A 144,179-nucleotide genomic window follows, 5' to 3' on the forward strand; every position below is an offset into this window, starting at 1 on the left:
TTTTCTATATCTCCATTTGTTGTAAAAATTCCATTTATTACTTAAGAAATTATATACTTGGGCTAATAGTGTTATCCCAATGGGTTGAAGGACTTGACTTGCATTCCTGAGACTCTGAATTTTATCCTCAGTGCCTCATGCCCTCCCCGCAACCCAAACAACTCTGTGGATGGTCCTAGAGATCATCCTAAACATGGTTGTAACATGGCCAGCAGTCCTGATGGCCTTTAGCTATGATGGCTATGACCTTGGTAGTTCTTGAGTTCTGTGGAATGACTGTTGGCTCCCAGCACCACTGAGCCCAAGCAGCATCAAACAACCAGGTCAGAGCATTGAACCATCTATCCTAGGTTTGTCAAGTATTGCGAGGAATGCCCTTCTGCCAAAGAAATAAATTATATATTTAAATTAAGCACTGTTTCTATCAAAGATAATTAAGATCTGTCAACACTGAGTTTATCTGTCTCAATCACTGTTATATCATGGCACCACACCTGATAGAAGGTGAATGAATGAATGGAGTGTTTTCTCTCTCTCTCTCTCTCTCTCTCTCTCTCTCTAATCAAGGAATTGAACCTACTATGTTTGGCATTTGAGACTGTGCTCTATGAGCTGAACTATATCCTAGGTGATCTCTTAAACCCATGCAACATATAAACATATGGCTCAATTAGCAAGAGAATTTATGCTTTCAGTGAAATTCTCTTTCACACTGCTTCTGTAAGACATGTAGACAGGGGTGTCTTAGCACCCCCAAATCTGTCTACAGCTTGGAAGGGGCTGAATGAAGAGCAGAATTGAAGGAAATGAAGAGACTAATTCATGAGCCAAGCTAAACACATGTAGGTTACCAGACCAAAGAAAAGTATGAGCAGAGACACATCAAATTTAGATATTCACAATCAGGATAGAGATAGGTTAGTTGGCTTTGTACCTGGGTGTTTTATGGGAAGACAAAGTCTGAATGGAAATTGGAAGAGTGGAAATTTGCCTCCTGAGATTGTCTGGAGTGGGGACTTACTTTCATTTCTGAATGAAAAAAAAATTCCAATAGAAACATGGCGATTAGAATTTGTTACTTCAGACTACCTAATGACATTAATATTCTGAAAGTATTCAAAAGAGATGAAAATATTCTGAGAAATGTTGTCATTTTGAAAACATTTAATTTCTTGTCACCTGGCTCAAACTGGGATGATGTAGATCTCAAGTTCAGCGGCAATGGTCTCAAGTTCAGATGACATATTTTCCAGGGTAAGAAATTTAAATGAGTAAAGTTTTGCACATGCACATTATATATACATATATATGTGTACATATATGTATATCTATTTACATTTATATCTGTCTATATACATTTATCCTATTGTTATCACATATAGCCACATAGTCAGCAGCTTAAAAATACAAATTTAAGACAATAAAAATTTAAGGTACTTGTTATGAAAACAAATTTGTTATCTTAAAATTCGAAAGAGTAGAATTAAAGGTCTCAATGGGATTAAAATCAGTGGGTTACAGGGTCGTGTTTCTTTGTGAAGCTCTGAGGAAGAATTCATTCTCCCTTCCAAGTCCTAGCAGTTTCCGACATTGAATGGGTCTGTTTTTCCATCCTCAGAGCTAACACATCACAAGTCTCTGTGCCCTTATCCATATTCATATCCGGCACCCACCCCAAGCCTCTCTTGCTTCCACTTTTAAGGACTCTTGTGATTACAATGGGCTCATCTGGATAATCCCTGATAAATCTCCCTATTTTAACTCTAGCTGATTAGCATCCTTGTAATTCACCCCTGTAAACTGCCACCCTAATTTCACTTTACCATAATATTTAGCGTCGTCACAAAGTCTAGGGATTAGAACCTTTAGAGGGGCACCTTTAGAGGGGCATTATTATTCTGCTGACTGCACACATGTGGGATGACAGTGGAGATGGCAGGAGGGAGCAGGAGAAGAAAGGGCTCCCCATCTTGTGTTCTGAATACTTTACTTGATCCAGTGACAGGTTCAATTTTTTTTTCTTTTTCTTTTTCTTTTTTTTTTTTTTTTGCCTTTTGGGTCATACCCAGTGATGCTCCAGGGTTACTCCTGGTTCTACATTCAGTAATTATTCTTTGCGGTGCACAGGGGACTATCTAGGATCCCGGGGATAGAACTTGGCTACATGCAAGGCAAATGCTCTCCCCTCTATACTATTGCTCTGGCCTTCAAGTTCAGCTTTGAACCCAGATATATTATACTAAACACATCTTTGTACAATATGCCAGTTGTAATGTGCAGACATCCATTACATCAGATTTCACTGTCAGACATCAAAACACACAAAATGAAACAAAACTAGGTCGAAACACCACACACACTACAAACCTGTGGGAGCAACTGTCACCAGTCAGGGTGCCCAGAGAATGCAAAAGTGAACTTATGTTAGGAGTACCCACTGTCAAAGGGACAAATGATACATTTGCTGATGGGGACAAGTCTACAGGTTGAGAGGCATTTCTGCTGCCACTTTCCTAAAAGGAAGGGCCATAGGACAGACCCCCTGGACTTGAAAGGAGATGACATCTCACTATACAGCTGTCCTGATACACACAGGAACTTCCTATGAAGCAACATGTCTGCCTAAAGCTGGCTCACAGGGAAGTAGCTTGGTGAAATATATACCAGGAACTCTTTCTCTCTGATTTCCTAAATTCTTCCAGGAACCAGGGCCACAGGGTGACATTTTCAGAGTGAGACATTAAGGAACACAGAGGGACACACATTCTAGAAATCAAAAAAACAAAGATGAGCTAATTGAGTCTGTGGCTACTGTTTAAAATCTGGTAAACATGGAGAAGGATTAGAACCCAACTGGTTTATTTGTAAAGTTTGATTCACATCCATAGGCCACAGGTATAATAGGCATCTCTTACTCAGCTCTCAGGACACAGAAACACCACCAAGGTGGCAGGAAGAGTCATTCTCCTGAGGTTGTGAGGTGGATGCCAAGTTCAAACCATGCACATGTCATGAGATGGAGAGTGAGTGGGGAGTCGTCACTGTTGGTGGAATCCAGGGGATCACTTATAACAGAAATCAATCAATAAATGGTGAAAAATAGAGGCAATAAGAGTGGTCATTCACCCGTTCTGATGCAGAGTGTGTTCAGTACTAAACAATGGCAGAAAGGACTTTGGTATTATGGTTTTGTGAAGCTGTCACCAGCTCAGGCATCAGTTAACACACATTGTTGCTTGGAACCACAGGGAGCTTCTGGCAAGGGGAAAGAATGGCAGGGCCAGAATTAGCCATGTGGAAGGAACTCCTCTTCTTAAAAAAGATGACAACGACCTGGAATTAGAACCTGTGTTAGCACCTTTGTGCGAACACAGAACATAAAAGAAATTCAACTGGTAGCATGCAAGGATTCTTTTGTGATGATTTTGATCATACTTATTTAAACTGATCTAAAGTCCCCTCCCTGTCCCCAATTCCTTTAGCCACACACACCATGTTAATAGAAATATATCTCCATGACAATTTTAAAAAGGGCTTTGATTGAAGAGCTGTCTGGGAATAACTCTCCATAATGATGTGATTTGTTGTGAATTACCAACTCTAGTTGGTCTGGGAAAATAACAACTCTTGCTCCTGGATTTAAACTCTATCTTTGCAAAATCAGGATTTAAATCTTAAAAACCCTGTACTTTAGCACAGAGAGGGAAAAAAAATCAGTGTTGTACATTGAAAGGCAGCATTTCAAATCTTAGGGAAGTGCTTCCCTCCTCTTGCTCATCACAAAGTCCGTGTCATAATGAAAAAGAAATGTCAGGCTTCTATAGCAACAATAATCTTCCTGCATATTTTATTTTGTTCTTGAGCCTGTTTGTTTAGATTGAAGGTGTTTCTAATAAGCCATGTTTGATATGAATATTTGAAGGGATCAATCCAGCTTATCTTCTGCATTAAAGTTCTATACGTGTGCTTCCCTTCTACGCCATAAAGCAATTTAGGTATTTTCCTCGAGTAATCAATAAAATGAAATCTAAAAAGAAGAAAAGATTACAACGATGTCTTTGTTCAGCTGCTCTAGGCAGATGACTTTTCTTATATAAGGAAACGTTCCTGGAAGTGAATTTCATTAATTTCCAACAGCAAATGCATGTATTTTTTAAAAGGGGGAAATTTTTTCCATCCAAGGCAACAACACTACAACCAACACTAGGTTATTTATAAGATCATAAATTTAGTTATTGCAATGAGCACCACAAATATAATATAAGGTAATATTGCTACTTAAGTTATAAAAGGGTACATATACTAGCATACATGGGGATTGTTTGAGAGTTAAAAAAAAGATGCATGACATCTGTTTTCTTTGGAAAAATAATTTAATGTATTGTAAGATTTCAAAATAATAAAATGAAAAATAGCTCATATTTCAAGGTGAAAGTCTTCTGTTGACTAAAGATGCTTCCATTTTATTGCAATTGTTTTTTTTTGTAAACTTTTTCCATCACATGCTGATGTAGGAAATTATTTATAGTTCAGTTTCATTTAACTATGTTCATTTGTACTGATCTGTGACAGATTTATTTGAACATAGATTCTTGGTGTCACTGTTATATTATTTATATTTCTATAAATTAAGGCCATTATTATCAAAGATGGCCCCTGACAATAGGATGCAGTAGTGGGAAATAGCATTTAATATTTCCTTAGCTCTGATGAATTCTCTATGGATTGTATCCTGATGCAGACTAAGAAATCATTGTCTTTGCTGGAAAAAAGGAGGTCTTGAGTAATAATAATAATAAGTCACTAATGAAAGACAAAAATTTCAGGACTATTTGTAGACACTGGTTTTTAATCTTCCTAATGATAGCCCTGACGATAAATAGATGAAAGAGATAATACATAGCTGATAACACCAACAAACCAGGCTTTCTCCTCCTCACTGCATGTGATTAGTCTCTAGGACAGATTCACATCATGCATTTTAAATCTTCCTTTTATCTCTGTATTGGAGTACTATTCCTCCACCAAGCAATTTTTAAGCAAGGGTTTTTTGACAGATGGGGTAGATGAGATCTCTTCTCTCCCTGCACCTAATAAAACAATCAAACTTAATTGGTGACATCAGCATAAAACAGTTCATTTGTGACTGTGGGATACTGCAAATTAATATCAGATATAAAGGGAAGCTATAGAATAGTCTGAGGGAAAACAACAGTCATCTCAGACTGTGAAAATCTCCTTATAGAACTAATATTCACTCTGAAAAATTAGCTACAGACTGGGCTTTAGCTGTGTGATTGGTTAAGTTTAATGGCCTCATTTAGTCCCAACCTTTCTCTATAAAATCAGAATGCTATGTTCCAAAAAATGAAGGGATTAAGTGAAATATATAATTAAATAAATTAATATGGATTAAATTGAGATTGATAAATTAGATCAATATGCTAATCATCTCCCTAGCACATAGTCACAAAATAAATATTTACTATGTGAAAGTTAGATTATTAGAAAGTTAGAAAAACAAACGTGTCAGAATGGAACTTGGAGTGTGTATGTGTGTGTGTGTGTGTGTGTGTGTGTGTGTATGTGGTCTGTTACTAACCTGAACATATCCTAGAATAGAAACTACATTATTTGTATTGTTTTGTTTTCTATTCAGTTTAAGCTACTTGATTGGAGGTTGATAGCAGTAGTCTCCAAGCATAAATGTTGAAAATACCTCTATTCCTTTAATAAGAAAGAACCCAAATGCTATGTATTTAGCATTTATTAAAATACCACAAATGGACACATGAATCTGAATATAATAAGATGTATGCACTAAACAGGAGAAACACTTTGAGCTAATGAAGAAAAGATGGTGTAGTGGCTTATGGTGAGATAGTGAAGGCAAAAACACCTGGGGATTTAGAATCAGGTATGACTCTGCTCTGATCTCAGTTCTAGCTGTGTAGCCTTCTAACCTTGAAATGGTATTCAGTATTTTGTTTTTTCCAAATCTTGTGTCCTAATTAAAGATGAAAGAGTGGTACTGCTTCTAATGACATACAAGATTTGAGTAAAAGTATGTCCTACAGATGCTTGGTAAAGAATCAGTTGCATGAAACATACCATTTCTGGTAGAACTTTCTGTCTTCTCTCCCATGAAATGACTCCTTGAGAAGTCTTTTAGAATTATAAAATCCTGAAAAAGAAATAGCCAAGAGGTCCGAGACTTCCCAAAGCTACAGAGTGCAGCCCCACGACATGTCCTCACCAGGTCTTAGACATGATTCCAGACTGTAAATTCAGGGGTAATCTGAAACACAGAATGAGAAAAATTATATAAGGGAAGGGATAAGACCAGAGATGTCTGTAGAGGTTGTGATTCTCACATGGGAGTTTAAAAAATAGGGTTGTAGGGGTGGTTCAGTGGGTAGGGTGCTTGCCTTGCACGAGGCCAATCTGGCTGAATTTCTGGCACATCATATGGTGTTCCCAGCACTGTCAGGAATGATCTGAAAAGGCAGAGGCAGTAGTAAGCCCTGAGTGCTGCAGGAGTGCCCCCTCCTCCGCCCCCCTCCACACACACACACACACACACACACACACACACACACACACACACACACACAAACTAATAAAAGGAGCTTGGAGCTTGGATTGGTGTTGAAACATTCATAGAGAAATCTGGACCCATGATACTGGGAACTCATTGATTTCAAACTGAAGAGGACTTAAAGAGCCTTTCGGAAGCATTGTTGCCTCAGCAACTTTTGTGCTTTCTACTATAGAAATCTCCATAAAGTGAGCCAGAGTGATATAGTACAATGGGTCGGGAAGTTCTATTGTATGCAACTAACTGGGTTTGACCCCTACCATCCCATATGGATGGCACCCCAAGAGCAATTCCTGAGTGCAGAGACTGGAGTATGCCCTGTGTATCACCAGGTATGGCCCAAAGATTAAAAAACAAAACAAAACAAATCTCCACAAAGTAAGGCTTAACTTAACTTTCCCTTTAGGGTCCTTGTAAATGGCAACTTTATGCAAAACCATGTATAGCAATATCAAGTCCTTAACTAGTATCATTCCATTAAGTAGTACTTTATTACAATGTCCATGATGGAGGAAATAAAACCACAGAAATCCTGCTGATGTTGAATAAAATTAAGTAATTTGGAACTATCTTATTCAAAAACCTGCTGTACTTAGCTGATTTTGAACTACAAAAATGCAACTTCATTCAGTGGAAATTATGTTTGAATTATTAAAATATATTGGCAGATATTCTCTGATTCCTTTTTTCTAACTTTAAATTTAACATTTATTCTTCCCAAGCTTATATTTGCATCACTATTTAGGTCAAAATCTGCTCAAGTTTGAACTTCTCTGGGGCACACAGTAGTATTTAGACAGTAGGGGATTGTAGAGAAATATATAAGATGTCTTGAGATGTGCATTTTAAGCTAATATCCAGGAGCTATATAAATCATAAATTTAAAGGAAAATCATATATATACATATGTATGTATACACACATGTTATTTTAAGTATCTTTCATGCATGACTAATTATTAAGCAATAGTTCTTTAATGGGTTTATTTGTAAAATGTGATGTAGAATTTGAACTCTAATTACTTTCAGAGCTTCACAGAGTTTTGTTGTTTATCTGAAACACGAGAGCATCTAGTTAGTGGGGGTTTGTTTGTAAACCGTCTGATTTTCACCGACTTGGGTTAAAAATACATTGTAAAAAATTTAAAGGAAAATCCAGTTAAGGCTGAAGGGGAATGTAACCTCAGAGACAGCTAATAATATTGGAGATCTGTTGAAACAAATCTGATCATCCTACCTTCTCTTCTGCCATTGAATAACTTCATCTGCTCTATATTTTTGAGTACATCCAACTTCATTCGCAGTAAACATTCTGCTCTCTTCAAAGCAGCCTTTAGATCTCCAATTGGAGTTGTCCACAGAGAGGTCCGTAGACTCTTCTGATTGCTATCATGTGTACCTCTTCTGATCCAGAACCATGGTCTCTGCAGTTCTCATTGACCTTTATCTCTAGAATTACATGACCTTTCAAGAGTTTGAAACTCTGCTTTGCTAACCAGGCTCCATCCTGGTTCATCTCTGGAGTTTTTAATCCTGTACTGTGAAAGGATCTTAACCTCCAAACCTGAGCATGTCATCCTCTGCCCCCACCCCCCAACCCCAACCTCAAGGTGGAAAGTATGTGGAGCAGCTGCATCATCATGATCACGATCACAATCGATCACGATCATCCTGTTGTTCGTTGATTGCCTTGAGCAGGCCCCAGTAACATCTGAGATTTTTAAAAAGTGCCATGTTCAAGGCTCTTTCAGGGTTAGGAGGATGAGACCCATCATTGTTACTGGTATTTGGCACAGTGGGTACGCCACAGGGAGTTTGCCAGACTCTGCTGTGTGAGCAGGCCACATTTGTAGCCTGTCAGGTTTTCCAAAGTAAGAATGAGATAATAAGATGTTATATTACAGCTTCCGGGAGCTGGGTTTTATAGTCTCTGGGTCTTGGCCGTTGATGGGATTACACAGCACCAGGGGGCCAGTTGGTGGGTGTGACCCCTGTCTATTGGAAGATGAAGGATCTGGGTGGAGGATGCTTAGCCCTGATCCGAGCAGGCTTGGAGATCTCAGCTCCGGAACCCGCATGCCTTTGTTCCTCTGCTGGTACCTTCATGCGTGTGGAGAGTGGTTTTCGCATGGTTGTGGCTGGTTCTGGAGGTCTTCGGCTGCTGGAGCTCTGCTCAGGAAAGGGAGGGAAACTCAATCTGCCCCCTGCAAGAGACCCTGGCAAGGACAGCCAGGCACGGGGGCAGGAGACTCTGCCAGCGGTGGATCACTCAGCTCGTGCGTCGATGAAGAATGCAGCTAGCTGTGAGAATTAATGTGAATTGCAGCTGCATCAGGGTTGATATAAATTCATCAGAGTCACCCATTAAGTAGAATGGTTTCTATTCCCTTCCCCAGAATGTAGCATTTCTAAGAACAAGGTTTATAGGCTGAGTTTGTGCAAGTTTTCTAAGCATGCTCAACTCTGAGGCTTTTGCTCCTGTACTGGGGTCAATTTCCATTAAGGAAGCTATTCATAAAATTGAAAGACAAATTTTTATATTACAAGTCGATCACTTATTTCCAATCAAATATATAGAAAAACAAATAAATGAAGCCAATTGTAATAAAATATATTTAATATATCAGTTTGTATTAACTTATTTTTACCTAATAACTGGTTTTCTTTTTAATTTAATTTTTATTGAATTACTGTGAAATAGTTACAAAGTTTTTCATGATTTGTATCCAACACCCATCCTTTTACCAGTGTACACTTCCCACCACCAATGTCTCCATTTTCCCTCTCACCCATCTCCAATCTTCTTCTAAGGAAGACTCTCTCTCTCTTTCTCTCTCTCTCTCTCTCTCTCTCTCTTTCTCCTTTAAGATATTGTGGTTTGGGGCTGGAGCAAAAGCACATTGGGTAAGGCGTTTGGCTTGTATGCGGCCGACCAGCATCTCCTATGGTTCCCTGAGCACCGCCATAGGTAATTCCTGAGTGCAGAGCTAGGAGTAACCCCTGTGCATCGCTGGGTGTGACCCAAAAAGAAAAAAAAAGACATCGCGGTTTGCAATACAGGTACTGAAAGATTGTAAAATCTTATCACACCGAAGGTTGTGTGTTCATGGTCTCAATGGATGGCTCTTTCTCACCACCTGCGTTCGGTGCTCTTGAGCCCTGTGTGTGGCCTGGATCAGGCCCATCTTGATGCAAGTGTAGCACATAGCTCACCTCTTGTCCTGGGTCCATCCAGTTCCTCATCGGGACCCTGCTTTTGGGGTGCTAAAAGTAAGGACTGCTGAGGTTTAAGTTGAGAGAACAGATGTCAAGGAGATAAAAGCCACTGAGAGTCATTAACTCCCAAGTTACAAAAGCATAGCATTAACTGTCTTCTTGTGCCCACACAACTCCTCTGAATTGCTAGGACCCACTTAGCCAGAGAACTGCCATGACAGGCTCAGTAACTTAGGTCTCTTCCGGGAATAAGAAAAGCAGAAAAAACAGATGCTACTGTCAAAATTAAATTTCCGGAGTAAGTTTAAGTCTCCGGAATGTAACTGTCAGGGAGGTGGGATGGATGTTGTGGACCAAAACAACAAAATATGTATTTGCTCTGTAGGTAATAGAAAATTGCTGAGTAATGTTTACTTGCCAAAATGAAAGTATAAGAACTTGAAGAACTTGCTGAACTTAGTGCTCGAGGTTCTTGTTGAACCCCGTTGCATCAGGCAGATACTTGGACCCCAGCTATCTGGAAAAATAAACCTCACTATGTGATTTGCATTATCGGCTCTGTTCTCTGTCCTTGAGACTGTGCACTCTAACAGAATTAGGAGAAGAGAAAAACAATATTTACAAGTTAACAGAACACAAAGAAAGAAGTTACAAATAAACACAGAGGAATGGGAGCACTGTGATGGGAGCAACCCAAAAACCTAAACTACCTGAGGCTATGCAGGAAGGACAAACTAATGTTATCCTACACATATCCTACGAATAAGTGCAATCATTCTATGTCCATATTCCTCTGACGCATTTCATTCAACATGATACTCTCCATATTTATCCATGTATAAGCAAATTTCATAACTTAATTTTGCCAGTCCTTTTTAAATTTTTCCTTGTCAACACGTTTACATAATTTTTGTCCAGTCATCAGTTCTTGGGCAACTGTGTTTCCAGATTCTGGCTATTGTGAGTCTTGCTGCAATGAATATAGGAGTGCAAATGCCTTTTCTGCAAGTGTGATTTTAAGTCCCTAGGTTATATTCCCAGGAGCAGTATTGCTGGGTCAGACTGAAACTCAGTTTCTAGTTTTTATGTGGAATGCCCATATTGTTTTCCAAAAAAGCTGGGCCAGTTGGCATTCCTACCAATGACAAATTAGAGTCTCTTTCTCTCCTCATCTGCACCAGGACAGTTGTTCTCATTCTTTTTGCTGTGTCAGTCTTTGTGGTGTAAGATGATATTTCATTGTTGTTTTGATTTGCATCTCCCTGATGATTTACTGATACAGAACATTTTATCATGTTCCTTTTGACCATATGCATTTCTTCTTTGAGGAAGTTTTTGTTCATTTCTTCTCCACATTTTTTATGGGGTTGAATATTTTTTTCTTGTTAAGCTCTACCAGTGCCTTATATATCTTGGATACTAACGCCTTTATCAGATGGCTGTTGGGTAAATATTTTTTCTCATTCTGTGGGCTGTCTTTGTATCCTGGTCATAGTTTCTTTGGAGGTACAGAAGTTTCTTAGTTTAATGTAGTCCCATTTGTTTATCTTGGTTTTCACTTGCTTGATTAGTGGTGTTTCATTCTTGAAGATACCTTTAGCTTCAATGTCATGAAGGGTTCTACCTACTTTTCCCTCTATGTAGCTTATGTATTCAGGTTTGATATTGAGGTCTTTAAACCATTTTGATTTGACATGTGTGCATGATATTACAAAGCATTCTGAATTCATTTTTTTTTTGCATGTAGCTGCCCAGTTTTCCCAGCACCACTTGTTAAAGAAGATTTAGTTGCTCTGATTTATATTTTTTGCTCCTTTATCAAAGATCAAATGATCATATATTTGAGGGTCTGTGTCAGGATATTCCACTCTGTTCCATTGATCTGATGGTCTATTTTTACTCCAATACTATCCTGCTTTAATTACTATCATTTTGCAGTAGAGTTTGAAGTTGGGGAAGATGATGGCTCCCATCTTATTTTTCCCAGTAGCTGGTTTTCTTAAGAGTGAAAAGTCAGATGCAATGTAGGAACATTCCCCAGAGGGGTATGGGTACAGGACCTTGAAATATCCAATAGAGAATGTTTTAGAGCAAATTTAGTCTAGGAGACACACTCTTTGTGTGCACCAATTTAAGGTGCTTTTAATGAACAGGGAGTGCCTACAATGAATGGATGAGACTTTCCTCATGCCAGGGGTCCATTTCATAACTTTCACTGGGGTTTCAGGAAAATCTATGACCCTCAAAGTTTGAAATCATGAATCTCAAAATTTTCTCTGTTCATTTCATTTGGGGTGCCCCGGAGGCAGGTGGGTGGATCCTTCCCCTCCCCAAGGGACCCACCCCGGCATCTGAAAACTACCAGAACTCAACTGCCACCATGCACAAGACTGCTCTTCACACACTCGCCTGAGCCTCACTCACGAATGAACCTATTCCTGGACCGCGTGGCCACGACAACTCATACCTCACACCATCTATACTCCAAGAGTAGCGCACTGTATTGATAGGGTTTAAAATATGAGGCAATCAATCTTAGAGGGGAATATATATATTTTTTCAAATATATAAAAGACTCAACCTTTAACATGTTAGTGACCTCTTATAGAAAGGCTAAATGGTCCCTGCGTGAAATACAAAATATTCACATTTTGTCCTCTAAGGAAACTTTTTTGAAGTGTTTTCAGCAGTTTCTCATAACAAACAATGCAAAATAAACTATTTCAGTTCTGCTTTGGGTCAAGGGTTGGGGTTCAGGATAGAAATATCCGAAATATGGTGGTGGTGGGAAGATGTAATGGTGGAGGGATAGATGTTCAAATATTAATGTAATCAAATATTGTTAACTACTTTATAAAATAAAAAATATTGCACTGGTAGAGTTAGCATTCACGTGGAGATAGGAGGGGTTTTACAGATTTGTTTGTGTCTTATTAGCAATAATATGGCAGCAAGAGTTCAAAATTCTGTGCTCTGTTTCTGTTTCTACTGGCAAACGTTAGACAAATTCACTTAACCTTCCTAGTTCCTGCTCCTAATTTTGTAAATGAAAATAATAATGACAGCATCCCCATTAAAGAGTTCTGGTAATGATAAAAGTTATATATCGTCTGTGAAAAACAACCATGAGCTTGGAAGCTGTGACTATGAATGTCTGAATCATCTTGGCAATTTTCAGTTCCCATTTAGAAATGAGAAAACTGAGGCTCCAAGGTTAGTTAACTGTGACCTATGCCTTCTAATTCCCAAGTCACAGGCCTTTCAGCCCTCAGAGTTCCCTGTTTATTTAATTTGCTTCTATTTCCTGAGGAACTGGTATTGCTCACTTCATTAAGGACAGCGGAGAAAGGATTCTGGCACACAAACACTCTTTAACATGTGTTTTTTGTCCTTATCTTATTGACTCAACCTGCAGATATCTCTGCCAGAAATGTCCAATTGCTCCTTTGTCTTGAGAAGATTTTATATTGATCTTAATCTAATTAGCTACTCTGAACTATGGTTTGTGTCAGGATCCCCATCTTGATCTAATTAGCTACTGTAGTTGCAGCAGTGTGGATCGGAAATCATAATTGCTGGTGTGTCAGGTCTTTGTGCTGGATGGAGACATTTCTAAACATTGCAAACCAATGACGACTGAAAGTATGTCTGGTAAATTGGCTCCAAATTCTTCTAAAAATGTCATTGGACTTAGGGCCAGAAATATCCATGTGTTTAAACCTCGGCTTCCTACTTTCTAACTCTGTAACCTTAGGCAAGGGACTAATCCTTTAAAGCCTCATTTTCCTTATCGGAGAAATAGCCATAACTCAGGATTAAGCAAAAAGAACTCGCTCAGTAGCATTGTACAGGCTGAGGTGAGTTTAATACCTGGAGCTTGGTAGGTTAAATTTTCTGATTCTCTTTCCCACCTTGCACATTCTCTTGCAAGTTTGGCTATAAAACGGATTTTCTCTGCTTTGTATGATTTCTCACTAAGACAAAGGTTTTCTTTCTCATTTTCCTTTCTTTCTTTCTTTCTTTCTTTCTTTCTTTCTTTCTTTCTTTCTTTCTTGCTTTTCCAGTCCCCCTTTCTTCTCTTCCCTTCGTTTCTTCTCACTTATTTTTCCTTCCCAATTTTTCATCTTACATAATGTTGCCTCCGATAAATTAACTGCATGTGGTCAGGTAAAAACCAACAGGAACCTGCATGAAGTACTGTGTAAGACAATGGTTCATTTTTGAGATGTACCAATATAAGCAAAGGAAAAATAAAACCAGGTGATTGTGTAGAATCTGACACCTAAAGAAACAGTAGAACATCTAAACCCAGACATGAGTGATCAGAGGAATCAGTTAGTGGAGGAAGTCTGGAGGTGTACCAATCTCCAGACCTACAAGGACTGACAGAGACAGGTCAAAACTGAACTTGGATATCCCCAATTACTTTCCATGGCCACAATTCTTTCTGCACAGACTATTAGTGATGTGAGACTTAATGTGTTGAACAGTAATTTCTTATTTGTATTGTACACAATGAGTATTGTGCTTGAATTTATTTTTTTCCTGTCCAAATTTTAGGGTTTGGCTACCCTTATTGTCTTATAGTTAATTAAAAGTTAGTGATGCTTTTTAAATTGAGGCAAGTTGTATCAATAAAAATAGGAAAAATAGAGAAGGCGTTCTTTTCTTCTCCTCTTTCCCTCCCTCCTTCCATCCCTCCCTCCTTTCCTCCCTCTTTCCCTCCCTCCTGCCCTTCCTCTCTCCTTCCTTCTTTCCTTCTTTCCTTCTTTCCTTCTTTCCTTCCTTCCATCCTTCCTTCCTTCTTCCTTCCTTCCTTCCTTCCTTCCTTCCTTCCTTCCTTCCTTCCTTCCTTCCTTCTTTTCTTCCTCCCTCCCTCCCTCCCTCCCTCCCTCCCTCCCTTCTTCCTTCCTTCCTCCCTCCCTCCTTCCCTCCCTCCCTCCCTCCCTCCTTCCTTCTTTCTTTCCTTCCTATCTTTCTTGCTCACTCCTTCTTCTCCACTTCCTCTCCTTTTTCTATCCAGATTTATTGTCAGATCTTGAAAGTATCAGCCTGGCATTTATCGCCTAGCTTAAAGCATTAGTTGTCATGTTTGGTTTACTTTTCCTTGAACTTCTGAAAATCGTACATATGTGAGAAGCAATGCTATGATGTCATGATAATGCAGGTTTGAATCTCAGCATGTTCTAGTAGCAGACTCCACAGCTATTCCCTCATCATAAAAGTTCCTCTATGAGAAAGCTAACTCATCTCCTTCGATGGATGTAGAATGTAGTTATATGTTTGAAGAAATGTAAATGTTATTGATTAGAATAATAATGAGGACAAACATTTAAAATCAGTTTTATTTGATCATTCTCATCCTTAACCACAGATCTTTAGTAATATTTGGTAACGTTTGCTATAGTTGGATTTATGGGAGATAGTCAATTGCTAATAGATAAAAATCTATAAGCTCACCTTTAAAAAAAGAAGCTAACCATTTTGTTCCACAGCACAGAAGAGGGGCATTTACCTTGCATGCTGCCAACCTGGCCGGCCTGGGTTCAATTCCTCTACCTCTTTCGGAGAGCCTGGCAAGTTACCCGTGGTATATTTGATATGCCAAACACAGTAACAACAAGTCTCACAATGGAGACATTACTGGGCCTGCTCTAGCAAATTGATGAACAACGGGAGGACACTGCTACAGGACAGTGCTACAATGGTAGATTTTAATATTTTCAGACCTAAAAGAAATAAAAACAAAGGATAAACAATTGAAAATACTGATAATTCAAGAACAGATCTGTCCACTTTTAGTAATCTGAGTTATTTTTGTTATCCTATATGCAGCCTATATTTAATAAATACTGCTAAGTATTGCTTCCTAATAGATACATTCAAGGAAATTTTCCATTATGCAATTTTGTCATTGAGTAAATGTCATAAAATATAATCATAAATATGATATATTTTTAAATGTCTTGACAGTGCAATGTTAATTGGGAGTAAAAATTGGGGAGTGAAGAACAACTCACTTGCTGCCAATGACCTCCATGCATTGAAAATTTCCACTATTAATAAGCCTTTTAGTGTCAATATTGTTTTCAGGTAATGACAAACATATTAACATACTGGAATCCATGGGCCATAAAATTAGTCAGGCGATTAGATCAAGATGGTGCGAAAAATGCATATGGACAGATTCCTTCCCACTTAAAGTTCTGAGATGACAAAAATATGGTTTTTCAAAAACAGCATATTTGTGTAGGAAAAGAGAAAGAGCATTAATTTTAGATTACTGTAGTTTGAGAAATGATAGAAACCAAGAAACAGAGGAGGGTGGCTTTTAGAGAAATAAGAGAGAGAAAACCATGCAAAAACTTGTAGAATTTAAGTCATGGTTGAAACCCAGATACTGCATGGTCTGCTTTGCTTTTCCAGGTATAGCTCTGGGAGCACATAAAGTGTGATCTTAAAAGCTCCAGAGCACTATTGGAGGAGGCCTGAATAATCCTTGGCCATGCAGAGTCTGAGCAGTACCACATCCTTGAACCCTTGCATTGAACTATTATCTCACTTGAAAACGTCTCTGGGAGAGTCCTCCTTCCCATCGCAACACACAATGCAGAATCTTGGAAGGCACACATCTTCTATGGTGAATGTTTGTATAATTACAATCAGAACATACACATATAATCCCAGTGTGGGTTGTACATTACTTTCTCAAGTGTATTTCTCTTTCCTTTCCAAACACCTCATTTACTGCCTTATAGAAGGCCCTGGAGGCTTAATTTTAGTTATTTTGCCAATTGAAGAGCATATGATAGCGTCTGAAAGTTATACTCTATTTTGTTGGATAAGAGTGATTTTAAAAAATCTGTCTGAAACCATTGTGCTTTGCAATGCTTGAGGTTAAAGAGTAAAATCTCTTGAAGAAATTGTATCATTTGATCATCACACAGTGCTGTGTGAAACAGAACAATCCGTTTCCTGAGAATAAGGAACAAACTTGAATTTTTTAACATCAACCACTGCTATACTCCAGGCAAAATCCTTAACATTTGTTCTCTCTAATTTTTAAACTATTCCTATGAGGTAATTTACTAAAGTTAAAGTCGAGGAAACTGAAGCACTATCTTGATCAAGGTACCATCTCAAGTCATCCTATGCCATGATATTTGCCTCTCCCTTTGCTCAGCAATGATGCAAATTTTATGACATTTCTCTTTGTTGTATAGTATTGTGTGTTAGGGAACTCTTTAACAAGTTGAACCACATGAATAACGCTTGTAAGTTTAATTGAACTTAGGTTACTTTGTGAGTAATAATTTCAAATTAAAAATGTTTACATCAGATAAGAAATCAGCCAGCAAAGGAAAATTTCTTTCAAATCACTACATATAGGATAGTTTTTCAGGGAATATGGAAACCAGCTTGCCAACTACTGTTGGCCCTTCCCTTTGATAAATTCCTCCCATAGGCAATAAATAATCTTTCCAAGACATGCTGATAATATTTGAAGCATGTGGCATGTCATTATGCATATTACTATTGCTTCCAAAGGCTGGGATAGAAAGTGATATGTAATTCCATTAATCAGGGATTTGCTGGTGCCTGTGGTTTGGTGTCATTTATTATTGGGTTAGATTAAAACTGAGAAGAAATATTTCTCATATTCAAAAAGCGCTGAATTGAAGCCCATGATGGACATAGAACCATGTCAAGAATAGCATAGTAGAACAAGTGATAGAATATCTGTGATCTTTAATTGAGAAATTATTCAAGACAGAAATCACAAATTTACTTTATTACATAGACTAAAATACATACTTTATTAATATTTTTCAAAATACGTATTTTAATATCTAATGCATTAGGAGCAATCACAGATCACTGCATGCATTTTCAAAAGCTAGTTGAGAGAATAAAGAAACATCCTGTAAATGTTTTTATTTGAGATGTGAAATTTATTTACAGATATTTTCTCTGCTTGTTTGCAAGCTTTACCATGCATAGCATTCATCCACACCTCTCTCTAAATGTTCATTCCAGTCTTAAGGTAGAAACAGGGAAGAGATTATCATACTTTGTTTCTTTTCTCTTCACAAATGAGTAAAATCATTCAGCAGTTTTATTCCTTCTTATTCACTTGGTTTAGCAGAAAAATTGTCCACTCTTCTCTCTGCATGCTTTCTGGCACTCATTCAATTATTTGCCTAAACCACAGAGCAGTGGGTAGTATAGACATAGAACCTTTTTTTTTCTTTCTGGGTCACACCCAGAGATGCCCAGGGGTTACTCCTGGCTCTGCATTCAGTAATCACTCCTGGAGGTGGTTGGGGGACCATATGGGATGCTGAGAATCAAACCCGTGTTGGCCACATGCAAGGCAAACACCCTACCTGCTGTACTATCGTTCTAGCCCTGACATAGAACCTTTTTGGCTTCCAACAGATTTCTTCTACTTGGCACAGACGATTCACGGTAGTTAGAATAACATGGATTTGCTTGAATATGGGTTTATTAACTTACAGGGGCCTGCATGGTTCTGTTGAGAAAGACGGCAAGCTCCAGAGAAGGCTTTCTGCTTCTATAGCTGCTCAACACATCTCTAGAGTCTTTAGGGTTGACCATTTGCAAGCACTGGAAGATTCCATCCTTGTTAGAGATGAATATGGGGTGGGGGACTCACTGAAGTTGGATACGGACATTATCTCCTCCCAGGAACTCAGACAATCTTGAGCACCAACCTAAGATAATCAGAGGTGAAAAGGAGCTCATGACACTCAGATATGGGTAAATGATGTGGAGAAAAGACTACATATCTCTATATGCGCATCTGGGATATACAATTTCAGAAACAGTTGTATTAAACCCTTTAAAATTGATCATTGTATAATTGAAACCCAAGCACAAAAATGTGTAAGTCTGCAACTGTACCTCATGATGTCTCACTATTAAAATTTTTTTAATAAAAAAAATAAATAAATAGAAATAAAATTGAATTTCTAATATAAATATTTTTCAAAATCAATAATGATTTCTAATCCGTTTGTATGATTTTGCTTCTGACATATTATTTTTATGTATGAAATTCATATATTGATTTGTAGAATTTTTATTATTTCTTTTATTTATTGTATAGAAACTTTTATTTGGTTGCTTTATATTATTTAAAACTCAGGATTTTAGATAGAAATTGAACCACCGTTAGTAGTGCTATATTTAACTTTTTCAGAGCAAATATTAAGATCTGGAGAGAGTAAAAGGGCAAGGCTTTTACACAAGGTAATTTGCTTTGTACATTAGAGATGCTAGTTCAATCCTTTGCACTAAATATGTTCTCCTGAATACTACCAGAAATATTCCATGAGCACAGAGTCAGGACTGTGGCCCAGATACAACCATGTTGTCTAATGAGACCACCCAATTTCTTTTTCTTTTTGGCTTTTGGGCCACACCTGGCTTTGTACTCAGGCTTCACTCCTGATCATGCTCAGGAGATCATATGGGTTGCCAGGGATTGAACCCAGATTGGCAGCATGTAAAACGAACAAATATCCTACCTGCTGTGCTGTGTCTCTAAACCTCCTGATTTTGAAAAACAATATTCACTCTATTATTAAAGCTCAAAATAATATATTCCCTTTAATTCCATGATAATAAAATAAGGAAAAATTATTTTCTATTACTTTCTCCTTGTCCTTACAAGTTCTGGTAATACAATCTGGTATTTTGAACGCATGTTAATGCTATTATTCCCATCTGTTTTATAACAGTAAGTTTGGACAACTGCAGTTGCTTTTAATACCAGAGTTGAGTCTTAGATTCATCACTTAATCACTTAATCACTTAACTTCCCATTAGTCGTCGATTTGCTCGAGCGGGCGCCAGTAACATCTCCATTTGTCCCTGTCGCGTGCTAGTGTAGCCCAATGGCATCTGTTCTCTCCGGGAACATGAAGGGCCTCAAACCAATCGTTCAGGATCTTGACGAAGAAGTCTGACCATCTGGTAGGTGGGCGGCCATGCGGTCTTTTGACATCCTGTGGAATCCAGTCGGTAACAGCTCTAGTCCAGCGGTCATCTTTAAATCTCATTACGTGACCAGCCCATCTGATTTTTGACACTTGACAAATGAGACAGCATCCCTGATTCTTGATTGTCGACGGATGTCAGAACTCCGGATTCTTTCTCTCATTTGAGTGAAACGTGATATTCCAAGCATAGCTCTTTCTATTCCTCTTTGGGAGACCCGAATACCATTCTCATCCTGTTTATGTAGGGCCCAGGTCTCTGAGGCATATATTAATGCAGGAAGAACAGTGGAATCAAAGAGATATGCCCGGAGCCGGAGGTTCTTCGTCCTCTTAGCTATTTCTTCGATGTTCTTGAAGGGGTTCCAAGCCACTCTCTTCCTCCTGTGCAGCTCAGGTGCCAGGTTATTTGTCATGTTGACCTCTCGAACTAGGTACACATAGCTGTTGCATTCGGAGATGGTTGTTCCATTGAAAGCGAATGGGGCGTCATGAATGAGGCTGTTTCTCATAAACATTGTCTTCGTAAGATACAGCTGTAGTCCTACCTTTCCACTTAATCACTTAATCACTTAACTTCCCGTTAGTCGTCGATTTGCTCGAGCGGGCGCCAGTAACGTCTCCATTTGTCCCTGTCGCGTGCTAGTGTAGCCCAATGGCATCTGTTCGCTCCGGGAACATGAAGGGCCTCAAACCGATCGTTCATGATCTTGACGAAGAAGTCTGACCATCTGGTAGGTGGGCGGCCACGCGGTCTTTTGACATCCCGTGGAATCCAATCAGTAACAGCTCTAGTCCAACGGTCGTCTTTAAATCTCATTACGTGACCAGCCCATCTGATTTTCGACACCTTGGCAAATGAGACAGTGTCCCTGATCCTTGATCGTCGACGGATGTCAGAACTCCGGATTCGTTCTCTCATTTGAGTGAAACGTGATATTCCAAGCATAGCTCTTTCTATTCTTCTTTGGGAGACCTGAATAGCGTTCTCATCTTGTTTGCGTAGGGCCCAGGTCTCTGAGGCATATGTTAATGCAGGAAGAACAGTGGAATCAAAGAGATGTGCCCGGAGCCGGAGGTTCTTCGTCCTCTTAGCTATTTCTTCGACGTTCTTGAAGGCGTTCCAAGCCGCTCTCTTCCTCCTGCGCAGCTCGGGTGCCAGGTCATTTGTCATGTTGACCTCTCGACCTAGGTAGACATAGCTGTTGCATTCGGAGATGGTCGTTCCATTGAGAGCGAATGGGGCGTCAGGAACAAGGCTGTTTCTCATAAACATTGTCTTCGTAAGATTCAGCTGTAGTCCTACCTTTCCACACTCACGGTCAAAGTCGGCCAGCATTTGTGCCGCTTGGCTGATGTTTGGTGTTATTAAAACAATATCATCAGCAAAGCAGAGGTGCTGTAGTTGCCGACCATCTATCTTCACTCCCATTCCTTCCCATTCCAGTCATCGCATGATGTTCTCGAGGGAGGCACTGAAGAGTTTCGGTGAAATGGTATCACCCTGCCGCACCCCTCTCTTGACATCAACAATCACTGCTTTGTAGAATGGTGAGATCCTGGTAGTGAATCCGCAATACAGCTCACGGAGGATCCTGATGTATTGGGCTTGAATGCCCTGATGGCTAGGGCTTCAATGACCGCTTCCGTCTCAACATAATCAAAGGCCTTCTTTAAATCAATGAACGTTAAACAGAGTGGCATCTTGAACTCCCGAGAAACCTCAATGAGCTTGGTTATCGTATGGATATGGTCGATGGTGCTGAATCCTTTGCGGAACCCTGCTTGCTCGCATGGTTGTCCTTCATCTAGTGTTCTGCCAATCCTATTTACGATGATTCGAGTGAACAACTTGTAGATGACAGACAATAGGCAGATCGGGCTATAGTTGACAATGTCATGGATGTCTCCCTTTTGAACAGTAGTACGGTCCTGCTGGTTTTCCATTGGGACGGAACCTTGCATTCAGACAGGTAGCGAGTGAAGAGCCGAGCCAGTGTATTGATGAGTACTTACGGTAGGTTCTTCAGGTGTTCAGGTCTGACCTTTTCTGGGCCGGGTGCTGTTTGTTTCTTTACCGAAAAAATGGCGTGTCGGATTTCGGAAGGGAGAACGTTGGGAGCGACATATCCATCCTGTGGAATTTGGTATGTCGGCAAGTGGACATGGTTATCGAAGAGATTTGAGTAGAAGTCATGGATAATCTTCTCCATTGCCGTTCTGGAGGATGTGATGGATCCATCAGGACGTCGGAGGGCAGTCATCTTGGTCTTGTAGTTGGCGAAGGACAGGCGGGTGTTACGAATACTTTTCCCGGCTTCTGCCGCATCTACCAGTACTTCTGCTCTTCTCTCTTTGAGGTCTTCCTTGATCGCATCTCTGCACTGCTTTGCGAGCTCGGACGTTAACTTGCGGTTGCCTGAGGCATGAGCCAAACCACGCTGGCGAATTAGCTCAAGAGTTTTCGAAGATAGGCGACTTTTTGTGGCTATCTCTCTCTTGTCGTTCCTCGCACATTCCTCGTCAATGTTGTCAACAATGGCATCTTCCCATGTTGCAGCAATAGTACCAAAGAGTTCCCACTTGGTGGTCCTTCTGAGAGTTCTCTCTTTGAACTTTGCAGCCCTTTCTCCCCGCTCTGTGAAGTAGAATTTTCCACGAAGGAGACGGTGGTCCGATCCCGTTCGAAATTTTGGGACAACAGCGACATCAGTCAGGCAAAACCGTCAATTGAATATGATGTGGTCTATTTCGTTGTGGAATTGTCCACCGGGAGACTCCCATGTCCATCGTTTAGATTCTGCCTTCTGGAACTGTGAGTTACCATGAATGGTCTTGGTCGACATGATGAACTCAGACAGTCTCTCACCCTGTTCGTTTCATTCTAGGCCATGGGTCCCGATGAGAAGTTCTTCAGCTGATCTTCTCCGACGTATTTTGGCATTAAAATCACCCACAATGATCTTGTAGAAGGTGTGGTCTTCTTTATAGAACTTCTCTAGCTCCATGTAGAACTTCTCGATTTCTCTTTCATCATAATGAGATATATGCCAAACACAGTAACAAAAAAACTCTCCAATGGAGACGTTACTGGGCCCTCTCGAGCAAATCGACGATCAACGTGAGGGCCTTTACCTTTACCTTTACCATAATGAGATATTGGTGCGTAGACAACGAAGATAGAAACTGTAGGCAGTGAGCCACATCTATTCAAATGTAAACATCCGATTCGGGTTGTTAGGCATTCGAATGAATCAATGCTCTTGGCCAAGTTTGTGTTGACAAGGACACCAACGCCTCCAACACCTCTTTTATCGCATGTTCCAAGGAACAATTCTTCTCCAGTGTCGAAAACGGCATGGTGAGATTCGTGCCTTCTTGTCTCTGTCAGACCAATGATGTCATACTTGATCATTCGCGCTTGTACCATCAGGTCCTCGATGGATGCATCTGATGCTAGCGTACGTGCATTGAAAGTACAGACGATCATTTTTGTCTTCCTTCATTGTGGCCAGCCTAGGTCGGCCTTGAGATTTTGTCGGCCTCTCCTTTCTCATCCTTCTCAGTGCTTTCATGTCGGTGAAGCCTTCAGGGTCAGGTGAATGAGACCAGTTGTAGTTACTGGTTTTGGCATATCGAATACACAACGGATAGCTTGCCAGGCTCCTCCCTGCGGGCGGAACACTCTCGGTAGCTTGCCAGTCTTTCCGAGAGGCTTTTGGGGCGACCTCTAATCACCCTTGTAGGTGTTACCATATTTGAACCCTATCAAATATGGTACGACAATTCCGGACGATGGGTATTTAGTGTCTTATGATGTGTCGCGCGGCCACTTTGCAGCCACTCGGGTCCAGAAAACGTCCTGGAGTGTGGCGACGGCAGGGTAGTGGAAGTAGATTCATATTTAACTATTTTCAGTGATCATAGAAATTCTTATAATTTAAGTCGATAACTTGTGACTATATTGATAAGCATGTCATTCATCAACTTACAGAACAGGATACTGTGATTTTCTTGATTTCTGAAATATGTTGCATGAATACATGATTTTCAGTATTCACGGTTCTAAAAAGGAGGAGTTTGATCTAGAGAAAGTTTGGGTATCATCTAGGCAAAGTGAAAATTCCAAGAGAATGAGGGAAATAAAGCCATTTGGAAGATAGCTAGAAACTGGAGAAAGCTAATTGTTTCAGGGCAATCAGACAAAGTGTTATCACAGGGAGGTTTATGGTTTATGGTCTTTTGATATATAAAACAAAAAAATTGGACTTCAGATTTCCACTAATTTCCATTGGTATTTACCCTGCTTTTTAAAAATAACATCTATTATATATAGACAACAAATAATTTAAAAATGCATGTATTGAGCATGACTATTTGAAGACATTCTCTATAGTCACACCAAATTGGAATGATTGTTGAAATAGGCTTCAGGAATAGGAATACGTGAAAAAATCTATGTGTTTAACAAGACTCCCAACAACTCTTTAGAGGATGAAATACTCACTCAGGGAGCAAGAGTAGAGGAGACATCCCAGGGATCCTTGAAGGAGACTTATGGGTTCATGTGATTTTATTAGTAATAATTGACTTATGGCTGGGTCATTTGAAAGAGGGTTAAAAATGTGGTCATTGGAAATAAAACTCATTGTAGACGCAGGGGGCTACCTGGAACCTTCAAAAGTCTGTTTCTCCTAGGAGTTGTCAAACAAGTCAGAGTGCATCTTCTTTTCACTTTTCACGGTGACCTTGTAAATGACATTCTCAGAGGAGACTCTGCAAGCCTGGCCTAAAGCATGGTAATGGAGGTGAGTTACAGCCATAAATTCTATGAAATTTGAGGGAAGCTCGATAAAAGATTGCACTGGGCCACAAATCAGCTGAAATTTCTGAAGGCAATTGGTACTGCTCATTTTCTCCTGACAATGAGCTTCTGAGCTAGTCCCTTTAGCTCTTCTGTGGTGAATGTTCTTTCTATAATCTCTGAAACTAACTTCATGACTCTCCAAAGATTTCCTTACAGTGCCTTCAGAAGCCTCAACAAAACCTTGCTCACTTGGTCTTTCTTTTGGTATGTGGCTCTTCTTGAGAGCATCCTGGGTACTGAGATAACCACAGGGGAAGGAAAGTGAAGTTTTACTGGCACAGTGCAGTCATATTTGAATATGGAACATCCTAAAAAGTTTTTTAGGAAGAACACTATATTTACCATTTCCTATGTAGTAGCTTTAATCATTTATTTGAGGACAGTTCCTGCACCTAGTGTGACTGAGGTGAGGATATTTTAATGCAGGATTTTTTTCTCTTAGAGCTTATACCAGCATCTATGATTCTGCTGCTGTAGAACATAGAACCATCTAAGGTGTTTTTTTTTAATAAAGGTATAGTGGCATTTATTTTTAAGGCTGCCACAACAATTATTACAGAATGTATGGCTTGAAGAATTAAAAATCATTTTCGTCCTGGTTTTAGAGGCCACAATTCCAATTCCAATGTCAAGGTATAATCAGAAATACCTTGTCTGAGGTCTCTTCTTTCCCCTTGAATTATACATTATAATATTCTCCCTCAGTCTTCAAGTAATTTTCTGTGGTGTATGTGTGTGTGTGTGTGTGTGTGTGTGTGTGTGTCTGTAGGTACATTTTCTCTTGACAGGAAAACACCAGAGGGATTCGACACATAGTAATACTTTTATTTTAACTCAGCTATTTTATTAGCCTCGTCAAATATGGCTGCATTGAGGTTTCTGACTTCAACATACCAACACATGGGGTCACAATATAGCTCAAATTATATCACTTTGAAACTTTAAATATCTTCAAGTAAACTTACTTCAAAAATTCACTCTTATAAATCTGAAATTTAGAGAAAGTTATAAGGACAACAATGTTAGTAAAAGCCTAATTAATTTTCTATTATGATAAGTTAAGTACCATTCCAGAATAGTTGTTATCTCAATATTTGTCTGTACTAAGAGACCCATACTTCAGAAGAGAATGATAGGGAAAAGTAAGATTGAAAGAAATGTTTAAAAGAGCAGTATGGGTACTGAGACAACCACTGTAGAAGCAAAGTGAAGTTTGATTAACTTTGTGAACGCAAATTAGAATTTAGAAAATTCTAGACAAGTTATTTAGGATGGTATGCTATATAATGTCTGATATAAATCTGTTGTTACACTCTTAAAGGAAATCTTTCAAACAAGCCCTTAAATTCACTGAGTCTATAGTCAGTGAACCTTATAAGAATTGCATGTAGTGATTAGCGGAAAATTATAATAAAGTGACCCCAGTCTTTTAAAGTTTTCAATTATAACATGAAAAAATTAAAAATATATAAATGCCCAACTTATGTTTTGGTAAGAGAAATAGTTCATTACAGTACATGCATTTTGAACATTTTTAAAAACATTGCTTTTAAACTTTTGGCTTCTGTTCCTTTTTATGATAAACTTTATTTTTTTCACTCCCTCTTAGCCAACGTAAAAATGCTTAACAGACTGAGAAGTTGACTATTTTTGGATATGTTACAGGTGACTAATTTGAGGTGGGGAAAAGAGAAACAATGATTTCCAGAGTGGAAGCTAATAGTCTCCAGAGTAGAATCTATTGCTTTTCTCCCTACAAATTGGTTCTGTTGGGAAAGTGCCCTGGTAAGTGATGATGAAAGAAGACCTGACATAAGCATCTGCATGCCATGGGTATTTAACTTAGCATTTATCAGATTGAAACGGCATCTCACTTGATGGACACATCATGGGAATTAATCCCTGCCACCAACTTCTTAGGAAGACTTGCAGTTCAGGCTGGAGTAAAGAGAGGCTCTTTTCAAGAAAAGAAAAATCAGTCTCAAATCTTACCCAGGTTCTCTACAGTTTCATTGCCTTTCCTTGCAAAAAATAATTTCAGGAGGAGACAAATAGTGAAGTAGAACGATTTTTTTCATTTATTTTTTAATTTTTTAATTAATTTTATTGAATCACCATGAGATAGTTATAAGCTTTCATGTTTGGGTTACAATCACACAATCATCAAACACCCATCCCTCCACCAGTGCACATTCCCCACCACCAATATCCCCAGTATAACCTCCCTTTCCCATCCTCCCTCTGCCTCCATGGCAGATATGATTTCCCATAATCTCTCTCTACTTTTGGGCATTATGGTTTGCAATACAGACCCCAAGAGGTTATCATGTTTGGTCCTTTATCTACTTTCTGCATGCATCTCCCATCTTGACCTATTCCTCCAGCCAGCTTTTTCATAGTGATTCCTTCTCTATTCCAGCTGCCTTCTCCCCTTTGCTCATGAGGCAAGTTTCCAGTTATGGAGCAATCTATCTGTCCTGTGTATCTACTGTGCTTAGGAGTCAGCCTCATATTATGCTGTTTTATACACCACAAATAAGTGCAGTCCTTCTATGTCTGTCCCTCTTTTTCTGACTCATTTCACTTAGCATGATACTGTCCCTATCTATCCATTTATAAGCAAAGTTCACAAATTCAGGTCTCCTGACAGCTGCATAGTATTCCATTGTGTAGATGTACCAAAGTTTCTTTAACCAGTCATCTGTCATAGGGCACTTGGGTTGTTTCCAGATTTTGGCTATTGTGAACAGTGCTGCAATAAACATATAGGAACAGATGTCATTTCTACTTTGCTTTTTTGCATCCTTTAGATATATTCCCAGAAGTGGTATTGCAGGGTCATATGGAAGCTCAATTTCGAATTCTTTTTGTAGGAGTACTGCTATTTATTCAGCCACTGATTAGCTGATTGAATTGGGCATGAACTCCACCTTAATATTTAAAAATTTTTATATTTATTTATTGAATTACTGTGGGAAAAGTTACTAAGTTTTCAGGTTAAGTCTTCATCATACAATGATCAAACACCTTTCCCTTCACCAGTACTGATTTTTCACCACCAAGAACCCCAGTATATCCCCCCTCCCACCCCTCCAAATGCCTGTGAGGCAGATGATTTCTACTTAACTCTTCTCCACATTGATTACATTCACTATTTCAACAAAAGATGCACCATTATTGTTTAGAATTTCCCCTCAAGCAATCAGAATTGCTGAAAAGGAATTGTGAAATATTTCGTTTTCTATAGCTGGTTATGAGAATCATATAATGTCACATGGCCACGATTTTGGATTTCTGCAAAGAGCCAGATAATTACGAGATTGGTTTCTTTGTGTCTGGTGTTATGGCTGTGTCGGAGAGCCGCTCGTGAAGGGTAACTCGTGACCTTGGTAGGGTGAGAAGGACGTGCCAGTACCGCCCCCCTTCCCATGAGACTGCAGTTGCCCCGTCACTTTTGGCTCGTACCTGGCTTTCCTATAAACTCTGAGGCGGCAGCCACCTTGCTGCCAGGGAGGAAAAAGGTGGAAGGGAGCAACACCCTTTCCCTCCTGGGGATGCATGGAGTCGTAGTTTAACATATGGTCCATTCACTTTTCTGCCACAAGCTGCTGGGCTCTGGATTAAGTCCTTTTGCCTCTGGAGCCATGGCCGTGCCAGATAGTCGCTTGTGGGGGGCAACTCGTGACCTCAGTAGGGCGTGAAGGACGAGCCAGTACCGCCCCCCTTCCCATGATATTGCAGTCGCCCTGTCACCGCCTGCTCATATCTGGCTTTCCAATAAGCTCTGAGCGGGCAGCCACCTTGTATGCAGTCCAGATGCATTTCTGCCAAAAGCCGCTGGGTTTCAAGATTTGTTTCTGAGTCTCCAGTATCATGGCTATTAATCAGCTTGATCAGAAGCCAGAGATGCCATTTGTAGGCGGCGACTTGGGGTCTCGTTGGGATGGGAAGAAAGAGTCGGCTCCACCCCCATGTGGTTAGGCCCCATGTGTCTCGTCACTGCAGGCCCAAACCTGACTGTCCAGTGGCCTCTGGAGGATGGTGGTCACCGGGCTGCCAGGGGGAACAGGCCAACGCACGAAAACTATTCCCACCTGGAGTGTCCCAGAGCCAGTAACCTACTGAAGGAACAGGATGCATTTCTGCCAAAAGCCTTTGGGTTCAGAGATTCGTTTCTGGGACTCTGGGATCATGGCCATTAAGCATTTCGATCAGGAACCAGAGAGGCCATGCCTCCAATTATATAGCTGAGCCGGAGGTGGTTTGTGGGTGTGTCTCCCACATACCTAACTTTTGGCCGTTTACTTTCTTGGTAAACTTTGCCCCCAGTTTTTGGGGTCTGGCCAAAGGCACAGCAGCAATTTTGGGGTATCTGAAAGTCTGACATTGCCATCAGGCTGCTGATGTACTCACCTCACAGGTGCAGATTGACCTGCTGGTGGCACCATACCCCCTTCAATTTCTGATTTTTAAAGGACTGTCCATATTGTTTTCCAGAAAGGCTGGACTAGTGGGCATTCCCACCAACAGTGATATAGTGTCTCTTTCCCCCCACATCCACGCCAGAACTGGTTGCTTTTGTTCTTATGAATGTGTGCTAGTCTCTGTGGTGTGAGATGATATCTCATTGTTGTTTTGATTTGCATCTCCCTGATGTCTAGTGATGTGGAGCATTTATTCATGTACATTTTGGCCATTTTTATTTTTTTTTTTTGAGTAAACTTCTGTTCATTTCTTCTCCCCATTTTTTGATGGGGTTGGAGGTTTTTTTCTTGTACAATTCTACTAATGTATATCCTGGGTATTAATCCCTTATCAGATGGGTATTGGGTGAATGTTATTTCCCATTATGTAGGCTCTTTCTTATTTTGGTAACTGTTTCTTTTGAAGTGCAGAAGCTTCTTAGTTTGATGTAGTCCATTTGTTTATGGTTGCTTGCACTTACATGGTCAGCGTTGTTTCATTCTTAATAATGTTTTTAGCTTCAATGTCGTGGAGAGTTCTGCCTACATTTTCCTCTCTGTACCTTATGGATTCACATCTGATATTGAGGTCTTTAATCCACTTTGATCTGACTTTTGTGCCTGGCATTAGACAGAGGTGAGAGTTCATTTTTTTGCAGGTAGTTATCCAGTTTTCCCAGCACCACTTGTTGAAGAGGTTGTCCTTGTTCCAAAGTAGAACAATTTTATTTAGAGATTATGAGAAAGAAAAGAGAGTAATGTCTTAAGAGAAAACCCAAACGTCTCTAGACATGACAGACTGAGGAAGCACATTGATTGGTTTTGAAAAGTTTGCTTGGTTTTATAGGTTTTTGCCCAAACTGTTTTCACTTCATGTGGAACTATCTGTATATATGTCTGTTTGTTACGGAGAAGAGTTTGTTTCTGTTTGTTTAGGAGTCACACCCAGTGATACTCAGAGCTTACTCCAGCCTCTGCACTCCGGATTTACTACTAGTGCTCAGGAGACCAATTGGGATGCCTGGAATTGAACCTAGTCTGTCACCTGCAAGGTAGGCGCCCTACCTGCTCTGGCCCCAAAATTCAAAAACTTTGAACTTTTGGTGTTCCACCTGCATCCTCTTATCATAGACTTTTATTTCTGTTGTAGTTTCTTCTCTCTGAAAGTTCAGTCTAGTCTGGTCCAGTACCAAAACCAGTTAGTCTTGTCTGCCTCAGTTCCTGAGTTCACAAAGCAGGTCAAATCTTTAAACGCTCTTTATGCTACTTAAGGGCTAGTGACAGAGTAACTTCTTTGAATCACACCTTAGTTTGTTACTTCCTGAGAACTTATTACTAGACCTCCCAAACTTTCCAACTCTCATTACCTGATTTCCTGTTTCAGATTCACCAGGAAGTGGATAATAAGAGAAAGCCATCACCTCTACTATTAAAGAGAAAGGCAAATATAAAGAACCATGACTTCAGTAGATACTCAGGGTGTTAACTGCTCTGGTAGCCTGTGCAGGGTAAATTTAAACTGTGATTAATGGATTGCCAGAGGCAGTATATGGACAATTTTGAAAGTTAATAACTCCAGGGAACCAAGCATGAAGAGATCCCATGATAGTGTGATATTGACCTGCAGGAGCTCAACCAGGTTCCTGCTGTAAATATTAGACAAAAATCTCCCCCAGGTTTCAGCAAGCTGGAAGAAAAATAAACAATTTTGAAATATATCAGAAAACTTTATTCTTCTTAGCAAGATGTGTCCTGAGAGAAAACTAGTTATCCAGAGACTAACTTGCTGAGATATTATTATAGCCTAATATCTGAGGGGAAAGATATATTAGGATCAGGGGAAAACCAAGCTCCAATTCCAGGCTTCCATGTTAAAAGAAATTATTGCCCTAATTTACTTTGGCTAATCTGTCCCTTCCAACTGGAGAAGTAAAAGGTCTGAGAAATAAAGCTCCAATTGAAGAAGGTAAGGTTCATTAAGACACCGGGATCTAACCAAAAAACTTTGGAATGCTTCTCCACCTCATGACTGACATTGTTAAAGTCTATTTACAATAGGTTCTTCTACTTTGTATATCATATCTGACTCAACAAAAATTTCAAGGTATGCTGAAAAGAAAAAATAACCCAACCTGATGGGACAGAGAAAACATTAGAACCAGAAAGAACAGAATCAGTACACTTCATGGTATTAAAATGATCAGAGTAAGAATTTACAGTTACTATAATTAATATCCTAGGATATTCTAATGTATGGAATAAAACGTATAAAGAAAATGGTGGGAAAAATACTACTAGATCTAGAAATTCTTATTAATAACCAAAATGAACATTAGAGATAAAAATCACTGTAAAAAATAAAGTCCTAGTATATTAGTAAACTGGAAATAGTTGAGTCAAGAATCCCTGAGTTAAGCAATTATATCAGCAGAATCTTCAAATACAGCAAAGAACAAAAAGTAATAATAAGAATATTCAAGGATTCTGAAACAAATCCAAAATATGTCATATATGCTTATTGAGACCATAGGAGAAGAAAGTAGGGCAATGATAGAAGAACATAGTAAAATAATAATAACTAACACTTTAATGGAATTAATATGAGATACCAAAGCTCATCATAAAAATGTACATTTTCTCAATTTCAGAATGAAGCACTCACCAAAAATATCAAGTTCTAAGTCATAAAACACATTTAATATAACAAAAGCTTATTTAAAATAATGGGAATCATGTTATACATTGATTCTCTCAGCCACAAGAAAAGTAGATTAGAAAACATAAATATTATGATAAAACAACAAGATATGTAATTTTAACAGCACGTTTCTAAATAAGACATGAATAAAAAATATTCAAATATAATTTTAAAATATTTTTAAATGAAATTAAAATTAACATACAATTTATCAGAAAATTTTAGATAGTAAAGTCAGTGCTTAGCTTAAAAATGTATAATATTGGTGCATGCCCCTTACTCCACGCTGGGCCCCCACCGTTGGGCAGCTGGAAGAGTCTTTGAGGAACACCTGCCCTGAGTTTCCCCCGGACCACTGGCTCACCTCATCACAGCTCCAATCCTCCTCTGCAGGTTCTTAGGTCAGCATGTTCCTGAGACTGGCTGGGGGTGTGGCCTCCACCGTAGGGGGCGTGGCCTTCTGTGTGGCAGGTGGCCACAGTTATATTTCCCACTCCCAGCACTCTTGACTCACATCCAAGACTTTTTTATCACCTAATTCTGTGGAATAAGTCCTGGCCGCCTCAACCACAATATGACAAAAATCCACTGGCCTACTCCAATTCCAACAAAAGACCAGAAAACGAGAAGCTGTACAAGCCCAATATAAAAGAGCACCTCCTCCAATGCTTCACTAGATGCCTTCAAAAGCTACAGAATGTCTGAGAGGAGAGACAGATTCTAGAAGAGAGAAGGGTGACCACCATTGACCGACCTTATTCAGAATCCTTTCACACAATAAGAGGGAACACTGCTAGTGAAATCCAAGGTTTTACCTCTAGACAACCACAACAGCATGAAGAAACAGCACAAATCTTCACTACGCTGAGAGGACGAAGAAAAGAGCCCCAAATCCTCAACAGGGGTTACCCACAAATATGTTCTCTCTGATAAAGCATTCAGAGATGAAATGCTGAGGATGTTCAAGGAACTACTCAAAGAATCAATGAAAGAGACATCCAGAAAATTAAAGGAAGAAATAAAAGAAACAGTGGAATGGATAGTCGAGAAAATACAGGAAGAACTGAGAGCAGAAACAAAAAATCTACAAAAAGAAGTGCCACAAATAAAGGATTTGGTAGATGAAATTAAAAACTCAGTGAGTGCCCTCAGCAGTTGAATGACTACAGTCGAAGACAGGATCAGTGAGATTAAAGATGAGCAAGAGAAATAGAATACAGAACAACAAACAATGGGAAAAAAAACTCGAAATATCTCTAAGGCAAATCAGAGACCTAGGGAATGACACCAAGAGGAACACCATAGGACAGTGAGGCAACCCCAATGAAAAAGCCACAGTTAAAGAAATCATTGCTGAAAAGTTCCAGAGTTAAAGAATGCAGACATCCAGATCCAAGGAGCCAGAAGGGTTCTAGCTAAAAGAGACCCTAATAAAAACACTCCAAAGCATATCATGGTCAGAATGATGGATGTCATATTAGAGACACAATACTGCAAGCAGCAAGGTCAAAGAAGGAAATCACATGCAAAGGAGCACCCCTTAGATTTGCAGAAGACGTATCAGAGGAAACCCTCCAAGTCCAAAGATAATGGTGGGATATAGTGAAAAAAACTCAATGAAATGAACACCTCACCAAGAATACTTTATCCAGCTAAACTCTCACTCAAACTCGATGGAACTATACAGCATTTTGTTGATAAACAACAGCTCAGAAACTTCATAGACTCAAAACCAAACCTAAAAAATGGATGAAAGGGGCTCCTGTAAGATAAGAAAAAAAAACACTTATAAACACAACCAACCCCTACAGAAAGATGGCACAAAACCCCATGACAATTATCTCTCTCAATTTCAATGGTCTAAATGCAATCAAGAGACACAGAGTAGCAAAATGGATACAGAAACTGAAACCAACATTCTTCTGTCTACAAGAAACTCATCTGAACAACCAGAGCAAACACAGACTCAAAGTTAAAGGATGGAAAACAATCCTGCAAGCAAACAGCTTCCTTAAAAAATCTGGGGTGGTCATACTAGTATCCGACAACATAAATTTCAGGTTGAAAAAGATTAGAAGGGACAGCGAAGGCCATTTTCTATTTATCAAGGGATATGTACAACAGAAAGAAATCACACTCCTACATGTATATGCACCCAATGAGGGCCCAGCTAAATACTTAAAACAATTGCTAACAGATTTTAAGGAGGACATTGCTTGCTAGCAACACAATAGTAGTTGGAGACTTTAACATTGCCTTATCACTTCTGGATATATCAACGAGAACAAAATTTAGCAAGGAAACACTGGCTTGAAGGAAGAAATAAAAGAGAGAGGGCTAATAGACATATACAGGGTTTTTCACCCTCAAAATTAAGAATACACATTCTTCTCCAGTGCACATGGAACATTTTCCAAAATAGACCATATGCTTAGCCACAACACATACCTCAATGGAATCAGAAGATTGAAGTAATATCAACAATCTTTTCAACAATCTTACCACAAAGATAGAAGTGACTCACACAAGAAATCGTAAAACAAATCAAACACCTGGAAATTAAACAACTCAATATTGAATAATGTGTAGGTCAGGAAGGAAGTCAAGGACAAAATCAAAAGATACCTGGAAACAAATCAGAATGAAGACACAAGCTACCAGAATATATGGGACTCAGATAAAGCCATGTTAAGAGGAAAATTTATAGCTTTGCAAGCATTCCTAAGGAAGGAATAAGGAGCCTACATAGATAACCTTACCTCGAAGCTCAAGATCTTAGAAAAAGAACAACAAAAGGAACCCAAATTTGGCCGAAGGAAAGAAATAACAAAACTTAGAGCAGAAATTAATGACATTGAAATCCAAAAAACAATCTGAAAGGTCAACAAAACCAAGAGCTGATTCTGTGAGAAAATAAACAAGATTGATAAAACATTAGCAAGACTCACAAAGAAAGAGAGAGAGAACACTAATAAACTGAATCAGAAATGAAATAGGGGATATCACAACAGAAACCAATGAAACGCAAAAGATCATCAGAGTCGACTTTGAGATTCTGTATACAACGAAACAAGAGAACCTAGAAGAAATGGATAAATTCCTGAATTCCTATAATCTCCCAAGATTGAACCAAGAAGACTTGGGATACCTGAATAGACCCATTCATATCAAGGAAATTGAAACTGTAATCAAAAGTCTTCCCAAAAACAAAAGCCCAGACCCAGATGGATTCACTAGTGAATTCTTCCAAACATTTAGAGAAGACCTGTTGCCAGTTCTTCTCAAGATTTTTCAGGAAATTGAAAAAACAGAAACTCTCCTGTTCAATTTCTATGAGACACATAGCACAGCGGTAGGGCGTTTGCCTTGCACGCAGCCAACATGGCTGACCTGAGTTCGATTCCTCTGCCCCTCTCGGAGAGCCTGGCAAGCTACCGAGAGTATCTCGCCCGCACGGCAGAGCCTGGCAAGCTCCCTGTGATGTATTTGATATGCCAGACACAGTAACAACAAAGTCTCGAAAGGAGACTGGGCCTGCTCAAGCAAATCGACAAACAACGGGAGGGCCTTTACCTTACATATCTCCCTAATACCCAAAGCAAAAAAAGACGCAAACCAACAAAGAAAACTATACGCCAATATCCCTGATGAACACGGATGCGAAGATCCTCAAAAAATATTAGCAAATAGAATCCAACAATTCATCAAAAAGATCATACATAATGACAAAGTGGTATTCATTCCGGGAATGCAAGGATGGTTTAACATTCGGAAATCAATCAATATAATCCATCATATCAACAAAAGTAAAGATAAAAATCATATGATAATATCAATAAATGCAGAGAAAGCTTTTTGACAAGATTCAGCACTGTTTATGATGAAAACTCACCAAAATGGGTTTTGAAGGAACTTTACTCAAGATAGTCGAAGCCATCTATGACAAACCAATGGCAAGCAATATCCTCAATGGGGAAAAACTAAGGGCCTTTTCTGTAAGATCAGGGACAAGACAAGGATGCCCTCATCATCACTTCTGTTTACTATAGTACTGGAAGTACTTTCAATCGCGATTAGGCAAGAAAAAGACATTAAAGGCATCCAGATAGGAAAGGAAGAAATAAAGCTCTCACTATTTGCAGATGATATGATACCATATCTAGAGAACCCTAAATCCTCTGCCAAGAAACTCCTAGAAACAATAGACTTGTACAGTAAAGTCGCAGGCAATGAAATTAATGTCCAAAAATCAATGGCCTTCCTATACGCAAATAATGAGGTAGAGGAAAGTGACAAGAAAAAAAAATCCCATTCACAATTTTGCCCCAGAAAATCAAAACCTGGAATCAGCCTAACTAAAGAGGTGAAGGACCTCTACAATGAAAACTACAAAACTCAACTCCATATAATAAAAGAAGATATGAGGAAATGGAAACATATCCCTGCTCATGGATAGGAAGAATTAACATGGTCAAAATGGCAATACTCCCCAAAGCATAATACAGATCCGATTAAAACCTTATAAGGACACCCATGAAATTCTTCAAAGAAATAGATCAAGCACACCTGAAATTCATATGGAACAACAAATGCTCACAAATAGCTAAAGCAATTCTTGGGAAAAAGAAATGGGGAGGCATTACCCTCCCCAATCTCAAATTCTACCACAAAGAGGTAATAATTAAAACACCATTGTACTGAAACAAAGGCAGGGCCGCAGACCAATGGAACAGGGTGGAATATCCATACACAAAACCCCAAATGTATGAACATGTAATCTTTGATAAGGGAACAGGAAATGCAAAGTGGATCAATGAAAGCCTCTTCAACAAATGGTGCTGGCATAACTGGAAAACCACGTGCAAAAAATGGGCTCTGACTTCAACCTAAGACGATGCACAAAAGTCAGAACAAAATGTTTTAAAGATCTCAATATCAGGCCAGAATCCATAAGGTACATTGAAAACAAGGTCGGCAAGCCCCCCTCCCCCCTACGATATTGAGGCTAAGGGTATCTTCAAAGACAACACTCCACTGACCAATCAAGTGGAAACAGAGATAAACAAATGGGATTACCTTAAATTAAGAAGCTTCTGCACTCAAAAGATACAGTGACCAGAATACAAAGACAATCTACAGAATGGGAAAGGATAGTTACCCAATACCCATCTCATAAGGGGTTGATATCATGATATACAAAGCACTGTTTGAACTCCACAAGAAGAAAATATCCAATCCCATCAAAAAATTAGTGTGATGAAATGAACAGAAACTTTCTCAGAGAAGAAATCCGAATGGCTAAAAGGCACACGAGAAAATGCTCTACATCACTAATCATCAGGGAGATGCAAATCAAAACAACAATGAGATATCATTTCACACCACAGAGACTGGCCCAAATCCAAAAGAACAAAAGCAATCTGTGTTGGTGCAGATGTGGCAAGAAAGGGACCCTCCTTTACTGCTGGTGGGAATGCTGACTGGGAATGGTTCAGCCCTTTTAGAAAACAGTATGGACGATTCTCAAAACATTAGAAACTGAGCTCCCATTTGACCCAGCAAATCCATTCCTGGGAATATATCTCGGAGAGGCAAAAAAATATAGTCGAAATGACATTGCACTTCTATGTTCATTGCTGCACTGTTCACAATAGCTAAAATAAGGAAAAAACCCAAGTGCCTGAGAACAGATGACTGGTTAAAGAAACTTGGTACATCTACACAATGGAGTACTATGCAGCTGTTAGAGAAGATGAAGTCATGAAATTTACATACAAGTGGTACTACATGGAAAGTATCATGCTAAGTGAAATGAGTCAGAAAGAGAGGAACGTACAGAGAAAGATTGCATTCATCTGGGGAATATAAAGTAACAAAATAGGAGTCTAACATCCAAGAGTAGTTGAGATAAGTACCAGAAGTTTCACTTAGTGGCTTGTTGGCCAGCCGCAAATGCTAGGGGTGAAGGCAGCTCAGATAGACAAGGGAACACCAAGTAAAGGGTATTGGAAGGATCCTCCCAGGATGGGAGATGCATGCTGAAAGTAGGCTATAGACTGAACATGATTGCCACTCAATGCCTCCTTTGCAGACCACAACACCCCAAAGGAGAGAGAGAACAAAAGGGAGTGGTTTGCCACAGAGGTGGGGTGGGATGGGGTGGGGAAGGAGGGTGGGAAGGATTCTGGGATCACTGGTGGTGGAGAAGCACAAAAACTTGTAAGTCTACAATCTACCCCGTGGTGTTTCACTAATAAAAATTAAAAAAAAAGTATGGCATTGAGCATATACATTACCAAAGAAGAAAGATCTAAAATCAATTAATATAATTTTATGCATTAGCAAAACAGTAAAAGAAGTGCAAATAAAACCCAAGTAAGCAGAGGAATGGTGATAATAAAAATAGAGCACAAATCAATAAAATTGAAAGCAGGAAATAAATAGAGAAAATAATGGAATCAAAGGCTGGTTATTTGAAAAGATGAAAAAAATCAATAAGACTTTTGCCAGGTTAACTCAGAGAAAATAAATGATACAATAGCTTATATTTGAAATTAAAAGTGCAGTATTGCTATTTGGATCATTAAATTAAAATAATAATGAAATGCTATGAAAAAAATCTATTCTTATAAGTTTGCTAACCTAGGTGAAATAGACCAACTGTATGTTCAACATAATCAGCCAAGTCCTGTATACAAGGAGGAGTCAATGAACTGAATATATCAGTATATATTTTAAACTTTGCTCCAATACTTAACAGTTTTACCAGGCACAAAACACCAAACCAAGATGGGTTCACAGATAAATTCTACTTATAAATATTTAAAGGAGAATTTGAATTAATTCTCTATAAACCCAGAAGAAGGAAGCAGAGGATAGATAGTACTTTATAATTAATTCTATGATGTGAGCACAATACTAATACTAACAAAAAAAGACATTACAAGAGGAGAAAATTATAGCCTAATATCTTTCATATATTGATGTAAAATTCCTAAACATACAGTCAAAGGAAATCCAAAAATCAAATGATTACTACCTAGGATAAGTGAAATTTATCTCAGAAAAACAAGACTGATTCAACATATGGTAATCAATTCAAAGTAATTAATTAAAAAAATTAGAAAAAACTTGCATAATCAAACTAATAAGTGAACAATCATCATTGAAAAAAATTACCCAAAGAAATTTTGAGAATAAAGAAGATGGTGATTTATGACTTTATTACTTAATTATACTATAAAGCTGCAGAAATAAAACAAATAAATAAACAAACTGTGGTGCTAGAATAAGGGAAAACGTATTCTTAAACTAATGAAATAAAATTCAGAGCCTGTTGGATAACAGTGGGTTGTACTTGCTCCTCCCACGGGGAGCTTAAGCTTTATTGAGTTACTCCCACAACAGTGCCCCTGAGGCACACCCAATTCCTTTAAGCACTAGTAATCCTATATTGCATTTCTCTTTCCTTTATGTCATTTGCATGGTTCATTTAGCAATGTCCTTTTTTGTATAGACACAGGAAGACATGGATGCTACACTTTGCAACATTGGAGTTAATTGATTCCAAATAAAATTTACTCCTAGGGATTCATATTTACTTGATTTAAGCCTCAGTTACTTTTAGTTCATAGTAATTCAAAACCAGGGTCCTGATAAAGGGACTGGGTGGACCTAGGGCAAGCTGTAAGATACCCTGGCATTGAAAGGAAACAAGCTAAGTGCCATAAATATAATAAGCTAAGAGCATGGTCATGGAACAAACTTTGTAATGACTCACAGAGAAGTAACAGATTAAAGACCATGCTGGGGTTAAGAAAGATTAACCTGGCCTGAGAATGTGGTCTGAAATATAGCGTGATGTACCCAGGAAGAGCCAACCTTAAGCTTCATGTATCTCTTACTCTGTTCATACAAAATGACTAGAAATATTAGAAGTAAATTTCCTATGATTGTTTAAATGAATTGTAGCTGAGGAAAGAATGAAGCAATACACCCTGAATAGAATCCAGAGTAATCTGAACCCTCAGATGAGATTTTGTTATTGAGTTAATCTCCTAGAACTTCCCCTGAAGGAGTGGTTTCACATCTGTTTGTTGTTATGACAATGTTCAACCCACATGTGTACCCACACCCTTCATGATTTCTATATAACTGTGCTGTAAGGGAATGAGAACTGAGACATTGGAGACTTTGGGACTTTGAGGACTAGAAGCAGGACTAGATGATGACTATGACTGGAAGTAGAGGACTAAAAAGAAATAAACTGTCTACCGACCAGCCTGGGGCCCTTTATCTCTGTTCCCCGAGTCTTTCGTCCATCAGTCACCTTGGGCTGGCCAGGGGATGGTTCTTGGCCACCAAATGCTTGAGTTCCAGGTGTGCCCATGCTTTTTCTTGGAATCTCACAAAAGCCCAGAAATAAGCATTCAAATATGTGGACAATTAATGTGAACAAAGCATCTAGGTACATGAAGTAGTAAAAACCTCTTTAACAAATGATCCTGGAAAAACTGACAAGTCATATGCACAAAGATAAATGTTGAGTTTGAATCCCAATATCGCACCACATACAGAGGTTAATTCACAGTGGATCAAAGACTTTGATGTTAAACCTGGATCTATAAAAAAAGAATTAGGGAAATATCAAACTTTCTACGATGTTGAGACATCCAGAGACATCTACAGTGATTTGATGCCATCATCAAACTAAAACAAAATCAAAATAAATGGGGCAATATTACTCTAAAAGTGCTCCTGTATCATAGAATAAATGACTGTCAAAAAAAATAGTCTGAGGGCTATGGTGCTGCCAGCAGGTCAATCTGTACCTGTGAGGAGAGTGCATCAGCAGCCTGATGGCAATGTCAGACTTTCAGATACCCCAAAATTGCTGCTGTGCCTTTGGCCAGACACCAAAAACTTGGGGCAAAGTTTACCAAGAACGTAAACGGTCAAAAGTTAGGTATGTGGGAGACACACCCACAAACCAACTCTGGCTCAGTTATATAATTGGAGGCATGACCTCTCTGGTTCCTGATCGAACTGCTTAATGGCCATGATCCCAGAGACACAGAAACGAATCTCGGAACCCAAAAGCTCTGGCAGTAATGCGTCCTGTTCCTGCAGTAGGTTACTGACTCTGGGCCACTCCAGGTGGGAATAGATTTCGTGCCTTGGCCTGTTCCCCCTGGCGGCCTGGTGACCACCATCCTCCAGAGGCCACTGGACAGTCAAATTTGGTCTTGCAATGACGAGACACATGGGGCCTCACCACATGGGGGTGGAGCCGACTCTTTCTCCCCATCGAACAAGACCCCGAGTCGCCATCTACAAAGGCCTCTCTGGCTCCTGATCAAGTTGATTAATGGCAATGATACCGGAGACTCAGAAACAAATCTTAAAACCCAGAGGTTTTTGGCAGGAATGCATCTGGACTGCATACAAGGTGGCCGCCGGCTCAGAGCTTATTGGAAAGCCAGGTATAAGCCAGCAGTGACGGGGCAACTGCAGTCTCATGGGAAGGGGGGTGGTACCGGTGGTTCCAACTTACCGAGGTCACAAGTTGCCCCCCTGAGCGGCTCTCTGGCACAGCTATGGCTCCAGAGGCAAAAAGACTTAATCCAGAGCCCGGAAGCTTGTGGCAGAAAAGTGAATGGACCATGTGTTAAAGTACGGTGCCGTGCCTCCCGGGGAGGAAAGGGTGTTGCTCCCTTCCGCCATGCTCCCCCCCCCCCCCCCCCCAGGCAGCAAGGTGGCCATCACCTCAGAACTTATTGGAAAACCAGGTATGAATCAGTGGTGAAGGGGCAACTGCAATCTCATGGGAAGGGGGAAGGGTACTGGCTCATCCTTCACGCCCTACCAAGGTCATGAGTTGCCCCCCACAAGTGGCTCTCTGGCACGGCCATGGCTCCAGAGGCAAAAGGACTTAGTCCAGAGCCCAGCAGCTTGCAGAAGAAAAGTGAATGGACCATGTGTTAAACTACGTCACCATGCCTCCCTGGGAGGGAAAGGGTGTTGCTCCCTTCCTCTTTTATTCCCCCTGGCAGCAAGGTGGCACCGCCTCAGAGCTTATTGGAAAGGTAGGTATGAGCTGGCAGTGATGGGACAACTGCAGTCTCATGGGAAGGGGGGTGGTACCGGCACATCCTTCACGCCCTACCAAAACCAGTCTCGTAATTATCTGGCTCTTTGCAGAAATCCAAAGTCGTGGGCCCGTGACATCATATGATTTTCATAACCAGTTATAGAAAACAAAATATTTCACAATGCCTTTTTAGCAATTCTGATTGTTTGGGGGGAAATTCTAAACAATAATGGTGCATCTTTTGTCGAAATAGTGAATGTAATCAATGCAGAGAAGAGTTAAGTAGAAATCATCTGCCTCACAGGCATTTGGAGGGGTGGAAGGGGGGTATACTGGGGTTCTTGGTGGTGAAAAATGAGTACTGGTGAAGGGAAAGGTGTTTGATCATTGTATGACCAAGACTTAAACCTGAAAGCTCAGTAACTTTTCCCACAGTGATTTAATAAATAAATATAAAAAAATAAATATATAAAATTATGAAAAAAATAGTCTATGCAGTGGTTAAAAGCATCCATGTACCACATATCTGACAAAGGTCTAATATTCATGATTACATTATGAACTTCTTAAAGATTGGGCCAGTAGATTTTGTTCCTTAGCAAACAGGCTACTATATTTGGCATATATTAGCTTCTCAGTAACGTATAATGAAGAAATTTATTTCATCAAACAATAACCAATCATGATTTTGCCAATTACTGGCCTTATAACTTTGGAAATCCTCAGAAAATTGCTGAAATTCACAATACCATTTAGAATAAAAAGTTAATTTCTCATTTTAAGAAACTTTTAAAGTGATGCTTAAAATGATATAGCTACATTTGTAGTATTTCCTCCTCTCACTGGATTTGTTCTTCATGAAAGCTGACATCACATACTAATTTTCTTTTTAAATGTATTTCTGCACAATACAAATGGGAATACAACAATAGGGCTGAAGGTCATTTGATACCCTTGGACATATTAATAATATATTCCTTATAAAGAAGCCTTTGCCTAGATAAAGTAGTAAGTGGTACATGAAAGCAGAAAGATCAAGAAAATGTCAAGACCAACCAGCAATTATGGCTCCTCTGCCCTCATGTCAGTAGATGAATCCCGAGACCTGCCAATCTTCTCCAAGCTAGAGCTATGTTCCTGCATTTAAAACCTTACGCTCTTTGAAAACAATAAATGTAGGAAAATAAGCAAAACTGTCAAAAAGGGTACTGGAAATAGCCGGCATAGTATATAAAAGCACATCATTCTTTTGCTATCACATTCTGGGCCAACAGAGTAAACAATTTAAAACCTCTAACCTCTCTGAAAGGTCTCATGATAAAGCTATCTTCCTATTTGTATAGTAGTCACAATCCAAATAGTTTGGGGCATATGTGACTATACAATCATTTAAGTCATTCAGTCAGAAAGAGGACTTTCAAAAATGTATCTGAACTAAATTCAGTGACAGAGTTCTCTTTCAAGTATAAAAGGAATGTTTTATTTGCCCGATATTGAAAATATTCATTTGAACAAGTTAATAAGAGGGTGTTAGTTAAGGCAGTTGAGGGTTGATATCACACATTTATCAAGGGAAATATGCTTGAAAATTAGTAATATGTTTACCTCGAATTATTTATTATTCATTGTAACAGCTTGATAAATGTATGATATTCAATGTGACAGCTCCAAATATTTTTTTAAAAATAGAATTACATCCTAAGAACACTATTTGACCAGACTATAAAGACAATCTCTGATCCAACGAGACTCCAAAAAATTGATTCTTTGGATGCTGGAAAAGAAGAGAATTCCATTTTGAAAAATGAAGAATCGGGAATCTACTGTCTCTTGAGCCTCAAAGGTAGAAACTATGCTCTGGTGTGAGTCCCAGATCTAAATTGCCATGACAACCTCGTTTCTTATGCGTTATCTTCAAGTAACTGGGATTCAAACTTAATGGGATTTATAAGTTGAAACCATCACTTCATATTAACCTAGAAATAAATTGCTAGACTGTGTGGAAAGAGCTTTGCCATTCAATATTGAATGCCTTTAGTGTCTAAGGCCCCCAATCCAACAGAGATATGGCAGCTTGCCCCTCCAGAAGCCTGTACTTTAAACAAGAAGATTTCTAAAAACAGACTTCTTACTGCACTCAGAAATTTTAAAATTAACAAAGTGTGTTATTAATTTTGGACATTTACAGCAAGGGGACTCAAGAATATGGAAGTGCCATTTTGCCTCACACAAATAGAGAATTAACCCTAAGCAAAAATTTAGCCCAGTAGCAGGGTCTTGCCAAAAAAATCTATAATACTGGACTCCCTTCCAACCAAGTGGAAGGGACCTTATCAAGTTATCTTAAGCACTCACACTGCTGTAAAACTTAATGGAATTTTTGGTAGGATTCATTTTTCCAGGATAAAACCAGCTCTATGTCATCCAGTGACCAGACTCTGACAGAGAGCAAATCAAGGAATTGCTGTGAACTCATTGAGGACACAAAACTTCTCTTTTAATACAAACAACACAAGGGACTGTCTTGCACACTTGCCGACCCAGAGTTGATGCCTGGCATCCTACATGGTTACCTGAGCCCTGCCGTGAGTGATCCAGGAGCGCAAAGCTGGGAACAACCTCTGAGCACACCTAGATGTGGCCAAAAATCCAAGTAAATAAATTAATTAAAGAAATAAAGAAAACCAAACAATTAAAGCTATGTTATACATCTGTTAACTTTGGATTTTTATTTATTTATGTATTTCACTTTTGACAGATGACTAGTCAAAGCAGAAGCATGGAAAAAAAAATAAACCGGGAAAACGTTTATGACATGACTTGTTTTCTTGTTTCCTTAAACAATCTGCCCCCCCTTAGGCCAAGAAAAGTCCTTATCATCCAGCACCAAATGTTTCTCCAAGTTGTGTAATCTACTTGTCTATCAGACTGACAACTCTGAAACCCAATTCAACCATTGTCTGAAACACATTTAACACTGTTACCATGAGATTTCACTCCCTTACATAGCCAGGGTCTGTGTCCTCTTCAATATAAAGAAATTACAGAAGACAGACCTTTACTCATGTAGACCTTAAAAATTTAAGCGGATACAATCTCTAGTGGGGTGAATGCTGCATGCCAATAGATGGGGAGAAGGATATTTGCTGGTAATGAACTTCTGGGAAATAATAAAATTTAAGAAGAAATTGCCCAGCCCTGAAGCAGCCCAAAGGCAAGAAGTAACTCACATCTCTTTGAGATGCAAAATCTGAGCTCTCTGGAGATAAAAAACAAACAAACAAACAAAAAACAAAGAAAAAAAAACTGAGGCACTACCCAGATGCAAAAAACCTGAGACCCCCATTCAGAAAACCATGGATTTCTCAGAAAAGGAAAACCACAGAAGAATCAAACAGTCCTGCTGATGGGCCAGAGAAGTAATTTAGCCTTCAGGACACTTCCCTGCACCTCCAACTTGGATTTGGTCTTCAGCACCCCATAAGGGTCACTGGAGCACCACCAGGAGTGATTCCTGAGTACAGAGCCAGGACTAAGCCCTGAACTCTGATGGATGGGTCCGCCCAAACTAAAAATGTCCCACTGAGATTATGAAAAGGACCATCAACAATGCAAAACTTTCCCTGTGACAATTCCCAGATTAAATTTTATGTGCACATCTGAAGAAACAGTGAATGTTTGTTTGCATGACAAGAAGCAGGCCTGTGAGTGAAAATAAACAACTAGTTGGCACAGATGTGGAAGAAAATTGTGCTAGGATCTAACTTGGGACCTCAGACATTCATCTCATGTGCTCTACCACCAGGCATGTTCCCAGCAAATACAAAAAAATATATTTTTGTTTGTTAAATAAACAACAACAAAACAACAAACAAAAACAAGTCTCAGTTTCACCTCTGAATTATTGTTGCCTATAGTTAACATGGAGCATACATATTTGTGAGCATACAAAATAATCATTACTACACACTAAATATGTCTAAGCATTTTTCTGCCTCTCACAGAAAACATACAGGTGCTTATAACTGTGGAAATTGAGTCCCAGAATTTAAGTAATTCCATGCTGCACATACTAACCCCCCCACACCCTTGCCCCACTCCCTTGCTTTACTTAATCTATACAATAGGACTTAGTACTTCAGGTCTGCTGCATTTCCCATCTCTCTCATAATCAATAAAACATTTCCGTGTAGGGCTGCAGAAATCCCCTGCCATTATTGTGTTATCTCCCTGGGGTTTCTGAAAACTATGTTTTTAGAATCTCTAGGTTTCATCTTCTATAGGTCCATCTTGTCACATGTCATTCTGCACCCGCTCTCTGAACTTAACTCTTGTTTGATTATCTTTGATCACTTTCTACTGATATAGCAGGAGTGAAGGGTGGAGCATCAGATGAATTCATTTTAAATCTCACCCATGGAACAGGTAGCCAACCAGAATAGATGATGTAATGGCAGCGGGGTAGATGACTAAGTACTTTGTATAAGAAAAGAAAAATAACAAGGATATTGTTGACAAAGCTCTTTTCCAGGGAGTTCTAGGATGACTGTCCTTCCCTGTGGCCACTGCTTTGTTGTCAGAAGATTTTGCTGCTCTGGACTGAAGTCTCGTTCCAGATTTTACTTCTGTCCATGCTCCAGGTTCACTTTTTTTTAAAAATTTTTATTAGTGAGACACCATGGACAAACTTGCAGGCTATCGAATGTAGCCTGCCCACAGAGCAGAGTCTGGCAAACTCCCTGTGGCGTATCAAATATGCCAAATACCAGTAACAATGATGGGTCTCATTCTCCTAAATAGCCTTGAATATAATCTCAGGGCTAGGATGAAAGAGACGTTACTGGGGCCTGCTCGAGGCAATCGACGAATAACAGGATGATGAAATGAAATGAAATGAGACACCATGAGGTACAGTTGTAGACTTACAAATTTTTGTGCTTGGGCTTCAATTTTACAATGATCAAATACCCATAACTCCACCAGTGCCTATTTCCCACCACCACAGATCCCAGTATCCCTCCCACCCCCCCATCTCCCCCATCCCACCCTGCCTCTGTGGCAGGGCATTCCGTTTTGTTCTCTCTCTCCTATTGGGTGTTGTGGTTTGCAAAAGAGGCAATAACTTTTCACCTTTACTTAAATCTACCAGAGGAAGAAAAAAAATTAAGACCAAAATACAATTTTTGTGGTGGTGTGTCTTCCTGTCTACCCTTAAAGAAAGTGCACTCTGAAATAAATTCTTGAGGCAGTTGCTTTTTTGTTGTCAATTTCCTTCTACACTTGGCTCAGTTACTTAAGATCTTTACATAACCAAAGGCCATTAAAGAATATTTCCCAAATGAAAGAACAATCCTCCCACTAATATAAATTATGTTGTCATCCCTGAAATGCACAGTGAAGGTTAAAAAAAATAGCTAGTTTTAATACAATGTTCCCACAGTTCTGTGACATATATATATCTACCTATGAATATTATGTTAGCATATTAGAACAAGAGTTCAAGGAAACCACCATCAACATTAGCTAAGGGTTTAAAAACGATGTGTTTAGTGTACCCTGCTATAGTCTCCCTTCATTTGAAGTTTCACTGTCCTTTATTTTAAATAGAAACTGTGGTTTTCATTACCTGCATTTGACTATGGCTTTAAACTATTGGCTATAAAAAGTATTTTGGGATGGAAAGACCACCTCTACCTAACTTCTACTGAAACACTTAAAATTGTTCTATTTAATGAAACTTAACTTATAAGTTACGTTATAAGTCTCCTGCCCCCGCGACTGACTGTCCTCACCACTGGGGCCCCTTGGAGGGGAGTGGGTTGAGCTTTCCTCCCCGCCCCGACCAGGGCTCCGGCAGCCAAAGATCTCCAGGACCAGCCACCACCATGCTGAGACCACTCTCCGCACACATGAAGGTACTGGCAGAGGGACAAAGTCACGCGGGTTCCGGGGCCGAGATCTCCAAGCGTACTCGGATTTGGGCCGAGCATCCTCCACCCAGATCTTCCAAATTACAGTAGGCGGGGGTCACACCCACCAACTGGCCCCCTGGCACCGTGTAATCCCATCAATGGCCAAGACTCAGAGACTATAAAAACCAGCTCCCGGAACCGCATCTTATTATCTCATTCCTACTTTGGACAAACTGGCAGGCTACCGAATGTAGGCTGCCCACACGGCAGAGTCTGGCAAACTCCCCATGGCGTACCCAATATGACAAATACCAGTAACAATGATGGGTCTCATTCTCCTAAAGAGCCTTGAATATAATCTCAGGGCTAGGATGAAGGAGACGTTACTGGGGCCTGCTCGAGGCAATCGACGATTAACAGGATGATTTGTGATTGCGATTTTGTGAACTTATAAATGATTTTTTTTTTCTTTTAGGTTTTTGTGCCACACTGACTGTGCCCATTGTTTACTCCTGGTTCTGTGCCTAGTGATCATTCCTGGTGGGCTCTGGCGACAATATGCAGTGCTGAGATTGATTCAGGTCAGCTTTGTGCAAGGCAAACACCCTACTTGCTGTACTACCACTCTGGTTCCATGAAATTGTTGTTATAGTTACTAATGTACAGAAAAAAAATAATATAAGGTTCTATCTGGGGTTTCAGGTATCTAGTAGGCCTTGGAACATGTTCTCTGTGGGTAAAAAGAGGGTTATTCCACTTAACAGATGACAGGTAGAGCTAGTTGGACATTTAACCCATGACTGTGGAAGCCAAGGTTATATTTCTAACTAATGCATGAGAAACATAAGAATCCCACAATATGATATCTAATGTAGTGGGATGTATAATAATGTAGTGTAGTTTGATTTTGGAACCATCTTCACTTAATCTCTAGTTTATTGTTCTACTACATCAAGTTGTTAGCTCATAACAACTGTGAGAAAAACCTAGACAGCAGAGAATACTTGCATTGTATACTTAGTGTGAGTTCATTGTTCCTCACATTTCAGTGAGTCAATAGTTTTTCTAAGTACCCAATGACTAACTACTTGATTCAGACCTACAGGTATTTGAAAGTTAAAGATTTAGTGCTTGCGGGCTGGAGTAATAGTACAGAGGTTTGCCTTGCAGTGGCTCACCTGAGTTCCATCCCTCCCTCCCACTTCAGACTCCCCTCAATCCTGTATATTCTTTTGAGCACTGCCTGAAGTAATTTTTAAATGCAAAGGTAAGAGTAAACCCTGAGCACCACTGGGAGTGGCTCCAAAACAAAATCAAACTAAAAGATTTAGTGCTTTAAATGCACATTTAAGGCTTTTGTGATGCAGAAGCTGCCAAGGTTAAGTAGTTTGTTCCCTGTGGAGGAGCAAATGCTCAGGTCCTGTTGAAGATGTTTGGGAGAAGCTACAAAGGAGCTTCAGTTTGGGAGTAAGGCAGTGACCTGTGTTTTATTGTAAAGCTCATGAGTATGGTTTAAGCTCACAGCTGTGCCTTTAGGAAGTCAAGGTCAGACAAGAGCCCTGGGAGAAATACTTCGAATTTCTAGGTAAAGGGAATTAGTTTAGGGCAAACCAGGGAAAATAGGAAAATATAAAAGTTGGCAATACTTTTGAGACACAAATTCCACACAGATTCAAGGTCCATACTGCTGTGGTTATATTGGTGATGAAGCTTTCTTATTACCCTAATTCTGATATGTATGGTATTGACTCTTTTCATAAAACTACTGTGTAAAGCTTTCTCAGTGGCATCTTTTTAAATCTTCCAGTAGATAGGCGTCACACCCACCAGCTGCTGCTAGCGCCAGGTTGGTCCCATTAACGGCCAAGACCCAGAGATTATAAAACCCAGCTCCCGGAAGTGCGCGGCTGCATTTGCTGCCGCACGAAATCTTACTATCTCGTTCTTACTTTGGAGAACTTGGCAGGCTACCAAAAGTATTCTGCCCACAGGCAGAGTCTAACAAACTTTCCATGTCGTACTCAATATGCCAAATACCAGTAACAATGATGGGTCTCATTCTCCTAACCCTGAAAGAGCATTGAATATGGCTCTATTAAAATCTAGGGCTAGGAAGAAGGAGATGTCACTGGTACCTGCTTGAGGCAATCGATGAACAACAGACTGATTGTGATCATGATCTTTTTAAATACATATTTTATTATTTCATAGGAAATTGTAATTGCAAATCACAACAAATATAAAACCCAAAATGAGAATAACAAGGACTGCTTATTGAATGGTTTTATTTTAATTTTTATTATTAATTGTTTATTCTTTAAAACAGTTTCTACATGCACAATTTCAAACACATCCTTAACCAGTTATCATAGAAGTTTGATGGAAGTATCTTATATCCTTTCTGGTTATAAATTTCTAATTTGGGAGGCATGGCTCTCATTCAAACTGCATAAGTGAAAGTGGATTTCAATGATGTTTGGAATTGCTATCAGCAGTCTGGACCATGTTATGCACTGATGATCTTGGTTAGGTACATATCCTCATCTCATTGCCATAACTCTAATGGTAAGGTCACTTGATGGACAGTACATATGCTATCTGACTTTCCAAAGGGGTTTTTCATGTGAAACTGCTTCAAGATTCTGTTCCAAAAGAAGGTATAGTAATGACAAAAATGCTGGACTTAATGCTTCTGAGTTGTGAAATAAGCAAGGTGAGCACACATACAAACAGATGAGCAGATTATGAGGTAGGGCATTTAGAACTCAAAAGGCTGAGAGGAATTATGACCATTGAGTCATTTAGGAACATATTTCAAGTTATTGCAAAGGATAGGAATTCATACTCAGGATGGTCCCAATAAAGCTTGGTGAATAAACAGTCAGAAATTAACCTAGTTCCTTTGAACTACCTGCTTTGTTTAATAAGAAAAAATAGTGTGGGCTCTCAGTGTGCACTGGTCCTTATGGAATTCTTCAGTTATGCCAGTTGTATTCAACAGAGTCTAGAATGACATTGTGGAAAGTGCAAGAGGCAGGGGCACAGCTACCAATCTGCACGCATGAAATGCATTGGCTTGCAACAAGATTTCATTGAGATAGGTAATCTTAAAATAATCATTCACTAAGGGAAATGTCAGACATATTCAGTTTGAATTTTCTTCATTCTGAACTATTTTGGTAGATGGTAGAATTTATCACAGAATATAACAGCCCTTTTATAAATTGAATCTAAAGTCCAATACTAAAAAAAAATGTCATGTTGAACTGAGTGCACTGAATACTATGGCCCATTTAACAAATGCTGACTTATGTTCTATGTGTTGGTGACATAAACCATCATATACATAAGGATCTCTGGTTACAACTTTGGTCTTTGAACTGAAGGGACATTGGGAAGAATCACTCCAGACTTTTACACAGAGAAGTAATCATAGTTCCTAGAAAAAAAGGGAAAGAACACAAGATTTTTAGTTTGTTTAAATGTCAATGAAATTACCCTAAACAAAACTCATTTGTGATCTATATCCATACAGAAATTTTCAAAACAGATAAATCAGTCAGATTTCATAGCATATTTGTTAATAAAATGACAAATTGTGAAATTTTGAAGGTAGAGGCCTACAAAATTTATATCTCTTGAGATTTATGAAAACCTTGAAGTGTGGTATTCTCTTTTGTTTCTTTTTATTCATTATTGAATTAGAGCATTATAAAACTTATGGATATGCATCGATGAAAAATCAGCATGTGTTTCTACCTTAAGTAACTGGCTGATGTAACATTACTTTCCAAGAGTTTAAATATTTGCATGTTTTATAGGTATATTGTTATAGCTTCTCTAAATCAGCATTGACTTCCCACCATGATACATAGGTATATTCTCTCCACTGTCCACAACTCTTTGAGCAGCCTCAGTTTTAAAGAGTCCAGGGATGTTTTTAATGGCCATTGTCTATTTGTTTTTACAACTTATGAGTGAGAGCATTTGATATTTGCCTTTGCTGGAGCGATAGCACAGCGGTAGGGCGTTCGCCTTACAAGCGGCCAACATGGCTGACCCGAGTTTAATTCCTCCGCCCCTCTCGGAGAGCCCAGCAAGCTACCGAGAGTATTCGATATGCCAAACACAGTAACAACAAAGTCTCCAATGGAGACGTTACTGGGCCCGCTAGAGCAAATAGACGATCAACAGGAGGGTCTTTACCTTTACCTTATGATTTATTTCTCTTAGCATAACTTCTCTAGTTCCATAATTTGTATCAATAGGCAATATTTAATCTTTGCTTTAACAAAAAAGAAAAAAATTAATAATTTTAGGGAGCTCAGTGGTAGAAGTTCAGTCTTGAACTTCTAGGTCTTCTAGGATTCTATTCTTAAATTCCAATATGTTAGGAGAATGTAAATAAAGTTAGTTGAATTTCATTTTGTTGGTTTATACCAGCAAAATCTCATTAAGGTTGATGTTCACTTTCTTTTAGTTTTGTGTATCAGTTCATGGCAAATGCAGAGTCTGATCATTTGAGTCCTTGTTAGAACAAATGCACATATTGAAGACCATTTGATAAAAAGTTCAAGAAAGATATTTACATTAAAAAAAATAAGATTCTCTGATTCTTGTTTCCACAAGCGTAGGAAGTACAAGAGAACGTAGAGCTTAGGCTTAGAGAACAAGAACAGAATTATCTCTTAATAATCAGAATTCTGAAAGGAAGTTTAATACCTAAATGAAAACAAAACAAAGCAACCGCAAAAATGCAACACTTTCCTTTAAAGAAAGAGTACAAAATTTAAAGAAAGAGTACACTTACATGACTGAGACCTAAACCCGAAAGCTCTGTAACTTTTCCCACAGTGATTCAATAAAGAAATAAACTATTTAAAAAAAATAAAAAAAATAAAAAGGACAATAAGAAATTATCTTGTGTAAACCCATGAAGTAGAGATTGGATGTTGGCAAGCTAAGTACCAAATTTGATCCACTTCTTGTTTTTGTAAATAAAGTTTTGTTAAAGTAGTGCCAATGTCATTCGTTATCTCGTAATTTACTAAGACAATTTGTACTCTGTCTTAAGTGTCTTAAAGTCTTAACATTAACTACAAGGTCTAATAAAAAGTTTGACAATCACTGATATAAGCGAAGAACTTATATCCTGTTGTTCTCTGGGGAGCTACGGGGTTTAGATTCAGGGGAGGGCTGGGCTGGGCATTCTCCCCGCAGTGTTCAGAGCTTATTTCTGGCTCTGCCTTTAGGGATCTCTCCTCGTATGTTAGGGGGAAAACCTGCAGTGCTACCAGCTAGGGATAGAACTGGGTTCAGCTGCTTGAAAGGCAAGTGCCTTAACCCGTGTAATATCTCTCTGGGCCCCAAAACTATCTCTCTAGCCCTTACTCTAGAAGTGAGATTGGATTAGCCTTTTCAAAGCAGCATGGTATAGCAATTTTGATGTCAATAATGGAAAAGTTCAGAGTTGTATTACTCCCAGTCAATTTTCTTCCCATTACCTGTCCAGAGGGTATAACAGTAATTGCTCCATCCTTGACCAGGTATCTTCTATGAATAGCATTATGTGCCCTGATCAGTACACAGTGTCAGATAGTACTAGTAGAAAAGGGATGGGACATGATGTGTTCTCTAAGAAAAGGAGATACTTCATCCCTATACATTTTGATCTTCCCATGCTACCCTTCTTTTTCTGCATGCACAAATCCCTCTTGGTTTACATGGCCTCTTTCCTCTTTCTCGGCATCCCATGATATCCTCGTTGGTCCCACACACTATGAAACTAGCATGTTTCTACTACTGTCCCTCTAAGTCATTATTGAATCTATGATGCTGTTTACACAGTGCATACTAGAGAACTCTGAAGCTGTTTTGCCAGCTCTTATGAATATATCCATTACCCTGTCGCCAAACCAACCTTTTCATTGCTGCACAAAGACCCAGCATTTAGAAACTGGATATGATGAGATCAGTTTCTACTGGTTCCTTTAAAAAATTTTTTAAACAAAGATAGCCCTTTGGTAGGATACTTGGCATGACATCATGCTGGTCTTTATTTCTGGTCATATATCTGGGCTTCCACCCAATAAGTTTACTCACATGATTTTACATTTTTAAATGTGGTCCATGCTACTCTCTTCCTTATATGCTTGTTTTCTTCACATTAAATTGTCTAACACCTACTGGTTATCTAAAATGTTGCTCATTTGTCATCATGAATTCCAAGAAAAATCTTTTGCTACACCTACCTTCTTTTTATAAGGAACAAACTTTACTTGTACAAAGTAAAGAAAAAGGGGGAAGACGAAGAATCAACTGTGAAATTTTTTATCCATAAAAGGAGAATACAACTTTGGCCAGTTGATGGTTTATTTCAATAGATTTTTCCTTCAGAAATCATGTACAGAAGAAATAGACATATAGTTTTGATGGAATGCAGTTATATGTAATGGCACCCAAGATCTATGTCTAGGTATGACTACCAGGGGAGTTTGGAGTTAATTCCTTTAATTTTCTGGTATACCGCAAGAATTCATGCCAGAAAATTCCTGGGAAGAAATGAGAATTTCATGTCTAAAAGTCACTGGAGTAATACAAATGCATAATTGTGGTTTTCCAACCTTTATTAAATGAGTAAAGAAAGCCAGATGATAAACCCACATTTCCAAACCGGGACCATTCTTTCTTTTCATCCATACTATGTTTCTCACACTTCTGAATAGCTAGTAGGAAATGTGTCCTATTTGAAAAAAAACAAAAGCAAATGTTAATGCATTAGTGGCATGACCCCATTAAAAATGTAATACAGTTTAGAAAGAGAAATAAACTAGATGGTACAGACATTATGGAAAACAATATGGATTAATGGAGCAGTGATACCTTTGCTCAAGGAAAGTGGGTGCAGATATTTGCAGCACAAGGGGTGACCATGGAGGATGTAATACTAAGTATAAAATCCATAAAGAGAAAAACAGATAACATCTTATCATATTCTAGGCCTGTAATTTATTAATGAGTATCTATTAAACATTCCCACCAAATATAAAAAATAATGCCATAAATGTGTCAATTTATTTGATTGTGGAAACTATTTGAAAAAGTATTCATTTAAGTATCTGTATATATATATATGCATATGTATATGTTACATTAAGCATAAAATATATATAATTTGAATGGTCAATTATAAGACTGGGGAAAAAGGAAAGAGGCATAACTGTGAGGTAAATATGCCTGTGATAAAAAGTTCTTCCATACACTAACATGAATTATTAATCACTATTTTTATAATGAAAGATAAGAGCTAATATTTTTGACCTATTGATGTCTTGCTGTGCACAGTGACCTTTACATAAGGCTTATCTTTTAATCTATTTAAGATTTACTTAACAATCACCTATCAACTCAAGATCCACTTTACAGATAAAGGATTTATGAGACAAGACACAAAATACAGTAGAATCATTCAGATCCTTTTTGCTACAGACTCTGTACTCAGTGTACTCTACAGCGGCATTTCTTAGCTAGGGTCCATATGGCTCCCGTAGACCTTCAGGACAGTCCTAGGGTACCACAATGAAAAGTGCATAAATGAGAGTATGGCTCAAGACTATGAGATTAACCTGTAGGACTGGGAGATTTTGCAAAGAAAATAAGCTAGAAAGCGGGCAAAGCAGGAAGAAGGTTGATAAATACTTCTATACATCAATATACCCCTTGAAAGTGGATAGGTTATTATAAAAAAATCTATTTTTGTAAGAATCAATAGAAAATGGGTTTCTATAATGACAAATATTTTTATTTAATATATTTCTTAGGAGACTTGTTGTTATTGTTTTTGGCATATTGAATATGCCACGGGGAGCTTGCCAGGCTCTGCCGTGCGGGCGGGATATTCTCGATACCTTGCTGGGCTCTCCGAGAGGGATGGAGGAATTGAAACCCATCGGTTGCGTGCAAGGCAAATGCTCTACCCGCTGTGCTATCACTCTAGCCCACTAGCACAGCAGATAGGGTGTTTGCCTTGCATGCAGCCAACATGGCTGACCCGAGTTCGATTCCTCCGCCCCTCTTGGAGAGCCCGGCAAGCTACTGACAGTATCTGGCCCGCAAGGCAAAGCCTGGCAAGCTACCCGTGATGTATTCAATATGCCAAACACAGTAACAACAAAGTCTCAAAATGGAGGCGTTACTGGGCCTTCTCGAGAAAATCGATGAACAACGGGAGGACAGTGACAGTGAGAGTGACAGTGATTTCTTAGGAAATTCCTTATATGTTATCTATCTATGAGTATACAATTGTACTTTCCTATAATGCTCATTCTATCTTCCTTGTAACTTAACTGGGAAGGCTACTGCTTTGTCTTGGATCGATAGAACTTTCTCAGATTTTCTTATACAGGTTTCCATGTTATTGAATAATGACCAACAAAACTGAGTGAAGATAATGTGAGTAACTTCTGAGTTGTTTCTTAAACAGTACAGAGGATTTCCCTTCCCCATGTTAATTCTAACTACTTAGAATTGAACGTAATACATGGAACTGATACATATATTTAGTGAAAATGAGTTGAATATTACTTTTGTTTTATGTAAAAATTTTACACAAAATTTAATGCAATGTTTGTGGGAAAAATTCTTTTTTCCTCCTGATACCCTGAAACCAAGATGTTCTATTAGTTTCTACTGAGAATAGGTATAAGGGAAGGAAACTTTCTTTTCTTCTTTTCTTTTTGCTTTTGTTTTGGCCCACACCCAGCTGTGCTCAGGTCTTTACATCAGGAGGGGTCAGGGCACCCTATGAGGTTCCAGGGATTGAACCCTGTTAATTTACAAAAACTTTCACGTGTTTTTGACACAGTTTTATACGCTGCTTCGCTTGGGTGACAGAGAGGTCAACAATAATGACAAAAATGGCCAGCAGGTAAAATCTAATGTATTATCTGTCTTTGTAAGGAAATAAAATTTTGTTGGAACACAATCATGCCCATTTGTTTCTGCACTGCTACTTTTCTGCTACAATGATAGATGAAGTTAGGTAGAAGACAAATTTAAAATATATACAATCTAGCTCTTTATGAATAAAATATTGCTGCTGTTTGGCCTAACACACCAATGAAGAGCTGTAAAGGAGTGGAAAGGGTCCGTAATCTGGATGTCTGGATTATCCAGAATTCTATTCCTAGCCCTGCTTTCAAAGTGAAAGCATGTCTTGGGTAAAAAAAAATTATCCCTCTGTATCAGTACCCACCCCGCTCCTCCTGCTACAAAATGGTAGAAATTACTGTGTCTTGTGTCCAGAGTTTTGCTATAAACTGACTCAATCATCTAGTCTTAATGATGCCTATCCTGTGACCATACCCTCCTTATGTATTACTATTGCCATCTGAGCCTTTTTATTTCCTTTCCTCTCCACTTACCCTTTCATAATAACCGTTGGCATGAGGTTGGTCGAGATTATAAAGGAATCATCAAAATGCACAATTTGAAACTTTGCATGGAAGGGTTTTCAAGAAGTGCTCAGGGAGCATGAGTAGTATTTCCAAGTAATACTCAGCCAACACAGCCAACATTCGATATGCCAGACACAGTAACAACAAAGTCTCCAATGGAGACGTTACTGGGCCCGCTCGAGCAAATCGACGATCAACGGGAGGGCCTTTACCTTTTACCTTACTCAGCCAACATGGCCGATGGTTGGATATGGAGCTAAAGATGTTATGTTGCTCAGACCATATACTATTGCAAGACCCCAAATAATTATCAGGGACCTTCAGGGTTATATCCAGGATGATCAGGAGACCATGTGGTGCCAGGAATTAAACCAAGCTTGGCCACATCTGCTGTTCTTGCTCCTGTCCCTCAAATGCCCAAATAAATCTGTGGAGTAGAATAAAAAGCAATTCCTTTCTCCCACCCACCCACCCTCCCTCCCTCCCTCCGTTCGTCCCTCCCTCCCTCCCTCCCTCCCTCCCTCCCTCCCTCCCTCCCTCCCTCCTTCCTTCATTCCTTGCTTCCTTCTTTCCTTCCTTTCTTCTTCCTTTCTGTCTTTCTGTATTTGTCTTTCTTTTTCTCTTCCATTACTAGATTTTGAAGGACAGTTTATTCTGACTTGCTACTCATCAGCTGGTGCATAACGTGGTAAAACAAAGCAGATCATTCTTAATCATTGTGTGGATGCTTTCTGAAGTTTTAGACCAGAGTTTTCTATATTTTTAAGAGATACAGGAGGTGGAAGGAAGTAATTCTGTTTAAGAGAATCAATAAAAATCTGTTCTTGTAAATTTCTCTATAGCAGGAATGCTTGACTCATATAATTTGAAAGTGCAATTTCTACTACATTACTTAAGGAGTGAGTTGAAAAGATAGTTCAAAAAGTAACAAATTGTGGAAGTCCCCTATTTTAACAATAAGAATGAAGTCATGGATTGATTACTTTTTGGTTATTTTTCTTTGATGTTGGACAAATGAAGTCAGTAAAATAGTTCAGAAGTGAGTAGCCTAGAGCTAATCCTATAGAGTCTGAATGAAAGTACATTTCTCTCCTAATGTTTGCAACCCTATGTGCATGGAATCACACACTCTGTCTCACATCCATCTTGCCACAAACCAGTGATTATAACACCAGGATGGAGATCATATTGACCAGGCATTGAGAATTTTCCGCTAGAGATCTCAAAGTTTTCCCCCAAGCGTCAGAGAGAATAATAAACACTTTCTGTTCCCTGTGAGTTACAGTTCAATCAGGTAGACAGAATAGAGGAAATGTTAAAGTAAGGAACTTGTTCACAAGTACTGGATGACCACAGAGAAGAAAGGGGAGTGCACTGAGACAATTTGAAGCTACTAGGAGAGCACTGCTGGAAGTCTCAGGGGTAAGCTTGTTTTGGAGGTCACCAGCAATGCATCTGCAGCCCTCTGGTGGGGAATGAATAGTCAGCACTACTGTGCATGGAAGATAGCTATTGGGTGCTGGGAAAAGTACAACACAAAATGAACCACTACCGCCATCATAACAACAGGAAGAGAATGAAGGCTGGAAAGAACAAGAGTCTGTTCCCCCTCTACCTTGCCACCATATATCTATCTGAAGAACGACCCTAGGAGCAAAATCCAAAACAGCAACCATGTCTCATGAGTTAGATTCAGTGTTCAGATACAGTAGTCTAATGACACGCATTCTTTATTTTTTAATTTAATTTTATTTTTACAAAGTTCACAATAATTCATTACATTTAATATTTGAACATCAATCCCACCACCATTGAACCTTCCCACCACCATATTTTGAATGTTTCCACCCCAAATTCCAAACTTCCCCTCAAAGCAAAACTGAAACAATTAATTTTGGATTGCTTATTATGAATAATCCAATAAAGTTTCCTTAGATGAAAGTGTGTGAAGATTGTTGTGTTTCATCCTGGAGCCATTAAGTCCTTGTATGTGTTACTCTTGATACATCAGAGTAGAGTATGAGCTGAGCCTCTTTTGGGGTAGGAAGGGTAACTCACCTGCCCCCCTCCTCAAGTTGCCCCAGTGAAGACAACCTGGCACAGGCTCTGGACATTCTATGTTGCTTTCTTCAGGAAGCCTTATTTAAGAATTTCTGGACAATGGCCATTGATGAGAATATAAGGTGCCAGGGTCAGTTTGTGGGTGTGAGTGCCAAGCTACGGGTAAAGTAGGGAGATGGGAGGAAGAGGCCCACTCCTGTTCCAAGTGAGCTTGGAGATTTCAGTAAAAGGTCCCACATACATGGATTTTTCTGCAGATTTACCCATAGGTGAGGCTCATCTGAGACTGTGGAGAGTGGCTTGAGCAGGATGGTGATTTATTTCTGGAGTTTTTGGCTGATGGAACTCTATTTGGGCAGGGAGGAAAATTCACCTGTTCTCCTTTGAGTTGCCCTGGTGAAAACAGCCTGGTGTGGGGTCTGGACGTTCTATCAACATGTATTCTCTTGAGACTCATTTTTTTCTTGGCAGTAAATATCAGATTGCTCTATGCAATAATGAATGAATAAAATAATTTTAGTTATCAACATAATTTATGGCATGGGCACAACAAACTGTGTCCAATTCTTAATCACATCCTAAAGCACAAATTTTGTTTCATACTACATGCTGGGTACTTCATAAGCATGTAATGGTTTTATGGACTCTATAGAATACAGATAACTTCTACAAGTTTTTATTCCACTGAATACAGAGGCATATAAGAGGAATGAAATAAACTTCATTGGTATAATTCTGTGCAACCAAAGGATTGAGATAGACTGGGAGATTTTCAACCATTTTGTGGTTGTGATTGACAGTTTTCTAAGCTTTGATATTGTTATTTTACTTCTTCTTCTTCCTTTTTTTTTTTGGTTTGAAGCAAGATAGTTTTTTAATTAAAACCTTGTTTAAAAAGATATGAGAGAAGAGTAAGAGAGAAGTATATATTTACAAGAGAAGATAGGTTTCTCCAGAGTGGAAATAGGCAAAGAAACAAAGAGACAAGCAATTTATGAGTTCATGTGAGAACACAAGCTTGAAGAGCAAACCAGTTTTAATTCATTTACTTTTTTATGAATTATGAGTTGAAAAATAATTGCTAGAATATAAAAGCATTAAAGTTGTTGGCTCTTTGAAAGTGGAAAGATACTTATATGTTCGTGATTTTTCATTGTAATATGGGCTTGATACTTACTGGATGACCATTCAACTGAATGCAATTCAATTCTGAATCAATGGAAATAAAATCAACATTTTATATCAAATGTTGTGATTAGTATTTCTAGATCATCAACACACTACACTTAGTCAAATATTCTAATTTAACCCAGAGTAACATAGTGCTCACTGTCTCAGACTCATATATATTGTGGTTACAGAATCATCATTACCCTTTAATATCTTTACATAAACTATCTCCAGTATTTGAGCATTGCAATCTGACATGAAACATTTTTCTGAAATCTTGATAAGTCAACAAATATCACAGATGTCCATGGCTGCACAGCTAGCAAAATCTTCAGCCTCTTTTCTTAGTATGTAAGCTCTTTGGCTAAATCCTTCCAAGAAATTTATCCTGCTTAAAAGAAAATCACTAATTCAGAGTACATTCTGTGACCACTTTCAAGATTTTGTTCTTTCTTTTTTTGAGGATCCATAAAGTGGGAAGAGTGACTAATTCTAGGTGATAATATAATTAACATTAAAATTACATCATTATTAATATATAATTGATGTCTATGATTATATATTAAATATAATTAAAATCGTGAACATTAAAATTTCATTGAAAGGAGTATGGCCCACCCTAAACCTTGGGGGACAGAGACAGTAAGAAGGTAGCATGGGCTATGAGTAGTTTTGAGAGTTAACAAGAAAATATATGTGTGTGTTTCTGTGTATGTGTGTGTGTGCATGTGTATGTGTGTGTTCTGAACTCCGTGATGAGAGATCACTTCTGGCAGTGCCCTGAGGACAACCCCTGGGATCAAATCTGGGTGGGTCGTATGTCAGGCAAGTGCTGTTTCTTTGGCACCAACAAAATAATATTTTTAAGAGCAATTATTTCATTCAGAAAATGATCACCTTTGCTAAAGAAAAGAGTTAAAATTTATTGTCACTGTCACTGTCACTGTCCTCCCATTGTTCATCGATTTGCTTGAGTGGGCCAAGTAACATCTCCATTGTGACAATGATTACTGTGTTTGGCATATCGAATATGTCATGGGTAGCTTGCCAGGCTTTGCCATGCAGGCAAGATACTCTTGGCAGCTTGCTGGGCTCTCCGAGAGGGGCGGAGGAATCGAACCCAGGTCAGCCATGTTGGCTGCTTGCAAGGCAAATGCCCTACACACTGTGCTATCGCTCCATAACATAAAGGTAATTTTTTATGACAATGCAGTAAAAACACAGTCTAGGTTAAAAATATCTTAGAGATTCAGTGTAGAAAAGCAATAGTAGTTGTATTCTAAAAGCTGCTTAATTTTTGGACCAGGCTTGGTCATAGTTGTGATTGATGCATCTAGCATGCACTCAAAAACTCACAAGATCCTCCCTAATCCTTTCAATTTGATAAGGTGTTTTTAATGGAAATACTTTACACTGCAGTAAACTCTACAGTTCAATGCTTGTCATCACACCACTGTCCACGGACAATTAGACATTAGTGACTTTTCATTTTAACCCATTAAAATGACCTGTTACAGTTTAGCCATCTTGAGGGTATTTTCAACACCTAGTTGATTTTCTTCACAAAGAACTTCTTATTACTAAGTTAAAGGATAAGGACCATAAAAAATTTGATAGACCTTTTGCAGTCTACTGTTTAGATCATCAGTCAGACTTAGAAAAACAATTTCCACTTGAAGGATGCATCAGAGGAATGAGAATTATACCCTATAAATGTCCATTTGATGTAGGACTTGTTTTGATGAAGAACTTTTTTTTAATCCAAGCAAACATTTATTATGCATTTATTTAGTTTTTTGGATTGGATACCTGTGAGATACACCACTACAAAGCTGTTCATAATTGGGTTTCAGTCATACAATGATCCAGAACCCATCCCTCCACCAGTCTACATTTCCCACCACCAATCTCTCCCATTTTGCCACCACCATCCCCTACCTGCCCACCCCCTACCGCCAGACTCCCTCTGTTGGGAGAGACTTTCCTTCTTGCTCTCTCTCTCTCTCCTTTTCCTTTTGTACATTATGGTTTGCAATACAGGTGCTAAGCAGTCATGGTGTTTGGTCAGGGCATTCAGTATTTTTATTGGGATGGTAAGTCTGGAGTAGCTTTTAAATTGTGTGGAAGCTTTGGGGTGTGTATGTGATGCTTAAGGTTCTGAAAATACAGGTAAGTGGGGAGAGGTAGCCCATCCTGACCCTGAGAAATTCTGGAGATTTCTGTCATAAAACCCACATAATAAAATTTTCAGCAGATTATATCTTGGTGAGGTCCATCCTGAGACAGTAGAGTCAGGTCAGGGGTATGGAGGAAATTTTGAATTGTGGAAGCAAGTGGCTGCTGGGGATTCTGCTTTGGCAGGCATGGGTCAACTGCCCCCCCCCCCCCCCTCCAACTTAACTCAGTCTGCTCATCATGTCTGAGTCCGAGATTAACTGCGGCTTTTGATCTCTTTCAAGACATATCTATGGGTCTCTAAAATAGCACTGTAGGGGGTATGGTGTCACCAGCAGGTCAATTTGTACCTGTGAGGCGAGTGCATCAGAAGCCTGATGGCACCGTCAGGCTTTCAGATAGCCCAAAATTGCTGCTGTGCCTTTGGCCAGACCCCAAAAACTTGGGGCAAAGTTTACCAAGAAAGTAGAAAGGTAAAAAGGTAAAGGCCCACCCGTTGATCATCGATTTGCTCAAGCGGGCCCAATAATGTCTCCATTGGAGACTTTGTTGTTACTGTGTCTGGCATATCAAATACGTCACGGAGAGCTTGCCAGGCTCTGCCGAGCGTGCGAGATACTCTCAGTAGCTTGCCGGGCTCTCCGAGAGGGGCAGAGGAATCGAACTCGGGTCGGCCATGTTGGCTGCATGCAAGGCAAATGCCCTACCGCTGTGCTATCGCTCCAGCCCTACCAAGAAAGTAAATGGCCAAAAGTTAGGTATATGGGAGACACACTCACAAACCACCTCTGGCTCAGCTATATAATTGGAGGCATGGCCAAAATGGCAGGCTACCGAATGTAACCTGCCCACACGGCAGAGTCTGGCAAACTCCCCGTGGTGTACCCAATATGCCAAGTACCAGTAATAATGATGGGTCTCATTCTCCTAACCCTGGAAGAGCATTTAATATGGCACTTTTTAAAAAATCTCAGGGCTAGAACAAAGGAGACGTTACTGGAACCTACTCGAGGCAATCGACGAATAACAGGATGGTCATGATGACCTCTCTGATTCCTGATAGAACTGCTTGGTGGCCATGATCCCTGAGACTCAGAAACGAATCTCGGAACCCAAAGGCTTTTGGCAGAAATGCATCCTGTTCTTGAAGTAGGTTAATGGCGCTGGGCCACTCCAGATGGGAATAGGTTTTGTGCTTTGGCCTGCTCCCCTTGGCAGTCTGGTGACCACCATCCTACAGAGATCACTGGACAGTCAGGTTTGGGCCTGCAGTGACGAGACACGCGGGGCCTCACCAGATGGGCTGGAACCAGCCCTTTCCTCCCCATCCCAGCTAGACCCCGAGTTGCTGCCTACAAACGGCCTCTCTGGCTCCTGATCAAGCTAATTAACGGCCATGATCCCAGAGACTCAGAAAAAAAAATCTTGAATTGCAGTGGCTTTTGGTAGAAATGCATATGGACTGCATACAAGGTGACCACCGCCTCAGAACTTCTTGGAAAGCCAGGTATGAGCCTGTGGTGTCAGGGCAACTGCAGTCTCATGGGAAGTGGGGTGATATCAGCTCATCTTTCATGCCCTACTGAGGTCATGAGTAGCCCCACAAGCGGCTCTCTGGCACGGTCATGGCTCCAGAGGCAAAAGGACTTAATCCAGAGCCTGGAAGCTTGCAGCAGAAAAGTGAAAGGACCAACCATGCCTCCCCAGGAGGGAAAGGGTGTTGCTCCCTTCTGTCTTCCCTCCCCCACCCCCCCCAGCAGCAAGGTGGCCACCGCCTCAGAGCTTATAAGAAAGCCAGGTATAAGCCAGCAGTGACGAGGCAACTGCAGTCTCATGGGAAGGGGGGCAGTACCAGCTCATCCTTCACGCCCTACTGAGGTCACGAGTTGCCCCCCACGAGCGGCTCTCTGGCACGGCCATGGCTCCAGAGGCACAGAAACCAATCTCATAATTATCTGGCTCTTTGAAGAAATCCAAAATCGTGAGGCTGCTATTGCGGCCATGCAAGATTATATGATTCTCATAACCAGCTATAGAAAACAAAGTATTTCACAATGCCTTTTCAGCATTTCTGATTGTTGGGGGGGGGGGGTGTGAATTCTAAACAATAATGGTGTATCTTTTGTCAAAATAATGAATGTAATCACTGTAGAGAATAGTTAAGTGGAAATCATCTGCCTCACAGGCATTGGGACGGGTGGGAGGGGGGATATATTTGGGTTCTTGGTGGTGAAAAATGAGTACTGGTGAAGGGAGAGGTGTTTGATCATTGTGTGACCAAGACTTAAACCCGAAAGCTTAGTAACTTTTACCACAGTGATTCAATAAATAAATATAAGAAGGAAATACATAAAATAAAATAAAATAAAATAAAATAGGACTGTAGCACTGTCCTGTAGCACTGTCCTCCCGTTGTTCATCGATTTGCTCAAGTGGGCACCAGAGACATCTCCACTGTGAGACTTCTTGTTACTGTTTTTGGCACATCAAATATGCCACAGGGAGCTTGCCAACTTACCCCGCACATCCTGTGTGGGCGGGATACTCTAGATAGTTTGCCGGGTTCTCCGAGAGGGACTGTGGAATCGAACTCAGATCGGCCATGTGCAAGGCAAACGCCCTACCTGCTTTGCTATCATAGGCCAATAAATGAACTTGTATAGCTTATTTCAGCTTGTATAATTGAAATAAGGCCAATAAATGAGCATGTATAATTGTGCTAGAGGTAGTTTGTGGGTATGGCTCTCACATACCTAACTTTTGGCCATAAAATTTCTTGGTAAACTTGGTCCCAAGCTGTTGGGGTCTTGCCAAAGGCACAGTGGCAATTTTGGGGTGTCAGGATGCCACAAGATACCATCGGGCTGCTGATGGAGATGCACTCATCCTGCAGGTACAGGTGGACCTATTGGTGGTACCATACCCCTTGTAGGACTTATTTTGAAAGATAATTACAATACAGCAGTTAGTTTTTAAAGACAGGTAAATGGAGTTGCTAAAAAATGATTGCCACTTCTGAATACTCTAATAGCCAAATAAATAAACCAAATGAAACAAACCTTTTGTCTGGCACTCAGTCACTCACCTGACTGTCTTAACTGTCTAGAACTCGGGGACTAAACTTGAAAGAAGCTACATTCATGACCTTGCGAGAGCACTAGCAGCCTGAGTCCACTTGTGCAATTAACTTGGGAAAATAATCTTTTAGGCCAATATTCTTTACCTATTTACTCTTATATTAAACACTGGATTCTAACAAGTAGTTTATTGACATTTTTAATTTAATGATTGCAAGACGTTATGGATGGAATAGGAAGTTTAACAAAATGAAGGATGCTAAAAGGAAACCAAGGGCCCATAGTGCCTAAACTTTTTTTAAAAAAAGAATGCAACAATCATCTATAATATAATGCTGAGGGATGATATGCAAACTCTTCACAACAAATGACAAAGGACTGCAAAACAGAATGTATATTTAAAGGAAAAATGGTGGAGCATCTTACCTGGTTTGGGGACAATGTGGGGTTATTGCATAGTCCAATATACATACTTCATATGTCAAAAAAGGTTAAACTATTTACAATAATATTCTAATTTATAGTGAAACATGTATACCATGTTATAAAACTTTTGCTATAAGTTTAAATTTTAAGAAAAGGAGTTTTGGCATATATGCTGCCAGAGCCCATGTGCTGCTTGCACCCCTGTGACCGAGCACATGTATTGCCTGTGCACGTGTCATCTGCATCTCCCCTCTTGAGATGTGTACTTTCATGCTTTCGTGTCCAATGCTGGGATGTGTCTAGGGGCTCTTTCTCCACCCTTGGAGAAGCTCGTGTTATTTCTTGAGAGCATTACTCTCTCTCTCACTCTCTCTCCTTCTCCACACCTTCAAAAACCCTCCAAATAAAATCTATTTATTTTGAAAAAAAAAGGAGTTTAGCACATAAAAGTATTTTATATTATTTTTATGATGATACCGTACTTACATATTTGAAAATACTGAAGTAACGAGAACGTTGATTTTACTAAAATAGTAGATGATTTACCTTGATCTGTGTAGTTGGCCCCAGGTTTTTACAATCAGCAATATAGTTATTGTAATTTTGATTTTTGATGGGAAGGTACAGAAGTATTTGTAGTCAGGTCCACTATTTAAATGTAGTTAAACATCAGTTTTGTGACAACTTGAGATATCTTGCCTTTGTGCAAATCATATTATAATATGCCACATTATTTTAGAATTGCTTATTTTTCTATTGAATTCCCCATGTAATAGCAAGCAAGATGTCAGGAAGAGATTGGAGGAAATTGAATGCAATGCCATTGAACATGTCACTGAGGAACTGAGATTTGGGCTTAGATTATCCTACTTTGGCTTCTGGTTCTCCCAATTAGATATATAAGCTGGACAGTGACAATAGAACACACTTATTTAGATAATATAAAAGTAAATTAAATAACCCATGGGGAACACTTAACATATTCTTAAAACATAGCTTTACTCAATAAGCATAAATTCTCTTAGATTAATAATTAACCCGGCTGGAGTGATAGCACAGCGGGTAGGGCGTTCGCCTTACAAGCGGCCAACATGGCCGACCCGAGTTCGATTCCTCCACCCCTCTCGGAGAGCCCGGCAAGCTACCGAGAGAGAGTATTCGATATGCCAGACACAGTAACAACAAAGTCTCCAATGGAGACGTTACTGGGCCCGCTCGAGCAAATCGACGATCAACGGGAGGGCCTTTACCTTTACCTTTACCTTAATAATTAACCCATTAGACAAATATTATTTTCTTACTTGATAGAAGACAAGATATTAAAAAAAATTCCCAGGGTATAATGTAAGTGATACTAGAGGATCTATAGTATGTGTAACATGTGAAAAGTTATTACATCTTTGTAAATATTTATTTTGAAGCATTTTCTCGCTCAAGATAAAAATGATCTAAAAGCGAACAAAAGATGTACAAAGAAACCAGTATTATATTTTCACAAATATTAATTGAAATGCATGCAAGGTTAAATAAAGTTAGGCTATTTGGAACTGTTATAATCTAGCTGATAACCAAATATTCGTAACTTGATGGCAATATCCACAGATACTTAGAGAAACTGGCAGACACTTGTTTTAGATTAATATCTATTTGCTCACATGTGTTGTAAGATAATAAAAGAAGCAAAAGACATTTGTCAAAGCAAACTGTTAGTAGAGAGAGATTATATCTAACCTTTTCTTGACTCTGGTTGCTTTCTACTAGCAATGCCAAATCAAATATTTTTAATAGAATGCCAGCAACCTATTGTGACATGCATGGTATGGTGGGAAGGTACAGAAGTATTTGTACTAGGGCTCACTATTTAATATGTGGGTCTTGTGGTTGACACTTCGTATTATATTTTGGTTGGATCTAGATAGTTCTGAGTAAATGCCTCCTTTGCAAAATAGGTTTGTAGTGCCTGGTCTAAAACTGTTGTTCTAAATTGGCAATATTGTCTTCTCTACAAGGCGTTGTGCTGAAATGAACCAAGGGGGCATACAGCAGCCTAAAGTATAACTAGTGTGTGTGTGTGTGTGTGTGTGTGTGTGTGTGTGTGTGCACTTTCTGTTTGTTTGCTAAAAGAAAGAAGATTTTCAAGGGGTGCTGAATATTTTCTTTTTTTTTCTGAAACAGGATCAATAGTCCAAATAAGTTGGGGAAACTCAGGTTTCAACAAATGGTCTATAATTATTTTTTTAAGGCATCTTTTCCTTTCTTTTTCTTTTTCCTAACTTAAGTACACTAGTTTCTGAAGTCTTTTATAATACAGTTGTTTTTGGCACTCAATGTTCTAGTACTGATCCGATCATCAGTGGAGTAGTCTTCCCTCCACCATTGCCCCCAGTTTCCCACCCACCCACCAAACCTGACTCGATAGTAGGCACAAAGTAATTTTTATACTGATTGTTAGAACAAAATGATAAGAAGAGTTATCAAAAAATAGTTCACTAAAAGTAAATTTGTGAAAATTGTTGTATCTCACAATGTTATGAATGTCTTTGGGATTCACTGAGCTGTTTGCTGCTAGTTCAGCCTTTTGTGCTATTGTCTTGTTTATTAAACTTAGTGGAGTTTTTTTGCTATTTTCCCTTCTAATTTTCTGTGTTCTTAATAGACTGTCAGTATTGTGAGTTTGGAGGTGTTGTGTGAGTGCATACGTGAACCGCACTCTAGGAGTTTCCAGGATCTGTAGAACTGGGACAATTCTTAGCCTGCATGGACCCTTCTCACAAAGACCTTTATAGCATTTTCAGCCTAAAGTGTGGTGTACCTATGTATGAGTTTTCTCTCTTTAGAGATTAGTTATGAAACTGTGGATCTGAAACATTTACAATCTTAAGGCTGTGGGGTATTAATAGTCTATAATTCTTGCCTGAATATTCTTGTATTCTCTTTGTTCCCAGCTCTGAGATTGAGATGCAACATGCATCTTGATTATTTTTTATTCTGTTTGACAATGGGTTTAGTTTTAAAAAAATAAATAAATGAAATAAAACAAGTCTTTTAGTACCAGTGAGCCACAAAGTCCTAGATTAGATCCGGAGATGATAAGAAATATCAATTCAATAGCAACTTCACAAAGAGAAAAATAAAGCCTAAACTAACCCTTTGAGTTTAAATTTACATTTACACATGCTCACAGAGAACTGAACACTATGGAAATAAGTACTGTACTACCAGCAAGGGGTGATGAGGGAATTTATGCTGAACATAAGTGCGCTTTGGACCAAGAGCACTTAGAATTAGTATCTGCAGTTCATTGACTCTAGGAGAGGGTTTTTGTAACTCAGAGAAGTACTGCATTGAGAATGTTAAAGTTGAAATTTCAGTTGCATCATGAATATCAACATGCTTCCAAGTCTCTTCTCCTTCTGGCTGATTTTATTATCAAATCTTCTCTCTGCACGAGTCAGCAGGGGTCACATGCATAACAGGAAACCTGTTCACCCCAAACAGTAGGTTTTAGAACTGGGGAGGACTTTGGTGATTAAGCAAGTCCCTCCTGTTCTATGTGAGTGCAGTGAGCCCTGGAGAGAATGTGACCACCAAGGGTGTTGAGTAATGAAGCTAAGACTTGAATTCCATCTCCTATCTCAGGTTCTTTTCCTATCATTTCACATCCTAAAACATTCATTATCTGTATTGTGATAAATGCTTCCTTTCAGTATTTAAAAATTCTAATAAAAAAATCCTTTCTGCCTCACCTTGTAAACTAGTTACTCTTCATGATATACTGATGTCTTTGTCAGTCTACTCATGTTTGCTTCATCACTGTGCCTAGCAATCTGTTTGGCAGGTGCAAACTTGGGTTTGCTATTGAATCTTGAGGGTGAGTCTAAATCTTCAAGGGTTGAAAGAAGTATTAAAATTATTTTAATTTTCTTTTGAGATAAATAAAAATGACCCAGAGAATAAAATGAGGTCTATATATGTGATATGAGTAAATAAGTTACACAGATTGTAGCTAACTATATAGGTACAGGTAGATATTAAGCCATGATATTTTTAAATGAATGACAATTTTGATTATCTCTTGGGATATTTATTATCTAATGGAAAGAAGGCTTGATGGGCACAGTAAGTAGATAATATTATGAAGGATATTGAAAAAACAAAAGCAAAGCTTCTTATTTGAATTATTAATATTTTAATGGAAATTTAACAGGAGACAACTATAAAGATCAATGTATTATAGTGACTCTATGATGTCTAATGTTTTATGCCACCTAAATTGTACCCTCTTAAAATATTGTCTCCACATGAGAAATTTGAACTGACACACTAGAAATTCTGCTTTATGAGGTTGAACACATCATCTAACCCTGAAGTTTATAAGACTCTAGAAAATGGTTCCATTATGATTAATTTTATTTTTAAGACTAGGGTTATATTTTACTGTTCAAGGAAAAATGTAAGTGTAAATGAAATCTTTCTTTTTTTTATATCCCTCTCCATTAGAAAAAAATCATTAATAAGCTGAGATTAGAAACAGAATAATTGTTTTCCTGCCTATATAAAAAATTATGAAAAAATCATCATGACTGAAATAAAAGGCAGACTAAGAATTTTTTAACACGAGGAGAGCACTGATCTTAGGAGTGTGGGACTCACTACAGGCAATTCATCAAACTTTCATCACTAGCAAAATTAGAAGTCTGATCTCACAAGAAACAGAGGAAATGAATGAGCTGAGTATGTTTGCACAGGGTGTCAGAATCATAAGTCTGCCTCTGCAAGTGTGGGCTAATATGATGTTTGTCCCCAAGCATGGATACTCAGGACTGGCTAGCATATTTAAGTGCATTTTTCAAGTGTACGAAAGAAGGTCCTTGCTGGTTGCTAGCTTGCCAACACAGTAAGGGGAAGGCCTCTATAGTTTAATATAAATAGTGTTATAAGACAGATTCTGATTTGCAGACTTAGTGTGTCTACATATACTACGAACTTGCAGTTGATGCTGAGTAGCTTGCTCACTCTGCGCAGCAAGGACCTGAACTCTTCTTTCAAGGGCTCAGTCTTCCCTTATTTATATTGGCACAGTGGGTTCATGTCTCATGCATATTCTCTCTTCCCTCAGAGATATACATTAAGGATAACGATATACCTGGTTTCATCTTTTCACTGGATAAGTATGAAATAATTTATATATATTTAAAATATTATTATGTGTGATGCATTTAAATAGCTGTGCTTTTATGGTGATTGTGTTCTAATTAAATAATTTCCATGCTTTGAGGATCACCAGAATCATCTGCGAATCCTTAAAAATCTTACAGGAATCCTTCCCAAATTAAGATAGCTGGAATGAGAGGAGAAACTTTAGTTAAGCCCTTATAGAGGATTTGACAACCAGTTTTCATTCTGGAAGTCTACAAACTTTTGCAAGAGGTAAAGGATGAAACATTCCCTGGCCTAAATTTTCAGTGTATCTAACATGTAACAATTGTAACTCAGAAACTGCAATCCCTGGGTACTATTTTGTCATAATTTATATGGAAAATTCAATTAATATACTTAAATTGAAACATCTGTGGCAATGTCAAAACCCTACAGACATGTGAAAAATTTTGATTTGTAGTCTGAAGAGAAGTAAGAATTGTGATGAGTAAAAATCACCCTGTCCAATCTTCCTGTAAGAATGTCCGAATATCCTGCCTCACTGAAGAATCTATTTGGGCTACAGAATTTTATATTAAGTAGCTTATCATTTTGCCTTAGTAGGAACTAAAGCGAAGTAATTTATCAACTAAGTCATCAGTTAAATATAATCTAGAGACAGTAATTTAATATAATTATAATTTTGAGGACACTAAGAAAAAAGTCAAGTGCTCTCTCTCTCTCTTTTTCTCTCTCTCTCTCTCTCTATATATATATATATATATATGTTGTAAATATGAGACGCATTGTAATTACATTGTAATATCAGGGTGAGAGACTGTCTGAGTTCATCATGTTGACCAAGACCATCCATGGTAACTCAAAGTTCCAGAAGGCCGAATCTAAACGTTGGACATGGGAGTCTCCCAGTGGACGGTTCCACAACGAAATTGACCACATCATATTCAATCAACAGTCTTGCCTGATCAATGTTGCTGTTATCCCAAAATTCCAAACAGGATCTGACCACCATCTCCTTCGTGCAAAATTCTACTTCACTGAGCGGGGAGAAAGGGCTGCAAAGTTTAAGAAGAGAACTCCCAGAATGACCACCAACTGGGAGCTCTTTGGCACTATTGCTGCAACATGGGAAGATTCCATCGTTGACAACATTGAAGAGGAATATGATCAACTGGTTCAGTACCTCCATGATGGTGCGAGGAGAGAGATAGCCACATAAAAAGGCCTGTCTTCGAAAACTCTTTTTTTTTTTTAAATTTGATTCTTTTTTTAAATTTTTATTCGTGAAACACCATGAGGTATGGTTGTAGATTTACAAATTTTTGTGCTTGGGTTTCGATTATACAATGATCAAATACTCATGCCTCCACCAGTGCTCATTTTCCACCACCATGGATAATATCCCTCCTACCCCCATCCCCCCATCCCACTCTGCCTCTGTGGCAGAGCATTCCCTTTTGTTCTCCCTCTCCTTTTGGGTGTTGTGGTCTGCAAAAGAGGCATTGAGTGGCAAACATGTTCAGTCCATAGTCTACTTTCAACATGCATCTCCCCTCCTGGGAGGATCCTCCAAACACCCTTTATTTGGTGCTCCCTTCTCTATCTGAGCTGCCCTTTCCCCTAGAATGCCTTGCTGGCCTCTAAGCTATGGAGTAATCCTCCTGGTGCTGATCTCAGCTATTCTTGGATATTAATCTCATATTTTGTTACTTTATATCCCCCCAGATGAATGCAATCTTTCTATGTCTATCCCTCTCTCTTTCTTTTTTTTATTATTAGTGAAACACCATGAGGTACAGTTGTAGATTTACAATTTTTTGTGCTTGGGTTTCTATTATGCAATGATCAAATACCCATCCCTCCACCAGTGCCCATTTTCTACCACCGTGGATAATATCCCTCCCACCTCCATCCCTCCCATCCCACCCTGCCTCTGTGGCAGGGCAATCCCTTGTGTTCTCTCTCTCTCTGTTTGGGTGTTGTGGTCTGAAAAAGAGGCTTTGAGTGGCAAACATGTTCAGTTCATAGTCTACTTCAACATGCATCTCCCCTCCTGGGAGGATCCTCCAAACACCCTTTATTTGGTGCTCCCTTCTCTATCTGAGCTGCCCTTTCCCCTAGAATGCCTGGATGGCCTGTAAGCTAAGGAGTAATCCTCCTGGTGTTGATCTCAGCTACTCTTGGGTATTAATCTCATATTTTGTTACTTTATATTCCCCAGATGAATGCAATCTTTCTATGTCTATCCCTCTCTTTCTGACTCATTTTGCTTAGCATGATACTTTCCATGTTGCATCACTTGTATATAAATTTCATGACTTCATCTTTTCTAACAGCTACATAGTACTCCATTGTGTAGATGTACCAAAGTTTGTTTAACCAGTCATCTGTTCTTGGGTATTTAGGTTTCTTCCAGTTTCTGGCTATTGTAAAGAGTGCTGCAATGAACAAACAAGTGCAGATGTCACTTCGACTACACATTTTTGCCTCTCTGGGATATATTCCCAGGAGTGGTATTGCTGGGTCAAATGGGAGCTCAATTCTAATTTTTTGAGAATCGTCCATACTGTTTTCCAGAAGGGCTGAACCAGTGGACATTCCCACCAACAGTGAAGGAGTGTCCCTTTCTCGCCACATCCGCGCCAGCATCGGTTGCTTTTGTTCTTTTGAATGTGGGCCAGTCTCTGAGGTGTGAGGTGGTATCTCATTGTGGTTTTGATCTGCATCTCCCTGATGATTAATGATGTAGAGCATTTTCTCATGTGCTTTTTTGCCATTCGGATTTCTTCTTTGAGAAAATTTCTGTTCATTTCATTGCCCCATTTTTTGATGGGGTTGGATGTTTTCTTCTTGTGGAGTTCCACCAGTACTTCGTATATCCTTGATATCAACCCCTTGCCAGATGTGTATTCGGCAAATATCCTTTCCCATTCTGTAGACTGTCTTTGTATTTTGGTCACTGTTTCTTTGGAGGTGCAGAAGCTTCTTAGTTTAACATAGTCCCATTTATCTATCTCTGTTTTCACTTGCTCAGCCAGTGGCGTGGCATCTTTGAAAATACCATTAGCCTCAATGTCATGGAGGGTTTTGCCAACTTTGTCTTCAATGTACCTTATGGTTTCTGGTCTGATATTGAGGTCTTTAATCCATTTTGATCTTACCTTTGTACATGGTGTTAGGCAGAGTTCTGAGCCCATTTTTTTTGCATGTAGCCGTCCAGTGATGCCAGCACAATTTGTTAAAGAGGCTTTCCTTACTCCACTTCACATTTCTTGCACCTTTATCAAATATTATATGATCATATGATTGAGGGGAGATGTCAGTGTATTCAACACTGTTCCATTGGTCTGCAGTTCTGCCTTTGTTCCAGTGCCATCCTGGAAAACTCTTGAGCTTATTCACCAACATGGTTTGGCGCATGCCTCAGGCAATCGCAAGGGAACGTTTGAGCTCACAAAGCAGTGCAGAGATGCAATAAAGGAAGACTTCAAAGAGAGAAGAGCAGAAGTGCTGGTAGATGTGGCAGAAGCCAGGAAAAGCATTCATAATACCCACCTGTCCTTCGCCAACTACAAGACCAAGATGACTGCCCTCCGACATCCTGATGGATCTCTCACATCTCCCAGAAGGGCAATGGAGAAGATTATCCATTACTTCTACTCAGATCTCTTTAATAGTCACGTCCACCTGTCCACATACCAAATTCCGCAGGATGGATATGTCATTCCCAACGTTCTCCCTTCTGAAATCCTACACGCCATTTTGTCAGTAAAGAAATGAACAACAACTGGCCCAGACAAGGTCAGACCTGAACACCTGAAGAACCTGCCTTCCGTGCTCATCAATACTCTGGCTCGGCTCTTCACACGCTACCTGTCTGAATGCAAGTTCCATCCCAATGGAAAACCAGCAGGACTGTACTAATGTACAATAAGGGAGACATCCATGATATTGGCAACTATCGCCTGATCTGCCTATTGTCTGTCACCCATAAGCTGTTCACTCGAGTCATCCTGAATAGGATTGGCAGAACACTAGATGAAGGACAGCCATGCGAGCAAGCCGGTTTCCGAAAAAGATTCAGCACGATTGACCATATCCACACAATAACCAAGGTCCTTAAGGTTTCTCAGAAGTTCAAGATGCTGCTCTGTCTAATGTTCATTGATTTAAAGAATGCCTTTGATTCTGTTGAGATGGAAGCCCTAGCCAATCAGGGCAATCAAATTCAATACATTAGGATCATCCATGAGCTGCATTACAAATTCACTACCAGAATCTCACCGTTCTACAAAAGAAGTGATCATTGATGTCAAGAGAGGGGTTTGGCAGAGTGATACTATTTCACCAAAACTCTTCAGTGCCACTCTGGAGAACGCCAAGCGACGATGGAATGGGAAGGAATGGGAGTGAAGATAGACGGTCGGCAATTACACCACCTCTGCTTTGCTGATGACACCGTTCTAATAACACCAAAGATTAGCCAAGCAGCACAAATGCTGGCCGTCTTCGACTGTGAGTGTCAAAAGGTCTGACTATAGCTGAATCTCACAAAGACAATGTTTATGAGAAAGTTTTGTTCCTGACGTTCCATTCACTCTCAATGGAATGTCCATCTCCAAATGCAACAGTTATGTGTACCTAGGTCAAGAAGTCAACATGACCTGGCACCTGAGTTGCACAGCAGGAAGAGAGGGGCTTGGGATGCCTTCAAAAGCGTCAAAGAAATAGATAAGAGGATGACGAACCTCTGGCTCTGGGCACATCTCTAGGATTCCACTGTTTTTCCTGCATTAACATACACCTCAGAGACCTGGGCCCTCGAAAACAGGATGTAAACGCTATCCGGGTCTCCCAAAGAGGAATGGAATGTTCTATGCTTGCAGTATCACATTTCAGTCAAATAAGAGAAAGAATCAGGAGTTCCAACCTCTGTTGATGGTCAAGTATCAGGGACGCTGTCTCGTTTGCCAAGTTGTCGAAAATCAGATGGACTGGATACGTAATGGATTTGGAGACAACTGCTGGTCTAGAGCCGTTACCGACTGGATTCCATGGAATGTCAGAAGACCACATGGCTGCCCTCCTACCAGATGCTCAGACTTCTTCATAAAGAGCCTGAATGAGTGGTTTGAGGCTCTTTGTGTTCCTAGAATGAACAGATGCCATTGGGCTACACTAGCATGCGACAGGGACAAATGGAGACGTTACTGACAGCAACTCGAGCAAATCGATGATTAATGGGAAGTCAAGTGATCAAGTGATCAAGTGATTATAAATATATATTAAGTTAAAGGATAAGATTTTATATTAAATCAAAAATCATCCTTTCCCCTTGGGGTTGAAGATATAGTACAACAGATAAGATGCTTGCCTTGCTCAAGATCAACCCAGGTTCATCCCTGGTACCACATATGGTATCCAAGTCCCACCAAGAGTGATCCCTGAATACAAAACCAGCAGTGAGTCTGACCACCATCAAGTGTGGTCTCCAGGCTGAAAAAAATAATCATATTCATTATTAAGTGTTCTTTACTTGCACTTTAGTATTTTTAACCACCTAATTAGTGTTCTCTCTCCACCTCCCTCCTCTCTCTCTCTCTCTCTCTCTCTGTGTGTGTGTCTCTGTCTCTGCTTGTCTCTCTGTCTCTATCTCTCTCTCCACATCTTCTTCTTTCCCTCTTTCTTCTCCTGTGTTCATATAGAAGAAAAGTGCTAGTCAAAATCATAAATTCCGATTTTAATTTTGCTCCTGTTATGAAGTGTAGGAAATCATTTAGTATAATATTAAAGTTAGTATATTTAGTATACAATATAATACTTGTTTTGGATAAAAATTTTTAGATAAAAATTATTTTATAGTTTCTGGATCTTCCTGGTGGTGAATTTGAAAATGTAGATAGCATGACTTTGAAAATCAATAAATAAGGAGTTATTTTACATTCCCTTCTTTGGGCGTCTATGCTCTTTTTCTAGCACTTGCATTTTCATCCACAAGACAGTGTCTTCCACCTTTATACAGTTCAATCATTTTTCACCACTCTCCATGTGGTGTCTCCATAGAATTAACACTGATTTTGAGAATTAAAAAGAATTTGGGGAGAGGGACTTTCATCTTTTTAATTAAATAACCCTGAGATACACAGTTATAAGTTGTTCATGATCAGATTTCAATTATAAAATGTTCTATCACCCATCCCTCCACCAGTGTCCATTTCCCACCACCAAAATCCCCAGCATCCTCTTCTAGTCTGCTTCTATAGCAGTCACTTTTCATCTCTCTCTGTTTCTCTCTCTCTCTCTCTCTCTCTCTCTCTCTCTCTCTCTCTCTCTCTCTCTCTCTCATTCGCTCTCATTTTGGGCATTGTTTGAATGCCCAAAGTTTTGAAGTTTTTCAGTACAGGTACTGAGTGGTTATCATGTCTGGTCCTTTACCTACTTTCAACTTGCAATTCTTATCCAGAATGATCATTTCCAACTATTATTGTCATAGTGGTCCCTTCTCTATCCTATCTGCCTTTATACACAGCACTTGATATCAGGTTTCTAACCACGGATGAGTCCTCCTGGTTCTTGTTTCTACTGTACTTGGGTATTAGTCTCATCTAAGTTTTTTTTTATATGCCACATGAGTCCAATATTCTATGGACATCAGGAATGACATTTTAATCACTTTACTATATTCACAGTCCATATGTATAGGCTTGGTGAAAGAACAGAGTTGGTGTGTGTTCTGGGTTTCTAAGCAAGTTTCCTGGTAACTTGGGATACTCCCATAAACCCAGAAACCACTTAGTCATCTTCCTTACTTTCAGACTCTTGATTTTTATTCAAAAGGTCAGCATATCTGGGGAAAGAAATTTAGGTGTGTGCACACTACCGTATTTTTTTCTTTATAGTTTTTATTAATTCTGTACACAGTAGTGGCATTATGATTTTTTTCTCTTGGGGAATAACTCATTCACATTTTTCACAATTTAGAAAGAACACATTGAGCCAAAGACATAGGCCATTTAGCACATCTTATTGCTCTGTCTATAGACATGGTTGAGAAGCAGGGATATAACTGTATTCCGCCTAATGGCAGAGTCTTTCTCTGCATGTGTGTGTATGTCTGTGTGTTGTGTGGATAGAGAGAGAGAGACAAAGACAGAGACAGAGAGACACACACACAGACAGACAGACATCGAGAGAGAAGTTGGAGTAAGGGCAATGAGTTGTTTCAGCTATCTTGTTATCAAGTGGACACTGAATATGAGTATATATTAGATTTGGGAAAAGAATAGAAACTCAGTTATTTCTGCCAATTTTGTTTTGAATTCAGCTGTTCCTGTGCCCAGCAAAGCCAGTACTATTCCTAGACTTTTGGCTACATTATAAGACTGTGGTGGCTCTGATGCTTAAGTAGCTGTGTAAGCAAACTCAGATCTCAGTGATAATCAATACACTCAAGTACAAGAAAAAGAAAATTAAACAACCAATAACACACAGTCAACTAGACTTTCCCAAATGGGGCAATCACTTTAACTATAGCCAATCAGATGGTTTGTTTGTTTTATTCACCATCTATAAAAACCTTTCTCTGAAGAGCTGGCTAAGTTGCTGGAGTGCATGATTTGGATGTCAGCAGCCAATGTTTCGTCCCTGGCATGGTAAGTTTCACCTGACCACCTCCAGGAATGAAGATTACTGTAATATTTATCACCACTTTCAGTCTGGTGCCTTCCAATTTCAATTTATGTCTATTTGAATAATGCATTGAAAATTTTAATTTGCCTTAATTTTCCTTTTAAAAATTTATGAGTTTATGCTATAGGAAGTATGTCAGAGACTCATACAAGGCTATTAAAGCTTAGTACCTCTTATTTCTGGTAGAAAGTGTCATTTTATTATTAGCTTTTTTGTAGTTATATTTGTCCAAAGGAAGGTGTGAAGAAAGCCTACCTTTTTCCTTCCTGGTTTTAAAAAAAAACTTTTTATGCCACTTATTTAATTAATTAATTAATTTACTTTTTGCCACTTGGGGACACATAGAGAACACTTGATGTCTTAAGAAAAGGCAATGTAACAAAAGGAAGATAGGACTGTCAATTTACCACTTTAATTTCGATATGTATGCCAATCTACACTGGACTTCTTTTAAGTGAGAAGTAGACATTTATTTCTTTTTTTGTAACAGAATCAGTAGATTATGTTCATTAACATATTTCCTTAATAGAATCAGTCTTTCTTTTATTGTCATGTTTCAACCAAAGTGCAGATAATCAATTATTCTGTGTCTTTTCCTCTATTATTATTATTATTATTTTAGCTTTTGGGCCATAACAGCTGTGTTTACAGCTTACTCCTGGCTCACTTGGTTGAACATATGGGTTGCCAGGGACTGAACCCTGTTCAGTGATGGGCAGGGCAAGTGACCCACCCTTCTACTGTTTCTCTGGCTGCCACTTCCACTCTGTTCTTAAGTAGCAGCACCAAAGAGGAAACACAAATATGCTCACTGCACCACAATATGTGAAATTTTCACCTACATTTAGATATAAATGTGATTTTTTAAAATTTGTCATTGCCTTTGCATATCATAGGAAGCACACTACAGCAGCAAAAGCAATGGATTATTTTCTCTATTCAAAGAAAGCATTTTATATTCAAATAAAACTTACTTTTCTCATCTGCAGTTGGAAGATTTGAGAGGTCAGTCCACAGTTCCTTCAACGCATTTTGCAATCACTACTAATTTTTCTGAAAAGGAAATGCTTAGAGATTTTTTATTATGTAATGCTTTTGTTTTTTTCTTTGTAACACTTTTTTTTTTAACTTTTCAAACAGTGCTCAGGAGAACAAGGGGCTACCTCTGACCAGACTAGGCCAATCAGGCTGATGGTCAAATCATAGGGACCAAGAGCAGTGGTCCCAGTGATGCAGCATATCATGAGTCCAATAGTGCTGGGTTCTACCAGATACCCCATCTGTGCTCAGGAGCCCATAGGCTTCTCAGAGTAGAAGTAGGGAATGAGAAGCATTTTATTCTAACCCCGGAGCAATATTCCTGACATTTAAGTTATTTAATAATGATTTAAAGAAGTGTAGTAATATTAGCTCTTATTTGGAAAGCCAATATTGATAAATATAAAGGTAAAGATTTAAGGTAAGAATTAAATGTTGGTTTTGGATTTCTGCTATTTTACTTATTGACCCTGGAAGTATTTCTATTGAAAGTCAGATAGTTAAGAAATTGGTTTCTGTGCACTGGAGATGTGGCCGTGTTGGAGAGCCGCTAGTGGGGGGCAACTGGTGGACTCGGTAGGGCATGAAGGGCGGACCGAAACGCTCGCCTTCCCATGAGGTTTTAGTCGTCCCCAGTACCCCGGCTCATACCTGCTGTCCACAAGGCTCCCATGCGGCCGCCATCTTTCTTTCCAGAGAGGAGAAGGCGACTGGGGCAACACCCTTTCCCCTCTGGACAGACCTGATGGCCTGGATTAACGCATAGTCCATTCACTTTTCTGCTCCAAGCTGCCGGGTTCTGTTCTGCATTAAATCCTTGTGCTTCTGGGGCCGTGGCCGTGCTGGAGAGCCGCTAGTGGGGGGCAACTGGTGACCTCGGTAGGGCGTGAAGGACGGGCCGGAGCGCCCCCCTTCCCATGAGGTTTTAGTCACCCCCACATCCCCGGCTCATACCTGCTGTCCACAAGGAACCCAGCTGTAGAAAGCAAATCACTTCACAATGCTTTTTCAGCATGTCTGATTTGGGGGGGGGGGGTAAACTCTAAATAATAGTGGTGAATTTTTTATTGAAACAATGAATCTAATCAAAGCAGATAGAGTGTTAACTAGAATTCATCTGCCCCACAGGGACTGGGAGGGGTGGGGGGTGGGGTTTTATTCGGGTTCTTCATGGTAAAAAATAAGTTCTGGTAAAGGGAAATGTGTTTGATATTTGCATGACTGAGACCTAAACCTGAAAGCTTTGTAACCTTTCCCACGGTGATTCAATAAAGAAATAAAAAAAAAAAGATTTAAGGTAAGAATACAAAAATATCTGGCATTTTATTCCACTGGAAAATGTTCTATGTATTTAACTGTGGAGAGGCAATGTGGATGAAAAAAAAATTAACTAAAATCTCCTCAATGAAATTTCTAGCTTTATTTCCAGGCATCATGCTAGAATGGCATATACAAATTTACCTTACCTGTTTATAATGTTTTATCTAAACACTTTCATAGCATATTCTTATTGGGAGAATAAAATGCATATGTCACTAAAAAGTTTTAAACTCTTAAGATATTAAGATATGTTTTGTGTATGTCATCATCTATTTCCTTAATTTCTCACCTAGCTTTAAATGTCAGTGTTAATTCATATATAAATTCTTACATATATATCTTTGATTATCACATATACAGAAAAACATTTTTTTATTTTCTTGTCTTCCCCAAAGTTAGAATCATGATTCAGATAAAAACATGTAAAATTGTTTCAATTGTGTTTTCTTTGCCATATTTGATGGTAAAAATATCAATTAATAATTATTTGGTTCTGAATAAGGTCCCAGGATCCCAGTCAAATGTGTTCTTCTAAATGATTTAACCTCTACTAGCACTTAAAAATTTGTTTTTTTGGTGTACTATATATAGCATGTAATTAACCCATTTAAAGCACAAAAATCCAAAGTACTTTTCACCTATTCACAATAGCCAAAATCTGGAAACAAACCAAATGTCCAAGAAGAGATGACTAGAAAAAAAAACTATGGTTTATATATACAACAGACTATAAGAAAAGATGATGCAATTTGTTGCTATGTGGATAGATATGGAGAGTATCATGTTGAATGAAGTTAAAGGAAGAGGTACAGGAACAAAATTATTTCTCTCATATGTGAGATACAAATATACATAGTAGGAAGTAAAGTGGATGAAGGCTACAGAATCTGAGAACTGGTCTATATAGGATTTAACTTACCATGGTGGAGGGACGGAGTCTTGGGGGGACATTATTGGAGGGTGCAGTATTAGAATACCAGGTGTATTTGAGAATAAGATTGTAGCATAAAATCATGCAATTTGCAGTGTTGCAAATTGTGATGTCTAAAATGACTTTTAAAAGTAAACAAGTCAATGGCTTTTAGCATATTTACAATTATACTAATCATCACTGTAATCAATTTTAGAACATTTTTATCAGCCCACAAACAAATCTCATATGTTAGTTATAACCTTTTTATCTTCCTATTCTCTTGCACATTTTATCCCTAGCCTTAAGCAATAAATAATCTTCCTTTTCTGTTTTTCAAGGGATGCAAATAGATTTTGTTTAATAAAATTTAGAGAATGTAAGGGGAAAGAAAGTAGAGAAATATGCATTCAAGAAAGAATATGCTTTTCTCCAGAAAATAAAATGCAGTGAATGGCTTTATTAGAAGGTTTTACACAGTTTCTCCAAATTGTCTTGACCTGAAGTTCTCTGCGTACGTAAACTTTAGTCTGTGTGATGCCACAGGAAAGGCCTGGAGCTTTTGGTGGTCCTTTCCTGTTCTTGTCAACAAGATTTCAAAATCTTTAGATTCTCCTTAGATTGTCTCCTTTGCTGGTAGATCCATATGGGGTGACTCAGTTTCTCCATATTCAAAGTGCTCAGAATTTGCATCTCAAAGAAACGTGTTACCCATTGCTTTATAAAAATAGAATCACTATGAGTTTCAAAGGTAGGAAGCTATTCGTGATTGAGTGATAGGCACACAATGTCCCAATACTAATCTGTTCACCAGCGTCCATTTCCCTCTAACAATGTCCCCAGTTTCCCTACTTCCCTACCTGCTTCCTTAGTATGATTCAATAGAAGACATCTTTTCCTTTTTATTTCTTTCCCTAAGAACTGTGGTCCATGTGTGGCCACATTTGTGGTCATGCAGCACATCACAAGACACTCTCTACATATTCTCCATAAGTACCACACCACATTTGATGGAATAGTTCTACACCACATTTGATGGGGATAAGATAGTAGGCAACAAATCATAGAAAGAAATATATATGCATATATACATAAAATTTATATATATATATATGAAAGTTCACATCACTCAACCTTTAACAGCATGTTAGTGATACCCTAAAGAATGTCTTAATGGCCCCTGCCAAAATAGAACAATCTTCACACTGTTTCCTATATGAATATTTTTTGTAAAATTTTTAGCTGTTCTTCATAACAGACAATACAAAATATATTTTGGTTGTGCTTTGGGACAGGGATCGAGGCTTGAAATGGAAACATCCCAATTTGGTGGTGGGAAGGTGTAATGGTGGTAGGATTGGTGTTTGAATATTAAATGTAATCAAATACTGTGAACTACCTTATAAAATAAAAAAAAAATAGAAAAAAAGGAACTGTGGTCCACAATAGTGTTCCTGATGAGCCATCATGCATATCACCTCCTTTCTGGACCACATCTTCCTCCTTGCAAATGCCTCTTCCCTCTACCTCTGTTTTTGTGTTCCCTTCCCTGACATATCCTCACAAGCCCCCAGGTGACAGCTTCCTGCAGAAGACTAGTTTTTTTTGTTTTTTTATCATATGATTTAATTTGGAAAAACTTCTTTTAAAAAATACAATCTTTATAGTACTGTTAATCATAGTTTTCATGAATATACCATTTCAATGCCACACCCATCAGCAGAGCCTGTTGACCCCCACCCATGTCCCCAGGACTCCTCCCAACTCCCACCACCACCATAAGTTCAGTTCTATAGACAAAATCTTCATTTATGATGACTTTGACAATTTGTTATCCCTTACTATTTTTTATACCACATACAGAGAGGATTATTGTTGTTGTTTTTAAATGTGGAGGCAATGACACCTACACATTTATAGATGGATAGAGCTACATTCTGAATTTCCACAAAATTGTATATCAACCATAAGTTGATAAAGTGAATTTTTTTTTTGCTCTTGTTCTAATTGTTTTTTTATTATCATTTTTTAATTAGTGAAACACCATGAGGTACAGATATAGACTTATAAATTTTTGTGCTTGGGTTTCAGTTATACAATGATCAAGTACCCATCCCTCCACCCAGTGCCCATACCCCCCCACCACAGGTCCTAACGTCCCTCCCACCCCCCATCCCCCCCGTCCCACCCTGCCGCTGTGGCAGGGCATTCCCCCTTGAGAAGACTAGTTTTTAATACTCTTTTAATGCTCTTGAACATTTGATATTCTTTGACTATTGTTTTTTATACCATGCACATAAGAGAGATCATTCTGCATCTGCCCATGGCCTCTGACTTCCTTCACTCAGCATGATACTCCAGATCTTTCCATGTTGCAGCATTGATTTGGGCTACTTTGGAGCTGGGCAATTTGTTTACAGGGATCACTCCATCACTCCATATTTTTTTTTAGTTTTTATATAGTTTCCTATCTTAAATAATTTATGTAAATGGAATTATATAATAGATAATTGTACTTAATAGGTGATCTACTATGAATGGTTTCTCTCATCTCGTAAAAATTTTCAAGCAGTATCTAGTATTAGTGCTTGTATTTGAGATGTAACACAATAATAATAATAAAAAATACTTTATATTGTGTTTCCACTATCACTCCATCATTTTAAAGATTTTATATATGTCTTTGTATAAATGTTCCTCATTTTGTGTACCCCATTTGTCACTTATTAGATATTTGGATAGCTTCCAAATATTAGCTATTATGAATAGAATTATTAAAGGTATCTATATAGATTTTTTTATATGAATGACACTTTCATTTCCTTTGAATTTATAACCAGAGTGGAACTTTTAACCACTTGCCTAAAGAACTGCCAGATTGTTTCCCAGAGTGGCTGCACCATTTTCCATTCCTTTTATTAGTATGAGAGGATACTGCTCTCTCCAAATCCTTTCAGTAGTTGCTATTATGTGTCTTAAAAAAATCTAACCACCCTAGTGTTACTTTATTTTTTCTTATATTTGCATCTATTTCATAAATGCTAGTATCAAGCATTTGTCAGTGTGTTTATTGGCTGTTGGTAGGTTGGCTTGATGACACTTTGTCCTTTTCAAAATGAATTTTACTTTTACTATTGTGTTACATCTTAAAAACTATAATCATTCATACAAGTACCTTTACAGGTATATGATTTATAAATATTGTCTCTCATTCTCTGGGAAATCATTTTGTTCTCTTTATAGTGTCCTTTGAAACACAAGTTTTGGCTAAGTTTGATTTTTCATTATTTTAATTTTTCTATGTATGATTTTCATGTTATATTTTAAAAATCCATGTTTAAATAACAATTCAAACCCAAATACATGAAAGCTTATCTCTACATATTTTGTGAATCTAATAATTATATGTGAGTTTTGAACGGAGTTATTTTTTTTTATTGGTGTAAGGTAAGGTTCAGCTCTCATTCTTATGCATGTGATTTTTCAGTTTGCCCATTATCATTTTTTAAAGGTTTTTATTTATTCATAAGTATTATCAGTCACCTTGTAAAAGAATCAGTTGGCCATACACCCATTGATTAATTCCTGGATTTTCAGTTCTATGGCTTTATAGATGTCTGTCCTTATGTCAGCATCACATTGTTTTGAAAACTATCATTTTATACTTCACAAAGGATGAGACCTTTCCAATTTTATTTATTTTTTTGTATGAACTTAAAAACACTTCTTGTCTCCTTTAAAATTTCATACAGATTTACAATGTGCTCGTGAATTTCTACAAAGCCAGCTGAGAATATGATAGGAAATATGTCAAATCTTTAAATTTATTTGGGGTATGGTCCTTTTTGTTTTGTTTGTTAGTTTGTTTGTTTGGGGACCACATCTATCAGTGCTCAAGACTTACTCCTGGCTCTGAACTCAAGAATCATTTGTGATGATGCTGGGGGTTGAGAACATATGGGGGCCAAGGATAAAAGTCAGGTCAGCAAGGCCAGCATACTCCGTACTGCACTATTTCTCCACCCTGAGGGGTGTGTTCCATTATAACAAAATAGGTTTTAAAATCCATCAATGATTTAATGAAATACTTTAATTCATTCTGATATTCTTTATTAACTTCCACCAATGGTTTAGAGACTTCTTGTGGGGACTCCCAAGCAGTGTTCAAAGGTCCTGTGACCCACTCCCAGCAATTTTCAGCAAAGTATACTGGAATGCAATGTGAGGGCTTGAGGATATAGTGTTGCTTGGAATCCGAGTGTATGCAGGGTTACCCCTGTGATACTAAGATTCCTCCAGGGCTATTATCAACGTCACTAGATGCTGGAGACACAAGTGATAGCAGGAATCAAACCGTGGTTTGATGCATGCAAGGCTGTGCCTATAGCTGAAGTAACTCTATGACCCTATTTTAGAGTACTTTAAAAGTATTTTTTTTTCTGGTGTGGGGACAGTTTTAGACCAAACCCAATAGTACTCAGAGGTTATTCCACTGAGTCAGTGTGCAGGAATTTTCCCTGAAGGTGTTCTGGAAATGATTTGCTGTGCAGAAATTTGAAACAACTTTAGAAGGATGCAAAGCAAATACCTTAACTTCTGTATGTTTCTCCAGCCCTGTTTTAGAGTTTCAAGGATGATTCTTCTTGATATTTTGTTTGTTTTGCTATACCCCAATGTGATAAGGCCTTACTCCTGGGTTTGTGTTCAAGTATTACTCTTGGCAGTGCTCAGGACACTGTAAAAAGTGCTGGGGATGGAACCCAGGTGTGAAGCAAACAAAGTGAGCACTCATTCCTGCTCTAGCATTACTCTAGCATAAATTCTTACTTTCTTTGTTAAATTTTGTTGATAATTATTGTTTTTATGCTTTTGTAAATAAATCATTTTAATTTTTCATTTTTATTTAGATTTCATTACATATTTATAGAAATATAATTTGCAATTTTAATTACTGATCAATTATCCTGCAACCTATTAAAACTTTTTATTAGTATAACATTTTACAATTTTTAAGAAGTTCTACATATATAATTAGCCAATAGTGAATGATATCAATCTGAGTTTTAAAAAGTATTAATGTTTGTTTAAATATTTGATAAATGTATTGATCAAAACTTGTATAATTACATGTACAATGTTGAATAGAAGTGATTTGAATAGAAGTGATATCATCTTGTTCCTGATTTTATGAGAAAGACTTTCTTATTTTCAGCCATACATACAAACTTAGACCTTGGATTTCCATAAATACCTTTTCAAGTTTACAAAAGTTTCCTTCTAGTCCAAGTTTATTGACAATTCTTCCCTCCCTCTCTCCTTATGTCTCTCCCTCTTTCTCTCCTTCCTGCCTTCCTGCTTTCCTGCCTTCCTGCCTTCCTGCCTGCCTTCTTCCCTCCCTGCCTTCCTGCCCTCCTGCCTGCCTTCTTGCCTTCCTGCCTTCTTGCCTTCCTCCCTTCCTGCCTTCTTCCCTCCCTACCTTCCTGCCTTCCTGCCTTTCTGCCTTCCCGCCTTCGTGCCTTCATGCTTTCCTTCTTTACTTTCATTTTTTCTTCCTTTCTTCCATTTTGGGCCATACCTGGCTGTAGGACTTACTCCTGGCCCTTTGCTCAAGGATCATTCCTGATAGAGCTTGAACATCCAGCGTGGTGCTGGGGATTGAATCTGGGTCAGTTGCATGAAAGGTAAGTTCTTTAACATTGTTCTATCTTTTCAGCCTTGAGTTTTCTTTTTCTTTTCAATTATGAGAGGGTATTTGACTAAAAACACATGATGTTTTTAGTGTGTTATTAAAACAATATTTTATTCTCTCTATATGGTACTGTACACTGGTTGTGTTTGGTTACAAAACTAAGATTGTTTCACAGAGATAAATCCCACTTATTTGTAATGTTTGATTATTTCCATATTTTGTTGGATATAGTTTGCCAATATTTGTGGAGGATATTTTCATCTATATTCAAGAAATTTTCACTTGTAGCTTTAAAAATTGATTTTATCTATTTTAGTAGTAGTTGTAATGCTCATCTCAGAGAGTGAGTTGGAAAACGTTGTTTCCTATTTTCTACTAGAGTTTGTAAAGAGTTAGTTAGTAATAATTTTTCTTTAAATGTTTGGTAGAATTAAGTGTTATAGCCAGATGGGCCTGGCTTTTCTTTGTGTTTTTTTTTTTAATTACTAATTCAATCTGTTCATTTATTATAGGTCTATCCAGATGGTTTAATTCTTTTTAAGCTAGTTTTGGCAGTTAGTATCTTTCTAGGAATTTTTCCATTTTATCTGGATTATCTTCTTTATTTTCATACAATTGTTTATAGTATCCCTTTTAAGCTATTTTTATTTCTAGAATAGATTTTCACTTCTGATTTCAGTGATTTGAGTATTCTTTATTTCTTTTATAGTCAATCTAGCTAAAATTTTGCCAATTTAGTTGATCTTGTCAAAGAAAACATTTTGTACCACTGGATTTTTTTTTCTATTAGCATTTTAGTAACTTCAGCTCTATTTTCTATTTTTTCCTCCTAGTATTTGCTTTATACTTATATCCTTTATATGATAGTGGAAAGTTAGTTTATTATTTGAGGAATAATTCCTATAGGTATTCTCAGCTTTATATTTCTTCTAAGCATGTCTTTGTTTCATCCTATATGTTTTGATATGTTCCTCTCTCTAAATTGTCTCAACATAATTTTCTTATTTTCCTTGTGATATATTTGAAACAATTGATTTATGTGAATTTTCATTTAATTTCTACCTACTTATGAATTTTCTAAATATCTGCTATTTATTTCCAAAGACATTCCATTTTAGTCAGAAAATCAACTATATTTATCATCCTCTTAAATATGTTGAGATAAGCTTTATGGCTTGGCATATGGTCTATACAGGGCAGTGTTGGATACACTTGAGAAAATTGTATGTTCTTCTGACATCTGAGAAAGTAATCTGTAGACATCTACTAGATTAAATTAGTTTAGTATTGCTGACATTTTTATTTCCTCATTGATCTTTTGCTTAGTTCTCCTGGCCATTATTGCAAGTCAGATAGTGATGTTTTTAGTTATTATTGTTGAATTGTCTATTATATATTTATAAAGATTTTAACTTGATATTCATTTATTCTATATTTTTTGCTTTACATATTTTAAGGTTCTCTTAAGTGTCTATGTGGTAATAAATTGTTATATCCTATTCCATTATTTAAAAATGTTTATGGGACCCAAGCAATAGTACAGCGGGTAGGGCATTTGCCTTACACCTGGCTGACCCGGGTTCAATCCTCTGCATCCCTGATGGTTGGATGAACTGCCAGGAGTAATTCCTGAGCACAGAGCCCTGAGCATTACTGAGTGTGACCCAAAAAGCTAAAAATAAAATAAAATAAAAATAACAGTAAAAATGCCTTTGCTTAAACTTCTATACACTTTCTGTTCTTTTGTGATTTTAGTCAGTGCTCTTTATTTTATGGAGACTTTTTCTATGTCCTTGTTTCCATCACTGAGAAATATCTCTGAGTCAAAATTTTTGAGTTGTGATTACGCTCAAGGTTTTCCCTAAATTACCCACTTCATAACTGAGCACTTAATGCCAGTGTCAGCACAATGTCAGACCTAATCTTTAGGTCTCCTTGCTTGCTTCTACCATGATATAACCTCCATGTAGCCAGGATGCCGTGTTCTCAGCAGGGCAATATGTGATATAAACCTCATATTACACAGTGGAAGGAGAAAGATCATTTGATTTTTATTTATTTATTTATTATAATTTATTTATTTATTGAATCACTATGGGAAAAGTTACAGAGCTTTCAGGTTTAGGTCTCAGTCATGTAAATATCAAACACATTTCCCTTTACCAATACTTATTTTTTACCACGAACCCCAATAGAACCCCACCTCCCACCCCTCCCAATTCCTGTGAGGCAGATGAGTTCTAGTTAACACTCTATCTACTTTGACTAGATTCATTGTTTCGATAAAAGATGCACCATTATTATTTAGAGTTTACGACCCCCCCCACCCAAATCAGACATGCTGAAAAAGCATTGTGAAATGATTTGCTTTCTACAGCTGGGTTTTAAGAATTAAATGATGTCACGCAGCCGCAACACAGAATGATCTTATTCATTTGTTGTGTATAGGGAAGCAAAAAAGGGTAGATGATTATGAATAGACACTATTAGTTACCAACAAATGTCAGACACCAGCATAAAAGCTTAAACCAACATACACGGAGAGTAAGCGTACAAGGGGTGACATAGGGGAATGGGTGGTGGGTCTTGGGTAATAGTGAGGCCAGGAAACTGCACTCCAAGGTCATAAATATCAGTCAAAACCATTGTAAACACATTACCTTAACTAAAATAAATTTTTAAAAATGCAATAAAAGTTCTTTTTTCATTGAACTCTTCTGACCACTGGATTCTTTCTATTGGGCGTTCTCCATGGTATACAGTGTTATCTAACTCTTATTTTGATTTTGCTTTATATATCATGAGTTTTTTAAATTTTTGTATGAAATGTTTCATTTTTGTTTTGTTTTGGTTTTTGTTATTGACCTTCGTGTGTATTTTATTTTGAAAGATAGTTTTGAAAATTCCAGAATTTTTGGTTGATAGGCTCTTTTCTTGTCATCTTTAAAGATATTATTTCATGGCCTTCGTGCTTTTATAGCTTCTGAAGTAAAACTAACTTTTGTTCTTATTGCTTTTATTTCCACTAACAGCAATGGCTATGTGTCTCTCTTGTTTGTGTGTTTTTAAGAATTTGTTTTTGCTCAGTTTATGGGTCTTAGAACTTTGATAATTACAGTATTTGATGTAGTATTTTAATATCTATAGATATACAGCAAAATACTAGAGCAAAACAATAATCTACTGTATGTAAATATATGTAAATACAATTACACGGAGGTATTACTTTTTATTATATAAATACTTTATAATTGAAGACTTACTTATTTGGACTTCATACACATCTCTTTATTTTTCTTGTTTTTCTGTTGCTTTTCACCTGTCTCTGTGCTTCAGTCTAAACATTTCCTGTCAACATAGTTTCAAGTTAAGTAATATAGTACTCCCTATCTGATCTAAAACGTTTTCTTAATGTGTTCTTACTTCAAAAAACAAAGTATAAATTCCTTAAATATTTCATCCAATAATATCTCTATTCATTTTCTATAATCTTTAATTTATTATTTTCTAAAGATCTTGCTTGCTAATTCCAATAATGGGATAATCTCTTAAACATTCTCACTGATAGGATATTTCATCAATTACTTTACCATAGGGTCAGCTTGACTGAAGAGGTCAAGGACTTGTACAAAGATAACTGAAAAACTACTTCAAGTAATTAAAGAGGACAAGGATATAAAAGTACTGGTTGAACTCCACAAGAAGAAAACATCCAACCCCATCAAAAAATGGGGCAATGAAATGAACAGAAACTTTATCAAAGAACAAATCCGAATGGCAAAAAGGCACAAGAGAAAATGCTCTACATCACTAATCATCAGGGAGATGCAGATAAAAACAACAATGAGATATCATCTCATACCACAGAGACTGGCCCACATCCCAAAGAACGAAAGCAACCGGTGTTGGCGCGGATGTGGCGAGAAAGGGACCCTCCTTAACTGCTGGTGGGAATGCTGACTGGTTCAGTCCTTTTGGAAAACAGTATGGACGATTCTCCAAAAATAAGAAATTGAGCTCCCATTTGACCCAGCAATACCACTCCTTGTAATATATCCCAGGGAGGCAAAAAAGTACAGTTGAAATGACATCTGCACTTCTATGTTCATTGCTGCACTGTTCACAATAGCCAAAATTTGGAAAAAACCCGAGTGCCTGAGAATAGATGACTGGTTAAAGAAACTTTGGTATATCTATACAATGGAGTACTATGCAGCTGTTAGAGAAGATGAAGTCATGAAATTTACATACAAGTGGTTCTACATGGAAAGTATCATGCTGAGTGAAATGAGAAAGATGACCTCACATACTGGGGGAAAAGGCAGCTCAGATAGAGAATGGAACACCAAGTAAAGGATGTTTGGAGGATTCGCTGGGATGTGAGATGCGTGCTGAAAGTACACTATAGACTGAACACGATGGCCACTCAAAATCTCTGTTGCAAACTACAACAACCTAAAGGAAAGACTGAGCAAAAGGAAATGCCCTGCCACAGAGGTGGGGTGGGTTTGGGGGGATGGGGTGTGGGGGTGGGAAGGCTACTAGGATCATTGGTAGTGGAGAATGGGCACTGGTGGAGGAATGGGGACTCCATCATTGTATAACCAAAAACCGAAGCACGAAAATTTGTAGGTCTACAACTGTACCTCATGGTGTTTCACTAATAAAAATAAAATAAAATAAAATACTAGTTAAAATTAAAAATAAAAGAGATTAAAGAGGACAGTAGGAAATGGACACACATTCCCTGCTCATGGAGTGGGAGGATTAACATTGTCAAAATGGCAATGTTTGAAAAGGCATTATACAGATTCAATGTGATCCTTATGATATTTTTCAAAGAAATAGATAAAAGACTCCTGAAATTTATATGGAACAATCAGCCACCACTAATAGCTAAAGCAAGTTTTTGGAAAAAGATGGGAGGCATCACCTTTCCCAACTTCAAACTGTACTACAAAGCAGGAGTAAGTACAAACAGCATGGTATTGGAATAAACCCACAGACCAATAGAATAGAGTTGAATATCCTGACACAGGCTCTAAAATATATGGCCACTTATCTTTGATAAAGGAGCAAAAAATGTGAAGTGGAGCAGGGACGCCTCTTCAACAAGTGATGCTGTGAAAAATGGACAGCTATGTGCAATAAATTAAGAATTCAGACCTCTGTCTAATGCCAGGAACAAAAGTCAGATGAAAATTGGTTAAAGACCGTGGTATAGGACCAGAACCCTTAAGATACATGGACAGAAATGTAGGCAAGTACCTTCATAACATTGAAGCTAAAGGCATCTTTAAAGATGAAAGAAACATCACTGACCAAGCAAGTGGAAGCAAAGACAAACAAATGTGGCTACTTGAAAATAAGAAGCTTCAACACCACAAAAGAAATGGTGACCAAGATACAGTGACAGCCCAAATAATTGGAAAAAATATTAACAAAACAAATCAGATAAGTGATTAATATCCAAGATACATAAGTCACTGGTAGAACTTTACAAGAAAAAACAATCCAACCCTATCAAAAAATGGGGAGAAGAAATGAAAAGAAACTTTCATAAAAAAGAAATTTAAATGACAAAAGGCACATGAAAATTATCTACATCACTAAACATCAGGGATGTGTAAATCAAAACAATGAAATATCTCATGCCATAGAGACTGGCACATTTCGAAAAGAACAGGAATAACCAGTGCTGGCACATATGCGGGGAGAATGGTACTCTCATTGATTGTTGGTGTGAGTGCCAACTGGTCCAGCCGTTTTGGAAAACTACATGGGTATTCCTCAAAGAAACTAGAACTTGAGCTCCCGTATGGCCCAGTAATACCACTCCTGGGCATATAATTTGGGGGTTATCTTACTTCATGGCAACTGTAGCTTTGTAATACACACATTTGATCTACCTAGAATTGATCTTATTTTTAGTCACTTTAAATCTGAAAGAGTCTTATTTCCTTTTACATGGTTCATTACCTAAGCAAGTGGTCATTATTGTTGAGTCTTGATTTTTTATTTTTGGTCATAATTGAAAACCTGCATTAATTGCCAAGGTTAGAAATTTTCTTGGCTCATATCCCAGCATCTCTCCAGAGAAGAGTAATTTTAAAATATCTTTGGAGCTATCATTTTTTTAGCAGTTGCTCTTATCTGGTCCTTTATCATCGAGTCCTGATATTGAAGAAAAACTTTATCCAAAGAGCAGAAGAATATTTAATGTAGACTTACCCCTTCCCTTCCCTTCCCTTCCCTTCCCTTCCCTTCCCTTCCCTTCCCTTCCCTTCCCTTCCCTTCCCTTCCCTTCCCTTCCCTTCCCTTCCCTTCCCTTCCCTTCTGCATCCCCTCATCTCCTTTCCTATCTTTTCCTCTCTTCCCTTTCCTCCTCCCTCTTCCCCTCCCTACTCTCTCTCCCCTTCCCTCCCCTCCCCTCCCCTTCTCTCCCCTCTCCCCTCTCCTCCCCTGTCCCCTCTCCTCCCCTCCCCTCCCCTCTCCTGCCCTCTCCTCACCTACTCCTCTACTATCCTTCTCCTTTCCTCTTTCCTCCTCAGTGACCTTCTTCTCTTTTTTAAATACCACCTGTAAATCTCAGCCACATTCTTATGTACAAGCCTCACTGTTACCACAACACAATCTTGAATCATTTCCTGTAGGACTTTATATTTTTGGAAAATACTTCAAGGAGAAAAAAAAAGTGAAAGCGGAGTTCATCTCATTTAATTTTCTTCTCTCAAAGAGTGTAACCAAATTTCTGTAGTTTTCCAGTTGGGTGATGTTGAGGGGGCAGGTATCTAGTTTATTATGTAGCAATATATCCAATATTATATCAAGCTTTGATAGTTGGTACTTAAAGTGAGAGGGTTGTTTCAGATACCTATAGGAATTGGATAGAGTAAGAAGTAATTAAGATAACTAGTTAAGACAATTCTTGGGACACAGTCATTTAAGGAACTCACAGATAATAAGGATCAAACTAGAGACTGACAAAAAGCAGTCATGAGGATGTAGCACTGTAACACTGTCCTCCCATTGTTCATAGATTTCCCCGAGTGGGCACCAGTAACGTCTCCATTCTGAGAATCGTCGTTACTGTTTTTGGCATATCAAACATGCCATGGGGAGCTTGCCAGGCACTGCCTTGTGGGCCAGATACTCTCGGTAGCTTCCCAGGCTCTCTGAAAGAGATGGAGGAATCAAACCTGGGTTGGCCACGTGCAAGGCAAATGCCCTACATGCTGTGCTACCACTCCATGTGGATAAACAGAAAAAACAAGAGTGAGAAACTCCTAGAGCTCAATGAAAAAAGAATGGCAATCAAGAAGAGGATGTGAGCCTCTATTTTCAGTGTTACTACTGGGTCAATAAAATATGCAAATTTATTTAATTTTATTTAGCATCAAAACTCATGTCAAATATTAGCTTTTGGTTTCCAGATTATAATGGAGGAGATTACATTTTTATTTTCAATATCTCTTTCCATGAATGAAGGGTGGTCCTATTTCATCAAATCTGTTAGGAATTGTGTGCATAAATGGTTTTGAGCTTAGGTTTACAAGACTTATGTGTGGAATTCAGTCTGCTACATTCTATTTTGGAAGTTAATTAGGACAAATTTTCCTTTCCTCTTTCTCTAGAATTCATTTAGACTTTAAAGTAGAGTTCCAGTGAACATCTGTGATTGTGCAGAAATTTTGAATTGATTTGACGAGTTTCCTAAGTGGTTCTAAGAGAACGTGGGGGCTACTCCTATTGATATGTACCTACCATGTCAGAGGCTCAATGCTAGGACCCCAAAATATTGCCCTGTGGTACCTAGGACAATCACTCTCCAAACCTTGGCAATGATGGGGGCTTCCAGAGGGCGACCTGGTGCTGCTTAGGAGACTCTGCCAGGCCAGAAAGTGCCATAACTCTTTCCTCAAGGACCCTTTAATCTCTCTCTCTCTTTCTCGTCACATCTGGTGATGCACAGGGGTTATTCCTGGCTCTGCACTCAGGAATTACTCTTGGCGGTGCTCAGGGGGCCGTATGGGATACTGAGAACTGAACCATTGCCAGCCATGTGCAAGGCAAATGCCCTACCCTCTGTGCTATCGCTCCAGCTCCCCTTTTATTTCTTATATGAATTCTCTGTGAGTGCTCTTTTTATTTTTATCCATTTATATCCACTGATTTTTCTACAGTACTTAGTACTTGGTATATAGGAAATAATAAACATTACCAAAATTCTTCTCATGGTGGTAGTTTTATTAGCAATAGGCAGTTTCCAGGCCTATTCCTTTGGGGAAGTGTTAAATCCAACAAATTGTTAGTTTGTGATCTATCCTGGTTCTTCTATCAAGCCTACAAGTCAGATTTTTGGTGTCTCAGATCTGAATGAGATCTTTCATATCAGAGAGCTCAGTGTGCAGAGATAGAGTAAAGGATGCTCATTTTGTCTTCAATATTATACTGTCTTCTAAAAATTCAATCACTTTCTTCATGAAATAATCATCCATTGTTACTTGTCAAGAAAGTGAGAAAAAAAATGTCAGCCACAGTTATGTTGGTAACTGTAGGTCTCTTAGATGGTGTTATGTAACCAGGACTTCCCTTTAACCAGGTCTCACTAATAATAATTTTGCATAATTAAGTTTGAGAGTTTTTCTTTAAATTCTGAACTTATTGATTTGCCCTGTGAGTATAAGTGGGAGACTTGGTGGTGCCTAACATTTGTCAGATAAAGCTGTTTTCTGACCATGGCGCTAAGAGATAGCATGGTAGGTAGGGCACTAGCCTTCCATGCCGTGGACCTTGGTTCCATCGGACATCCCATATAGTCCCTTCTATCCCCCAGCACTGCCAGGAGCAATTCCTTAGAGAAAATCCAGGAAGAATCCCTGAGTACAGCTGGGTATGACTCCAAAACAAAAACAAATGAAACAAATTTAAAGGTGTTGTCTGACAATTTTAAGGAAGCAACTTTTATGTCTCACTCACAACCCCATAATTTTTTTGGTCAGGTTTTGTTTACAGTCTGCCTTTTGACCCTATAGAATTTAAAAAATAATTCCTTAAATTAAGAGAAACTCTGTATCATATGACTATCACCAGATCACTTGACATCCCGTTACTCATTGATTTGCTCACTGAGTAACACTTCCATTCGTCTCTGTTGTGTGCTAGTGTAGCCCAATGGAATTTGCTTCACTCCAGGAACACAAAGAGCCTCAAAATGATCATTCAGGTTCTTGATGAAGAAGTCTGACCATCTCGTAGGTCAAGCAACTTTATGATATCACATGGAATCCCATCAGTAATGGCTCTTGCCCAGTGGTCATCTCCAAATCACATTACGTTTGCAGCTCATCTGATTGTCAATGCCTTGGCAAACGATAAAGTGTTCCTGAAACTTGACCATTGACAGAGGTAAGAACTCCGGATTCTTTCTCTCATTTGAGTGAAGCGTGATACTCCAAGCATAGCTCTTTCAATTCCTCTTTGGGAGACCCAAATAGCATTCTCATCCCATTTTCGTAGGGCCCAGATCTCTAAGGCATATGTTAATGCAGGAAGAACAGTGGAATCAAAGAGATATGTCTGGAGCCAGAGGTTCTTCGTCCTCTTAGCTATTTCTTTGACGCTCTAGAAGGCGTTCCAAGCCAATCTCTTCCTCCTACACAAATCAGGTGCAGGTCATTCATCATGTTGACTTCTCAACCTAGGTACACATAGCTCTTGCATTTGGAGATGTTCATTCCATTGAGAGTGAATGGGAATCAGGTATGAGTCCATTTTTCATAAACATTGTCTTTGTGAGATTCAGCTGTAGTCTGAACTTTCCACACTCATGGTCAAAGTTGGCCAGCACTTGTGCCGCTTGGCTAATATTTGGTGTTATTAGAATGATTTCAGAACTGCAACAATAGCACAGAGGGTAGGGCATTTGCCTTGCATGCAGCCAACATGGCTGACCTGAGTTTGATTCTTCCGCCCCTCTTGAAGAGCCTGGTAAGCTACTGACTGAGAGTATCGTGCCCACACGGCAAAACCTGGCAAGCTACCCATGATGTATTCTATATACCAAACACACTAACAATAAATCTCATAATGTAGATGTTACTGGACCTGCTCGAGCAGATCGATGAACAATGGGAGGACAGTGAGAGTGACAGTGACAGAACGATGTCATCAGCGAAGTAGAGGTGGTGTAGTTACCGACCGTTTATCCTCACTCCCATTCTTTCCCATTCCAGTCATCACATGACATTCTTGAAGGTGGCACTGAAGAGTTTTGGTGAAATGGGATCACCCTGTCAAACCCCTCTCTTGACATGGAAGATCACTTCCTTGTAAAATGGTTAGATCCTGTTAGTGAATTCGTAATACAACTCACGGAGGATCCTGATGTATTGAGTTTGAATGCCCTGTTTGGCTAGGGCTTCATTGACCGCTTTAGTCTCAACAAATCAAAGGCCTCCTTAAAATCAATGCACGATAGACAGAGCAGCATCTTGAACTCCCAAGAAACCTCAATATGCTTGGTTATCACGTGTTTATGGTTGATTTTGCTGAATCCTTTGTGGAACCCGCTTGCTTGCACGGTTGTCCTTTATCTAGTGTTCTGCCAATACTATTCAGGATGACTTGAGTGAACAGCTTGTAGATGACAGAAACAGGCAGATTGGGTGATAGTTGCCAATGTTGTGCATGTCTCCCTTCTTGTACAGTATACAGTCCTGCTGGTTTTCCACTGGGATGGAAACTTGCATTTAGACAGGCAGCATGTGAAGAGCCTAGCCAGTGTATGGATGAGTACTGACGGCAGGTTCTTCAGGTGTTCGGGTCTGACCTTGTCTGCGTCGGGTGCTGTTCACTTCTTTACTGACGAAACAGCATTTTGGATTTTGGAAGGGAGAACGCTGGGAATGACATATCCATCCTGCGGAGTTTGGTTTGTGGGCAGGTGGTATGGCTAGCGAAGAGATTTGAGTAGAAGTCATGGATAATCTTCTCCATCGTCCTTCTGGAAGGTGTGATAGATCCATCAGGATGTCGGAGAGCAGTCATCTTGGTCTTGTAGTTGGCGAAGGATAGGCAGGCACTGCAAATGCTTTTCCCAGCTTCTTTTCACTGCTGTTCTTCTCTCTTGGTGGTCTTCCTTTATCGCTTCTCTACACTGCTTTGCGATCTGGGCCGTTCACTTGTGGTTGCCTGAGGCTTGCTCCAAGCCATGTTGGCGAATGAGCTCGAGAGTTTTCAAAGACACGTGTCTTGTTTTTTTTTGTGGCTATCTCTCTCTTGGCGTTCTTTGCACAATCATGGAGGTGCTGAACCAGTCGGTCATATTCCTCACGATTGTTGTCAAGGATGGCAACTTCCCATGTTGCCCCAATAGTGCCAAAGAGCTCCCAGTTGGTGGTTTTTCTGGGAGTTCTCTTCTTAAACTTTGCAGCCCTTTCTTCTTGCTCTGTGAAGTAGAATTTTGCATGAAGGAGATGGTGGTCCTATCCCATTTGGAATTTTGGGACAACAGCAACATTGGTCAGGAAAAACTGTTGATTGAATATGATGTGGTCAATTTCGTTGTGGAACTGTCCACTGGGAGACTCCCATGTCCAATGTTTAGATTCGGCCTTCTGGAGCTGTGAGTTACCATGGATGGTCTAGGTCGACATAATGAACTCAGACAGTCTCTCTTCCTGTTCTTTCCATTCTAGGCCATGGGTCCCAATGTGGAGTTCTTGGGCTGATTTTCTCTGTCCTATCTTGGCATTAAAATCACTGACAATGATCTTGTAGAAGGTGTGTTCTTCTTTATAGAACCTCTCCAACTCCATGCCGAACTTCTCAATTTCCCCTTCATCATAATTGGATGTTGGTGCATAGACAACAAAGATAGAAACTGCCAACAGTGAGCCACATCTATTCAAGTGTAGTCATTCGATTCTGATTGTTAGGCATTCAAATGAACCAATGCTCATGGTCAAGTTTGTGTTGACATAGACACTGACACCACCAACGCCCCTTTGATCGCATGTTCCGAGGAACAGTTCTCCTCCAGTGTTGAAAATGGCGTGATCTGATTGATGCCTTCTTATCTCAGTCAGACCAATGATGTTGTACTTGATCTTTCGCACTTGCACCATCAGTTCCTCGATGGATGCATCTGATGCCAGCGTATGTACGTTGAAAGTACAGGCAGTCATTTTTGTCCTTCTTTGTTTTGGTAGTCTAGTTCGGCCTTGAGATTTTATCAGCCTCTCTTTCCTCATCCTTCTTAAAGTAAAGTAAAGGCCCTCCCGTTGATCGTCGATTTGCTCGAGCAGGCCCAGTAACGTCTCCATTGGAGACTTTGTTGTTACTGTGTCTGGCATATCGAATACTCTCGGTAGCTTGCCGGGCTCTCCGAGAGGGGCGGAGGAATCGAACCCGGGTCGGCCATGTTGGCCGCATGTAAGGCGAACGCCCTACCCGCTGTGCTGTCGCTCCCATCCTTCTTAAGGCTGCCATATTGAGGGCTCTTTCAGGGTCAGGGGAATGAGACTCATTGTATTTACTGGTTTTGGCATATCAAGTACACCATGGATAGCTTGCCAGGCTCTGCCGTGTGGGCGGGACACTCTCGGTAGCTTGCCAGGCTCTCCGAGAGGGATAGAGACTTTTAGAGCAGCCTCTAATCATCCTTCCAGGTGTTCCCATGGTTCAAACCATATTTGAATCCCATCATATGGGGTTCATATGGCTATAGCTTACATAAAGAAATCAACAACAATGTGCTGTTCATATCTTTAGTAATGGATTAATAAATATTTACTTTTCAAAGCCCATTGTGAGGAACTGGGCATTTAGTTCTGCAAAAAAACAGATTAGACCAGAATTCTCAGGCTGGTTACAATCTAGTGATAAAAATATACAATAATTTTAAAAAGCACACACAAAAGTGTATCTTTCTAGAAATATGGGCACTAAGAGTGTTAACAATTTTGAATATTCAAATGAGATTTCTATACTCTATATCTATCTTCTGAAATGGTTTAAGATGATTTCAAAAATTTCAAATAGCCACTCTTGGTTTCTGGTTGCTAAGTTATGGAATTTTATGTTGCATATGTCAAGTTATGTAATATATACACAAAATTCCTGCCATTTAATAGGTGAGCAATGGATTTAATTTTCTTTCCAGGCCTCTTTTCTTTGGTATAAGGGGAAGAAACCAAATGTTTATTTTGAGACTCTGTATTTCTCAGGTTATTTCTAAAATTCTGGATGATATCTAATTTTTAAACTTTGACTGTTTTAGCTTTGTACTGGAGAGTGATCACTGCATAGATCACTCATGAAGTTGTAATGGCCTGCTGTTTCATTATAGTAGAGCACTCATCTGTGCTTTTTCTTGCTTAAAAAGATCTCTCAAAACAATGTTTCTCAAAGTAGAATCCTACCAAGTAGAATCCTACCAAGGTTCTTAAATGTATTTTGTGTGAAGTCAAAATTTTTTACAAGAATTTAGAAATTTATACTTAATATTCAACTGGGTCCCCAGAGATTAGTGGGAGCAGGCAGATGATCTTTGTTTTCGGGTCCCCTTGAGCTTGGAGTCCAAGGTAACAAAATTCTGCTTACCTGGTTCTGTGGGGCTTCACTCATGCGTGTGTGTTGGCCCAACCATCCAGAAAGAGGCCTGGAACATGATGGCCCGTGGTTCTATGGGGCTTCACACATGCGTGACTCTTAGCCTGAGAGTCCAAAAAGTGGCCTGGAGCATGGCAATGGCTGGGTAGTGGAGGTAGTGGACCATCCACAGTAACTCACAATTCCAGAATGCCGAATATAAATGTTGAACATGGGATTTCCCTGTGGATGGTTCCACAACAAAATTGACCACATAAAATTCAATCGACAGTTTTGCATGACCGATATTGCTGTTGTAAAAAAATTCCAAACAGGATTGGACCACCATCTCCTTCATGCAAAATTCTACTTCACAGAAAGGGAATAAAGGGCTGCAACTTTTAAGAAGAGAACTCCCAGAATGACCACCAACTGGGAGCTCTTTGGCACTATTTGGGCAACATGGGAAGATGCCGTCATTGACAACATTGACCAGGAATACGATCGACTGGTTCAGCACCTCCATGATTGTGCGAAGTGTGCCGAGAGAGAGATAGCCACAAAAAGATGTCTGTCCTCGAAAACTCTCGAGCTCATTCAGCAACGTGGCTTGGAGCGAGCCTCAGGCAACCACAAATGAACATCTTAGCTTGCAAAGCAGTGCAAGGAAGTGATAAAGGAAGACCTCAAAGAGAGAAGAACAGCAGTGCTAGTCGATGTGGCAGAAGCCAGGAAAAGCATTTGCAATGCCCGCCTGTCCTTTGCCAACTACAAGACCACGATGACTGCCCTCCGACATTCTGATGGATCTATCACACCTTCCAGAAGGACGATAGAGAAGATTAATCATGACTTCTACTCAAATCTCTTTGATAGTCACACCACCTGCCCACAAACCAAACTCCGCAGGATGGATATGTCGTTCCCAACATTCTCCCTTCCAAAATCCAAAATGCCGTTTCATCAGTAAAGAAGTGAACAGCATCCGACCCAGACAAGGTCAGACCCGAACACCTGAAGAACCTGCCGTCAGTACTCATCCATACACTGGCTCGGCTCTTCACATGCTGCCTGTCTGAATGCAAGGTTCCATCCCAATGGAAAACCAGCAGGACTGTATACTGTACAAGAAGGGAGACACCCACAACATTGGCAACTATCACCCAATCTGCCTGTTTCTGTCATCTACAAGCTGTTCACTCAAGTCATCCTGAATAGTATTGGCAGAACACTAGATGAAGGACAACCGTGCGAGCAAGCTGGGTTCCACAAAGGATTCAGCAAAATCAACCATAAACACATGATAACCAAGCTCATTGAGGTTTCTTGGGAGTTCAAGATGCTGCTCTGTCTATCGTGCATTGATTTAAAGAAGGCCTTTGATTCTGTTGAGACAAAAGTGGTCACGTAATGCAATTTGGAGGTGACCACTGGACTAGAGCCATTACCAATGGAATTCCATGGGATTTTATAAAATCACTTGGCCACCCTCCTACGAGATGATCAGACTTCTTCGTCAAAACCCTGAACAAACAGTTTGAGGCTCTTTGTGTTCCTGGAGTGAGCAGATGCCATTGGGCTACACTAGCACATGACAGGAATGAATGGAGAAATTACTGCTCCTGCTTGAGCAAATCGATAAGTAATGGGATGTCAATTGATCAAGTGATCAAGTGATGCTTAATATTATACCTTTTTTAAATATCTTTATTTACTTCTAAATATCTTTATTTACCAGCTTATCATTTTATAAATATATAAAATGATATATGTTATATAATGATATGTATCATTTTATATATATATATAAAACGATAAGCTGGTAAATAAAGATATTTAAAAATATATAATATTTATATAAAATATATAATATATATGGGGCAGAGTAATAGCACAGCTGGTAGGGTGTTTGCCTGCCAAACAACCGACCTGAGTTTAATTCCTCTGCCCCTCTTGGAGAGCCCAGAAAGCTACTGAGAGTGTCCAGCTTGCACTGCAAAGCCTGGGAAGCTGCCTGTGACATATTCAATATGCCAAAAACAGTAACAAATCTCACAATTCACAACTGGTTGTGAGATGTTACTGTGCCTGCTCAAGCAAATCGATTAACAATGGGAGGACAGTGATATATATATGTCTATATATATGCATAACTATTATTTTCTATTTGAATCTCCATTTACTTTCATGATTTCACTGATATCAAAGGATGACCTTAATTTAGCCCAGTTTTAGTTTTCAATGCATTTCTCAAATCAGAATGAATTATTCTATCTGCTTTTCCACCTCTCACTCCTTATACTTTTCTTTTTATAATTATTTTAATGAATTAAAACTTCTAGCAGAACTGCTAGCTATACTTTAAAATATTTCAAAAAATTTGATTTTAGGCCTTCTGTCATAATATTATTGCCTCTTATAAAGGTGTGTATATGTGTGGATATGTAATATATGCCCAGAGAACATGCATTTTGTATGTATGTGTTTTTAAATATCCTAAAACAATATGGGTATTTTTCTTTCATTTTATGCTTACTGGAGAAATCAGTTTTGTGTACTACACTGGCATCTATCTTAAGAGACAATCACTTCTGTAAGAGCAATATCTCAAGGAAGTGAGCATTAGCACTGCTGGAAGCAACCACCAAGCATAGAGTGGGAGTACCGCTGAATACCAACACACCAAAAAAAAAAAAAAACAGTAGACACTTAACCACCTAACCTTTGGGACACTAACTCTGTAGTATTTAGTATTGTAAATTTGCAAAACAAACAGCATACTGTTTTATTTTCTCTGAGCATAATGAAAAAAAGTTCTGATTTTGACATTATTAAAATTAGGTCTTAAGTTTCTTTTACACAGAAAGCAGAATGAGACTGGGAGAGTGAATGTAAGATGGTGGTAGGAATTTCTTCCCTCTTAGGGGCTGGTGGTTAATCAGAAAGAACTATAGACACAGGATTGTGTTATAGCATTCCCAATTGCAGGAAAGTATCTTTTTTCATTTATTGAATAACCCAGAAGTGATACAAAAGGGATATTATAGACTTTCAGAAGTCATTTTTTATAGTGTTTAGAATGGTTCTCATGTTTGACTTATATTTTTCATGTGTCTTAATAAAAGTAACTGCCTGTTCTTAGTTGAGTTATGGAGCATGAGGGCAGGGGTCTCTTTCCATGGTTATTGGTGGTGAAGTAGCAGTGATCACCGATGGATGACTGCCATATACCCTGCTGAGCAGTAGACTTAGGAGAGTAATTGGCAGAAAAAGTATCAGGATGTCAATTAATAACAGAGTGAAAGGGATTGCTTGAGAACTTTTGCTGAAGCACATATAGAGACTATAAAAAAATCTTTAGGAAAATTGGAGACACATTCTTCATTCGTTATTTTTATTTGCTTGGGGTGTTGGGGAGTGAGGACGGTGTTGAACTATATCTGGCAGAGTTCAGGGCTTATTCATGGCTTTGTGCTCAGGGATCACTTTTGGAAGTACCGAGGGATCATATGTAATGCCAGGGATTGAAAAGAGATTGACTGCAATCCAGGAAATCACCTTACCTCTATATCTCTTCAGGTCCCGATTTTAAAATCTCGTTTCAGTTAAAATTTACAATACACATTACCAATTTTAAGTGTACAGTACAGAGTTTTGGACAAATTTAAATATTCATGTAACTATTACAACAATTCCATTAGCCTATAAAGTGTGCTTTCCTTTTTCAATCAGAATGGTCCCTTCTTTGACACTCATAATCACTGATATAATATTTGTCCCTATAATATATTTTTTGTAGCTTTTTTCTGTTTTGGAACAATGTGTATTTAGAGATAATTTCTGGTGGGCTCAGGAAACTATATAGGGTACTAGGGAATGAATTTTGGTCAGTCACACACAACACATGCGACTATTGTTCTACCCTTTGAACTACTGCTCTGCCCCCTACATTACTTTTTAAATAAAAATCATACAGATAAAAGTAAATAGTTTCTATTTTTGTTATTTTCTATATTTTTTGATATTTTGCCATGTTTAGTGGTAATTCTCAATTCACTTATTATTACTAGGTAGTATTCTAATATATTCAATGGTTGATCCTTTACACTGTAGATAGATGCTTTAGTAGCCTCCAAATATTTTCTGTTGTGAATAAAATTTGTATGCACATCTACATATTATATATTACAGATATGTTTTTGTTTTTCTTTAGAAAATTGGTTTGTAGAATAACTATGATCTTTTATTGAAATCAAACTTTTATATATAGTGATTGTACTATGTTGAGTATCAATCATCAAAGGGAAAATAATTCATTATTTTAAATATCTTCCTGTACTTGGCACTGTTGGCATTATTACTTTCTTCTTTAAAAACATATTTTACTGATTTCAGCAGATATACAGGGACTTTAAAAAATTTTATTTTCCATGAAAAAAAAATCCCACCTATTAATCAGACCAGTAGAGTTTCCAAGTCATAATTTTAGGAAGAAAAAAAGATTGCTATTACATTCTGTAGTCACAGAATGATGAAATGTGTTACATATGGAATACATAAAGACTTTCCTCTTACACATCAAAATCAAGAGTGGAATGCTGCGGAACAGAGACCTAACTGTTTGCTCCTTTCCCACCTGCCTTCATTACCACCACACACACAGTTGAAAAGCTGGATCATTATTTTTTAAAAAATAGTAATTGTACACATTGTAAGAATGATTTCACTCATCTTGGTCATGGGGTTTGGCACCGATATTAGAAAAATTGCTGTTCTCCTTAGTTGTCACTATCATTCTAGAATCACACTGTGAGATTTTTCTTGACTGTGTTTTCCAGGGTGCTGAAATGATAGAGATGCAAGTTCTGTAATAGTTGTACTCTTCATTAAGCAATAATTTAATAGCATAGAGAGAGTTGAATTGATTTCCAGTTCCTTTAAAGGAGTACACATTCCTTGCCAGTATTTGGAGGAAGGTTCTCAGGGAATGATTAAATATTTCACAGAGTTCTTGGCTGCATTACCATCATTACTTAGTAAGGTTTTAGTTTAAATGAACACCAGATTCTGTCACCTCACTGTGGCTTTAGCTGAGCTGGGATAGATATACACCCATTTGGGGGAATCATAAAGTTATTTTTTCAAATAAATTTTAAGAACATAACAGGTTTTATCAGGAGTGGGAAGAAGGGGAGAGAAAGAGACAGAGAGAGAAAGAGAGAGAGAGAGAAGAGAGAGGAGAGAGCAGCTCAAAAGAGGAGAGAACACGGACTTCTCAAAAGATGAAGAGAGCCCTAAAGCTTTCTTTTAGACTATTAATTTTATGTCCCAAACAGGTGATATCTTAAATAATTAGAAAACAATGCTATATAACATTGCAAGTCTGACTTTATTTAATGTACTGTTGAAAATAAGATATCTCAGTAACTGTTACTTCATGAGGTTTTACATGCAATTTTGATAGAACTCCAATTTTGCTGTATCTTGTCCGATTACCTGAATTCATGTAATCAGAAGCTTACCTGTCAATACATTTGTATAACTGCTAACTGTGGGCTACTTAGAGACAGTTCCATGAAACCAGTATCACTTGCAGTCAGCCTCATACCTCTCTAAATAAATACTACAGTGGAGAAATCCATTCATTATTGCTGAATAGAACTCCGAATCGCTAGCTCATAGTTTACATTTCAACAATCTTGCTCAGTCAAGGCTGGCAATCTGGGAAAACAGGGTAAAAATAGACAGAGACTAGTATTGAGAGAAGGGAGGTAAAGTGCTGAATAAATTGTTTAGATATCATGGCAGGTATTTAAATTTTCCACTATATTTTGAATGACCATCTCCGAATGCAACAGCTATGTGTACCTAGGTCGAGAAGTCAACATGACAAATGACCTGGCACCCGAGCTGCGCAGGAGGAAGAGAGCGGCTTGGAACGCCTTCAAGAACGTCGAAGAAATAGCTAAGAGGACGAAGAACCTCCGGCTCTGGGCACATCTCTTTGATTCCACTGTTCTTCCTGCATTAACATATGCCTCAGAGACCTGGGCCCTACGCAAACAAGATGAGAACGCTATTCAGGTCTCCCAAAGAAGAATAGAAAGAGCTATGCTTGGAATATCACGTTTCACTCAAATGAGAGAACGAATCCGGAGTTCCGACATCGGTCGACAATCAAGAATCAGGGACGCTGTCTTATTTGCCAAGGTGTCGAAAATCAGATGGGCTGGTCACGTCATGAGATTTAGAGACAACCGCTGGACTAGAGCTGTTACTGACTGGATTCCACGGGATGTCAAAAGACCACGTGGCCGCCCACCTACCAGATGGTCAGACTTCTTCATCAAGATCATGAACGATCGGTTTGAGGCCCTTCATGTTCCCGGAGCGAACAGATGCCATTGGGCTACACTAGCACGCGACAGGGACAAATGGAGACATTACTGGCACCCGCTCGAGCAAATCCCCGACTAACGGGAAGTTAAGTGATTAAGTGATAAGTGTTTTGAATAGTCACTATGTCTTAATGACATTGGGTTAATAGGAAAGATAATTCAGACCGGAAGATGTCAGGGAATGAGAATATGGGTAGATTATAGGCAAGAATTAAGAGATATTAGGATTAATTTCCATCTCTGTTCCCCTATTAAAATGTCCAGTTCTATGTAGTCTTAGATCCCTGTGCTCTGTTTTTTTTTTTGTAGAGTAAAGGGTAGATGTTGGTGCCCATGTACCCAGTCTGTCTTTTATTATCCCTGACTTAACTTCTCTGAATCTTACTTTCTTCATCACATAAGAAAATTTTAGGTGACTGGAGAGATAGTACAGAGGGTTGGTCATTTGAGTTGCATCAGGTTCAATCCCAAAGATCCTATATGATCTTCCAACTTCTATCAGGAGTAATTTCTGAGTGCAGAACCAGGAATAGTCTATGAAGTCTATCACAGTGTGGCCTAAAAATAAAAAAAAACAAATTATACTCACTAGTTTTTAATAAAATTAAATATCAATGAATCAAAAGTTCTTTATAAACCATGCAACAATGAACACATATTACTAAAGAAAAGGCTAGTCAAAGTAATCTTTTAAAAATACCCCACCCATATGCATATCTTACAGATAAAGAGGTTGAAACTCTCTCCATTACAAAAAGGGGGGGAGTGGCTAAAGCACAGCGAATAGAGCATTTGCCTTGCATGCGGCTGACCCGGGTTTGATTCCCAGCATCCTAAATGGTCCCCTTAGCACCACCAGGGCTGACTCCTGAGTGCAGATCCAAGAGTAAACCCTATGCATCGCTGGGTGTGACCCAAAAAACAAAAAAACAAAACAAAACATAAAGAATGATTTGTCTTCTACTAATTTTCCACAAAGTTTTGCATGTGAATATCTTTTAATTAATTTCTTGTGAACCTGGTTCTTTAGTCTAGTTTTATTCCTCCCATACCTTTTGAATGTGATTGACTTACCAGTGAGTCTTAAATTCTGTCCTAGGCCTATTCTCCTACTTCTTATCCTACTTGTCAGTAAATACATTGGCAAGATGGATGATGAAGATGGAATAGAGAAGTGGAGTCTCTGAACCTCAAAAAATATGAGAAGCCCCTCCCTCATGTCTACAGTCTACACCAGGTTGTCATTCTAACTCCAAGGGCACAGTATCTAGAAATCAATACTGAGAGTGTTGGGAGTAACTATCCATTCTTGAAAAGGTAAAGGTAAAGGTAAAGGCCCTCCCGTTTTTCGTCGATTTGCTCGAGCGGGCCCAGTAACATCTCCATTGGAGACTTTGTTGTTACTATGTTTGGCATATTGAATACGTCACGGGGAGCTTGCCAGGCTCTGCCATGTGGGCGAGATACTCTCGGTAGCTTGCCGGGCTCTCCGAGAGGGGCAGAGGAATTGAACTCGGGTCGGCCATGTTGGAAATGAAACTATTCAAATTATGAGACACAAATACCCTAGAATCTGCTGATATGTACCCAAAAGAAAGCTCCTTTCATGACAGTTAGTTATATACAAATATATGTATATACACATTGTATATGTAGTCAATAAGTGTGTACACACACAAAAACATATACAAAATGATAGTGATAAAAATTTTAACCTTTGTAAAACTGAAAGTTGCCTCTTGTAGAAATAATTTTTATTAGAAAGAAAAGTTAAAATCATATATTTTCTTATAATAAACTTGATTTTTATATCTCCACTTTTAAAAGTGGATCTATAAATATATTCTATGAAGGTTTCAAGAACATTTCTTATTTTTAAGAGAAATGCTTCCATTTTTTGAACTTTAGATTCACTATAAGCATCTGGTATAACTTACTTCAGAATTTCTAAGTAGCCAAATACCTTGATTTGTTATCATAACTAAGATCAAATCAAAGTTGTTCAAGCTTTCCCTTGATAGAGCCTCAAATAAAGATTATAATATGCCTTGTGAAACTACAGAACATTTTATTCTTTTGTTAACTAAAGTGATCCATAAATATTTTCTATTTGACCAAAATTAATTATTTCCCTTATGTGTCTCCACCACTATTCAGAGTATCAGTGGCAGTGAAAAAAAAAGGCTTAATCCATAATTATATTGTATGAGAAACAGACAAACATAAAGGAACCATGGTTTGTGATGACATTTTCTTTAAATAAGATTACATGTTATTCTAGGTCTCCATGATGGAAATATAAGATGATGAGGCTACATGATAGTACAGCAAGAAGGGCACTTACCTTGCACACAGCTGACCCATGTTTGATCTCTAGAACCCCATGTAGCCCCTCAGGCTCTACTGTGAGTGACCCCAGATAACTAACTGAGCAGGAGTAAGCCCTGAACATTAATGAGTGTGCTCCTCACCATATTAAATGATAGAAATATTAACACAAGCCATCATTGAGATGGTTTCCCATTTGCATATGTTTTCATTCTATCCTGGAAGGCTCCTCAGGGCTTCATTCACTAAGTGTTACTGAGTTATTCTTGTTTCAACAGTATCTGATCTCTGAGCAGGAAGCACTGATGGGTCTGTTTCTTTTGTAGACCTGCAGTCTTTGATCTGATTAAGACTCTGGCTTGACTTTCACCTGTTTGATAGAACCGAAGCTGATCTCCCTAAGTCATCCAGCCTTTTGTTCAGATAAGGAGTGCTGGAGTTGTTCTGATTTCTCTCTATTGCAGTGATACAGGCAGAGATTTTCAATGTTGCTTTCTCCCTAATTTTGCTACACATTTTCTCATTGCTAGAAACCTAAGAAAATACACTCTAGTTAAATTTGATCCACATTATATTCACTTTGTTGAGCAGTGATCAAGAACTTGTATGTCTAAATGCTCTGTATACTAGTTTGTGGATCCCATTAAAGTTCTCATACTACATTTTAGGAAATAAAGTTAAAGCACAATCTCTGAGCCATTTGTATCACTCCAGTAACATTTTGTGTGTGTGTGTGTGGCGGGGGGATCTTCCAAGTAGTACCCAGAATCATGGGAGTTACTCCCGGGAGGACAACTAGTTAGTGCTAGAGTACAAGGATGGGATGCCGCTCAGACTCTGTGATGCTGGAGCTGATCTGGTCACCCAGGGGCATTTGGTAGGTATCCAGGAACACATCCACCAGCACTGAGGTCTCTACAACTCCACATGGTGATGTTCTAGGGACCATGTGTTTCTACAGATAAAACCAGAGTAGAATATAGTTCCTGGCATTCTCCCTTCCAAAATCCGATACGTCATTTCACTGGTAAAGAAGTGTACAGCACCTGGTCCAGACAAGGTCAGACCTTAATAACTGAAGAATCTGCCACCAGTACTTGTCAATACACTGGATCGGCTCTTCACACACTACCTGTCAGAATGCAAGGTTCCGGCTGAATGGAAAACCAGCTGGACCATTCTTATTTTTTTTTAAAGCTTTTATTAGTGAAACAGTGGAATCAAAGACATGTGCCCGGAGCCGGAGGTTCTTCATTCTCTTAGCTATTTCTTTGACGCTCTTGAAGGCGTTCCAAGCCGCTCTCTTCCTCCTGCGCAGCTTGGGTGCCAGGTCATTTGTCATGCTGACTTCTCACCCTAGGTACACATAGCTGTTGCATTCGGAGATGGTCGTTCCGTTGAGAGCAAATGGGGCATCAGGAATGAGGCTGTTTCTCATAAACATTATCTTCGTAAGATTCAGCTGTAGTCCGACCTTTCCACATGCATGGTCAAAGTCGGTCAACATTTGTGCTGCCTGGCTGATGTTTGGTGTTATTAAAACAATATCATCAGCAAAGATGAGGTGGTGTAGTTGCCGACCATCTACCTTCACTCCCATTCCTTCCCATTCCAGTCATTGCATGATGTTCTCGAGGGTGGCACTGAAGAGTTTCAGTGAAATGGTATCACCCTGCTGAACCACTCTCTTGACATCGATGATTACTTCTTTGTAGAATGGTGAGATCCTGGTAGTGAATCCACAATACAGCTCATGGAGGATCTTGATGTATTGAGCTTGAATGCCTGATTGGCTAGGGCTTCAATGACCGCTTCTGTCTCAACAGAATCAAAGGACTTCTTTAAATCAATGAACATTAGACTGAGCGGCATCTTGAACTTCCAAGAAACCTCAATGAGCTTGGTTATCATGTGGATATGGTCGATGGTGCTGAATCCTTTGCGGAACCCGGCTTGCTCGCATGGTTTTCCTTCATCTAGTGTTCTGCCAATCCTATTTAGGATGACTCGAGTGAACAACTTGTAGATGACAGACAATAGGCAGATCGGGCGATAGTTGCCAATCTCATGGATATCTTCCTTCTTGAACAGTAGTACAGTCCTGCTGGTTTTCCATTGGGACGGAACCTTGCATTCAGACAGGTAGCGAGTGAAGAGCCGAGCCAGTGTATTGATGAGTACTGATGGCAGGTTCTTCAGGTGTTCAGATCTGACCTTGTCTAGGCCGGGTGCTGTTCATTTCTTTACTGACGAAATGCCGTGTTGGATTTCGGAAGGGAGAACATTGGGAACGACATATCCATCCTGTGGAATTTGGTAGGTTGGCAAGTGGACATGGCTATCAAAGAGATTTGAGTAGAAGTCATGGATAATCTTCTCCATTGCCACTCTGGAGGATGTGATAGATTCATCAGAACGTTGGAGGGTAGTTGGTCTTGTAGTTGGCTAAGGACAGGCGGGCGTTACAAATACTTTTCCCGGCTTCTGTGACATCTACCAGTACTTCTGCTCTTCTCTCTTTGAGGTCTTCCTTGATCGCATCTCTGCACTGCTTTGTAAGCTCGGACGTTAGTTTGTGGTTGCCTGAGGCATGCACCAAACCACGTTGGCGAATAAGCTCAAGAATTTTCAAAGACAGACGTTTATTTGTGGCTATCTCTCTCTTGGCATTCCTCGCACAATCATGGAGGTACTAAACCAGGCAATCGTATTCCTCATCAATGTTGTCAACAATGGCATCTTCCCATGTTGCCGCAATAGTGCCAAAGAACTCCCAGTTGAAATGAAGAATTGAAAGAGCTATGCTTGGAATATCACATTTCACTCAAATGAGAGAAAGAATCCTGAGTTCCAACATCCGTCGACGATCAAGAATCAGGGACGCTGTCTCATTTGCCAAGGTGTCAAAAATCAGATGGGCTGGTCACATAATGAGATTTAAAGACGACCGCTGGACTAGAGCTGTTACCGACTGGATTCCATGGGATGTCAAAAGACCGTGTGACCGCCCACCTACCAGATGGTCAGACTTCTTCATCAAGATCAGGAACGATCGGTTTGAGGCTCTTTGTGTTCCTAGAATGAACAGAGGCCACTGGGCCACACTAGCATGCGGCAGGGACAAATGGAGACGTTACTGGTGCCCGCTCAAGCAAATCGACGATTAACGGGAAGTTAAGTGATTAAGTGATTAAGTGATTAGTGAAACACCATTAGGTACAGTTTTAGACTTACACACTTTCATGCTTGGGTTTTAGTTATACAGTGATTGAGTACCCATCCCTCCACCAGTGCCCATTCTTTACCACCAATGATCCCAGTAACTCTCCCACCTCCTACCCCCATTCCACCCCGCCTCTGTGGCAGGACATTCCCTTTTGCTTTCTATTCTTTATGGTATTGTGGTTTGCAATAGAGGTATTGCGTGGCCATCGTGTTCGGCCTATAGTCTACTTTCAGCATGCATCTCCCATCCAGAGCGAATCCTCCAAATACCCTTTACTTGGTGTTCGCTTCTCTATCCGAGCTGCTTTTTCCCCAGCATGTGCTGCCGACTTCTAAGCTCCTGGTACTTATCTAAACTGTTCTTGGGTGTTAGTCTCGCATTCTGTTACTTTATATTCCAAAGATAAGTGAAATCTTTCTATGTCTGTCTCTCTTTCTGACTCATTTCACTTAGCATGATACTTCCCATGTAGATTCACTTGTATGCAAATTTCATAACTTCATCTTTTCTATCATCTGCAAAGTGTTCCATTGTGTAGATGTGCCAAAGTTTCTTTAACCAGTCATCTGTTCTCGGGCACTCTTTTTTTTTCTTCCCCAGATTTTGGCTATTATAAAGAATGCAGCAATGAACATAGAAATGCAGACGTCATTTCGACTATACTTTTTTTGCCTCTCCAGGATATATTACAAGGAGTGGTGTATGATAGCACTCTTTTGTCCTTCCTGCATAGCCTCAGGTAGTTTAGGTTTACTGGGTTGCTCCCATCGAAGTGCTCCCATTCCTCTGTATTTGTTTGTAGCTTCTTTCTTTGTGCTCTGTTGACTTGTAAATATTGTTTTTCTTTTCTCCCTAAGTCCTTTGCATAGTTTTTTTCAGAGCAATGTCCTTTTTGTATGGACTCAAGAAGACATGCTTTTGTAATGTGACTCTCAGTGATATTTCATGGCATCTGCTTTCTCAACTTAAGCCTCAGTTGTCCTCACTTCCTAGAGCCCCCAAAAGCAGGGTCCCCACGAGGGACTGGATGGAACCAGGGCAAGCAGGTAAGCTAAGTGCTACCCTGGCATCGAGATGGGTCTGGCAAGAGCACCATACGGATATAAACATAACTATAAGTTTAGAGCTTGGTCATGAACAAATGCTGCCATGATCCAAAAAGTAATAACTAGATTTGGACCCTGCTAGGGTTAGGAATGATTAATCTGGCCTGAGATCTGTGGTCTGAGTCTGTGGCAAGATGTTCCCAGGAGAGCTACCCTACAAGTCTCAATGTTATCTCTTACTCTGTCCATACAAAAATAGATAGTATTGATATGTTGATAGTTATTGGACTGAGGAAAAAAGAAAAACACCTTAAGAGGCATTTTGCCCTTGGGCAGTCAGGGAGGGCTTTAGAATACCTTTTAGGTGGGCTCTGGGAAGGGCTTTCTTATGTTTTGGTTACCTGACTGGGTGGAATGTTAGCCCAGACTGCAAGGGAGTTGGAGAGACAAGGGAGCTGGAGAGAGGAGAGAGCAGGGCTGCAAGATGGACCATGGAGAGACTAGCAAGGGGAGCACTTATTTGAGAGAACCTGGACCCTCCATTACATGAATTTCTTCTATGGGATAAGCTTCCTGGTAATAAACTGTTACTAAGACCAACCAGCCTGGCCCTCGTGTCTTCCTTCGTCTGCCCTTGGCCAACAGCTGTCCCGATCCAGGCCACACACACAGTGGCTCAAGTGCACCGAAAGGGGGCGGTGAGACAGAGCTGTCCAGAGAGCCTGCAAACACACAGCCTTCAGCGTGTATAGTTTTTTACAGAGTGGTATTGCTCAGTCAAATGGGAGCTCAATTTCTAAATTTTTCAGAATCATCCAAAAGAGCTAAGCCAGTCGGCATTCCCATCAACAGTGAAGGAGAGTCCCTTTCTCCCACATCTGCGCCAACACTGGTTGCTTTTGTTCTTTTGGATATGGGCCAATCTCCATGGTGTGAGGTGATATCTCATTGTTGTCTTGATCTGCATCTCCCTGATGATTAGTGATGTAGAGCATTTTCTCATGTGCCTTTTAGCCATTCATATTTCTTCTTTGAGAAAGTTTCTGTTCATTTCAACACCCCATTTTATGATAGGATTGGATGTTTTCTTGTGGAGTTCAACCTGTGCCTTAAAATACAAATACATATCTATTGCTTCTAGGAGTTTCTTGGTAGAGTATTTAGAATTCTCTTGGTTATAGTATCATATCATCTGTGAATAGTTAGAGCTTGATTTCTTTCTATCCTATCTGGATTCCCTTAATATTTTTTTATTGCCTAACTGCTTTGCAAGTACTTCCATTACTATATTGAACAGAAGTGGTGAGATTGGGCAACCTTGTCTTGTCCCTGATCTTAGTGGAAAGGCCTTTAGTTTTTCCACATTTTTTAAAATTTTTATTTATTTTTTTATTTTTTAGAGTTTCCCCATTAAGAACAATGTTTGCGATAGATGTTTGGCTTTCACTATCTTGAGGAAATTTCCTTCAAATTCCATTTTGTTGAAAGTTTTCATCATAGATGGGTGCTGGATCTTGAACAATGCTTTCTCTGCATCTATGGTTTTTATCTTCTCCTTTGTTGACGTGATGGATTATGTTGATTGATTTCTGAATGTTAAACTATCCTTGCATCCCTGGGAGGAATCCCACTTGGTTGTGGTGCATGATCTTCCTGATGAGTTATTGGATTCTAGTTGCAAATATTTTGTTGAGGATCTTCGCATCGTTGTTCATCAGGGATATTGGTATATGTTTCTTTGTTGGTGGTGTCTCTGTTTACTTTTGATATTAGAGAGATATGTGGCTAAAAGAAATTGAATGGGAGAGTTCTTGTTTTTTCAATTTCCTGGAAAAGCTTGAGGAGAACTGGCAACAGGTCCTCTTTAAATATTTGGGAGAATTAGCTAAAGAATCCATCTGGGTCTGTGCTTTTGTTTTTGAGAAGACTTGATTACAGTTTCAATTTCCTTGATATGAATGGGTCTATTCAGGTATTCCTAGTCTTCTTGGTTCAATATTAAGAAATTATAGGAATCCAGGGATTTATCAATTTCTTCTAGGTTCTCTTGTTTCGTGGCATACAGACTTTCAAAGTAATTTCTGATGATGTTTTGACTTTCGTTGGTTTCTGACATGATGTCCCCCTTTTCATTTCTGATTCAGTTTGTTAGGGTTCTTTCTCTCTCTTTGTGAGTCTTGCTAGTGGTTTATCAATCTTGTTTATTTTCTCAAAGAACCAGCTCTTGGTTTCACTAATCTTTCAGATTGTTTTTGGGGTTTTCATGTCATTAACTTCTATTCTAAGTTTTATTATTTCTTTCCATCCACCTGGTTTGGGCTCTTTTTTTCTGGTCCTTTTCTGATATCTTGAGCTGTGAAGTCAAGTCATTTAATTGGCCCTTTCCTCCTTCCTGAGAAATTCTTGCAACACTATAAAATTTCCACTTAATATGGCTTTAGCTGTATCCCATATGTTCTGGTAGCTCGTGTCTTCGTTTTTGTTTGTTTCCAAGTATTTTTTGATTTCTTCCTTGATTTCTTTCCTGAGCTATTCATTGTTCAGCATTGAGGTTTTTAGTTTTCAGGCGTTTGATTTAGTGTGTGTGTGTGATTAACTTATATGTTCAGTGCATCGTGTTCTGAAAAGATAGTTGATACAATTTCTATCTTCCTGATTCTATTGAGGTGTGTTTTGTGACCCAGTACGTGGTCTATTTTGGAAAATGTTCCATGTGCACTGGAGAAAAATGAGTATTCTTTCTTTGGGGGGTGTAAAGCCTTGTAAAGATCTATTAGTCCTCTCTCTTCTATTTCTTCCTTCAAAGCCAGCGTTTCCCTGGTGAGTTTTATTCTCATTAATCTATTGAGGGCTGATAAGGCAGTGTTGAAGTCTCTGACTACTATTGTACTACTAGCAATGTCCTTCTTAAGAACAGTTAGCAGTTGTTTTAAGTATTTAGCTGGTCCCTAATTGGGTGCATATACGTTTAGTGATGTGATTTATTTCTGTTATACATATCCCTTGATAAATAAAAAATGGTGTTTATTGTCCCTTCTAATCTTTTTCAATCTGAAATCTATGATATCGGATACTAGGATGGCCACTCCAGTTTTTTTGATAGAGTTGTTTGCTTGCAGGATTGTTTTTCCATCCTTTGACTTTGAGTCTGTGTTTGCTCTGACTGTTCATATGTGCTTCTTGTAGGCAGGGGAATGTTGGTTTCAATTTCTGAATCCATATTGCCATTCTTTGTCTTCTGATTGGTGCATTTAGACCATTGATATTGAGAGAGATTGTTGTCATGGGGTTTTGTGACATCTTTCTGTGGGAGTTTGTTGTGCTTGTAGGTGTCTTTTTTTGTCTTATCGGAGACCCTTTATTTCTTCTTTTAGGATTGGTTTTGAGTCTATGAATTTCCTGAACTGTTGTTTATCTACAAAGTGGTGAATCGTTCTCTCTTGAGAGAGACTTTAGCTGGGTATGTATTCTTGGTGAGGCATTCATTTCATTGAGTTTTTTCACTATGTCCCACTATTGTCTTCGGGCTTGGTGGGTTTCTTCTGAAAGGTCTGCTGTAAATCTCAGGGGTTCTCCTTTGTATGTGACTTCCTTCTTTGACTTTGCTGCTTGTAGTATTGTGTCTCTAACCATGTCATCCTTCATTCTGATCTATGGATATGCCTTGGAGTGTTTCTATTAGGGTCTCTTTTTTGCTGTCACATTTCTGGCTTTTTTGATCAAGATGCCTGCATTCTCTAACTCTAGTAACTTTTCAACAATGATTTTTTTTGGGCTTTTTTATTGGGGTTGCCTCCCTGTCCTTCTGGTACTTCAATGATTCTAATGTTGTTCCTCTTGGTGTCATCTCCTAAGTCTCTGATTTGCCTTAGAGTTATTTTGACATCTTTTCCCATTGTTTGTTGTTGCCCAAATGGTTCTGGCAGTTCGTCTTCCAGCTCACTGATTCTGTCTTCAGCTGTAGTCATTCTACTGTTGAGGGCACCCACTGAGTTTTTTTATTTCATCTAGTGAAATTTTTATTAGTGACACTTCTGATTGTAGTTTTCTTATTTCTGCTCTCATTTCTTCCTGTATTTTGTTGGCTGTTCATTCCACTGTTTCTTCAATGTCCTCCCTTAATTTACTGGATGTCTGCTCCATTGTTTCTTTGAGTTCTTTGAAATCCTCACCATTTCATTTCAGAATTCTTTATTGGAGAAATAGTATTTGTGGGTAACCACTGTTGAGGCTTCTGGACTCCTTTCTTCGTCCTCTCTTAGTAGAGGAGATTTGCGCTGTTTCTTCATGTTGTTGTGGTTGTATGGAGATGGAACTATCTCGTTCACTAACACATCTCCCTCTTATTCTGGGAAATTATTCTGGATGGGCTAGTTCGATGGTGGTTATTTTTCTCCCTTTCTAGTATATGTCCTTCCTCTCAGGCATCTCTTTGTGATTTATGCTAAGCATCCGGGCACATGGTGTAGTTTTGAGGATTTTTTTTTATGTTGGACTGGTACAGCTTCTTGAGTATAGTGGGGTTTTTTTGTGTGTGTGCGTGTGAAATAGGAGTAGGCCAGTAGACTTTTTCCCTTGTGTTTGAGGTGGCCAGAATGTTTTGCACAGAATTAAGTGATGAAGATTGGGATGTGAGTCCAGAGCACTGGGGAGGGGAAGGTAACTGCAGCTGCCTGCCATACAGAAGGGCACGCCCACTTCTGTGAAGGTCACACCCCCTGCAGTGGAGGCAACACCCCCAGCCAATCCCAGATGCTAGTCCCAGATCCTGTCCGGCTGCTTGGCAATCAGTGCAATGCAGGACAGGGGCCTGTGGGGTTCACGGGTCAGGGACAGTGCAGATGGATAAACCTGCAGAAAAGAGCGGCAGTGCGGCAACGAGATATGCAGGTGCTCAGACATAACTCGGGCAAGTGTTCCTCAAAGACCTGTCCGGCTGCCTAGCAAGGGCCATTCTGTTGTACAAGAAGGGAGACATCAACGGCATCAGCAACTGTCGCCTGATCTGCCTGTTGTCTGTCGTCTACAAGTTATTCACTCTGGTCATCCTGAATAGGATTGGCAGAACACTAGATGAAGAACAACCATGCGAGCAAGCCGGGTTCCCAAAGGATTCAGCACGATCGACCATATTCACACAATAAACAAGCTCATTTAGGTTTCTCGGGAGTTCAAGATGCTGCTTTGTCCAGTGTTCATTGATTTAAAGAAGGCTTTTGATTCTGTTAAGACTGAAGCAGTCATTGAAGCCCTACCCAACAGAGCATTCAAACTCAGTACATCAGGATCCTCCATGAGCTGTATTGCGGATTCACCATCAGGATGTCTCCATTCTACAAGGAAGTGATCATCGACGTAAAGAGAGGGGTTCAACAGAGCAATACCATTTCACTGAAACTCTTCAGCGCCTCCCTCAAGAACATCATGTCACGGCTGGAAAGGGAAGGAATGGTAGTGAAGACAGATGGTCAGTAACTGCACCACCTCTGCTTCGCTGATGACATTGTTCTAATAACACCAAACATCAGCCAAGTGGCACAAATTCTAGCTGACATTGACCGTGAGTGTGGAAAGGTCAGACTCCAGCTGAATCTCACAAAGACAATGTTCATTATAAACGGACTAGTTCCTGATGTTCATTTGCCCTCAATGGAACGAACATCTCTGAATACAGCAGTAACGTGTACCTGGGTCGAGAACTCAAAATGTTGAACGACCTGACACCTGAGCTGCACAGGAGAAAGAGAGCGACTTGGAACACCTTCAAGAGTGTTGAAGAAGTTGTTAAGAGAATGAAGAACCTCTGGCTCTGGGCACATCTTTCGACTCCACCATTCTTCCTGCACTAACATACACCTCAGCGACCTGGGCCCTATGAAAACAAGAGGAGAATGCTATTCGTGTCTCCCAAGGAGGAATCAAAAGAGCTGTGCTTGGAGTATCACGCTTCACTCAAGTTGAGAGAAGGAATCTGGCGTTCCGAACTCTGTTGATGATCAAGAATCAGGGACGCTGTCTCATTTGCCAAGGTGTCGAAAATCAGATGGAATGGACACGTAATGCAATTTAGAAATGACCGCTGGACTAGAGCTGTTAAGGATTATATTCCACCAGACGTCAAAAGAATTCATGGCCACCTACCTACGATTTGGTCAGACTTCTTTGTCAAAACCCTGAACGAACAATTTGAGGCTCTTCATATTCCTGGAGCAAGCAGATACCATTGGGCTACACTAGCATGAGGCAGGGATGAATGGAGAGGTTACTGGTCTCACCGGAGCAAATCGATGAGCAATGGGATGACAAGTGTTACAAGTAAAATGATACAACAATTGATTGGTTTCCTTAAACTCCCTATACAGTAAGGTCTTTCATAATTGTACTTTTTTCTTACTTCATGAGCATGATTTTTTCCAATTCCATCTCATGTTTTCCCATAGATGAATGATATTCTATTATGTATATTTGCATCATAATTTCTTTATCCATTCTTGTTTTATTGGAGATTTGGGTTGTTATCAGAACTTGGTTATTATAAATATTATTGCATGAGCATATGCCCCTTGGAATAAATGTTTTTGTCTTCTTTTCATAAATTTCGAGGAATAGAATTGTGGAAGCTTTATTTTTAATTTTTTGACAAGTTTCCAAACCTTTTCATTCAACATGTCTGAACTAGGCAATACTCCTACCATCAGTGAGAGTTCGGTTTTTATTTTTTCTTTCACATACCCTTATTGTTTCCATACTGCTTGATAGAGACTATTCTCACAGGTGTAGATTATATCTCATTGTCATTTTGATTCAACTTTCCCTGATAATAATTTGTCAGGATAAAGTAGTAAAAGGAACTCAAATCTCTATGGAAAAGTCACCTGTTATATTTGCCAATGATATAATGTACAAAATATCAAGGCACAACTCCTAGAAAAAGCAAATGTATGCTATTTTCCTTTTCTTAACAACATTTGTTAACTTAAATCTTTCATTTTAAAACAAATCTATTTATTAGGTGGAGGTGCCAGAGATTGAACCCAGGGCCTCATAAAAACAAAACATGCACTTTATTATTGCATTTTATCTTTGAGTAAAACTCTATTTTTGCTTTGTAGTTACAAATATGTATTGAGATAAATGGTGATGTCCTAAGTTATTATTCATTCAAGTGAAAAATGATTATCATTATAGTGACGATAGTTACAATGAATTGAGCAATTGTGTGCTAGGCTTATGAATCCCTTTTCTAATTTCCACTCCTACAAGAAACTACACTTTTGTCAATATTACTTTATTGCTAGTTTCAGGTCAAAATAAATTAGTAGGTTGGCTGGGAGAGATGGTACTGGCCTTGTAATTGGCAAATCCCAGTTTGGTCTTGCTACATAGTACCCCCAACCTTGTCAGAAGTGACTCCTCATCACAGAACCAGGAGAAAATCCTGAGACTCTCTGGGTGTTTATCAATAATCAAAACTAAACAAAAAATTTGGAGGAATTAGTGAAATAACTTGTAACCTTATATTTAATTAAAGTACTTTTTTATATTATGTATATTAATGCATTCATGTATTCATGTGATATCAGATGTATTTAGGTGTTGTGTTGCAAAGTTACATGAGTATGTGAGACCAGGATATAAAATTTATTATGTGTATTGATTTCCTTTTTTTATTTGACCCTATTTCCTTTATTGTACATTCACACAAACATTTTAATGTATGAATGTTCTCTACTGCACAGTGAGCTGGTTAAATTAAGTCTTGTATCTTATATTTATATAACCCCCCAATTAAATATATTATACATATATTAAAAGATGCTTGCTGACATTACAATAATAGATGTACAAAATATGCATTTTTAGTAGAAATAATTTTATATTTAGTACCTATTTTAAACATATCTGTTAAAGCTTAGTCCTTTTCTTGCAGCCAAATCAATTAAAATCTATTCTATGGTTCTACTGATTCAGAGTTTGGGTAATTTTCTGCTTCATCTATTTCATATAATCCCTTTTGAGCCACTCCTGAAAAGAGCATTCACTGTGAAAAAATGTTTTAAAATATACCTTGGTCACAATGAGAAATTCCATTTGCTGTTGTAATGTTATTTCAGTTCGTTACCCAGTAGGGTGCTCTTCTCCAACCATGATTTTTGGCATCATTAGAAGAGAGGTTGATGCTGGGACCTACACCAGTGCTATCATAATATTCTCATAGCTCTACTTTCTTCCATGGGCTTTTAAGGTCCAGGACCCTCCATCTGCATCTCCTGCATATCCTCTATGATCTACACACCTAGGATATTGGCATTTGACGCTGAGGTTCTTGTATTCTTCAATTATTCACTTTGATCCTTCTACAAAGTTCTAATGTTTTACCTATGGAAATTGTTACCTTGTAGATCCTTCTGTAATTTCTCAGCCAAAAATGAATCAAATTATGTATGCTATCTTCCTTAATCAGAATACAAATTATATTTGAATAAGAGAACCAAGTCAAGATTTTATTTATCATGTCCCTTTCCTTATTGAATTCCCTTGCCTGTTACACAAATGAAGCTTATTTCTTTTTTCAGATTTAAGAAAAATAAAAATTAACTAAATATTTGACAAAATTTCCACATCCAATAAATATGGCTCAGAAAATGTTTCTTTGATATGTATTTTTCTCTGGGATTCTGTGAATTTATTCAGTTTCCCCGCACCATGGCAATGTCATCCTTGATTTTTATTAACTCATATTATTTAAAATAGTTTTTAAAAATCTGCCACTCTTTCTAACTAGAAGAAAAAAATTTATCTCTTTCAGTTTTAATACCTTTCTTTTTTTACTATTCTTGGTACCAGAGGGTACTTTACCTATCTATCTGTATCAATATTATATGTATATGTCTATGTAGATATATAAATATTTATTCATATATTTTAAAATAAGTACTATACATATACCTATGTATTCATACATATTTAGAAAAACCTATAAATAAATAGAACCAGACTCTATTATTCTGTTAATTTCTTCAAATGAGATTTCTTTTTTTTATTTTAAAATTTTTATTTATTTTTAATTTTATTTTTATAACATAACTCAATATTTGATTACACTTAATATTTGAACACCATTCCCACCACAAATTTTACAACTTTTTTTCCCCTTTATTTTATTTTATTTTTTTTAAAGTTGTAGATTTACAATTTTTTGTGCTTTGGTTTCAATTATACAATGATCAGATACCCATCCCTCCACCAGTGCCCATTTTCCACCACCATGGATAATATCCCTCCCACCCCCATCCCCCCATCCCCCCTGTCTCTGTGGCAGGGCAATCCCCTGTGTTCTCTCTCTCCTTTTGGGTGTTGTGGTCTGCAAAAGAGGCATTGAGTGGCAAACATGTTCAGTCCATAGTCTACTTTCGACATGCATCTCCCCTCCTGGGAGGATCCTCCAAACATCCTTTATTTGGTGCTCCCTTCTCTATCTGAACTGCCCTTTCCTCTAGGATACCCGGCTGGCCTCTAAGTTATGGAGTAATCCTCCTGGTGCTGATCTCAGCTATTCTTGGGTATTAATCTCATACTTTGTTACTTTATATCCCCCAGATGAATGCAATCTTTCTATGTCTATCCCTCTCTGACTCATTTCGCTTAGCATGATACTTTCCATATTGTACCACTTGTATGTAAATTTCATGACTTCATCTTTTCTAAGAGCTACATAGTACTCCATTGTGTAGATGTACCAAAGTTTCTTTAACCAGTCATCTGTTCTTGGGCATTCAGGTTTCTTCCAGTTTCTGGCTATTGTAAAGAGTGCTGCAATGAACAAACAAGTGCAGATGTCACTTCGACTATACATTTTTGCCTCTCTGGGATATATTCCCAGGAGTGGTATTGCTGGGTCAAATGGGAGCTCAATTTCTAATTTTTTGAGAATCGTCCACACTGTTTTCCAGAAGGGCTGAACCAGTGGACATTCCCACCAACAGTGAAGGAGTGTCCCTTTCTCGCCACATCCACGCCAGCATCGGTTGCTTTTGTTCTTTTGAATGTGGGCCAGTCTCTGAGGTGTGAGATGGTATCTCATTGTGGTTTTGATCTGCATCTCCCTGATGATTAATGATGTAGAGCATTTTCTCATGTGCTTTTTTGCCATTCGGATTTCTTCTTTGAGAAAGTTTCTGTTCATTTCATTGCCCCATTTTTTGATGGGGTTGGATGTTTTCTTCTTGTGGAGTTCCACCAGTACTTCGTATATCCTTGATATCAACCCCTTGTCAGATGTGTATTCGGCAAATATCCTTTCCCATTCTGTAGACTGTCTTTGTATTCTGGTCACTGTTTCTTTGGAGGTGCAGAAGCTTCTTAGTTTAAGATAGTCCCATTTATCTATCTCTGTTTTCACTTGCTCGGCCAGTGGCGTGGCATCTTTGAAGATACCATTAGCTTCAATGTCATGGAGGGTTTTGCCAACTTTATCTTCAATGTACCTTATGGTTTCTGATCTGATGTTGAGGTCTTTAATCCATTTTGATCTTACTTTTGTACATGGTGTTAGGCAGAGTTCTGAGCCTATTTTTTTGCATGTAGCCGTCCAGTGATGCCAGCACAATTTATTAAAGAGGCTTTCCTTACTCCACTTCACATTACTTGCACCTTTATCAAAGATTAGATGAGCATATGATTGAGGAGAGATGTCAGTGTATTCAACCCTGTTCCATTGGTCTGCAGTTCTGCCTTTGTTCCAGTACCATGCTGTTTTAATTATTACTGCTTTGTAGTACAGTTTGAAGTTCGGGAGGTTGATTCCTCCCATTTTCTTTTTCCCAAGAATTGCTTTAGCTATTCGTGGGGGCTTATTGTTCCATATAAATTTCAAGAGTGTTTGCTCCATTTCTTTGAAGAATGTCATGGGTATCCTTATAGGGATTGCATTGAATTTATACAATGCTTTCGGTAGTATTGCCATCAAATGAGATTTCTTACATAATCATTAAAACCTGCTTAAAAATACTGGAAATTTTTCTTCTATATTCTTTTCCTTCCCCTGGAATAAAAAATGAAGAAAACATATCTCTACCTTTTCTTTTTTTTTTTTTATGTAGGAGTACTCCTATTTATTCAGCCACCGATTAGCTCATTGAATTGGGCATGAACTCCACCTTATTTTTTTTCACTTTTTAAATTTTTTTTATTAGTGAAACACCATGAGGTACAGTTATCACAATCACAATCACAATCACAACCATCCTGTTATTCATCGATTGCCTCGAGCAGGCCCCAGTAATATCTCCTTTGTCCTAGCCCTGAGACTTTTTAAAAAAGTGCCATATTCAAGAGTTAGGAGAATGAGTTAGGAGAATGAGTCCCTTCATTGTTACTGGTATTTGGCATATTGGGTACGCCACGGGGAGTTTGCCAGACTCTGCCGTGTGGGCAGGTTACATTCGGTAGCCTGTACATTAGGCCGATTACATTAGGTAAAGTTATAGACTTATAAATTTTTGTGCTTGGGTTTCAGTTATACAATGATCAAGTAACTTTTTTTTCATTTTTTATAATTTTATTCATTGAATCACCGTGAGAGAAGTTACGAAACTTTCGGATTTAATTCTCGGTCATAGAATGAAATACCCATACCTTCACCAGTGCCCATTCTCCACCACCAAAAACCCCAGTATACCCCCATCCCACACCCTCCCCCTACCTGTAGGGCACATGATTTCCACATTACTCTCTCTCTACTTTGATCACATTCAATATTTTGACACCAGACTCACCATTATTATTTGGGATTTTACCCTAACACTCAGATCTGCTGAAAAGGCAACAGTAGACAATTTGTTTTCTATTGCTGGTTAAGAATAACATATGATGCCACGTGGCTGCAGTAGTGTACATGCAATTTTGAAATTCTGAAATTTTAACACTTAAATCTGGAGGGATTTCTGCCAAAACCTGCTGGGTTTCGAGATTTGTTCCTGAGTCTCTGGGATAATGGCTGTTAAGCAGCTTGAATTAGAAGCCAGAAAGGTCATTCATGGGCAGCGATTTGGGGTCTCCTTGGGATGGGGAGAAAAGGACTGGCTCTACCCCCATCCTGGGAGGCCCCGCGTGTCTTGTCACTGAGGGCCCAAACCTGACTGTCCAGTGGGCTCTGGAGGATGGTAGCCACTGAGCTACTTAGGGGTAGCAGGCGAGGGACAACACCGTTTCCCCACTTGGGTGGCCTGGCAACAGTATTCTACTGTGGGGTCCAGACACATTTCTGTCAAAAGCCACTGGGTTTCAAGATTTGTTTCTGAGTCTCTGGGATTATGGCCGTTAAGCAACTTGATTAGGAGCCAGAGAAGCTGTTCATGGGTGGCAACTCTGGGTTTTGTTGGGGTGGGAAGGAAAGGGCCGGCTCCACCCCCATTGTCCAGTGGCCTCTGGAGGATGGTGGTCACCGAACCACCAGGGGGAACAGGCCAAGGCATGAAACTGGGTGCCCCAGTGCCAGTAACCTACTGCAGGGACCAGGAGCATTTCTGTCAAAAGCTGTTGGGTTTTGAGATTTGTTTCTGAGTCTCTGGGATCATGGCCATTAATCAGTTTTATCAGGAACCAGAGAGGCCATGCCTCCAATTATTTACCTGAGCCCAAGGTGGTTTGTGGGTGTGTCTCCCACATACCTAACTTTTGGCTGTTTACTTTCTTGGAAAACTTTGCCCCAAGTTCTTGGGGTCTGGCCAAAGGCACAGCAGCAATTTTGGGGTATCTGGAAGTCTGACAATGCCATCAGGCTGCTGATGCACTTACCTCACAGGTACAGATAGACCTGCTGTTGGCACCATACCCCCTTCTCTACCTTTTCTTTGACAACATGTGTCTAGTTTAGCCCTCCTGAAAATGTTTCCAAAAAAAAAGCACTAGCTTTATCATAGGCAATAGATAGGAGGAATTGGGGTAGGAGAAGTGGAGGAATTAGAAAAGGAAGAAAAATAAGAAAAAGAAATCTCAAGAAGAATTTTAAGAAATAGAAAAGTCAAGTTATCTGACTACAAAACCGATTTTTTTAGAAGTGACTTTGATATTAAAATAACATAGAAAATGTTTATTTTTAAAAATAATTTTAATAATAATTTTTAATAATAATTTAATAATTAAAAGTAAAGGCCCTCCCGTTGATCATCGATTTAATCGAGCGGGCCCAGTAACATCTCCATTGGAGACTTTGTTGTTACTGTGTCTGGCATATCGAATACGTCACGGGGAGCTTGCCAGGCTCTGCCATGCGGGCGAGATACTCTCGGTAGCTTGCCGGGCTCTCCGAGAGGGGCGGAGGAATCGAACTCGGCTCGACCATGTTGGCTGCGTGCAAGGCAAACGCCCTACTGCTGTGCTATCGCTCCAGCCCATCAAAACTTTGCGTTGCCCGCTCTGAGGTAATTTAATAATTAGGGGCTGGAGCGATAGCACAGTGGTAGGGCGTTTGCCTTGCACGCAGCCAACATGGCCGAGCCGAGTTCGATTCCTCCGCCCCTCTTGGAGAGCCCGGCAAGCTACTGAGAGTATCTCGCTCACATGGCAGAGACTGGCAAGCCACCCGTGATGTGTTCGATATGCCAAACACAGTAACAACAAAAATCTCCAATGAAGACGTTACTGGGCCCACTCGAGCAAATCGATAAACAATGGGAGGGCCTTTACCTTTTACCTTTTTAATAATTTGGGTGTTGGGTGGGCTCCAGGCTTATATTGGACTCTGAGCTCAAGGATCATCCACCACCAAAATCTACCTCCCCACCCCCAGCGCCACTTTTATTTTATTAAACCTCCATGAGTTACAAAGTTATTCATAGTTGGGTTTTTGACATACAAAGTCCCATCACTAATCGCACCACAAGTGCCAATTTTCATATACCAATATTCCCAGGGTCACTCATCTGCTTCCCTAACCCAGTCTGCCATCTTGATAGGCATCTTTTAAGTCTGGTTATTGATGCTTCGGTGTTGTGGTTTCAGTGTTGTTGACGCTGTGCTTTGAATATTTAACTTTTTTTAATGTATCTTTTTAAATTATTTTTAATTAAAAAATTATTAGTGAAACACTATGAGGTACAGTTGTAGATTTACAAATTTTTGTCCTGGGATTCAGTTATACAATGATTGAGTACGCATCCCTCCACCAGTGCTCATTCTCCACCACCAATGATCCTAGTATCCCTCCCACAACCCCCATTCACCCATCCCACCCCGCCTCTGTGGCGGGGCATTACCTTTTGTTCTCTCTCTCCTTTTGAGTGCTGTTGTTTGCAAAAGAGGCATTGAGTGGCAATCATATTTGGTCTCTATAGTCTACTTTCAGCATGCATCTCCCATCCTGGGAGGATCATCCCAACATCCTTTAGTTGGTGTTCCCTTCTCTATCTGAGCTGCCTTTTCCCCAGCATGTGTGGTGGCCTCCAAGCCATGGAATTTCCTCCTGGTACTTATCTCAACTATTTTTGGGTATCAGTCTCCTATTCTGTTACTTTATATTCCCCAGATGAGTGCAGTCTTTCTATGTCCGTCCCTCTCTTTCTGGATCATCACTTATCATGATATATTTTCCATATAGAACCACTTGTATGTAAATTTCATGACTTCATCTTTTCTAACAGCTGCATAGTATTCCATTGTGTAGATGTACCAAGGTTTCTTTACCCAGTCATCTGTTCTTGGGCACTTGGGTTTTTTTTTCCAGATTCTCACTATTGTAAACAGTGCTGCAATGAACAAACAAGTGCAGATGTCACTTCGACTATACTTTTTTGCATCTCTGGAATATATTTCCGGAGTGGTATTTCTAGGCCAAATGACAGCTCAATTTATAATTTTTGAGAAGCATCCATACTGTTTTCCAGAAGGGCTGAACCAGTCTGCATTCCCACCAGCAGTGTAGGAGGGTCCCTTACTCCCTACATCCATGCCAACACTGGTTGCTTTTGTTCTTCTGGATGTGTGCCAGTCTTTGTGATTTGAGGTGTTATTTCATAGTTGTTTTGATCTGCATCTCCCTGATGATTAGTGATGAAGAGCAGATTTTCAAGTACCTTTTTGCCATTCATATTTCTGTCTTGAGAAAGTTTCTATTCATTTTATCACCCCATTTTCTGATAGGGTTGGATGTTTTCTTCTTGCAGAGTTCAAGCAGTGCCTTATATATCCTTGATATCAACCTCTTATTGGATGGGTATTGGGTGAATATCCTTTGCCATTCTGTAGATTGTCTTTGTATTTTTGTCACTCTATCATTTGTGGTTGAGAAGCTTTTTAGTTTAAGATAGTCCCATTTGTTTATCTCTCTTCCCACTTAGTTTGTCAGTGGAGTGTCATCTTTGAAGATACCATTAGCCTCAATATTGTGGAGGGTTTTGTCAACTTTGTCTTCAACATACCTCATAGATTCTGGCCTGATGTTGAAATCTTTAATCAATTTTGATCTGACTTTTGTGCATTCTTTTAGGTAGTGGTCTAAGCCCATTTTTTTTGCATGTGGTTGTCCAGTTATGCCAGCACCTTTTATTAAAATGGCTCTCCTTGATCCACTTCAAATTTCTTGCTCCCTTATCAAAGATTAGATGTTCATATTTTTTGAGGTTGTGTGTAAGGATATTCCACCCTGTTCCATTGGTCTTCATACATGCCTTTGTTCCAGTACCATGCTATTTTAATTACCACTTTGTAGCAGAGTTTGAAGTTGGGGTGGGTAATGCCTCCTAACGTCTTTTTCCCCAAGAATTGCTTTAGCTATTTGTTGGCGTTTGTTGTTCCATATGAATTGAAGGAGTGCTTGATCCATTTCTTTGAAGAATTTCATGGGAATTCTTATAGGGATCACATTGAATCTGTATAATGCTTTGGGAAGTATTACCATTCTGACAATGTTAATTCTTTCTATCCATGTGCAGGGGATATGTTTCCATTTCCTCATGTCCTCTTTTATTTCATGGAGTAACATTTCACAGTTTCCATTGTAGTGGTCCTTTACCTCTTTAGACTGATTCCGAGATACCTGATTTTCTGGGGCATGATTGTGAACGGGATTGCTTTTTCCATGTCTCTTTCCTCTGTCTCATTATTTGTGCATAGGAAGGCCATGGATTTTTGGGCATTACTTTTATAGCCCACGGCTTTACTGTACAAGTCTATTGTTTCTAGGAGTTTCTTGGCAGAGGATTTAGGGTTTTCTAGATACAGTATCATACAATCTGCGGATAGTGAGAGCTTGATTTCTTCCTTTCCTGTTTGCCCTTAATATCTTTTTTTTCCTAACTGCTATTGCAAGTACTTCCATTACTATATTGAACAGAAGTGTTGAGAGTGGGCATTCTTGTCTTGTCCCAGATCTTAGAAGCAAGGCCCTTAGTTTTCCTCCATTGAGGATAATGCTTGACATAAGTTTGTTGTAAATGGCTTTGACTATCTTCTAAACAAATTTTGGTGAGAGTTTTCATCATAAACGGGTGTTGGGTCTTGTCAAATGCTTTCTCTGCATCTATTGATATGATCATATGTTTTTTATCTTTACTTTCATTGATATGACAGATTATGTTGATTGATTTCTGATTGTTAAAACATCCTTGCATCCCCATGATGAATCCCACTTGGTCGTGGTGTATGATCTTTTTGATGAATCATTGGATTCTATTTGCTAATATTTTGTTGAGGATCTTCGCATCCATATTCATCAGGGATATTGGCCCATATGTTTCTTTGTTGGTGGTATCTCTGTTTGCTTTTGGTATTAGGGAGATGTGTGCCTCATAGAAGCGGTTTTGGAGAGTTCCTGTTTTTTATTCAATTTTATTTTTGGGAATACTTTTGATTACAGTTTCAATTTTCTTGATAAGAATGGGTCTATTTAGGTATTCCAAGTCTTCTTAGTTCAATATTGAGAAATTATAGGAATCCAGGAATTTATCAATTTCTTCTAGGTTTTCCTGTTTCGTGGCATACAGACTCTCAAAGTAGTCTCTGATGATCTTTTGAATTTCATTGGTTTTTGTTGTGATGCCCCCTTTTTCATTTCTGATTCAGATTATTAGGGTTCTCTCTCGCTCTTTCTTTGTGTCTTGCTAGTGGTTTATCATTCTTGTTTATATTCTCAAAGATCCAGCTCTTGGTTGGATATTTAGCTTTATCATTCCTTGACATCACTGGTGTACTTGAATCCCCTTGATTGCCCCCATTGCTTCTCATCTCTCTCTTCTCTCCTTCCCCTCACCCTCTCTCCTTTTCCCCTCCACCAACAACATTCTAATATTTCTCTACCATAGATCACTGGAGCTCCTCTCCTTTCAATGATAAATCTCTTTCCTCCTGTGTAATTTTGGTTCTGTGGACAGACAACAGTGCTTTATTTTCAGTTGACTTGCTGTGCTTCTTTGTTTTGTTATTTTATGCTTTACATATGAATGGGCTGGAGAGATAGCACAGCAGTAGGGCCTTTGCCTTGTTCACAGCTGCCCTGCCAAGCCTGATTTGATTCCTCTGTCCTTCTAGGAGAGCCTGGCAAGCTACTCAGAGCATCTCGCTCACATGGTAAAGCCTGGCAAGCTACCTGTGATGTTACCAATATGCCAAACACAGTAACAACAATTCTCATGATGGAGACGTTACTGGGCCCGCTTGAGCAAACTGATGAACAATGGGAGGACAGTGACAGTGACATGTGAATGAGGTATTTTTTATTCATTTTTATTTATGTAGTTTACCACAAATCATTTCAACTCTGATCTATGTCGGTAAAAAAGGCAAGGATTTATATTTTCTTACTGCTGAGTAGATTATATCTATATAACTCATATTCTTATTCATCCTTCTGCTATTGGTACTTGGGCTGTTTCTAGACTGTGGGTACTACAAATAGCACTGTTATAAACAAAGGAGTGTGCATATATACTTAAATTAGTGTGCTATGTTCTTTGGACTGGAAACTAAGAGTGGGTTTGCTGTATAATATTCTAGGTTCATTATTAATATTTTCAGGAATTTCTGTACTGCTTTTCATAGTTGTTGAAACCAGTTTACATTTCCATCAAGAACATTTTGTATTGTCCATATTGCTGCCAGAACTGGTTTCTGGTCTTTTGAATACACTTTATTCTCACAGATTGAAGCGATATATACTTGGGAGTTTGATTTACATTTCCCTGTTAATATGTTGTAATAATAATTATTTTATTGTCTATTAGCAATCTACATGTATTCCATGGTTAATAGCTCAGCAATTATCCCATTTTTGGTAAGGTTGTAGTTGAGTGTTTTGTATGTGGTCCTTATATCTTTTAGGAATAAGAATTTTATTAGCTATGTGATGTGTAAATATTTTCTCAAATTTCACAGGATATAAGCTTGATTTATTTTAGTTATTTAGTGCATATTTGTTTGGGACCATACCTGGCAGTGTTGGGAAGGGGACCTCAACCATACAACCAACCAATGTGCCCTAGTCTTGCCTTACCCCCATATCCCTGGAACCTCTGTGTTTTAATTATTTTAATGATAACATTACACACCATGCCAAAGAGTGAATGTAAAATGTATTAAAGATTTATATATTAGACCCAAATCCATAAAATACAGTGAGCAAAATACAGATTGAGCATTGCATGTTATCAGCTTCTGTAGTATTTTTGGGAAAGCTTCACATATTGACATTTTTATTATTTAGAAATTTTCCTCATTGAAACCATTTTTCATAACATTCTTGACAATTATCAATTTGTAATGCAAAAATCTTATATCAAATACACTCCTATTTTCTTTAATGAGAGGAGATTCCTTATGCAATAACAACCAAGTCAATGAATGGGTAATGTTATCCTTCAAATCCCAATGCAGGAATCTCTTCTTTTTAGCATCTTTTTAGGATTGCATAGATAAAATACCCAATAGATTTTGAAGCCTTATGGTGAAACTAAAAGCTTTTACCAAGATATTCTTTAAAATGTATTTAAATCCTGCAAGAAATAATAAATGAGGGAATAATGAGGAACATTTATTTCTCAGTGTTTAAGGTAATGCTGCCTCTCTAGAGTCACAATTTATGACGAGTTAGGATTATTTTTTGTGAGTAGAATGCATTACGTTAGGAAAAAAAATTAATGGCCATCTGTAAATGTGGGAATGGCTGGCAAATCTGTTATGCATGTTGTAATAAAAATGGTTTATTGGCTATCTTGGTAAGATACAGGATTCAAATGCTGCAGACCCCACTGGAAGATATGCTTGGACTAAGACTGTTTCACTCGTGCTGGGCTCCCCCTGAAGCAACTGCTCCTCTGGCCTATTCTGAAGCTTTAAAAAAAATGGGTTCCCTTTGTTATGCTGGCCTTAGACAAGCAGTTTCTGCATTAGAGCCTCAGGTTACTAATTTGAAAATGAAAGTCTGAATTAGATAAACTTTTGTGAAGGTCAAACTGGAATATTTTATACTATTCTTGCTGCTTTTATATATGTGTGGAGTTATTTTCAAGTAAAGCATTCATGGAAACTACTCATATAAGTCACTGAATTGGAGAATAAATCCTTGTCCTCAGCTAGTTTCTTGACTCAAACATTCTAAATTGCTTTCACTTTCATTACTCTTACCAATATCTTCTCAAGATTCACTCATCCAAGAGTGCAAGTAAGGGAATGTAAAGTAACAGAGCAATTCTTTTTCTTCCATTTTCATCATCTGCCTAGTCTCCCCAAATTCAGAATTTTGTGGCATTTTTATGACTACATGAAGGAATCCACAAAGGGATTCTTAGGAGCTCCATTCTCTCCATCATGCAGAGCTGTGACATTCCCTCACATTCCTAACAATCCCTCCTGTTTGAAATCCAGGTGAATCTAGATCTTGTTCAGTTTTTTTCTTGGTTTTGACAATTGACATACATTTTCTAGCTTTGATACTCGTGTCTCTTGCATTGCATGAGCAAATGAAGATTTTATTCTGAGTTAGACTGAAAATATTTGTATACTCCAATTTTCAGGGGCATCAGCACAGATGCTATAACAAGTATGAATGGAGGACATCCTCAATGATTCCCCACCTTTCACCCCAACCCCAGAGTACCATTTTTTGATCTATTTATTTATCTCAATTTATTTGCCACAATTTCTTCCAGGTATTTCTATGTATAATTTTTGAAAAAACTCTTATTTGGCCTAGATTAGTTTCTGGTTACCCTTTATTATACCTTTTTTATTTCTAGAAGAGTAACAATTTATTCCTGCTCCCTGGTTAATATTATAGTCTCAATCTACACACAAAGATGTCTCTGTTCTGATGACATCTATTATTTGACCAATCTATAAAAAGAGGGAAAACATTGGATTTACCCACACACTACTGAATATTTTGGTTTCTCCAAGACCTTCAGAATAAATCTCTAGAAAAAGTAGGATTTATGAATATATCTAAGGTGTGTGTGTGTGTGTGTGTGTGTGTGTGTTTGTGTGTGTGTTTTAATGCAATGGGTTGAATGAGAGCTCCAAGTCATATTTTTAATGGTATTGTCTAAAGACAAATTAATCTGATAATCTGGTAAGGAGGAAGAGAAACTTAAAAGGAAGGTGCTCATAAACTTTCTATGATGAGAGAAAGACTTGTGATTTTACAAAAAGTAGAAAACAATGAGGTATTGTAAAAAAACAGAAAAAAAGCAAATATCTATTAAAAGAAACCTCTGTGTAGCAACTCCCATGATCAGGGTACTGAGCTAGCCACAAAACTTTACATGTGGCTATAATTTGGAGGAAGGGGGGTTGTTATAATTTAATACAGATGGTGATATGTGCTGGGTATAGGAACAACTCAGTCTTATGGGAGCACAGAGGAAGGAGCCACTACAGAAATCAGAGAGTTAACAGTTTACAGGCTTGGGGCATGGAGAGGCTCTAAACTGGTTCCATGGACAGGGTGTTGTGTGGGATATGGTTTGCTGTGGCCGGCTGGAAGTAGAACATGAAGGCAACAATAAGGCTCTGCAAGGACAGAACATGTACATTAAAATATATAGCACTGTGTGTCATTAAAATATTGAAACATAGATATAGGAATATAGACCTCTCATCTTGGACTACCCAATAAGCACCCTTGTCTTACTTACCTTTGGGAAGCTGGTTCTATAAATTAAGTTTTGATTATGAGCAGGCATGCTATAACTCATGATGGCGAGCACCTGGGCTAAATTATCGAGAGGTGGTTGACTCTGCCTACAGGATTCTCTTTTCTGATGGGTGGGATTTGGGGCAAGGAAATGTTTGAATTGGGTATTTCTCTCATCTCAGAATAACAAAAAGGCAAAGCTCCAGTATACCTCAGGCAAAGGAAAGTTTAATCTTTTCCATCTGTGTAGCCCTTGACCTATTCCTAAGACCATTTTCCTCCATCTACAGTTCACTGAGCACAGAGCACTGAAACTGGAATTAGATTCAGATCTGGTCTCAATTAGATGACTTACTCTGTGACCTTTGAAGCATCACTTATAGAGAGGGAAACTCACATTCTGGGGTATGTACTATATATTAACAAGACTTTCTCATCCATTATCCACCCACATGCATTTATTAATTGCTACATTGTATCAGATGCTGAGCTCTGTATTGGTTATATAGGAGCTGTACAAACAGAAATGGGTCCCCTTATCATTCACTGAATTCCCTGGGTATGCTGAACATTCATATTCACTAGCCTATAGAGTTAAGAAATTTTGGCCAAAGTCACACAGGAATGTGGTAGAGTAGCTATTTGTAGACTAATCTCTATGACTGAAGCCTTAGTTTCCCTTGTTTATGGAGATATGCTGATTGAATTGGATTCATTTAAGTCTCTCTGTACCACTAAAATTCTACAAAACAGATTTTAAAAAATTTATGCAGCAACTTTATGTGAAGTTTAGCCAGCTGATTATTCTTTCAACACACAGATTCAGGGAAGCTGTTGTACATCAATTGCCCTGTTCTCATTCTATGATAGGATATTTCATTATTTCATTGGCAGGCTAAAACATAGTGGCATAGCAACTTCCATGTGATTAACCTTCTGAAGATGTGTTGAGGACAGATCGAGAGAGAGAGAGAGAGAGAGAGAGTGTGTATGTTTGAGGGAGAAAGGAGAGTGAGAGAATTAGAGAGAGAGAGACAGCAAAAAAATTGAGAGAGAGAGACAGACAGAGAGAGAAAAAGAGAGAGAGACACTGGTTCCTAGGGATTTACAAAGAGAATCAGAAGGTTGAAAAGTTCAGCTACTCACCCAACAGGTAAATGAAGAAGTCCTTTGGTGTTAAGTAAATATTTGAAGAAGTGGGAAAAATTTCAGCCAACTGTTGAAAGTACGTTCTTTAAATAAATCTTTCTAGCTATCAATGTTTCAACCTACTATCAGGAGTGATTGTTGGGGTCTCTAATGTTTCTCAAGCCAAATCCAATAAAGATACAAATGGACTTGTTTGGTTTGAATAGAACTGAATCAAAGGTAAAGCGCTAAATTTCTATATATTTTGGAGGAATGGGAGTTTTCTGTGTCCTGTAGTTTTTGTGCTCCCCATCCTCTCTGTAGATTTGTAGCTGAGTTTTTCTGCCTTAGTTCTGGAAGCTCATCTTGGAGTACTGCCCCCTAGCCTAAGAGATGATCTTGTAATGTTTAAGGAAGTAGAAAGAAGATGGAGTGGAGACCCAGCTAGCTTTAGTTCTAGGCTTATTGTGACTCTTGAGAATTGTGACTTGTGCATTTATTAAATACTCTGAAACTTGACTTCCTCTTAAAACAAAAACAAAAACAACAAAACAGCGATACACTTGCCCGGTATCTGTGAGAATTAGTAATAAATAACGGGAAAGAATGCAACCTGTGATCAGCACAGAATTGCTATTCTTTAAGTGGGAGATAATATTTCTACTCTTATCTGTACATTTCAACATTACAGGGGACACCTGCAGCCATGTTTGGTTTGGGGCTACAAAGAAAATTGTTATTGGATGTTTTAGGATGTAAGGCTAGTGGTGATTCATTGCCTCCCTCTGGTTGCAGAACAGAAGGAGTTGGCTGCAGGATCCCTAGTTCCCTTTCACTGCTCAGTTCTGTGACCTCAGAGGGAAGCACCACTTTCCTCTATAATGAAAAGGCATCTTGGTTCACACCCTGTTTCTTGTCTAGGCAGCATATGCATAATTAGCTCATTTTCTTCCAAGGCTCTTTGTTTGAGAGAGTTGGTAGTAGATTTGCTAATTCAGTTGCTTGTGTATAACTCTCGTCATGCAGTCAATTATAGAAGTCTTTGAACAGCATTACTGAAAACGTGTTTGGCTTAATCAGTTCTGACAGCAGTGGGGAAAGGGTTTGAGAATCAGCATACTACACAAAGGAGTGTCATTAACAGCTGGTCTCAGGGCATGGATCTGTCCCTCTGTGTGTTATCAGGGTGATTGTGTTGATAAATGTCATCTCTCTATGAACCGTTCTGTTCACCTCTAAGAGCAAGTTAAGAATAATTGGCTTTTAAGAGATTTTACCAGCTCAGAGAACCTCATCTCACCTTTAATAGCAGTTGCAACCCCACCACAAAATAATTCAGCAGAGTAAAGGAAGGATAAGAACAAGATTATGAAGTCAGATATCCTGGTTTGAATACCAGTTGTGTTTGAACAACTAGCCCTGTAATTTCACCACTCATGCCGCAGTTTCCTCATCTGTGGAATAGCACCAGTGAAAAAGTAATGGAGCACATTTTAAAGGTGGGAGAGAAAAGAGGCAGAGCACTTGCTTTAGAATCTGACACATGGACTGTTCTTCATCAAGACGAGGACTCCTCTGCATTACCCTTTGCAGGTACTGAGATCACTGCTCTGTCCCCATTAATATTTACATCAGAGATCACAAGTATTTAGAGCTGACTTTGTTCCAGATTATGTTCTAAGTGTTTTGCATTATTAACTGTGGGAAAATTTGATGAATAATAACATTTATATTTTGTAAGAAAGAACCTGAGTATTAGCAGAGTCTGGATGTGCATTTTATATTTGTCTGACTATACAGTCTATGACTGACATTATGGTCATGAGAATATTATATCTCAGCAACAGTTGACTTGTTATCATGCTCTGGCCCAATGACTTTATTACTTAAGGCTGTGACTGACTGTTCTTCAGAGAGCTGGAGATAGGTGCAAGAGGCAGAAGAAGATAAGATCTTTTACAGCATAGAAACTAAGACAGAATTGTATAATGCTATGTGGTTTCCTAACATGTGTGAAAAGTCCAGATGCAAGGAAGCTGCTAAATGAATATGCATGACTCCTGGGCATGTAGATATGACTGGTTTTCCATCCCCTACATTTGTGGAGTTTGAGTTCTTATTTTTTTCTTTATTTTTTTAAATTAAATCACCATGAGATAAACAGCTACAAAGTTGTCTATGGTTGGGTTTCGGTCATACAATGTTTTAACACCCATCCCTTCACCAGTGTACATTTCCTATCACCAATGTCCCCAATATCCCTTCTTCCACTTTCCACCCCAAGTCTGGCACTCTCTCTCTCTCTCTCTCTCTCTCTCTCACACACACACACACACACACACACACACACACACACTCTCACTCTCTCTCACTGTCTCTCTGTATCTCTGTCTCTGTTTCTCTGTTTCTCTCTGTGTGTCTGTGGCTGTGGCTGTCTCTCTTTCTCTGTCTCTCTCTGTCTCTGTCTGTCTGTCTCCCCTTTTGATCATTATGTTTTGTTGATACAGTAACTTAAACATAACCATGTCTCCAACTTCCCCTTCACCTCATACTTATTAGCTTTCTAGTTTTTTTTAATTAATTTCAGCATCTATCACTTCATTCATAGGTAAACTCTGACCCAAAGTCAGGGTGTTTGATAAGAAAATAGAAAGTTTCAGAACCTCATTACCTCAAGTGAACTCCGCAGTTAGACACTGTGGACAGTCCCCACTACTTTTGAAATATGGAATTTTATCCTAGTCTATGGAGTTTGAATTTGCCTTATAACAAAACTCTTGACCTATGTAATCTCATTAGGTTTGGAGAACTACCGAGTTCTAAGAAATCTGGTATTTGACTCCAGAAAGACCGAGATTTGAATCTCAGTGTTTCCATTTTGCAGGCACTTGGAAAAAAATTGCATAATCTTTCTGAAGTTATTTTCTAATGTATCAATCGACTTAGGATCACATAATATCACTGTAATATCTGGGACAATAAAGGTAACTGCATGTATTTCTTTGTACCCAGTACAGGATGAAATGTCTGACATTTATTTTCTTTCTCATTTTGTGTTCACAAAAAACCCTTAAGTAGGAGCTATGTGTAGCTCTGCATGCAAATTTAAGAGTGGTAAGTACTGTGCAGGATAAAATCTGCAGTTCTCCGAAAATTAGTTCCCCAAACAGTTGAGGAGGTTATTATAATTATATAATATAATATCATTATTATAATTATTCAACCAAGAACAGAGAGTTTTCTGAATACTGACATACCTTTAATATACTTGAAACATATATATATATAATATAAATATATGTGTGTGTAATTTTATATTCTTTATTTTATTCACCTTGAATAGACAACATATTGGATGATGCAACTTTATTGCCTATGAAACAAATATACTTTATCTATCTACTTATTTCTTTTGGGTTTGGGGCCACACTCAGTGGTGCTCAGGACTTACCCCTGGCTCTACACAGTGAACAATTCTGGCTAGACTTGAGGTTCTATATGGGTTCCACCAGTTTCCACCAGGGACAGAACCAGTCAGCCACATTCAAGGCAAGTACCTTACCCAATATGCTATGGCTCCACCCCCTGAAGCAAAATATCATTTAAACGAGCAAAATGTGTTACCCCAAAGCCTACTGGCCTGTGAGCAACATGGCTGTCATTGTTAAAAATGAGTTGATCCTCAAGAATGTGGCTTCTTCAGTGATGTAGTCCCAGCCCTCCACTCCAGGAGGCAGAAGGGAAACTTCCCTTTTCTGTGATCTCAATCTCCCAAGTGTGGAGGAAGCTGGAGTCTCTTCTCTTCCTTTCTAGGTGAATATTTGACACAGATCTGATTGCAGCCTTCTTCTCCTCAACAATGCCTCTCTCATTCGGCCCAGAGTCGAGTCATCAGTGGTGGTGGTGGCAGAGGGGGATTCTGTCTGGAAATGTGGAAGTGAGGAATCTCTGTGTCTATCTTCAGGGTTATATCCTAGAGGAACCTTCTTCAGAAAATAAGGTTGCTTTAATTGCAATTTTATCAAAAGGTGCTCTGTTGACCAATATTCAGATAATTTAGAAAAAGTTATGACTGGATATGTTATAAATCTAATAGAAATAATGAGCAGCAACATCTCAATCTCTTCTCAGGAACAAGATGATCTGGACATGTTTTCTGTGAAGGCCATATTGTAATGTTTTTTGAGTGGGTTGAGTAGGGAGCACATAGAGGATGCTTTTGACAGACATATTTTAATCTTGTTCTCTAAAAGGGAACTTATCTTATAGGTCCTTTACCCTGGTATCTATGAATTCTTTTGCCAGATAACCAAGAAAAGGAAGAACATGGCTTCTATGTTGTATTCAATATACTTATGATGGATCCCAGAAGAGGCCTAGCATTGGGAAGTAGTTTTGAACTTTGAATACATGCTTCCCATGTTCGTCAATTTTATATTAAGTTCTGAATTATGTCTGCTTTAGGACGTTGAATGATTGGTCCTGGAGAATTTTGAATTTTCAGCAAAAAATCCCTTCAATGAAACAATTGTGTAAGAGTTTTCAGTAAGATATAAGATAGATGGACATTTGACACTTTAACTCCAGATTTACTCTTTAGTTGTTTTTTATACTACTCTTGCATTGAATTCATTAAACCTGACTTGAACTACCTACTTCAAAGAGAATGAAGGCAGATCACATAGACTGAAGCAATCCAGAGCAAATTTAATCGCATTGGCGATAAGCAATGACTCTTTCCCTCTGAAAGCTTCTCTACTGTGCTTTTTTATGGGAAGTCCTTGCTCCTGCTTATGTGAATGGAAAGTCCAGCATATAAGTTTAAGTAGTTTTTTTTTTTTAACATAGGTTTTTGGAAACCAAATCTTAGAGTTCTAACTCAATTAATCAGTTTTTAAGATCTAATATTACTAAGAGGGCCTTTGCTATGTTTAAATATAAAAGAAACACATAATATTAAAATCATGGTTACGGGAGATAGCTCATAGAATAAGGAGTACTTGCTTGGCAAATGGAAGCCCCAGTATTTCATGGTCTCCCAGCACTACTGGAAGTGACTCTGAGCAAAATATCACCTAATTTGGCTCAGTATTCAAAGTGATCATATTTTTCTGAATTGGAAGGAAAATTAATTTCTCACATTTTTATTTAGATGAAACATGATCTAAGATTAATACAGAGCTTGAGGCTACCCAAGTCGCTTTCAGACTGAGCAGAATCCGGAGTTCCCTGAGAGGCATCTCCCTTAGTCAGACCTCATGGCACTGAAAAGTCTGTTGCCTTCTTGTAGATTCATGGCCTTGTTGTCATGTGACACACCTCTTTATTAAAATTATACAATTTTTAAAATAAAACTTAACTAGTGAACATTTAAAAATTGACTACTTCCTATAACTTACTAACTTTCTATTTAAAATAAAATAACTAGGATGATTGACATATATTGCCCAGAAAATTGGTCCTATGGAGACTGAGTTATAGTATAGTGGTAGAGTGCTTGCCTTGCATGTGGTTGACTTGGGTTTATTTCTGGCATCCCATATGGTCCCCTGAACCACCAGGAGTGATCTATTAGCATAGAGCTAAAAGTAGCCCCTGATCATAGCCCTTGTGGCCCCCAAACAAAAATAAAAACAAAAAAGGAAAGAACATTGACCCTGGGTCTGCTTAGTACCACATAACCAATGACAGAGATGAACAACATGTCTCTGTGTTTAATGTCAGAACTTTTCTGGGATGTATAAGGCAGATCCCTTTATCCTTTGTTTGGGAAAAGTAACGTTTCCTTTTCTTCTAATCACAGCTTTATTCTTATTAATATAATATGTTAATCATAGAAAATTTAGAAATTACAGGTGAGCAAAATCTTGATAGAAATAGTAATGCTTATACCAATTATGATAATTCTCTAAAATTACCAATAATTCCATGGTAGAGTGATTCAACAATAATGTTTCTTTTCAAATGCTTCCCCCTTCAGCGTGGTCTACATTTCCAAACATGGATTTCGCAGTGTGTATCGCTGCTACCTGCTTTTTCATAGAAAATGTAATTTGCCATGTGGCAATCCATCTGTAACAGGGGTCAGCTAACCTTTTCTGTAATGGGCCAGATAATAAATATTTCACACTCTGTTGCAACAATGCACACTACTCTTGAGCATGAAAGTCATCTTAGATGGGGTGGACAAGAGCAGGCACGGCTGTGTTCCAAAAATATTTAATTTGCGGACACTGCTGTTTGAATTTTGTGTGATGATCTCTTTACATAAGACTTAATTCTTGAAACATTTTTTAGAGAAATTTAGGTATCAAAATCATCCATCGTAAGTGAGGCACACATGGCTGGCAGGTGGTGGCTGGGCCACACTGGGCTCCCAAAGTGTGGTGGACACATCTGGTCTAACACAGTGCTTTGACAGACACAGAGAAGGTACTTGATGTACATAAGTAGATTATGAGTACTGGGCCTATAGCTTATTTTTAAATTTCTTTTTTTAAAAAATAAAGCATTAAGTAACATCTATGTGATAAAATTGCTCCATTGAGAGTCATCCCATATTCGGTGATATTTCCAAACATGCAACTTGCTACCAGCCTAGAAAACACTGGTGCTTAAAAGAAAGATGCATAGTAGGAAGAAGGTATGGAAAATCCAAGGACACAGTAGTTGCTAGGAATCTAGCAGTTACCACAAAAATCCTGGAAAAAAAGTACAAAAAGCAATTTGCCAGTTTAAAGGTGGAAGTTTTGCCTTGTCATTATCTTCTTTTGACTGGTGAAACAATATATTCTGAAAGGAGCATCCTTACACTGCCACATCCTGCTTCAGATCTATGCCGCCACCTTCCCGCTTACATTCAGTAAAATTCTCAAGACGATAAGAGTAAAGTGGGTAGAGCACTTGCCTTCCATGTGTCTGACGAGGGTTTCATGCCCAACACCACATGTGCACCCTGGAAATCTTTCAAGACCGATTCCTAAGCACATAACCAGAAGTAAGCCTTCAACACAGCCAGTTTTAACCCTTAAAAATTCTTTTTTAAAAAACATCTAGACTTAAAGAAACTAAGCATTTTTTGGCATTTTTATGGCATTTCGGGATATATTTATGCCCATACTTGACTTGCTCCTGCCATATCAGTTCCCTCATTATTCCATGTGAAGCCTGAAGTTTGTCCTTGGAGCATGTATATCACATTATGAAGTTATATTAGAGGAACCCCTATCCCTTTTACCATGTGTGTACAGACTCAGAAGAATTCCCATTGTGGTCCTGGCACTTGACCTTCCTTTCTTCAT

This window comes from Sorex fumeus, unplaced genomic scaffold (assembly GCF_029834395.1).
Source record: "Sorex fumeus unplaced genomic scaffold, SorFum_2.1 ptg000006l, whole genome shotgun sequence".
Lineage (NCBI taxonomy): Eukaryota > Metazoa > Chordata > Mammalia > Eulipotyphla > Soricidae > Sorex > Sorex fumeus.